Source organism: Saccopteryx leptura, chromosome 10 (assembly GCF_036850995.1).
Source record: "Saccopteryx leptura isolate mSacLep1 chromosome 10, mSacLep1_pri_phased_curated, whole genome shotgun sequence".
NCBI lineage: Eukaryota > Metazoa > Chordata > Mammalia > Chiroptera > Emballonuridae > Saccopteryx > Saccopteryx leptura.
In genome coordinates this window covers 5,893,021-6,019,655 of record NC_089512.1, presented here as the reverse complement: position 1 = coordinate 6,019,655, position 126,635 = coordinate 5,893,021, and the positions used below count along the sequence as shown (strand labels likewise).

The window sequence follows — 126,635 nt, the reverse complement described above, 5'->3', positions numbered from 1 at the left end:
ATCCCGGTCGGGCGCATGCGGGAGTCTGTCTGACTGCCTCCCCGTTTCCAGCTTCAGAAAAGTATAAAAAAAAAAAAAAAAGAAGAAAGCTTTGGGGAAGAGAGAAGAGAGAGACACGGCCTGGCTTCCATTTTAACTGGGTCCCTCTGATCCTAGTTGACTGCATTGTAGATTCTGTAAGAGCAGACATGGGAGTCCAGTAAGGAGGCCCCTGTACTTGTCAGGCAAGCGACGACCTTGCCGGTGGAGGCGGTGGCTACACAGACAGGGGCTGCAGAGCTGCTGGCCAGGAAGTGGTCACCTGATATTTTGCATATATCTTGAAGGTAAAGTTGAAAGTATTTGCTGAAAGTTTGACTGCAACTGTGAATGGACGAGTCCAGGCTAATTCTGAGGCTTTTTGGCTTGAGAAGGTAGAAGAGAGAGCTGCCCCAGCTCCACTGGGAGAGGCCAGTGGGTTGCTGCTCAGGGCTCCTGGGCTGGACTCCAGATCCAAGGTCTTTAGGTCTTTTCCACACAGACTGGGCTCCATTCGAGCCCCAGTGGCTGGGGCTGCCCAACCGTTACCGAACCAGGGTCCAGGCACTCAGAGACAAGGCCTCCACCATGGTGGCAAAGAAAACCCACCATCCTCATCCCAACTCAGGGAGGCCTCTTTGGAGCCAAATCAGGATTGAGCTCTAGGCCCGAGACCTGAGCTCCCCAGCAAGGGCCGGGCAGGCCCAAGTGGCTGTCTGGCCTCTGTCTAAACAGGATATGCTTAGGCTGCCTGACAGTCATGGGTCATTTGGCAACCAGCCAAGCTTGGGCCCACCACACCCTCACCTCTCTCACTCCGCCCCCACCCCCCAAGCACAAATATACACACATGATGAGGGTTGTGGGTAACATGTGAGGATCACAGCCCTGTGTCCCCCTCTCTCGTTTACTCTTAACTCATATGAGAAGCAGTTGCTGATAGCCTAGGTCCATGTGGGGCCCAGCTGGGAGAATGCGGAGGGGCCCGAGGCCAGGACAGGATCTCTTAGTGTCTGAATGAGGGTGCAGGACCTGCAGGGGCCCAAGGAAACTTCCGACTCAGCCATTAGTGTTGGCTTTCTGGGAGGTAATGTCTTCCCAGAGGCCTGAAGGATCTAGAAGAGGGAAGTAGGAAAAGCATTCCAGGAGCAGGGGAGGGAGCAGCATGTGCAAAGTCCCAGAGATGAGTGTGGAGCTCCTTGAAGAGGCTTGGGATCCCCACCTGCTCCAGGGTGGAAAGGGAGGAGGAGGCAGCCTTGAGAAGGGAGGCCAGGACCTCGTGCAGAAAGGGACAGTGTTTGTGGCTGAAGGACGTGGCCGAGGTCTGTGATCTAGAGGAAGCATGGGGTTTACCCTGGCACTGAAGTCTGGAAGAGCATTCCTAGTAGAGGGACAACAGCAGAAAAGGCCCAGAGGCAGCTTTGGGGAGCAGCCAGGGAGGTGGATCGTTCCAGCTTTTGATGGGCCCAGAGCCAGCCCCTGGGGCAGGCTGGGCTGGAAAAGGCAGTGCTGAGCTGAACCCCATCCTAGCCTGGGCTCCGGGTGACTCCTCAGTACCCGCCCCCTCCCGGTGCTGCCGGAGCAGCCTCCCAGCGCCCCCTGCCCGGCCCCTCTCCAGCTCTCCCCCTCTCTGGGATCCAGTTCCGGCGGGTGGGGGCTGGGCCGGAGAGCAGGCAGCGCCTGGGGCAGGGGAGATGAGAAAACCAGAAAGTGGAGAAGCCTGAGCCAGCAACGCTGGGTTGGGCGGGCCAGGGCTTGCTTAGCCTGCTCCGCCCGCCCGCCCGGGAAACAGGTTCCCCAGAGACTGGGCCAGAGGAGGGAGTACTGCTTTAGTTGCCACTTCCATGCAGGGGGCATGGAGGGCTCTGAAGGCCAGGCCTTCCAAGTCCAGCTTCCAGATGCAGAGGCCAGAAGGCAGTCTCTGCCAAGGTTGTCCAGTCCAGCAGGCTTCCCTCTCCCGCCCGAGGACGGGGCCACGGGGCAGACAGACAGAGGGTGGTCAGGCCGCAGGAGGCCCGGGGCCGCACTGCAGTCCCACAGCATGCCCAAAGGGCCAGAATGGAAGAAACAGACGTGACACCTCCAGAAACAAAGACTGGACCAGGCTGACGCGCGCGCGGAGGTGGCGGGCACCTTCTGAGCTCTCCTGCCTGCAGTCAGCACCATCGCCCAGGGCAGGGCTCGGACACAGGAGGGCCGATTCCTTCCCAATAGCAACACCCACCGTTGGGCTGTGAGGCACCTCAGAAGTGTCCAGAGGTCCTGAGCCATGAGCTCCACCATCAGGATGTCACCCCAAGGACCTACCCTTGTAGGTCCTCAGAACCCATCTGTGAAGGGAGAGGAGGCAGCCCCCAGAGGCTGGTTGGTGGGGGAGCCAGAATTGACCTAACCATCTCTGCACCCCGCCTCCACCTGTACGTCCAGCCTGGCACTAGGGTGGGCTGTGGGGGAACTAGAGAAGCATGCCCGGGATCTGAGTATCCAGCAGAGGAAGGCAGGAGGTCTGGCCAGTGGGCGACTCCACAGGGCATCCCAGGTGGCTCTCAGATGGCGCTAGCCCAGCTTGAGTGTCTTTTGGAGGGGAAGACAGAAAGAGTCCAGGAGGCAGGGAGAGCGTGGGGTGGAGGCAGCCAGTCCAGAGGGGCTGGGTCACAGGGCAGGGAGCTGGCTCCCAGCCACAGGACTCTTGGCTCGAGTTCCCCTGCAGATCAGGTGCTGCAGATTTGCTCTCTTAATCATTCAATAAAGATTTATTGGCCTCTGTAAGTGATGTGTGGGGCTCCAGCACTCACTGCCAGCTGAGAGCGCCTGTCTAGGCTGCCAGCCTCCACTGGGCCCCCTGGCTTAGCCCTTTCCTCCCAGAACCTCTCCAGAGCTCCTGAAGATGCAGCCTTCTTCGGACACCATGGCCTTCTCCCAGTCTCCTTGTCCTCATTTATACAATGGAGACACCAAGGGCCGGCTTCACAACATGATTGTGACGGGCCTCAGACTGAATAACCACAAACCTGGCATTCAGGGCCTCCCCACGTGGCACTGGGGCTCATTCCAAGGGGTCTTTGGACTCCTAAAATGGAAGGCAAAATCGTGGGAGGCTCTAAAATTGCCTCCTAATAATAAATACTTCATATATATATATATATATATATATATATATATTGATACAAAATGCTCAGCCCAGCACGGACACAGGTCAAGGGTGTGGTGCAGAGTCACTGCTGTAGTCATAATTGTTCTTATTTATATTGATTATTCAGCCATCTTAAATTGTTTAGGAGCCACTGGGCATTCCACTATGTGTAGCCAGGCTCAGCTCTCACTCTCTTTCCCTCTCCTTGTCCACTACCACCCCCCCCCCCCACGCCCAGTCCCCATCCCCAAGGCCTCTGTGCCCTGGGCCTATTCTGTGTGTGTGAGTGGAGCTCCATGGACAAATCAACTGAGTCTCTTTCCTTCCCAACTCAACACCCTGGATTCACTTTGGCAAGTCCTAACAGTTCCATTTTAGTGACCATGAAAATGATCATGCTGGGGGTGGTGACAGAGGTGGCCGGGCTATGAGGGAGGATGGGACTGGGGAGTGACAGAAAGTATGGCGTGGGAAACCTGTAGCCATGGTGGCGTAAGCTGCGTTGGCGACAGTGGCTCTGTGGTAGTAACCTTAGGGGTGACCCTCGTACAGAGCAGTGGGGATGAGAAAAGATGACTGTCACTGTGTTTTAAATGAGACACGACAGAGAGGAGAGGCGCAGGCACTATCACTGCAGCCATAGGACTCCAGGCTGGGGCTTCCTACCCTAAATGACCAGCCTCTGACTGGAGATGGGGGCCAGCACTCCAAGGAGGGGCAGCAGGGTTCCTGACATCCCACCCCAACCTGTGTTTGCAGCCAACCAGCTGCCGGGCCAGGGGGAGAAAGACCTTCCCCAGAGGGGCTGGTTAGCCTGTTGGAGAAGGAGGAGGAGGGAGGAGCTGTAGAAGAGGGAATAGAGAAAGGAGAGGAGTTAGGAAAAAAGGAGGGAGAGGAGGAGGACGAGAGGAGGAAGGAAAAATGGAGGGGATGGGGGATGGAGAGGGGAGGGCAGAGAAGGAGAAGAGAAGAAAGGAAAGGAGAGAGAAGGGGAGGAGGAGGAGAGGTAAGGAGAGAGAAGAGGAGATGGGAAAGAGGAGGAAGGGGAAGCAATAGAAGAGGGATGAGTGAAAGGACAAAGAGGGCCCACGCCCCTTGGGACTTTAGCAAAGTGCCTGGGACATAGCTGAGACTGTGGTCCAGGCTGGTGAGGCCATGACCTGGGGGTTGGGTTGGGTGGAGGGTCCCTTCCTGCTCAGTTGCAGGGCTCTGAGGTCATCTAGAGGCCATATGAAAGCAAATGCCCCTTTAAGGAGAGGAGGCCAGCCTATTTGGCTTCTCTGGGGTATGGAACTATAAAGGGTGTGTCCCTAGGGCTCCTTGCTTGAAATAAGGCTGGCGGTTGGGGAATTACATGGAGCCCTCGAGTGGGGGACAGAGCTGAGGCTGGACTGCCTCGACCTGGCCAGGGCGGGAGGGTCTGGGCAGCATCCAGTGGTGCCAGCCGTCCCAGGGGCTGCACCGCCACCTGCTGAGCGTCCAGGGCAGTCCTAGGTCCTGCGCTGCGGGGCTCACGCACGCGGTCGGCCGGCAGGGAGTGGGAAAGAGCTGCACGACAAGGGGTGCGCAGGTGAGCGCAGGCTCGTCGCTCCCCGGCACGCACGCCCTTCCCGCTAGGGAATTGAGTGCCCGGGTAAACACCAGGCGCAGTGAGCGCGGTGTATCCACCGAGAGACAAAGCCAGGGCGGGGCGGGGGCGCCGCCTGCGAAGCCGGGGCGGGGGCGCAGGGTGCAGATTAGCCTCCCCTGGCGCGGGCTGCCCCACTACCCGGGAGACCCGAGCCTAGCCCGCGGACAGGTGGAGGGGGGCGGGGTGGCGGTCGGGCGGGTCCCGCCCCGGGGGTGGGGCCGGGCGGGGCGGGGCTGCGCTATGCAAATGTCGCCCACGGGCGGCCAATTGCTGGCGCTCCCCGCGCGGCTCCGAGCACCCTGTCCCGCCGGCGGCCGCGAGACCAGAACCAGTGAGCTAGCGAACGGCAACGGTCTGGCGAACCCCGAGCGCAGCTAAGGGCCAGGGCGTGCGGCAAAGAGCAGCGCGGCCCCGCGCGGCCGCCGGGCCCCAGCCCAGCAACCAGGCGGGCACAGCGCCATCGGGCCGAGCTGAGCTCAGCGCCCCGCAGCCGAGTGCGCCGTCGTCCGCGCCCCGCGCCCCGCGCTCCGCGCGGGGGAATGCACCCTCGGCGCGCCGGCCAGGGGGCGCCCGCAGCCCACCTGGGGGGAGGCGGCCCCGAGCGCCCCTGAGCTTTCCCATGGCCCGGGCTGGGGCCCGGGGCCTTGGCTGCTGACGCGTTCGAAGCCCTCGGAACCCTTTAAGCCGGGGCCGCGGCACCGACCCCGGTTCAGGTACAGCGACCAGAGGGCGCAGGCAGGGCCATGGCCCCGGGGGGCCGCTAGCGCAAGCCGGCCCAACCGGGAACGTCTCTGCCGCCGCCGCCGCCCGGGAGCCCAGACTCCGCCGCCGCGGAAGAGGTGAGTGCGGCGGGAACCGGGAGGGAGTGGGCAGGCGACGGGCCACCCTGCGATCCCTCTGGGACCCGCGGCACTGCAACTCTGCGGAAGTGTCCAAGGCGCGGGCATCAGAGGATCGGGGACTTACCGCCGACACAGGGGCGACAGGACTAGAGTGGGCAATGTACCTGTCCGGTCTGCCCGATCCTTTTGCATCGGGGTGACATGATGTGTGGATGATGTGCCCCGCGGAGTCACCAGTGTGCAAAGCAACTTTTTCCCATAAGATTCTGGGTGGGTAGGTGCTCTCTTACCCCCCCCCCCACACACACACACACACTCCCACGTTCCCGGAGCGGGAATCCGGATGCCCCTTCTCCTGGTTCAGCTCTTTCTCCCACTAACGCCTCAGGCAGTGCTGTTCCCGGGTAGGTGCGCCTGCCCTGCCTCAGTGTCCCGATCAGACGATCTTCTGCTCAAATGATGCGCTAGCCTGGCTGTCCCCACGTGGAGGGTCTCCCAGATCCTCAGGGCAGGAGGACCACCAGTCCCAAGGCTTTTCTCCCAGTATTGTGCCAACCCACTGGCCCCTAGCTTCCAGCTTAGGTTTGATCTTCCAGCAGGGAATCTTGGTCCATTAGGGACCCAGCTGTATGTGGGGCGTAGGTGAACTGGGGGCCTGCGGTCAAGTCCCATTTAAGCCGGCTGGGGTTTCAGTGAAGCGTGCAGGGGGACACCAGGACCTTGATGGGCTCTCCTAGAGCAGGTGGGACCAGAAGGTGTCAGGGTGGCCCAGGAGTGAGGCAGGGATGTAAGGAGGGGTCACCCGGAGCTAGGGCTGGGGTCCAGACTGGGCAAACAACTTCTCATTCTTGAGATAACTGTCTTTTGAATACCAGCCCATAAACACCTGGGGGAGGGGGTGAACTTATGGCACTGGTGTGGCCAGGTGGAGGGTTCCTGTCTTCCTGAATTCACCCAGATTGTCTCCCAGAAGCCCCTGTACAGAATAGGGAAACTGCCCCCCGGGGTTGGGAGGGACATCCCCGCTCAGGAGGTGAGATGGAGCTGGAGCCTTTGCCCAGGCTGCAACAGGAGTGTGCCTGGACTGGGACGGGGGTGTCCTGGGAGGCGAAGGCACTGGGCACGCCTCCCCTCACTGCTGCCTCTCCGTTCTGAAGGAGGCAGATCTGGAAATGAGGGGAGAGAAGGCCAGCAGCCCAGCCTCCGCCCCCCCCCCCCACTGTTCCCCTAGGCATACCTTGAGGGGGAGGATGGAGCCAAGCCCAGGTGACCTTGACTGGGAACACCCTCCCACACAGACCACTGTGAAGGGAAAGGGGGGGGGTTCAATCCCAGCAATGCTGGGGTGGCTCTGCTTCCTGATCCATGGGGTGTTGGGGGAGGGGGAAGGCCAAGGAGCCAGGAGAGAGCGCTGGCCTGCACAGGGGGAGTATCGAGGGGCTGGATAGGGGGTGGGGTGCTGTTAATAATTTCTTTCCCATGTTCCCCCACAGCCCTTGCTCCTGCCTCCCTTCCAGCCAGGCAGTTCTCAGCTCAGAGGAGCCAGCCTCCCTTCCCTGAGGCAGGCTGTCCACCCCCACCCCCATTCGCAGCCTGGGAGGTCTGGAGCAGGCTGGAGAATTCTACCACCTAGCCCCCTGCCCCAAGCCCAGGTGCCTCCGGACCCCCTTGATCCACCGCCCCTTCCCTGCACCCCTTGCCAGCCCCAGCTCCTCGGTTCTTTGTTCAAGCGTCTCTCTTCTGTCCCTCCCTCTCTCCTCCCTCTCTCCTCCTCCCTCCCGCCTGCCTTCCTCCCTTGCTCCCTCCCACCAGCCTTCTTTCCTTCCTTCCTTTTCTGCTCTCCTCCTGGTGGGCTCCCAGGTGGCGGTGCCTGTTCCTTCTCTGTCCACCCACCTGGAATAGCTGGCTGGGGGCTTCTCTGGGGCTGGGGCTGAGTGGCGTGCATCTGGGGGCTGGCAGCAGGGAAATGACTACAGAAATGCCTTCCCCATCCCTCCCCCTGTCCTTCTCCTTTCCTCTCTTCCCTCTCCTCTCCTCTCTTCTCCTCCGTCCCCCAGGCTGCCAAAGAAAGGGCCTGGACTTGGGCCTGAGTTCCCAACAGACTTATACATCCCACATTGACCCCTTTAAAGTGTCATTGCATTATTGGAGGTCCCTGTAGGGGCCCAGTAGGGCAAAGCTCTCCACTATTCTGGACATCGTGGGGGATTCCAACACTGTCCTTGTGACCCTGACCTTGTCACCATGAAAATGGATGCAGGAGAAATGAGGTCATGGGGAGGAGGAGAGGTGGATCAACCTGAGCCCTCTGGTACATAGAATCAAAGGTCTCTGAGGGACCCAGGCTGCATCTTGCCACCCCCAAGTCAGAACAGTGTCTCCCAACTTCCTTGAGCCCCACCCCACTAGCAGGTCAAGTTCTTGAGCAAACATATGCCCGTGAAGACATGTGTGGGCATGCAAGTGAGGATGTGTGTGTATGTACATTTATCCACGACTGTTAGTGGGGGCCTCCTTGTGTACCCCGAGGGTGATGTGGCTGCACAGCCCTTTCCCACCTGCCCAGCTCATCAGAGCCTGCCATTCAGTCGCCCAGGGCCAGCAGCGGGCAGCTCGGTGCCCCACAGACAGGAGGAGGGCTGTTTGGGTTCTCCCCTCCTCTGGCCGGTGACGGGACATGAGAGGTGTGTCGGGCACTCCGCAGACGGTGTTCCCGCAGAGGGCACCACCTGGGGAATGTCCCAAGAGTCCTGAAGCTGCACTTCCTGTCTGAGGAACCATGAGTGCTTTGCCTTAGCAGGAGAGGCAAGGGCTCGGGAACGTGGGTCAAGGGAGGGCACCAGGGTCTGTCTGGTGAGGCCTGGCAGTCAGATGTGGCACCTAGGCCTTGCTTCAGCCTGTGTCAGGCAGTGCAGGCCACAGTTACCCCTCATCCCACCCCAGGGTCCTAACACTGACCTGGGGTCCTGCCTTCCATGCGGGAAAGGGAATATAGGCAGGGCAGAGCTGGAGGATGGGGCTCACATTGTCATTCTTGGTACCCCCACCTCCAGTGCATCTGGGTGGGGGGGTTGGGAGTTGGCGCTGGTTTTTGCCTGGAGGGAGCAATATGTTCCGACAACTGGTGCTGGGCTGCGTTTACCCAACAGCCAGCCTGCCTGGGGAGACAATATTTGAAAAACATAGTATCGAAACTTGGACCTGCTGGGGGTATAGAAGTTCTGCAAGGGAGACTGCAGGCCCACCCAGGCTGGCCAGCCATCCTGGCTCCCCTTTTTCATCCTCTAGAGGCAGAGCTAGAACTTTTCCTAGCAGGAAGTCCTTCTGTATGTCTGACCTGGATCCCTCTTACTGTGATTTCAGTAAAAGTAGACTGCTATTCTTTGCCTCTCTTTTTCTGGTTGCTGTGTGTCTCCCTCATCCTCCTCTCTTCGACGTACTTCACCCCCAAAATCAGGTCCAGATTTTCCTATCCTGGGAGGAGTGGCTTTGCTGGAGCAGGCAGGGCTGAACCCACCTCTTTCTCCCAGTCCTTGAGGTGGGAGAGGGATGGGACAGCTCACTTGATTTGGGGGGGGGGTGTACAAGGAACAGAGCCTGTTGGGAAGGCAGGGGGCTGCAAGATCACCTGCTTGAGCTGGGCCCTGTGAATGGAATGCAGGGTGTTGGGGAGTTTAGTCTCCAGTTGCCTCCTGTTAACTCTGCAGACCCCAGGCTATACCTGGTTGCTTAGACAAAAGCAGGGACAAGAAAGTATGCGAGGTTTGCATTCTGGGGCAACTGTAGCCCCCAGCTGAGGGCGTGAGCAAGGAGATCCCCAGTAACCCTATTTGTTCAGATAGGCGGGGAAATTGAGGTACCTCGGGCAGAATTACACAGGGAAATGTGGGCGGGGCAGGACTCCCCCAACTGCCTCACACATTCTCACCTTGCTTCTCCCTTCCCAGGTGTCCAGACAGCTGAGCCTGCTTTCTGGGCCCTTGGCCCTTCCCACGATGCCTGTCGCTGGTCTCCTCCTCTGGGCTTCCCTAGTGATTGGGGCCTGGCCAGCCACCCCCATCCAAGACCACCTCCTGGTCACGCCCCGGGTCCGGCTCTCATTCAAAGGTAAGAGGCCACATTGCTGTTCCCTGGCCCCATCCTCTGTGCATAGCACTTGGCCCATTGCCCAGGAGAGAAAGGAGAGGTCAGGGCAAACAAGGACAAATTGTGCAGCCATATGGGCCGCCCTGGTGAGCGTGTGGTGGGGACAGGGAGGTGGTGATCTGCTGGGAAAGGCTGGAAACTGAGCTGCTTAGGCATTTTGGAGAAGGGTCCTGACTCTGCGTCCCTTCTAGAGTCAGAAAGTGAGGTCTCAGGCTGGGTGGCCTCAGGTCCGCAGAGTGTCTCCCTCTGTGACACTCGGTTGCAGCTGTGACTCCTTTCAAACTTGTGTTTGCAGAGGCCCTTCCTTGCCACTGCTATGTGTCTGGTTCTGCCCCAGGAAGTCCCTGGGATGGAGGGTCAGATGGTCCTGCAGATACTGAGACTTCGGGAAGCTGGAGGAGCAGGACCTGCTCGCAGGGATGTGGGTGCTTGAGGAAGCTGCCCGGGGGTCTTCAGGTGGGCGTGGCCCCCAGGACCTGGGGAGGGTGCTGTTGGCTGTGACTGGGGGTGAGGCCAGCTGGTGAGATCTGGGAGAGCCTGTGCTATGGTGACAAGCTTAAGCCCCTGAGATCCCCAGGGAGCACCTTGCTTTGGAAGTGCCTGGAAGTTTTAATGATGGGTTGGGGTCTGCAGAGTGAGAAGCTGGTTCCGCAGCTCCATCCCCTCAGCACCTGACCCACCGGGCAGGGCAGGGGACCGGGTGTGGCACGCTGTACAGAGGGCTCACTCACTAGCCACTCCCTCCAAGGTGTCTGTGATCCGAAGAGTCTGCTCTCAGCCTGGGACCAGGGGCCGTGGCCATGCTGGAGCCTGGGGGGCCTGCGGTCACTCCTGACTTCTCAGCCTTGGTGGCCCTCCTCTGGCCTGAGGTCACTTTGTCCAGCCGCTTGCCCTGGGTGGGGTTGACTCAGCCCTGGCAGGCCAGATTTCCGGGCACACATATTGGGGTGAAAGGCTGGGCCAACCTCTTTCCTTCCTCAGGCTTGGCTGGGACCCAGCCGTCACCTCACCATGTTCCCATGCTCCCATGTTCCCCAGCAGAGCCCCTCCCCTAGCCTCATCCTGACCCTGCACCGTGATGGGGACAGTAGGGAGACAATGTCTGAGACTGGGCCTGGAAGGGGTCCGGCGCACGGCCTGAGTAGTGGACAGAAGAGGGAATCAGCTTGGTTTGTGAAAGCAGCCCCCTCTCCTGCACCTGGAAGATGAGATACTTATTCTGCTGACACCTCCACCTTCTCTGGTGGAATTCCTCAGAGCGGATTAACCCATCTTAAAGGGGCCTCGCTCCCTGTCCTTCTCCTACAGCCCAGAGGGAAGGAAGGGTGGCTTGGTCCCCCAACTGCAGGAACCTTGGGGCCCAGACATCTACTCTGGGCGTTATTTTTGTCATCACCCTGGAGATCCATGAGAGGTAGCAGGAAGGACGAGGCTCCTTTTAAACCTTCTTGGAGGTCCAGGGCCAAAGGGACAAAGCCTTTTGTTCCTGTTTTCCAGAAAGAGAAACCGAGGCCTGGGCAAGGCCAAGGTCAGGCAGGAGGCAGAAGTGAGGCCAGAAATAGAACCCTGGTGTCCTGGTCTTGTCGACGCCTGACGCCCACATCAGTCAGGTCGATTCCTTCTCAATTAGCTCTGAAGCCAACACCCGCGGTGACTAAAAGCCCAGCTCCTGGCAGCCAGCCTGTGGTGGTGCTGACGGCCCCAGCAGCCCGGGGTGGGGCTGCGAGGTCCCCGGGGCCGCCCGTCCCTGGGCCTCCCTGCCTTTGCACACAGAGGTGGCCCTGCCCTGAGTGGTCTTTCCTGCTTCCCACTTGATCTCATGTCCTAGTTTTATGGCTAGTGTCACTTAGTTGTAGCAGATACAGACACCTGCTACACCCCAGGCCCTATGCTGAGTACAGAAGACTCCGCAGTGCACAAGAGAGGGTACTAACAGCCAAAGCGGCTGAAAGACAAGGGACACCCAGTTGTCTGCGCCACCTGGGAGCCTGGCACTTACTGGGCACCAGGCTCCAGGCTGGGTGTCTCGGCCAGCTCACATCCACAACGTGGCCCTCGGCGAGGAGTAAGTCCTCTCCAGGTGTTTGTAGAGTGAGAACAGAGACCAACACCTACAGAAACTGGGGTCGCACAGCCAGGCCAGGGGCGGGGAAAGTGGGGGCTTCTCCTCCTAGGTGCACAAGAGGCGCACAGAGAGGGGTGCTCTCAAGCACTGGCTCCATGCCTCAGTTTCTCCATCTGTGCCTTAGATAGATGGAAGAGCTGGCACACAAGGCCTCAGGGACTGGGCCTAGGTTCGTCCCCTCCCCGGTCCGGGTCCTGCTGCCGTTGGGTGGTGCTGGCACAGCCATCCTGTCCAGGGCAGAGAAAGGGACAAAGGCAGGAACTGGGCCAGACTTGGGCCTGCTGCCTGCCCGTCTGCCTGGGCACCCCAGCCGGGCCTAAAGCGAAGAGGGTGTAGGGGACAAGGGATCCGGGTTGCATCAGAGTTGGGGCTCCTGCACCCCACCTCCCAAGCCTCCATCTGCAGCACAGCCAAGGTCGGGCAGAAGTGAGGGTTCAAGTGGGGAAAATTGCCAGGGGTGGGCAAGGTATTGTTAGGGAGCTCGTGGATGTTTGGGACGAGAGAGCCTGGATGGTAGGACCCTCTTCCTTCCACCCTCCTTGCCTGGGCCTGGAGTCCCCTGAAGCCCAGAGTCACGGGCCAGGTCCAGGAGAAAAAGCTCTCCTTCCCCCACCCTGAGAGGGCACCACCTTGGCTGCAGCAGGGAGGTCCCAGGGCCCTGCCAGGTCCTTTGTTCAGCTTGGGGAATGTTTACTTTTCACCAGGAAGCCACCCCACGATACACTGCTGCTGCCTGGACTGGCTTTGGCCAGCACTTGGGGCCAAGAGGTGCTTGGTGGGGGAAAGAGGGCATGAGATGACCTGAGGTGCTGGGCTGCTGGGGAAACTGAGGCAGGGGTAGGGATGTGGAGCAGGAGGTTATCTTACCAGAGGAGGTCAGGAAAGATGCCAATAATAGAAATAACTGTAGGTGCCTCTGATGATAACCAAGCGGCGGCCCCTCCAAGGCCTGAGGGGGCCTCCCTCCCCAGGTTTCCTGTGAGGCTGAGACCTAGGGGCTCCCCAAGCCACTCAGGAGCAGGACCAAGATGGAGCCTGGCTCTGCCTGATGTCTGAGCCTCTCCCAGCAGAGTGGAGGGCGCCTGGGGGGTGCAGGCCCAGCCCTGTCCCCCAGCTCAGGGGCCAGGTGCCAGGGCCCCGCAGTGCTGGCTTCAGTCTTCCCGGCCTCGCCTGCCAAGGCGAGGACTGAGGTCACACCGGGCAGGTGCTCACGCCCCGAGGAAGCTCTCTCCCCTCAGAAAACGAAAACCAGGGTCCTGGAGAGACAAGAGCTCCTGTGTCCACAGTAGCCCCGGTTCCTGGAGGAGGAATGGGGGATGTGGGTCCGTCTGCCCCTGTGTCTCAGGGGCTCGTGGCCCCGGCGGCCCAGAACAGTGCCACCACTTAAACCATGTGCATGTGGCACCAGGGAGTCAGTATCCAGGCTGCCTTGTTAGAAGATGATGAGATCGCAGGGCCAGGGGCTCGCAGTGGGTGGGGGTTGTGCACAGGGGTGGAGGTGGGAGTTAGAGGGCCCACCCTTACCCCTAGGGGCTCCCTTCAGATGGTGGGAGAGGAGGTGAGGAGCTCGGAGACCCAGGGTGGCAGCAGGGTGCTGGCGAGGGCTCAGGTGGCTTAGACAGCCACAGGGATATTTGGAGCTAGCAAACCAGAATGGGTGTGGGTTCCAGGATGAGCCAGGAAAGAGGGAGGAAGGAAGACCCAGCTCATGAACTTGAGCCCAGATCCCTGCATTTTGGATCAGCTTTCCTGGAAATGGGAGCTGCTTCCCTCCTGAGAGGGAACTTGGAAGTGGCCACTTTGGGAGTTGGGAGGTCCTGGGGGCTGGCGCCTCGCCCCTCAGCTGGCCAGAACCGGCCCTTGGAGAGAGCCCTTGGAGAGAGCGGGGACAGGTTCTTGTGCTTGCAGGGAACCTGTCTGAGGCCCCGCCTGAGTTAGCCAGGCCGGGGCCGAGGCCTTCAGCTGTGGTCCTGCTGGGTCCAGCCAAGCTTACGATGGCACCGCCTCCGGTCAGGCCTCAGCGGCAGAGGTCTGGTCTCTGGTTCCCTGGTACAACACCCGCCCCTCCCTCCCTGGCTCCAGCTTCCCTTGGCACTGAGCGAGGAGCTGGTGCATGCTCAAGAAGTAAATCATGTTCCTTGGCAGCCCCCGCTGCTTCGTAATCGTAAAGAATTTAAAGAGAAACCGCCAAGATAAAGATCTCATCCCAGCCCATAAAAGCGTCTCTCTCACCCTTGTGGCTCAGGAGGCCGCAGCCTCGGAGTGGGCTCCTGGCTGTCTGCACCTGCATGTTTGCACCCCAACCCTGTGACCTCTCCAGAGAAGGTGCAGGCCCAGCCCGTGTCTTCAGAGCCATGGGTGCCTGGCTCCTGACTCCTGGGAGACCTCCAGCCCCCCGCCCCAGGGTAGGGCGTGGGGCACTGGACTTAGGTAGAGTGCAGAGGTGGGTGGTGGTTGAGAGGGCTGGCTGGGAAGGCAGACAGACTCCATTCTATCCTTGTCAGCTGGATGCCCTCGGCCTAGTGGCTTAGCCTCTTCAAGTCCCGGTCTCTCCCTGGCCCTGTGGAAGTGGCATTCTGAAGGCTCAGGCTGTCCTGCATGCATTTTGGCTGTGGGTGGACCTCAAGTAGCAAAGTCCCTCTGTGTCCCTGTTACCTCATCTGTAAAATGGGGTTACAGCCCTGGCCGGTTGGCTCAACGGTAGAGCGTCGGCCTGGCGTGCGGGGTACCCGGGTTCGATTCCCGGCCAGGGCACATAGGAGAAGCGCCCATTTGATTCTCCACCCCCCCCCTTCCTCTCTGTCTCTCTCTTCCCCTCCCGCAGCCGAGGCTCCATTGGAGCAAAGATGGCCCGGGCGCTGGGAATGGCTCCTTGGCCTCTGCCCCAGGCGCTAGAGTGGCTCTGGTCTCGGCAGAGCGACGCCCCGGAGGGGCAGAGCATTACCCCCTGGTGGGCAGAGCATCGCCCCTGGTGGGCGTGCCGGGTGGATCCTGGTCGGGCGCATGCAGGAGTCTGTCTGACTGTCTCTCCCCGTTTCCAGCTTCAGAAAAATACAAAAAAAAAAAAAAAAGTAAAATGGGGTTACAAATGGTACCAGCCTCATCGTGTCGTTTGGGAGGATTAACTTTGTGAGTACAGTTGCGGCCCAGGGAAGGAAGTCTCAGTAACCAGGAACTGTGCTGAGGCTGGCATTTAGGAGAGGGCTGATCAGGGAGGTGCCCTAGTAGTCCCAGGATGGTATTTAGAAAGGGCTGCAGGAGGGACCCAAAGCCCTGTGGGGAGAGTGGGGTCAGGAGGAGAACGGCTACTGTGGCCATCTCGGCAGGCTTCATGGAGGAGGCTACATCTCAAATAGGGGAAGGGAGATTGGGGGAGAGGGAGGAGCAGGAGCAGAAGCAGGTGTGTGTGCTGTAGCACCTGCGGAAAGGCAAAGTGCTGGAGGGAGGCTTGCACTTGGTGCCAGGATGTACTTTGCAGTTTCTCCTTGGGATTTTTAAGCTCTTTTTAATTCCAGCAGAGGTGACACATCCCCGTTGTGGGGAGAGCTAGTGCTAGAGATGCATTTGGGGAGGGGATGCCTGGGAGGGGGCTCTCCAGGATTGAGCTCCCCGGTCAGCTGCAGCGACCCCTCTGCAAGCACTGTCCTGGCTTCTGCAGCTTGTGCCGGGGTGACCAGACCTGGGCGGCTCGCTCGGGCATCTGCACAGCTGGGCGGAGAGCTTGTTGGCCTGATCTGGCCTGGCTGGGCGCTGTCTTGGGAATCTGAGCCCCGCCTCAATGGGGCCCTTGGCACTTCAGAGAAGCAGAGAAGATTCCTGCTGCATTTTTCTTAGAAATAGCAAGAGGGCCTTTGCCAGAGGCCTGGATGCCAGAAGGCTTCGTTCTGAACCCCAAACCCCGCTCACGTGGGTGCCTGAGCCTGGGGGGTCTGCAGCCGCACCCCCCAGCCCGACTCAAGGCTGCTGAGCAGCCCCAGAGAGCGAGCAGAAGCTTCCTGGGGTCCAGCCCTCGACCACCGGTTCTGACCCAGCAAAGATGGGGCCTGGTGGTGGCTGTTGAGGACCCAGGAGGCCAGCCTGTGGGGGGAGGGGGCCTTGCTCGGCTGCCCGGTGGCATTTGCACTGGGGCCTCCCTGCACGTACTGGCATCTCCGCAGGCAGGGACAGCCCCAAAGCATAGCTCCCTTTGGGGATCAGGAAGCTTTGGAGCATGTGGCCTCGGCTCCAGACCCCCCTTCCCCCGCTCTTCCTTCCTTCCTTCCTTCCCCCATCCACACCTCACTTGCCTCCACCCCCTCCCATCACCACCCTGACCCGTCCTTGGCTTCCTACCCGGACATGCTCTTTCCTCTGAGCTCTCTGCTCTCAGCCAAGAGCTGTGGTTCTTCCCGCTGAAGGCTCGGCGCTGATGCCCTCATTTCCCTTCCAGGGCAGAGTCTGTGTCCGTGCCGCTCGGCCAGCGTGCTTGGCTTCTGTGGGTCATACGCTGGCACGGGCACGACAGCAGCTGGATGTCGTAGTCTGGTCTCCTGCGTCGCTGAAGCCCAGTGGCACTTGGGGGGCCTCTGCTCAGGGCAGCACGTGCTGTCACTCTGTGCAACACCTTCCTGTCCCACCACAGACCTCCCTGCGTGGGCTCCTGACTCAGCCACCCTGCTCCCCCAAGGCTGACCCCGAGCACACATCTGGCTGTGCAGTGCCTCAGTTTCCCTACCCAAATGTGGAGCAGAGGGCTAAGACTGTCGGGACAAACTGGGAATCTTTGGGTAGGTGATGCGAAGGGACCCCAGGAGTCCAGGAGGGCAGCAGAGATGGGGGCTGAGCCTGTTGTCCCATCCTGGCCTGTCTGTCTGGTTGATTTATCGGGGTAAATGAGCCATGGAGAGTTTGTTGTCTTTTGCAGTCGCAGGGAGGAGGAGGTGGCTGAGGAAGGAGTGAGGGGTTTCCGGGCCAGGTCTGGAATGTGGGAGGAGGGGCAGGCCCCTGGGCCTGTGGAACGGGAGGCATGGTGGTCATTTCACTGTCCCCACCTGAAAAGTGGGTCAGTGCGGCCCTCCCCCTCACAGCCAACCTGTCTTCCCGCCCCCGCCACCCTTCTTGGGGCACATTCCTCTGTGAGCCGCTCGCCCGCCCCGGCCCCGTCTTCCCGTTCCGGGCACAGGGCCGCCCTGCCCGCCGGGCCAGCTCCCTTCCCCGCTGCGTCCTTTCCGAGGGGGTGACGGCTCTGAGCTCGGCCCGGCCGGTCAATGCCAGACCTTCTCATCATCAGCTTGTGCACTTAGGGTCCCTGTAGGACCTCTTGGCCCCTGAGCCACCACCCAGACCTGGTACAATCAGGTACCGTGGGGCTTGGCAGGGGCACCTGGGCTGAAGAGCCCCTACCTGCTGGGACAGAATGGTTGAAAGTCACTGACATCCTGCCAGGGAGGTATAGGACCTCTGGTTCCGGCTGGCCTGTGTGCCAGGGAGTGGCCCTGCCGCCCCTCGCCCCCTGGCTTTTCCTGTACCCCCAGCCTGTCCTCTCCTGGGCGGAGCAGGTGGGCACTGGGGCGGAACGGGCGTGGGAACAGTGTGCCGCAGCCCCGGTCCCAGGCCTAGCCTCTGCCCCAGCCTTCAGTCCCCAGCCCCAGGGCCGGACCCAGGCCCAGCCCCAGCCCCAGGCCCAGCCCCAGCCCCAGCCCTGCGAGTGGGAAGGGAGCCGGCAGTGGAGCTCTAGCCTAGCTGGGTGGCTCCTCTCTCAGGCTCCTGTCCAGCTTGGTGTTTACTGAATAGCTGGGATGTTTACAGTAGCCCTTAAGAAGGGGCCCCTCGTTGCAGAGGGTTTCCCATCTTGAGGATTCCATTGGAGGCTCCTCCAACTCACTGCCTCCCCACACCCCTGGGAGAGGCATGTCAGGGATGCAGAGCTACACCCATCCCCGCTCTTGCCAAGGCTGGGCCAGTGTCGAGGCGCCTGCCCCTCCACCCTCCACTGTGGCCTTGGGTCCCTCTCCCCTGGAGGAGCCGACAGTCCCAGGAAGAGGCAGCTGTAGGTGGTGAATGTGTAACTGGTAACTGGGTCCCCAGTTCAGACATCTAAATTCGATTCAATCAGAGTAGTTATTGAATATAAACATGCCGAGTCATTTACATGTTAATTACGTTGAATGGACTAGAGGCCATAATTAGTTGCTAATTGGGTGAGTGCCGCTGTAATTGGTCTGGTTGTGTTGGCATCGACCTGGCTCACCTGCCGGGGGGTTGAGAGGGCTAAGTGTGGACGGCTCCTGAGGCCTCGGGGTCTCCGATCTGGAGAGCCTGGTTCAGCGGTGGGATTGTAGTGGACAGAGACTGAGGGGCTCAGGGCCAGAGGGGCCTGGAGCCCGCCTCGTTCAGGAGGATGCAACTTAAGCCCAAGGCAAAACCCTGGATCTGACTTCTAGGGCTTTCCATGCAGACATGCTGGGGTGGGGGTGGGTGGACCGGGAGAGCCAGCCCCCAGACCATCAGCGACAGCCCCCTGCCTAGCCCCTCTGGGAGCTGGACCTGGACACATGGGACGGGCCCGAGAGAGGACCTCTGGGAACACCAGGCAGGTGTCACGCTGGTCCATCCTGCTGGTGCTGGGCCTGGGTGGGCCTGGCCAGTGCTGGAGCCTCGGCACTGGGGTGTGGGGAGGTGGGTATGCTGGGCAGGGGGTAAGGTACGTGCAGGCTTGGGGGTGGCCCTGCCCCCAGCCCCGCCCGGCTGGGGCTCCCAGGGTTGCAGGGCTGTGGCCAGGGGCTGAGGCCTTCCGGCTGGCCGCTTATTAAAAGAGGATTAGGCCAGGAGCCAGGGGGCCAGCCTAGCCCCTGGGCCTTCTTCTGGGGCCCCTTGAAGCTTTGGGGAGATAGGAAAGGAGCGGGGGGCCATCCTTCCCTAGAGCCCCGGGGGTGTCCAATGGGGACAGTCGAGAGTCATGCCGTTGCCCCTGCTCCCGTCTCCTCGTCTGCCTCAGTCTTCCTCGTCAGGAGGGCTGAGGATGAGGGACTGCCAGACCCTGGCCAGCACCCCCACGCTGGGCCCTTAAGCTCATTTCTCTTTGGCCTGGGGATTAGGACTGCACCAGCCCACGTGAGGTCAGAGGTCAGGGCTGGGCTGCAGGGACCTGTCTATCACCCCCAATACCCAAGCACAGCCAGCGGCAGGGACCTTGTCAGTCAGGGCCTGCTGCTTTGTGGAGCTGTAACCAAGGGGGCGGGCGCCCACCTCTGCTCCAAGGGCCCCCTTTTTGCAGCAGACCCGGTGTCCTAGAGACAGTCTGCAGGGGTCAGGGCCCTCCCACTCGGGGTCTGCGGGGGGGGCCGAGGCTGCAGACACGCCTCCTCGCTGCTGCCCTCGCCCACCACCTCCCTTAATGTCAGGCAACATCAGTTGCTTCCAGAGACGAGGACATGGAGACCCCCAGACAAAGCCCCCTCCACACTGAGAACGCTCCTGCATCTGGGCCTTTGCCAGGCCATTCTGGGCCGCGGGGTAGGACTAGAGGCGGGAACGGCTGCGGAAATGAGGTGTCTGATGCCAGAAAAGGCTCTTCCTTCCCTGACGAGTACGGGAAAAGCCTTCCGGATGTGGCTCCACCCAACCTGTGCCCAGCCTGGGTGAGGGTATGGGGGTGGGGTGCCCTTCCCAGGAGGTACTGCCCAAGCACATCACTGCCCCTCCCCAAGGTCAAAGCTTATCCAGACTTGAGACCCAACACCCACAGTGCCTGGCCCCTCCCTCGGTATTGCCATGGGGACGGGAGAGAGGTGGCACTCCTGCCATCCGAGCTGGGCCTGGGACAAGTAGAGCAGAGGTGGAGACCAGCCTGAAGGCGTGACCAGGGTGGGTCCACATCAGCCACACACTCGTCAGTGACCCCTTGGCCCCCAGGTCCTTGGCCCAAGTCCCCGCTCCTTAGAGAGGCTGGGGTCCAGCTGGAGCCAGCCCTGCCAACGCTGCAGGTGTCAGAGCAGGGTGCAGAGGGCCACGCGGCGGCTTCCTGTCCTGCCCTGGGCTTCTTGGAGCAGTGAAGGCTCCTGGGTGCTTTGCCCTGCGGTAGAGTGGGAAGTGGGGACAGGGCACCAGGATGACGTGAGGTGAGCACCGCTCCCCCGGAGCTGGGGCTGTCATGGGGCCCCTTGCTCTCGTTCTTTCCCACAGCCTGGCGTGAGCGAGCGGAGCCCTCCAGCCCTCGGTGGAGAAGGCCAGAGTTCCCACACCCGGTTTACTCGGGGCGCCTGGGGAGCTCCCACCCTCTCCCCTCAGTTTCCCCTTCGGGAAGCTGTCTTCGAATGCATGATTTGGGGTCTTGCTCTGCTCCTGTGGGTCTGGGGTCGGGCGGAGCGGGGTTGGGGTTAGGGGAGAGTGAGGGCTGAGTCAGGAGGAAGCCCCTTCCTGCCCGTGGCCCCCTCCATTTCACACAACAGCACTAGGAAATGGGGAGGCAAGTACTGGGCCTGCAGATGGGTGTCCTCCAAGACATGGTGACATCTGGGAGGCCTTCTATGGGGAAGGAGCTTCCTCTCCCACCCAGGCAGAGATGCACCATAAAAGATGGCGGGGGGCAGGCCCAAGAGGTGGTCCAGGCAGGAACAGGCGGCTCAGAGCCAGAGGGCCCTGGCTGGGGTCGTGAAGCCGACTCCAGAGCCCCCGTCCAACTCAGATGTTTAACCTTTTGTCCCACTCCTCCCCTGCCCCCACCAAGTTTCCACAGTCACCAAAGCATCATGTCCTGTGACAACAGAGCCATTGACGCCATATCCCGTGGCCACTGGAAGGGATCCCAAGGGTCCTGAGTCATGTGCATCTGCCCTGTCAAGGCAGGACAAGTCACCTTCTGGCCCTGGCCATCCCAGTGGGCAGTCCCCACCACCAGGAGTGGCTTTGCCTTGGTCCAACTCCAAAAGGCCATGGGCCTCGGTGGGAATCCCACCTTCCGTGCGCCCTGGCATGTCACCTCCCTTCTCTGTGCCTTCATGTCCACATCTGTGAAGTGGGTGTTATGAGCACAGGGCTTTGCACACAGTAGGTGCTGGCTGACTGAGAGGCTCCCAGTACCCCTCCCTCCCTCTGCCCAGGGTCGGGACGTGGAGGGTTGAGAGGTAGGATGTCAGATCAAGGCTAGTCTTCTGCTCCATGTAAATCTGTTTCTTCATCTGAATGGGGGTCCTGCCCTCTACCCCTCATACAGACAGGGACAGAGCCTGGAGTGCTGGGGCCTGGAGCCCAGGACGGGGGCTTGGACCTGGGGCGTGGGCATGGGGAGTCACAGCATGGCAGAGGGGCAGCGTTGGAGGGCCTGGATGCTAGAGGCCCAAGGCTGGCCAGGGTGAGGGAGAGGAGGGATTATGGTTCGTTTCATTTCTGGGGCTAAATGTTTGGAGCTTTCCTCACTCCCAGTGCCCGAGTCTGAAAGTGCCAACTTGAGCCTCTGCCTCCCTCCCCACCATTGTCCCCCAAACACCCCTTGTCCCAGCAGGACCAGTAAGGGCACGACCAAACCATGCCCCCAGCCGGGGTATAAATAACCGCTGGCGGGCTGCTCCAGCCTGGGGGGGCTCCGCTGGCAGCCCCACTTCCTCTCGGGCCACTTCCTGGCCCTGGGGGTGGGGGAGTGTTTACTTTCCTGTTGTCACTATGGCTGAGTGGCCAGGCGGGGGGACTCCAAGTGGCCCAACAACAGGTGCAGGACAGGTGCCCAAGCTGTCCTGCCCAGGACTTCAGAGGCGCCGCTGGACAGGCAGGCAAGGCCGCAGCCAGGCAGGGATCGGCCCTTTGATCCCTCTGTGTCCCTACGTCCCAGAGGTTGGCCAAGGTCATCATCTGTATTCTCTTGTCACCACACAGACAGAGCTGGACAGGGCAAGGCCTTTTCTTGCCCTCCAGCCCCTCGGATATGGGCTCTGGGTCTGCCATGGGAGTCCCCTGGCTGCCAGCCCACCTCACACGCCCATCCCAGCACATCCGGGAGCCCTGTCCAAAGCTGCACTCAGGGACAGCCCCCCTAGGTCTGCTCCTGGCCCCAGCCCACAGCAGGGGTCAGGGTCAGCCAGGTCACTCCAGGACAGCTGCCTAGGTGGAGGGTAACCTTGACTTATGGAGTGGGGTCAGCTGTCTGGGGCCTTGGATCCCAGCTGTTCTCCTTCTCCAGGCCTTCCCCTTGGGGAACCCAGCTGTGAGATGGGTAACCTCCTGTGAGATGAGTAACCTCCTGTGAGATGGGTAACCACCTGTGAGCTGGGTAACCAGCTGTGAGATGGGTAACTTCCTGTGAGATGGGTAACCAGCTGTGAGACGGGTAACCTCCTGTGAGATGGGTAACCAGCTGTGAGACGGGTAACCAGCTGTGAGACGGGTAACCTCCTGTGAGATGGGTAATCTCCTGTGAGATGGGTAACCTCCTGTGAGATGGGTAACCAGCTGTGAGATGGGTAACCTCCTGTGAGATGGGTAACCAGCTGTGAGATGGGTAACCTCCTGTGAGATGGGTAACCAGCTGTGAGATGGGTAACCACCTGTGAGATGGGTAACTGGCTGTGAGATAGGTAACCTCCTGTGAGACGGGTAACCAGCTGTGAGATGGGTAACCAGCTGTGAGATGGGTAACCTCCTGTGAGATGGGTAACCAGCTGTGAGATGGGTAACCTCCTGTGAGATGGGTAACCAGCTGTGAGATGGGTTACCATCTGTGAGATAGGTAACCAGCTGTGAGATGGGTAACCACCTGTGAGCTGGGTTACCACCTATGAAATGGGTAACCAGCTGTGAGATAAATAACCAGCTGTGAGATAAATAACCAGCTGTGAGATAAATAACCACCTGTGAGATGGGTAACCAGCTATGAGATATGTAACCAGCTGTGAGATGAGTAACCACCTGTGAGCTGGGTTACCACCTGTGAGATAGGTAACCAGCTGTGAGATGGGTAACCACCTGTGAGCTGGGTTACCACCTGTGAAATGGGTAACCAGCTGTGAGATAAATAACCAGCTGTGAGATAAATAACCAGCTGTGAGATAAATAACCACCTGTGAGATGGGTAACCAGCTATGAGATATGTAACCAGCTGTGAGATGGGTAACCACCTGTGAGATGGGTAACCTCCTGTGAGATGGGTAACCAGCTGTGAGATGGGTAACTTCCTGTGAGATGGGTAACCAGCTGTGAGATGGGTAACCACCTGTGAGCTGGGTTACCACCTGTGAGATAGGTAACCAGCTGTGAGATGAGTAACCACTGTGAGCTGGGTTACCACCTGTGAGATGGGTAACGAGCTGTGAGGTAAATAACCAGCTGTGAGATAAATAACCACCTGTGAGATGTGTTACCACCTGTGAGATGGGTTACCAGCTGTGGATTAGGGAGATGGGTCGGGCATGAGCTCCTGGGGGAATGCCTCATCTGATTCAGGACACGTGTGTGCATGTGAGCATACCTGGGCCCTGTGCAGACATGCATGTGCTCCTAAGTGTGCTGCCATCTCAAACCTCCTGTGCTGGTGAATATTCATCACCCTCATTATAATCTTCCCTCTCCTGCTGAGCTAAAAATAGCAAGGGATAGTGGGGGAGGGGCTTGCCAGGGGGACCCCTTGGCTCTGCTGCTCCCAGAGGAAGACTCCCAAGTTTCCTGGAAGTCCTGTGTCTGTCATTGGCCTGTCATTGGCCAAGTTCCCTCCTGTCCTTTATCCCCAGGGAGGAGGACATTCCCCAGCAACTTGGGGGTGGGAGGCCCAAACTGCAGACTCATGCAGAAAAGAAAGGGAGGGCTGAACTGGACCTTACCCCAGCCCTGAGGACACTGCCACATTCCAAGAGGACCTCTTTCCTGGGAAAGGCTGTTCCTGGCTGCTTCAAAGTAGCCTGAGAATTCTGCCATTAGCAGCCTGGCGGGGCTGGGGGAAGCCCAGGCTGCCGGGCAGTACTGCTCCAGCAGGGCTTACCCACGTCCTGGCTAACCCACTCAGACAAGGTGGGGGCCTTGCTATGTGCCAGCTTTGCCCTCTGTCTGGTGGTAAGGACAGGGCACCCCGGCTCTGTGCCAGCGTCTGCGGGCTGTGTTGGATGTGCCTGTCCCCCACCTCCTACTCATTAACCCTGTTAGGCTCCTGTGGGCACTGGCCGCGCCCTGAGCATGGGAGCATCAACCCCGCCAGAGCAGACTCTTTGATGCTAGCCCACTCCCTGGCTTCTGTCCACTGCCCTTTCATTGGGACCCAGAGAGTGGCGGAGCTTGCTGATGAATCAGGGCTTTAGCTTTGGGTGTGGCCCCCCATGGCCTGCCCACCTGTCCTTTTTTTTCTGCCAGCAAGTCAAGGAATAGAGAGGGAGCTAAGGATTCTTTGGAGGGAAGGCTGGGGGTTAAGATGACCAAGTGGCCCTGGCCAGTTGGCTCAGCGGTAGAGCATCGGCCTGGCGTGCGGGGGACCCAGGTTCAATTCCCGGCCAGGGCACATAGGAGAAGCGCCCATTTGCTTCTCCATCCCCCCCTCCCTCTTTCCTCTCTGTCTCTCTCTTCCCCTCCCGCAGCCAAGGCTCCATTGGAGCAAAGATGGCCCGGGCGCTGGGGATGGCTCCTTGGCCTCTGCCCCAGGCACTAGAGTGGCTCTGGTCGCGGCAGAGCATCGCCCCCTGGTGGGCAGAGCTTCGCCCCTGGTGGGCGTGCCGGGTGGATCCCGGTCGGGTACATGCAGGAGTCTGTCTGACTGTCTCTCCCTGTTTCCAGCTTCAGAAAAATACAAAAAATAAATAAATAAATAAATAAATAAATAAATAAATAAAAGATGACCAAGTGGTGGGGGACCCCCTCTGCCAGAGAGGGTATGACTCGATGGTTTCCAAGGGTCCCAATTGCTACCTTGCCCTCTGCCCACAGAGCTGAAGGCCACAGGCACCGCCCACTTCTTCAACTTCCTGCTCAACACAACTGACTATCGGATCCTGCTCAAGGACGAGGACCACGACCGTATGTACGTGGGCAGCAAGGACTATGTGCTGTCCCTGGACCTGCACGACATCAACCGCGAGCCCCTCATTGTAAGGGCCAGCCCGGATGGGGGCTGGGGGAGTGAGGGGCGTGGTCTTGCAGGGCTGGGGGGGCCTCGGCTAGCTGGCTGCACCCTGACCCCCATCTCCGGCAGATCCACTGGGCAGCCTCCCCACAGCGCATCGAGGAGTGTGTGCTCTCAGGCAAGGATGGCAATGTGAGTGCGGTGGGCTCCCCGGGTGGGAACACGGGTGGCGTTCTGGTCACCCCGGGAGGCAGCGGGGCCAGGCAGGCATCTGGGTACCTGTCTTTCCTCTGGCCCCAGGGTGAGTGCGGGAACTTCGTCAGGCTCATCCAGCCCTGGAACCGGACACACCTGTATGTGTGTGGGACCGGTGCCTACAACCCCATGTGCACCTATGTAAACCGTGGCCGCAGGGCCCAGGTAAGCCCCGCCCACCCTCACCCTGTGCTGCTCCCATTGGAGGTTCCGATGGGAGGAAGGGCTTAAACCCCAGCTCTGCCACTTCCCAGCCCTGTGACCTTGGGTGAGTGACTTCTTCCACGTCTCAGAGCCTCAGTTTTCTTACCTGCAAAGGGGGCTAATAGTTGCCTTTCTCACAGGTCGGTGTGAGGAGGAGGCACTGCGCTAACACTCCCAGAGCTCTTAGCGCTGCGCCTGGCCTGTAGTAAGCGTTCGCTCCATACATGGCAGCAGTTCTCTGGGCTGTGCCTGTGGACCGTGCTCTGCAGCCAAGCCAGAGGTCCTGGCGGGGGCCTCAGCGTCAGAAGGCTGGATGCCTGGGTCAGCTTCTGCCACACGGCCTGTGGGAGAGCTGCCCCTTCCCCAGCTCTGCCCCACCCTGCCCGCTTCTGCCCTTCTCCATTTCCATGTGGGCATGTGTGTAGCTGGCGTGACCTTGTAGGGAGTGTGTAAGAGCGATTGGACCTAGGGGGCACATGTGTGTGCAGGTGTGCGCCGAGCTCTGGGTATGTGTGCACGCACAGGCGCATATACGTGCTCCCGTGTGCTCCTGGCATGTGTGATGTGAGAGGCTGGCAGCCCAAGCCCGCTCCCCCAGCCCCTGCCACCCCTGGCTCTAACCCCTGTTCATCGTCTTCCCAGGCCACACCCTGGACCCAGCCGCAGGTGGTCAGAGGCCGAGGCAGCAGAGCCACGGACAGCGCCCTCCGCCCGACACCCACAGCCCCACGCCAGGTGGGCCTCCTCCCTCCGGGCCCTTGCCAGGCAGCCCTGCCTCTGACTGAGCTCCCCCAGGGCCTGGCCTCCAGCCAGGAACCTGCACCCGGGCCAGCCTCCCCAGGGTTCCCCTCTGTCTCTGTGCCCCCTCCCAGCCCTTCTCTGCAGTGACTCTGAAGGCAGTCCCAGCTGGATTCATGTCAGCCTCAGTGTGACCCCTGCAGGCAAGAAAGCATGAAGCCACCAGGTGGGGAAGACAGGAGCCCTGGGGACCGCCATGCCTCCGCCCTCAGAGCACATGTGTGTAGACATGCATAAGCACACACCAACACACACTTGGCACATACAGTTTGCTCTCGAGCACCCGGCGAGAGAACATGGCACATGTGTGCAGCCTGACACGTCACTCTCAAGGCTTCATGCCCCTTGCCTCCCACGGACCATCGGTTAGCACAGGTGTTCTGCACACTCACATGCTTGGGACTCTCTTCCCCGGGGTGGGGGAGGAGCAGAGATGTCTGTCTGCTGGTCATGACCCGGGACTGGGCTGGGGGGGCTGGGGCTGGGCAGGGGCGGGCAGAGGGAGCAGGGGCTGCCGGTGTATGAGAGCAAATGGTCACGTGAGCGTGTGTGTCTATGGCGGGCAGTGCTGAAAAGTGGGACCGCTCAGACTGCGTGTGTGTGCCCAGTGCTGTGTGCTGGCAGTGATGCGTGCCAAGCTGTGTGTGCAGGAAGTCGCATGTGCGAAGTGTAACTGGAAGTAGGCCTGTGTACACCTTCCCATCACCATCCCCATCCCTGCCCCCCGCTGCCACCCCTTTCTGCCTCTGTGCCTCTCTCCCTTCCCTCCCTTCTCCCCGTGAGCTCACCCTGGTCCAGGGCCTTTGCCAACCTTCCTCCTAGCAGCTTCAGGGCTGGGCTTGGAGGCGCTCGGGGCTTGTGACTTCCGTGTGGCCTGGGCTGGACCCTTCAGTTCCTAGCTCCCTGAGGAGACAGGTGGAGCTGGGGGCTTTGCTGAGGGGCCGGGAAAAGGCTATGTTCTATTAGTCTGTCCTGAGGACCGTAGGTAGGGCACAAAGCCTGGGGACACAGTGACCTCAGAGCCCTCTGACCTGATGGGACCTGATGGCGAAGGACAGGGCCCAGGCCCTTGGCCACTCTCCCCTGCCCTGATCGGGTTGGCAGCCTCTTCTTGGCCCAGGACAGGCAGCCACAGCTCACAAAGCTGTGCCTTTATGGCCCAAGGGGGCCCAGCCAGTGTCTGCTTGGGCCAGTTGGCATGGAGGGGCTCCAGGCCCTAGAAGCCCACCCCATGTACTTCTCACGGCCCCCCAAGCAGAGCCCTCTGAAACCTGGGGCCGGGCAGCACGTTCCTTGGAACCCCCAGTGTGGCCCTGCTCTGGGACACCTGGCTGGACAGTTAAAACCCACAGAGATCTGGGGAGTGAAGGAGGGGTGGCTTCAGGGTATGCCTGGGGGCTTGATTTTCCCGGGGGGCCTGACGACCTTTGCCCTTCCTGGCTGTGGGAGCAGCCTAGATGAAGCTGAGCCCCCCTCTGCCCTGCAGGATTACATCTTCTACCTGGAGCCTGAGAGACTCGAGTCAGGGAAGGGCAAGTGTCCATACGACCCCAAGCTGGACACAGCCTCAGCCCTCATCAGTGAGTGTCCCCCCCCCCCCCCTGGTTTGCAGCCTGAAAGCGTGGCCTCTGCCGCTGAAGTGGAGGCTGTGGCACCAACACTCACCTTGGGGTGAACCTGCTGGCCCTGAGCCCCCTCAGTGGGGCCCCACCTAGCAGGGAGAGGAATACAGATAGACCCTGGTGTGAGCTGAGGGCTAGAGACCAGGCAGTGTGACCCTCCACCCAGCTCCTTGGTTGGGGGTGCTGAGGAGGCCAGATCCATGCAAAGGCCAGAACCCTCCGGGCCTCAGGCTTCTTGGAGGAGAAAACAGGTTGAGTCTGCTTCGGGGTTGTTGTAAGGACTGGTCCTATAGTCCCGTCCCATGTCCTCATTGTGGCTGGGAGGGGCCCACAGGAGGCGCTAATAGGGAGTCCTGGCCCTGGGACCAGCTGGGGAGTTTATTTCTCGTCTGGCCAGGTGTCTGGGACGCTTGAGGGAATGTTCCCTGAGTAGGGGTCCTGTCTGGGGCCTGAGGAGCAGCTGCTGCCCCTACCCACAGGTGGGGCGAGCCCACCGCTGCTCCTGGTCCCTGCGCTGTGCCTGTCTCCTGGCCGCCCAGCCCAGTCTGCCTCTCAGAGCAGCTGCTGGGCACCTTGCCACTTCCAGGCCTGCGAAAGGCCCCCAGAGCAGGGGATGGGCATTATCCTCCGCCTCTTGGCAAGTGAGAAGGTCCTAGCCTGATGGTAGAGCCCAGACCAGGGAGTCTGACAAGGGAAACAGGGCCTGCCCTGGGGGAGGCTAGAAGGAAGGCTTGGAGTCAGCATGGTGGTTCAGTTTTCTGGCATTTTGTGAGCTGGCTGTTAAACACAGCTATGATTAAAATTTAAATTACATAAATTTACAATTACTTTTAAAAATGTAAAAAGACTCAAAACTCATTACTGCCTAATTATTTTACTACATTTTATTATTATCTGTGTTCTTGAGGGTGTTTACGTCTGCCGTAGCAGTGGGGTGGAAATCCTATACAGTAGTGTCCACGGCTCTTCCCAACTCCACGTTCAGGGGCCTCGGGTTAGCAGCTCGCAATCAGCCATGGTGGGAGTATCTACCCACAGAAATGGGCTCTTGCTGCTAATCAGAGCTCATTGCTACTTAATCCCAGAGCCACTTAAACGCTGCCCAGCACCCCCCACCCCTGGGTGATCTGATTGTGCCCCGGGCAGCCTGCGGGAGAGAAAAGACCCTGCCCTGGAGGTCCTCTGGGCTGCGCCCTGATCCTTGCAAAGGGCAGTCCCCCTGACTGACCCATTGGCCCACAGACGAGGAGCTCTATGCTGGTGTGTACATCGACTTCATGGGCACGGACGCAGCCATCTTCCGCACGCTTGGAAAGCAGACGGCCATGCGCACAGATCAGTACAACTCCCGGTGGCTCAATGGTGAGCGCATCCTGCCGGCCCTGGGGAAGGGGACAGACAGGACCGCCCCTCTGGGATGTTGCTCTTAAGGAAGCAGTAGCGGGGGGAATTTCCAACCCTGTGACTGGCTGGGGAGGTGGGATGCTCCTCTGCGGGGGAGTTAGGGTGTTCCTGACCCTGGTGGGGGTTCTGTGAGGGAAGGAGGTGTGGTGGAGGAGGCCTCGCCGTCCTGACTCCTGCTCACCTGCAGACCCTTCTTTCATCCATGCCGAGCTCATCCCCGACAGCGCTGAGCGCAATGACGACAAGCTCTACTTCTTCTTCCGCGAGCGGTCGGCGGAGGCGCCGCAGAGCCCTGCGGTGTACGCGCGCATTGGGCGGATCTGCCTGGTAAGCACTGCAGGGCTCCCATCCGCCCCTCTGCGGGCCCCGTCCGGGCACTGTCAGCCCTCCTCTAGCAGGGGGATGGGGACGGGTGAGCTGATCCGACCCAACCCTCTGCCCCCTTGCCTCCCAGAACGACGACGGTGGCCACTGCTGCCTGGTCAACAAGTGGAGCACATTCCTGAAGGCCCGGCTGGTCTGCTCCGTGCCAGGCGAGGATGGCATTGAGACGCACTTTGATGAGCTTCGTGAGTAGGCAGCAGCCGGGTGGGGTCCAGTGGCTACTACGGGAGGGAGGGAGGCTGGTCAGGGCACCCCCGGTGGCTTTCCCTGGGCAGGAGTGGGCGGGACTGGGCAGGACCCTGGGGCTCCTGCCTAGGGCACCCTCCCAGCACCTTCTCCCTCTGTCTCCAGAGGACGTGTTCGTGCAGCAGACCCAGGATGTGAGGAACCCGGTTATTTATGCTGTCTTTACCTCCTCGGGGTGAGGCTGGGGTCGGCACCAGCAGCTGGCAGGGTGTGGTTGTATCGGGGGGGGGGGGCCGTGACTTGTGGGGACCCCAGCCTGGTGGTGAGCGGTGGGGGGGGCAGCCTGGGGAGGGGCCGGGGGCCAAGGGTCTGCCGGGTCCACAGCCTTCCCTTCCCTGTCCCGTACGCAGCTCCGTGTTCCGAGGCTCTGCTGTGTGTGTCTACTCCATGGCTGACATTCGCATGGTCTTCAACGGGCCTTTTGCCCACAAGGAGGGCCCCAACTACCAGTGGATGCCCTTCTCAGGGAAGATGCCCTACCCACGGCCTGGCACGGTGAGGGCCCTGGTGCCTCTCCCTCTCCTCTCCTTCTGTGAGGCCTGCTCTGGGTCCAACCCTCTGCAGACATAGGCCACGCCATCATGGAGCTCACGGGGACACGGGTGTAAGGAGGGTGTGGACCACACACACATATATAAACCCATCATTCACCCTCAATAAAGCTGAAATTTTAAAAACACCAAAACCACCATTTACACATGGTGTCAGGCTGTGACAAAGATGGTGGTCTGGGTGGGGCCAGCCCCTCCCTCTGGGGGCTGACAGTTGGAGAGAAGAGTCTTCTGTGCAGAAGCCGGGAGGCAGGCTGGAGGCCCGCGCAGCCAGCCCAGAGCGGGCGAGGGCACAGGCGTGGAGGGGGGTGGTTCACGTGATCTGGAGGTGCCGTGGGCCGCAGTGGGCCTCGAAGCAGGAGGGCAATGTGATCTGATCAAATGCAGTGAGCAGTCACCTGTCTGCATGGTCGGGACGGGGATGGAGAGGCTGGGCCCAGCAGAGGCCAGGGAAGGTTTCTCCCTAGAGGGGGACTCAGAGGGCAGGCCAGGGCGGGGAAGACATCGCCACAGTGTTAAAAGCGTTCAGGGCCTGAGCAGCATGGGGGTGAGGAACATCCAGAAAAGAAAGGCATCTGAGTGGTGAGGATGTGGAATGGGAAGGGAGTGGTCAGCTCTGCCGAATGCTGCCACGAGGTCATGGCACATGAGGCCAGGGAGGTGGCCGTGGGATTTGGCCATGTGGGCCCTTGGGGCCTCCACTGGAGCAGATCCTGGAGAGAGACTGGATGTAGGGCAGAAGCCTAGCTGCGTTGAGGAGGGGAGCAGGCAGAGGTGCTGGGAACAGACAGAGCTCGCGGGTCCGGGGAGCCCTGCCCGGGTCGCCCGGCCTGACGCTCTCACCCGCCTGCAGTGCCCTGGCGGGACCTTCACGCCATCCCTGAAGTCCACCAAGGACTATCCTGACGAAGTGATCAACTTCATGCGCGGCCACCCACTCATGTACCAGGCGGTGTACCCGCTGCAGAGGAGGCCCCTGGTGGTTCGCACAGGCGCGCCCTACCGTCTCACCACTGTCGCCGTGGACCAGGTGGATGCGGCCGATGGGCGCTATGAGGTGCTTTTCCTGGGCACAGGTACCCACTGCTGCACCCAGCCCCTCCTGCGCTGGGCCCGCCGGGTGGAGGGTGCCGGTCTATGGGGCTGGGACCTACACTACTAGGGCAAGTTGGGCAGGTTCAACTCTGCCACCTTCCTCCTTTGGAGCCTTCTCCCTGTTACCAGGAAAACTGAGGCTAGGGGTGGGCAGACCCCGTCCTCACCCTCAGGGGCTGGGAGAGCAGGGACACTGGGTGCCTGAGGGTCCGTGTTTGAGGAGGAAAGGGGTCAGATGGCAGACACCTCCAGGGCACATGGGTCCAAATACTGACACACGTTCTTATATGCGCCCACCCCAGTTCCAGTAGCCCTTAACACGGGGACCGCCCCCAGCATCTTTCCTGAGCAGTGCCCGAATAAGGGTCTGGGGTGAGAGGGGTGGCCCTGACCCCCCTCCTCTCGGGCCGGGCCCCGCCGACCTCCTCCCACTATGGGGGAGATTCTCCAACCTCGGCACAGAGCGGCTGCTCTGCTGCCCTGTGGGGTGTGGGCCCTGGTGGGGGACGGGGCTGAGGCTGGTGCCCCTTCCCCAGCCTCCTCAGCCCCACTGAGGCCCTGCCCGGCCCGTTCCAGACCGCGGGACAGTGCAGAAGGTCATCGTGCTGCCCAAGGATGACCAAGAGATGGAGGAGCTCATGTTGGAGGAGGTGGAGGTCTTCAAGGTGGGTGTGACACCGCCAGTGCTGTCCTCAGCCTGGCTCTCCTCAGGGCCAGCTGCTGGCCTCAGGCCTCCAGGGCGGGGCCGGCAGGGGGAGCTGGTCCCTGGCGTCCAAAGCTGGTCTTTGTCTTCTTCTAGGACCCAGCACCTGTTAAGACCATGACCATCTCTTCCAAAAGGGTAAGTTTTGGTAATGTGGGTTGGGAGTAGGATAGCGCCTGTCCCGTCCCCTCCCCCCTGCTGTCATGCCCTTGGCAGAGGGACGGAGACACCAAGGACAGAGCAGGAAGGGAAGGAGACTGGCCCAGCTGTCTCCTGGTGGGGGCTGGGCGTGGATGGGAACTGACATGCCCCTCCCCCTCCCTCCCTTAGCAACAACTGTACGTGGCCTCGGCCGTGGGTGTCACACACCTGAGCCTGCACCGCTGCCAGGCATACGGGGCGGCCTGCGCTGACTGCTGCCTCGCCCGGGACCCCTACTGCGCCTGGGATGGCCAGGCCTGTTCCCGCTACACGGCGTCCTCCAAGAGGTGCGCATGCCCAGGTCCTTGGGATTGAGCCTCCAGACCCAGGGCCCCGTCCTGGAGGTTTGGAGGTGGGGATGATATCACCCAGGGAGAGTCCGTGAGCCCTGGTCTGCAGGGTACAGGGACCCGGGAGGGGCACACGTCCTAAGGCAGACTCCGTCAGGAGCTCTCCCTACCCAGGCGGAGCCGCCGGCAGGACGTCAGGCACGGGAACCCCATCAGGCAGTGCCGTGGCTTCAACTCCAACGGTGAGCGTACCGGGCCCCCCCCCCACAGCGCTGAGCCAGCCCCGTGCCGCCCCCCAAGCTGCGCACAGGGCCCCCGTGGACAAATGTTCCCGTGGCCTCTGGGAGGGAGGGGACTTAGGGCTTCAGAGGTGGGGTGTCCCTAGCCATCCCTTTAAGGATCAGATGCCTGACAGCACATCCCAGACTTTTGGCGGGGGGTACCAGCCCCTCACGAGCCTGCAGTCTGCCCAGAGACAATGCTGCTTCAACGCAGTGCCCCCTCTGTGCCCACAGCCAACAAGAATGCCGTGGAGTCGGTGCAGTACGGCGTGGCGGGCAGCGCCGCCTTCCTCGAGTGCCAGCCCCGCTCGCCCCAGGCCACCGTCAAGTGGCTGTTCCAGCGAGATCCCAGTGACCGGCGCCGCGAGGTGATTTTCTGTGCCCCGCCATGCTCCCGGGGGTGCAGGAGTCCTTGTGTAGTGATAATTCCATGTGGGTGAAATGTGGACAGGAGCCAGTCTGCGCAGCCCTCGTTCTAGGAAAGCCCTTCCAAGCCCCCTTCCCTAGGAGGAAGTCACATGGGTGAATCTTGTTATGTGCGAACTCGGTGGGGTTTCTATATCATATGAAACCATTTATAGGCATGCCTCTTTACGTGAAAACTCCGTCTGTGCATCCACTGGAAGTGTTCCTCATTGTAAGGAAATGTCCTGTGGGTGGGCTCCAGTCTACGGCAGTTCTGTGAAGTTGCCCTCATTTTACACAGAAACACCTTCCGGGCATCCCTCCTTACACGGACATTTTATGAGGGAGCCCCAGTTGGGTATTCTCGTTAAATCCACAGAAATTCTGGGTGTGCGCTCCGAAATTCCCTCATTGTACAGAATCCCTTTATGGTCAGCACTCCTGAAATGGAACTGTATGGGTGCCTCATTCAAACGTTACGGGAAAGCTTCCTGTGGGCTTTCCTTGGCACGTGGCAGTGCCCCATGGGGGCCCCTACATAGACTGTCCGCAGAGGTGGTCTGGCCCGGGAGTGGAGGGGGCGGCGGGGCGGCCACACGGCCCCTGAGCCCCTGCTCCCTACATAGACTGCCCGCAGAGGTGGTCTGGCCTGGGAGTGGAGGGGGCGGCGGGGCGGCCACACGGCCCCTGAGCCCCTGCTCCCTACATAGAACGTCCGCAGAGGTGGTCTGGCCCGGGAGTGGAGGGGGCGGCGGGGCGGCCCGGCGGCCCCTGAGCCCCTGCTCCCTACATAGACTGCCCGCAGAGGTGGTCTGGCCCGGGAGTGGAGGGGGCGGCGGGGCGGCCGCACGGCCCCTGAGCCCCTGCTCCCGCCCCTGCAGATCCGCGCGGAGGACCGCTTCCTGCGCACGGAGCAGGGCCTGCTGCTGCGCGCCCTGCAGCTCAGCGACCGCGGCCTGTACTCCTGCACGGCCACCGAGAACAACTTCAAGCACGTTGTCACACGGGTCCAGCTGCACGTCCTGGGCCGGGACGCTGTCCACGCTGCCCTCTTCCCACCACCGGCTGTGAGCGCCCCGCCGCCCCCAGGGGCCGGCCCCCCAACACCTTCCTACCAGGAGCTGGCTCAGCTGCTGGCCCAGCCGGAAGTGGGCCTCATCCACCAGTACTGCCAGGGCTACTGGCGCCACGTGCCCCCCAGCCCCAGGGAGGCCCCCGGGGCCCCCCGGCCTCCTGAACTCCAGGACCAGAAAAAGCCCCGGAACCGCCGCCACCACCCGCCTGACACATGAGGCCGGCTGTCTGAGCCCTGCAATGGGCCAGCCTAGCCCTTGTCCCTTTTAATATAAAAGATATATAGATATATATATATATAAAAATATCTATATTCTATACACACCCTGCCCTTGCAAAGACAGTATTTATTGGTGGGTTGTACACAGCCTGCCTCAGCGGCATCATCGTCCAGAACTCAACCCACGCTGGTCAGAGACAGCAGAAAACAGAGACCACCTAATCAGGCCCAGCCGGCTGGTAGGGCCAAGCCAGGACTGCACAGTCCCCAGACCCAGCCGGGAGTCCACCTACTCGACAGTCACCGCTGGGACCTACAGGACACAGGGAGGGAGCGATCTCCACGTGGATGGGCATGAACTGTACACCTTTGCCAGCGTGCACTCAATCCAAACCGCTGGCACAGACGGGCACAGGGACTGCATTGGAGACTAGGGGTGGGGGGCTCACGTGCACTCAGAGAGGGGGGGAGGAAGGGGCCATAGCAGGATGCCGGCCCCTGCCTGGGAGGGGGCCACTTGGTCCAGGCCAGCCCCTTCCCGGGTATTTATTCTCTATTTATTGGGGATGAGAGAAGAGGAGTGGGATGGCCCCCCCAGCCCCTCCTCCCTCCCTGCCCGGCCACTCTACCTCCTCTTCGCTCTTTCTGTGCCACTGTGACTCAGGGGCTGGGGGAACAGTGGAGGGGCCAGGCCCAAGCAGGGCTGAGGGCAGAGGGGGTCCTGGCGGAGGCCTGGGGCCTGCAGGGGCTCCCCAGGGCTTCCTTCTGCCCACCACTTACGATGATGGGTGTACATAGTAGCTCTGGGGGGCAGTTGGGTAGGTGGACAGGGGCTCCTGGAGGCCCTCTGCTACCCAGGCCACAGCTGCCCTTGGGTTCCATCTTGTTAATAAACACTGGCTCTGGGACTGGACTTTGGCTGTTCTCCTTGTCAGGGGAAGCAGGATGGGGGTTCAGCCCATGCCCAGATCTGTGCCCAGCCCCCATCCCATGTGACCTGGCCACCCATTCCCGCACAGTCTCTTTTGCAGGTCAGCTTCCATTTGCTGATTTAATTGTTTGATCAGTTGTTCAACACTCTCTCTTCACCTGGCTTTGTGGCCAGCCTTGTGCGAGACACTAAGCATTCAGAATTGGAGAGACAAAGCCACAGCCCTCACAGTTCAGCTGCCCCCCCCCCCAACCCTGAGAAGCAACAAAATCCCCATCCTGCCTGCCTGCTTCCAATGGCTCTCAGCAGAGGGCCCAGTGGAGCAACAGAGCAGAGGTAGGGAGCCCAGGGCGGGGGAAGTGCGGCTGGGTGCCCAAGGCGTAGGGCATCGAGGCAGGCTGGGCAAGGGAAGCAGGACAGGCCCATGGGTCCACCAGAGCTTAGGACCATACCTGGTGGCAAGAGGAGCCGGGGGGGGGGGGGACCAGGAGGTACTGGATTGGCCTCACTTTAAATAAAGTAAATATGCAGAAACCAGGTTTCCGTTGGTTTAACAAACCTGGGCTCTGCTGTACCACCCCAACCCCCTGGGCAGCGTGTAAAGGGCGGCAGAGACCCGCTGGCCCACTTCCATGTGGGGGTGAAGGGTGTCTGGAACCTGAAGCTAAAGAAATGGCACCAGTGATCTTTTGCTCCTGGATAGATCCTCCCTCCCTCAACAGGGCACGCGTTGAAGCCCGTGGTAGGAGCCAGCATCCACACCCACGTGTCAGAGACAGTCTGTGGTGCTCAGTGTCGCAGACCCTGACACCCCCTCGCGGTTTCCTGGGTTGCAAACAGTTGAGGATTAAAAGGCAGCCAGGCTTCCCAGAGGAAGTCCAGGCAGGAGGCTCAGGGCCCCAGAGGGACCCGTGGAAGCCCAGGGTTTGGGTCTTCTGATGGGTGGTGGGAAGTCCCCAGAATGTGGGAACTCAACACTCTAGACTCAGTTGAAACTGCCTCCCAGCAGCCCACGCATGTCCCCCATGTGGACTACAGGTGATTAAGCTGGCATGCCTCAGAGAGACCGCTAGGCAGGTCCCAGAGCTCCCATGGGGTACAGAGTAGAAGCAGGGCAGAGGGGTCCCCCCTCCATGCCCCTGGGAGTGCCAGACCCCCCTGAGACTGCTTCCCGGCCGATGACAGGCCTGCAAAACCTGTGGAAGAGCCCTGCCACCTCTGTAAGCCAGAGACTTTTTTGTGTGTGTGTGGCAGAGTCAGAGAAAGGGACAGACAGACAGAAAGGGAGAGGGATCAGAAGCATCAATCATCAGTTTTTCGGTGCGACACCTTAGTTGTTCATTGATTGCTTTCTCATATGTGCCTTGACCGGGGGGGGGGGGGCTACAGCAGACTGAATGACCCCTTGCTCAAGCCAGTGACCTAGGGTCCAAGCTGGTGAGCTTTGCTCAAACCAGATGAGCCTGCGCTCAAGCTGGCGATCTTGGGGTCTCGAACCTGGGTCCTCGGCATCCCAGTCTGATGCTCTATCCACTGCGCCACTGCCTGGTCAGGCTGTAATCCAGAGACTTTGTCGCACTCAAGTACACACATACAAATAGGTGTATGTGGCCTGACCTGTGGTGGTGCAGTGGATAAAGGATTGACCTGGAATGCTGAGGTCGCTGGTTCAAGGCCCTGGGCTTGCCTGGTCAAGGAACATATGGGAGCTGCTTCTCCCTTCTCGCTCTCTCTCTCCTAAAATAAATAAATAAAATCTTTAAAAAAAATTTTAAAAAACCCAAATAGGTGTATGTGAAAGTGTGCACATGTACAGGTGCACACATGCATAAATGTACATGCACACAGGCATGTGCTCACACACACAGGCAAGTGCACACTAACACATGCACATTCATAGGAATTTACACATTAATGCACACATATCAATCCACACAAGCACACATGTATAAGCACATATGCACATGAACAGAAAGGTACAAAAGCACGTGCATGCCCTCTTGTACACAAACAGGTGTGTGGAGACACACAATCACAAAGGCACACACAGCACATGTGTACACACACAAACCTAAGTCATGCCATTGCCTTACTCGGTGCCAGTCAAGCACAGGCATACTTCCTCCTCCGGTACACACGCACGCCCACCCCAATCCACGGCAACGCGGCATGCGGAGGCCCTGCCCGGGTCAGACCCAGCCCTCCGGATGGGGCAAATGCAATGTCCACCTTTGCCGTTTGACTCCCCGAAGAGCAGGGAGCCCAGGTCCAGAGTCACCTGGCGCTTCTCAGTCACTTCCTGCTGTGTGACTCTCTGAGCCCTCCACCCCCCTTTCTTCGTCAGTATAATGGGGCTGATGCTGTGGGCACCCTCCCCCAGGGCCAGCGTGAGCTCACAGGTAAGGAGCAGAGCAGAGCAGAGCCCGCGTTGGGCACGGAGCAGGTGCTCAGTGCGTGCTTCTCCTCTACTGCCTGCTCCCAGCCCCACCCCTCTGGCCCCCACCCCCTGGGCTCTAGGTCTTTTCCGCCCCGTCTGAGCCTGGACTCTACAGACATGTCTCTCCGCTGCAGGGCAGGGGCAGGACTGACTCCAGGGTCTTTCCTGGAGGCTTGGGGGAGGGGGGGAGGGGGTGCAGAGTCAGCAGCTGAGGGATTGGGGCCACACTGGCCCGATTAGAAAGGCTGGGGGCTGAGCTGGATTCACCTGTCCTTGTCTCTGATTGGCTCTTCGGTACCCCCAGCAACCAAATCCCACTAAGCAGCCCCCCAAAGGCATGCACAGGTCTGGAGAGCCAGTTGATTGCCAGTCTTGGGGTCAGAAGGGTGTCCACGGAGGCCAGAGGCTGGCCTGAGCCTGGCTCTGGGGATCCCTTCACCCAGAAGAGCCGACTGACCTTGTCTCTCCACCTGCAGCCGGGGCCATGGGGGCCGGGGCCAGCGCGGAGGAGAAGCACTCGAGGGAGCTGGAAAAGAAGCTGAAGGAAGACGCGGAGAAGGACGCCCGAACTGTGAAGCTGCTGCTTCTGGGTAGGGTGTGGGCCCGGGTGGGGCCACTGGCCCAGGTCAGAGGCCCGGGGGCCGGCCAGTGGCCCTTCTGTGATGCCGGGGTGACTGGGGAAGCAGAATGAGTCTGCGAAAGGGCAGGGAACAGAGTGGGAGCCCTGGCCAGGCAAGGCCAGGCCTGATAGGTGACACCCTGGCTCCCCAACCTCAGACAGCCTTCCCTCCCAAGAAGTGTTTATGGCCAGTCTCATAGAGGTGTGTGTATGGGGCACACTTTTATCCTAGCTGGGCTTGATGGGCCCGCCAGGCAAGGCTCAGCAGCCAGGGGCCTCTTGGGGAGCCCCACGATAGGACCGCTCCCCTGGGAAGGAGGTCAGAGTCCGCCTGAGAGTGGGCAGCCTCCCGGACCACCCAGGGCCACAGACAATGGCCCTGGCCCTCAGTTTCCAGAGTTTGATTGTTGGCAGACACTAAAGGGGGAGGAGGGGTACTAAGGTCCAGGGAGGGAGAGATAAACCATGCCATGGTCCCATGGAAGAGAGGGAACATGGGGTGAATCCAGTGCCTCAAGACCACTGCCCCCCCCTACACCCCCCTCCCCCAGCCAGGGGAAGAACTAGCGGCTCTGAGAGGGGTGCAGACTCCATCTAGGCGCTCTAGGTTCAGTCAGTGCCCGGGGAAGGCAAAGAGGCTAAGCCAGAAATCCCATTAACTGTGCCCAACACCCTTGCAAGAGCAAGCTTAGAGGGGCGGTCAGCTCTGCCTCTCCCTTACCAAAGCGCTAATTCCCTCTGAGCCTCAGGGAGAGATACTCCCCACCCGGGTGAAAAGCTGAGTTGACCCGGCTCAAATCATCCCATGCATGCGGTACCGAATATTTCCACAAGGTGGCGTCCTAGGTTTCCTTTATTTTGGTCTCAGACTAAACCAGACTGCGTAAACCAGGGTCTTGGAAGTTCCCCAGCACAGCTGAAGTCGTTGATGCCCCTCGCCAGCATTCTTCTGTCACTCCTGAATTTGTAAACGTTTTCCTGCCAGGGTGTCAGGACCTTATCTTGGGGGATGAGAGGAAAACAAGTGGGACTGAAGGCTGAGCTGGCACTCACTCTTGTGTCGGCCTAGCCATCTTCCCGGCCTTGTAGCCAAGGAAGGAATAGGGGGGGAATTGCGGTCAGCACGGCTCTGAGGCTGGGCTTCCCTTCCAGGTGCCGGTGAGTCTGGGAAGAGCACCATTGTCAAGCAGATGAAGTGAGTGCCCGTCCCGAGACCGCGGGGGTGAGGGTGTGTGTGTGTGGCGGGGTGTCGAGGGGTGTGCGCACACGTCTTGTCCTTCCCACCGGACCACGAAGCTCTGACCCCGGCTTGCCCCGGCCGCAGGATTATCCACCAGGACGGGTACTCGCTGGAAGAGTGCCTCGAGTTCATTGCTATCATCTACGGCAACACGCTGCAGTCCATCCTAGCCATCGTGCGCGCCATGACCACGCTCAACATCCAGTACGGAGACTCTGCGCGCCAGGTGTGCCAAGAGGAGGCCTGAGCGGGTCCTCTAGGGACTAGAGGCGCGGGACTGGGCTCGAGACCAGGGTCACCACCAACCACTCCCATCCTGTCCCCAGGACGATGCCCGGAAGCTGATGCACATGGCGGACACCATCGAGGAGGGTACTATGCCCAAAGAGATGTCAGACATCATCCAGCGGCTGTGGAAGGACTCGGGTATCCAGGCCTGTTTCGACCGCGCCTCTGAGTACCAGCTCAACGACTCCGCGGGCTAGTGAGCGCGCAGGCGAGGTGCGGGGGCGCGGCGGGGCCCTGCCACGCTCCTGCGTCCCACCCACCCACACCCCGGCGTCTCCTGCAGCTACCTCTCAGACCTGGAACGCCTGGTCACCCCGGGCTACGTGCCCACTGAGCAGGACGTGCTGCGCTCTCGTGTCAAGACCACCGGGATCATTGAAACGCAGTTCTCTTTCAAAGACCTCAACTTCCGGTACGAATCCGCACCCGCGTCCTCACTCGGGTCCCCTTGCCAGTGAGTTCACTGCCCCCAGGCCTTGTCCCTAGGAGAGACTGCCGCCTCTCAGATACCCTGCCCACAGAAAGGCCCGACCCCTCCGGATGCCCATCCTGTGTGAGGGCGCCCCCGCCAACATTGGGAGGCAAGGGGATGCCTGTGGGCGGGTCCACGGGGCTCGACCCGCGTGTTCAGGCCTCACTCGCCCTGCCCCGCAGGATGTTCGATGTGGGCGGGCAGCGCTCTGAGCGCAAGAAGTGGATCCACTGCTTCGAGGGTGTGACCTGTATCATCTTCATCGCGGCGCTCAGCGCCTACGACATGGTGCTGGTGGAGGACGACGAAGTGGTGAGTGCCAAGCGGACCCTGTGTTTGAGGCCTGCGGAAAGCGGAGACAGTGGGGCGGGAGCGGGCAGCGTCTGGGAGGGGACATTCGTTCCTGAGCCTTCTTTAGAGGAGAAGAGGCAGCCAGCAACCCCACGGAGGAGGGGGCGGTTAGGAGGAGGCTGACCTGAAGCTGTCAGAGCCCAGAGGGATGGGTCGCTGCCCGCGTCCCCCGGTACCCGACGGCCTCTGCTCTCCTCAGAACCGCATGCACGAGAGCCTGCACCTGTTCAACAGCATCTGCAACCACCGCTACTTCGCCACCACGTCCATCGTGCTCTTCCTCAACAAGAAGGACGTGTTCTCCGAGAAGATAAAAAAGGCGCATCTTAACATCTGCTTCCCGGACTATGACGGTGAGACCACCCCCAGTTCGGCCGCCAGGCGGCGCCCCACCCCCACGTCCGGGCCGCGCGGCTCCGCCGAGAAGGAAGCCCGGCGGGGCAGGGAATGCGAGCCAGCTCCTTTCCCCGCCAGGACCCAACACGTACGAGGACGCGGGCAACTACATCAAGGTGCAGTTCCTCGAGCTCAACATGCGACGCGACGTGAAGGAGATCTATTCCCACATGACGTGTGCCACCGACACGCAGAACGTCAAGTTTGTGTTTGACGCTGTCACCGATATCATCATCAAGGAGAACCTCAAAGACTGCGGCCTCTTCTGAGGTCGGCTTCTCCCAGCCGGGACGCTCCTCTGTCGTGCCCCTAGTCTCAACGCCCTAGCGCCATTCCCACCCCCCACCCCATCTCACAGCGACTCACTCCACTGCCTGACCCCCCAGCTCCCGGACCCCTCTGCTTCCAGGCTCCACCCTGGCTCCTCAGGCTCCGCCCACTCCCACAGGGCCCCTCCCCTGGCTCTCCAGTTTTCCTCCTTCCACAAGCCTCAAGCCCCCAGGTGCCCTGATTCCAAACCCACCTCCATAATGTCTCTCAGCCTAAGCCCAATGATGCTGACAAGGTTCCTTCTTCATTTCCCAGGTTCCTGAACCCATGTGTGTCCTGAGACCCCGTAAACTAGTCATCTTGTAGTCCCAGCCAACAGGACCCTACTGGCCCCCCAGGACTCCTGGGTCCCAGTCGTTGGCCCCATTAGCCACAGACCCAAAACCCTGAGCCCCACTGGCTTTGAGTTTCCTTACTCTTCCCTGTGGCTCCCAGACCTCCCAGATCCAGGGGCCCCCAACCCCAGCTCTGCCCTTCACGGCCTGGCTGCACCGGCCTCCAGGACCCACCAGAGCCAGCCTCAGCTAGGAGCGGGCAGGACTTGGGGCAGCTAGAGCACTTGGTGACTCAGCACAGCGCTGCCCGACTGACCGGTCTCCGGCAGCTCTCCCGCCCCCGGTGGCCCGTGACTCACCCAGTGGGTCTGGGCTCAGCAAACAGCCCTCCCTCCCAGAGTTTTATGAAGGGCAGGGGCAGGCAGGGATCCCTCCTCCAAGCAGGTCTGCTGCTTACCATCAGCCTGTTCCAACCTTACCACCTCCATGTGACAAGTCTGACACCTGTCTGCCCAGCAGCCAGTGACTGTCCCTCCCCAGCAGCTTGTGGAGTCTAAAGTCTAAGCCAGCTCCAGCCTGTGCAGCTCCTACCAAGATGAGTTAGTGACTAGGGTCAGGCCTGGGAGTCCCTGGGTGTCAGGGACAGACTCGAGCTGGACCCTTCCCCACATACCAGTCCCAGAGTAAGCCCCTAGGCCCTGCCCCCTCTGTCCTTGGACACCAGATCCACATCCTGCCTCACCCACCCCTCCGCAGTACTCTCGGCTGGCCAGACAAGGGGATGTCCTGCTGAGGGAGGGTACTGTTGACACCAGTGGTGGCCAATGGTCACACCGTCCTGAGGGGTGGCTGGGGCAGAGTCCAGCTCACATCGATCAGCCCCAGGCAGAGAATTTGGGATAGGATGGAGGCCCCAGGGGGTCTACCTCAGGTGGGATCATAAGCAAACCCAGATGACCCTTGTCCTTGCCCGCAGCTTCTCTTACCCTTCCTATTCAGGATCCACTTCCTGGCAGGAATAATTGAGGGCCATGCCTGAACCCTCAGAAACAAAGGCCCATGTCCCTCCCTCCCCTTTCCCACATCTCCTTGATCAGCCAGGCCTTGCTGATGCCCGGGGGCCGGGGCCTGCCCTGCAGGAGCTTGTTCAGCAAGGCCAGGGCACAGTTTGCCCTCCCCTCAGCTAGATGCACAGAATCAGCAATAAACCTTTGCACCATAACACAGCTGTCCTTTCTTGTGGGGAGGGGGAGAGTGTTCATTATCATGAGTCAGGAGCATTCATGAAGTGCCCAGTGCCAGGCTGGATGTGAGTGGGAAGATGGTTTCTTTTTTTTTTTTTTTTTTTTTCTGTATTTTTCTGAAGCCGGAAACGGGGAGAGACAGTCAGACAGACTCCCGCATGCGCCCGACCGGGATCCACCCGGCATGCCCACCAGGGGGCGATGCTCTGCCCCTCCGGGGCGTCGCTCTGTTGTGACCAGAGCCACTCTAGCGCCTGGGGCAGAGGCCGAGGAGCCATCCCCAGCGCCCGGGCCATTTTTGCTCCAGTGGAGCCTCGGCTGCGGGAGGGGAAGAGAGAGACAGAGAGGAAGGAGAGGGGGAGGGGTGGAGAAGCAGATGGGCGCTTCTCCTATGTGCCCTGGCCAGGAATCGAACCCGGGACTTCTGCACACCAGGCCGACGCTCTACCACTGAGCCAACCGGCCAGGGCTAGATGGTTTCTTCTTAAAGCACCCGGCCTGACATGGCAGGGGGCATGCTTGGGAGCATGGGACCAACTTGTGCTTCTTGATGGGGGGTAAGGGGGAGAGAAGCCATGGGAAATGTTCATGGGGGTGGTCTTGGATCAAGAGGGAGTTTTGAGATGGAAACTCATTCTGGCTGGGGTAGTAAGTTGTATAAGACCCTGGAACATGGGTTTGAGGGCCACAGCTCAGTAGAGCAGGAGCAGAGACGAGACATGGGGTGGGGAGACATGGGAAAATGCCAAGTGCCAGTCTGGGGACCTGGGCTTCCTCCACAGGATGGTGGGTCTCAGAAGCCCTTGAAGCTGGGACATAATCGCTGTCCTAGGATTAGGAGGAGGAGATGAGGCATCACTGAAGTGCAAAATTGAAGGTTGGACCAAAACTCTCAGTAATCAAATAATACATTGACTTAGGGCAGCGGTTCTCAACCTGTGGGTCGCGACCCCGGCAGGGGTCGAACGACCAAAACACAGGGGTACGCAACCCACAGGTTGAGAACCGCTGACTTAGGGGGTGAACACACAATATGGTGTACAGAGATGTGTTGTAGAAACCTGTATAGTTATGTTAACCAGTGTCACCCTAATAATATTCAATAAAAAAATAAAAAAAATAGTATATCAATGCAATACTTTTAAAATTCATTTGAGAGAGAGAGAGAGAGGGAGAGAAAAGAGAGACATTGGTGCCACACTGGAGCCTGAAGAAAAAGGAGAAATGTCCACTCCTATATATGGTTGTGTGTGTGTGTTTTAAGATTTTGTTTATTAATTTTAGAGAGAGGGAGCGAGACTGCAGTCGCTTCACTCTACTTGTTCATCAATTTCTTCTTGGATGTGTCTTGACCGGGCAAAGCTGGGGTTTCAAACCAGCGACCTCAGCATTCCGGGTCGACGCTTTATCCACTGCACCACCACTGGTCAGGTGTTCTTTTTTTGGAATGGGTTTGTTTTGTTTTGCTTTGTTTTGTGTTTTAGGGAAAGAGAAAGAGAAGCATCAACTCTGTTCCACCTACTCATGCAATTGATTGCTTCTCATATGTGCCCTGACCTGGGCAAGGGCTCTGGCCACCCTGGGCTTGAACCTGTGACCTCCGCACTCCAGGCCAATGCTCTATCCACTGCGCTACTGGCCAAGGCTGGTTTTATGTGGTTTTTAAAATTTTTTATTTATTGATTTTAGCAAGAGAGGCAGGGAGAGAGAGAGAAAGAGAGGAACATTGATCTGTTCCTGCACGTTTCCTGATCGGGATCGAACTGGCAACCTCTGTGCTTCAGGACGATGCTCTTGCCGACCAAGCTATCCGGCATGGTTTATGTATTTTTAGTGGTTAATTTTCTCAAAATATTTCTATAAGCTTAAATATTTACTTATACCTAAAACAATTTATAATTTTATATTCCTGACTTTAATGGAAATAAGATCATCCGTGGTATTTTCCAAATCTGCTTCTGGAAAAGAACAATCATTAAAATATGTCATAAAGACATAGATATAGGGGCACACATATTTCCTGGGGGGCTGGCATGAGTGGGCATGGGGGAGGAGAGAAGTGCTGCTGGGGGGGTCTCTGCTGGGGGTCCCCTGTCGCCACTATGCTGTGGGGACAGGATCTGCAGGGAGTGGGGCAGGATCCAGATCTGTCTGTTGACAAGTGGATGTGACGCCCCCACCAAGCTGGGACTATAGAGGGACGTTGAAGGGACTGAGTTCTCCAGACCTGCGGCCACTGAAGGAGGTGTCAGAGGGCAGGTGGCTACTCTGAGTCAGGCAGAAGGCAGCGCATGGGCAGCATCTTCTATGTCCAGGTGTGTGTGTGGGGGGGAGGCTGGAGAGGGGACATCAGGGTGCCCAGACCTGAGCACGGGGTGGGGAGCACTAGCTGAGTCAGGGAGCCCAGGCCGCACATGGGCAGCCACGTGGGTGCTGTTCAGAGGCCTGAGGGGAGGCTGGGGCTTGGGCCGGTGGTTTAGGACCCGCACTGGGCGGGCATGGGCCTGACTGAGTGCGGCGGTGCATCAACAGAAAGTCCTCTGCCGCGTCGTGTCCTGGAGGGAAGTGGGCAGGGCAGAGTGGGGGCTGGGGATTAACAGGGAGAGGCAGGAGGAAGACAGGAAGTTTTGAGGAGCTGGAGGTGGTAGGTTAGAGAGGCAGGAAGCTGTCCGGGGAGGTAGCTAATGAGGCCTTCTACCTGGCCACGTTGTCTTAGAAGAAAGCTAACGAGCTCCCCAGCCTTCCTGGGCAAGGGCAGAAAGAAACCTAAACGCCGTGCAGGGGCCGGACCCCACCCTCCAGGGCGTCCTCTCCCGGGCATGGCTCTGACCCCAGAGTCTGGGGTTCAGGACCCATCATGGGTCCCATGGGCTGATGACGATGCCTGGTCTCAGGTGCCCTGTGCATGGCTGGCAAGCCTCCCCAGCCCCGATCACCGCGCCAGTGTAATTACACCCAAAGGAGCAGGAGCTGCGGGTGCCCAGTGAATGCCTGACTCACAGTCCATGGCAGAGGATCAGAGAGAGCTGGCCCAGACTTTACACCATGGCAACACCCTAGTCCCGGTGGCAGGGGACATGGACTGCAGGTACCTGCAGCCACCACTGTCCTGCCTGACCTGCACCCTCAAGGTGCCCCTGAGGGCCTTCCCGGCCTTCAGCTCTGGCTCTGGCGGGACTAACCTGGCCCAGCCACTGACCAGAGATTAGACAAGCCTGGCAGACGGTTAATGCCACTGACGTCAGGGCCCGATTGGGTGGCCGCTGGGGGCTTGAGCCCTCCCCACAGGCAATAGCTTGGCCCATGTGACCTGGGCTCATTAAGCCGCTCCAGTGGCCAGAGAAGCTGGGGGCCAGATCGCAGGGGAGAGAGGAAGGGCATGCCAAGCCTGTGGGGACAGGCCTCAGCCAAGAGGTCGCCAGCTCTGGGGACTCGGGCTGAGGAGCTGGAGAGGAGGGTCCCCTCTGTCTTCCCCTGGACTGTGCCCACTAAACCCCTGCTCGTGCTCAGGGAGAAATGTTCCAGACACCGGCCGGGGAAGAGTGTCGTCAGGAACTGTAGGCCTGGGTCCTCGACCCTGCGAGCTTGGAAGCAAGAGACACCCTGGCCTGTGAAGCCCAGAGACCCCCCAGCGTGACTGCAGGCCACGTGTGCTGCCCCTGCGCGCAGCCCTGCCCGTCTCAGTGCCGGGCCCACCCTCCCACCCAAGCGTCCCTGTGGCCGAGCTGTCTCCTCCGGCCAGAGTGCCCTCTCTCTGCCCCGCCCCGACAGCCACCCCTCTGCCCCTTGGCAGAGACAAGCCCACAGGTTGCTTCCCCTCGGGCTTTTCCTTCAGCCTGTCAGGAGCCCCCCTGTCCAGATAGGGGGTACAGAGAGCGCTTAGAGACACTGAGGCAGTTGAGGGCACAGCGGGGGCAGGAACAGCCCTGGGAGGTGGAGGAAGAGCTGGCTCTCCCCAGTGGCTCAGGCAGGGTTCTCAGCGGTGAGCTTCCATTCGGGAGTTGAAGGATGAGTAAGAGTTTGCTCAGGAGGTGGGTCAGGCTGGGGAACCAGGTGGGCAAAGGCATGGGGAAGTGAAGGCCAAGCAGTGAGCGGCCTGCCGAGTGCTGCAGAAGGTGGGGCAGCCCGCGGTGGGGGGGGGGCAGGGTGGGAGGCTGTCAGGGAAGCCAGCTGGGCATAGGCGGGCACCGGCCGGGAGTCTGGGCGTAAGGCGGGCACAGCCAGCAGTCTGGGCGTAAGGCAGGCACCGGCCGGGAGTCTGGGCGTAAGGCGGGCACCAGCCGGGAGTCTGGGCATAAGGCGGGCACGGCCAGCAGTCTGGGCGTAAGGCGGGCACCGGCCGGGAGTCTGGGCGTAAGGCAGGCACCGGCCGGGAGTCTGGGCGTAAGGCGGGCACGGCCAGCAGTCTGGGCATAAGGCGGGCACGGCCAGCAGTCTGGGCATAAGGCAGGCACCGGCCGGGAGTCTGGGCGTAAGGCGGGCACCGGCTGGGAGTCTGGGCGTAAGGCAGGCACCGGCCGGGAGTCTGGGCGTAAGGTGGGCACCGGCCGGGAGTCTGGGCGTAAGGTGGGCACCGGCCGGGAGTCTGGGCGTAAGGCGGGCACCAGCTGGGAGTCTGGGCGTAAGGCTGGCACCGGCCAGGAGTCTGAGGAGGACATGGACACAGATGCTGGGCTCTGGGGAGGACTGGGTTGGAGGCGAAGATGGGGTCTCACTGGCAGACAGGGTCTGAGCACTTGTGTGTGGATGTTGTGCCAGGGGAGGTAGCGGGCAGTGAGAGGAGGCTGTCTGGCTGGAGGCTGAGCGGATCCGACTAAAGAGGAGGAGAGCAAGGGACTTCTGGGATGCTGGAGGGAGGGTCCAGGTGACCCTGGGACCTAAGTTCTGCCTCACATCTCTGGCAATCTCTTGGGCCCGTGCCTTAGTTTCCGGAGATGGGGGAGTAAAGGCGGCGGCTGGGCTGAGGCTGAGATAAAGCGACAAGGCTCCCTGCCCCAGCCTCCACTCCAGGAGGCTGCCCTCAACACTGCAGCTGCCTGGATGGACCCTCACCTCTGGGCTCTGGGAGGAGGCGGCCAGCAGCTCGCAGAGCCCCATCTTGGCTGCCAGCTGTCCGGCCACCGCAGGCTGGGCTGGGAGATTCGGCAGGTGGCGGGAAAGGCCTCAGAGCTGTGTTTGCCCTGGCCGGGGCCCAGGACTAGCATCAACAAACAGACGGCCCCTCCCCCAGCCTGGCCGCAACTGGCTTGGCCCAGGGACCCCGAATCACGCTGCCTCCAGGCCTCCCACGGCAGCCCAGCCCAGCCAGGCCCTGCTCCCTCCACTCTGGATTGAGGATCTCAACACCCGCATGCTGGGTGACCTTGAAGCCAGACCTGGTCCCTCATAAACTGCCAATGGAAGCACCCAGCCCTTTGCAAATGGCTTCAGTGAACATCTAGGATGTCTGTAAGTGGGAGGTGGGGACAGCCTGAAACTCGAGTCAGCACTTCTCCTATCTGACTCTGTCCTGTGCGCAGTCCTCAAGCCCCTTCAGGAAGTGAGAGCCTTGGGGTCCCTTGTGACCAAGGTAAGCTCCGATCTGGGGTAATCCAGCCCCAGATAAGGAGGGAAAGTCTGCCCCTTCCAGTTTTCAGCCATCAGCGGGGCAGATGCTTGGGTGGCTTGAAGTCCTCAGGGATTGCATCATCCTAGTGCCTTTTTCTTCAGTCCTCCCAGGCCTCGGGCACTCCCAGCCAGAGCTGAGTCCCCTTCCCCTGGCTCACAGCGTCCCCTTCACCCACTCCCCGCAGGCTGTGGAAAAGACAGAGCCATTTCCTGTGACACGTAGAGAAACTGAGGTCTGCTAAGGCTTGACTGTGGTGATGTGAGTTAGTAGGAAGAGATTCCAGGGTTCTGACGCCCAACCTAGGGCAGCGGAGGGGTTACACCTGTCCTCCGGGGGCATTCCCCCCAGCAGCGGGGAGGGGGGCAGGACATGACACAGACATCCAGCTTAGCTAGGAACAGCAGAGGCCATGAGATTAATCGGATCAGAGCCAGTGGCTGAGAAGCAAGGGACACAGCTGTCCTGGGAATTCCCCCAGTAACTCCCCAAGATCAAGGCCTTCCCTAGCTCCCTGCTGCCTGGGCCTGGGGGCCTCAACACCCACCACCCACCTCTGGGCACCAAAGGTTTGGATGTAAAACAGGTAGGGGTGGTTGGGGGCCCCCAGATGAGAATAGGGCTACCCCAAAGCCCCTTGCCCCAGGGCACCAAGTCCCAGACCTCATTCCCACGGACAGTCTGACAGATATCTCCTACTTCTTTGAAATAAAGAAATGGGAGTCCTGGCCAGGTAGCTCAGTTGGTTAGAGCATGCCCACAGCCAATGCTGCTGGTTTCATCCCTGGTCCGGGCACATACAAGAATCAACCAATGAGTGCATAAATAAGTGGAACAACAAACCGATGTTTCTCTCTCCCTCTCTTCTTCTCTCTCCCTCTAAAATAAATGAATAAAGTAATTAATTAATTAAAAAAAAAAAAGAATGGGGGACATGGCCAGGGAGAACATAGGCAAGGCTCAGCTTAAGCCAAGCCCGGCTGCCTCCTGTCCTCACTGCCCCTTCCTTCCCCATCTGTTCCAGCCTCAATTACTTCTGAATATCCAGGATGAAGACAGAATCATGTGCCAGCCCCCTCCTGGCCCCTATCCCTCCTCTGCTCGGGAGGGGTGAGGCAGGCAGAAAGACATGCCTGAGCCACGTCTGGAAGTCAGCCTTCAAGCATCCCTAACTGAGGTGAAGCATTGCCCTTTTTCCACTCTGCTTGGCTGAAGAGCCCCTTCTGGCTCAGAGATGTGAGGGCAGAGCCCTCAGGGGTTAAGGGGGGCACGCCGAGGGACTCTGCTGTGGTCTGAAACATTCCCCCCACAACACTCCACTGAGCCCTCCCGGAGCGGCTGCTCTGTACCTAGGGGCTCCTTAGCGCTCCGGCTGGGCTGCCCTTCGGCTTGGCGGCCAGGGCCCGGGCCTCTTCCCAGGCCAGCCCCTCCTCCCGCGGGCCGCGGGGGATTGGCGGGCGGGGGGCGGGCCGGGGGCGGGGCCGGGCGCCCTTCATCCCCCGCCGCTGGGCTCTGCTGGCAGCAGAGAGGACAGCGCCAGCCGGAGCAGAGCACCGCGCGTCCCCACCCGTGAAGCCAGGTACCGACCCTCAGCCCAGGGGGGCACGGGGAGGGCCGAGCCCTACTGTCCTCCCTCTGGTCCGTAACCCGGCTTTGGGCAGCTCCCCTCGCCCGTCTTGCCTCCGGCAGGCGCCCCAGCCTACACGGACTAGAGCCCCAGCGCTCGGGACGCAGGTCTGGGGACCCGCGGTTAGACTCAGTTCCGAGCTTGAGCAGGTGTCCCAGGAGAGGCACCTCGTCGCCTCCGACGGGCCGGGGCCCGAGCTGGACAGCAGGAGGTCGGCGGCACCCTTTGGGCTGCCCGAGGCACTGTGGGGACAGGCTGAAGAGGGCCGCCGAGGGGGCCCCAGAGGACCCGGGATCAGGCCCTGAAGCACTGCCCCGACGGACGCCTGGCAGGCACATCGGCCCGGCTGGCGTGCGGAGAGTCCGAGTATATTTATCCGGGCTGCGCTGGGCAGGGGTTTGAGGGCAGACCGGGCCAGGCTGCCTGAGGGGCCGCGGGGCACGTGTTGGTCTCAGAGTCCGAGCCACTTGCAGACGGTTCAGCGGGCACAGCGGGCACTGCGGGCACGGGGCGCGTGTGGCTCTCAAGTCTGAGGGCAAGGATCAATGTGCAATCCTCTCCGCCGGGTGCCCGGGCCGGGCTGTGAGAGATGGCACCGCGCTCCCTCCGAGGGAGAGGACCTGGACCCGTTTGCAGGGGCCCGCCCCGCCCATTGGCCTCTACTATTGGCCACAGCGAATGCGTGCGTTTGTTTACACCCGGGGAGGGGGAGGCCAGGGGCGGGGCCTATGGGGATCCGCCCCCCCCTTACAGAGACCTGAGACCTGAGCCCAGGTTTGGACTCTAGAGCACGTCTGAGGACGACTAAGGCAGAGGTCCTTGCACCATTGGGGACGCTTCGACCCAAGTCCATTCTTCCATCAGCCTGCTAGTCCTGTCCTTCCTTCCATGCCTTCCTTGGGCCACTGTGCTGTCCCTGGAAAAGGTCTCTGAACCCTGGACCCCTTCCTCTTCCGTACAGTCTGGCATGGGGGCTCAGTTCCTTCTGGAAAGGAGGCAGATTTCTCAGAGATACTCAGTCTGGAGCATAAAAAGCAATCCAGGGCCAGTTCCATTTTAAGAAAGGAAGGTTCTGCACAATCATGGAAAGCTTCCTGTAGGAAGCATTTAGGTGGGGGTGATCAGAGGTGGTTGAGGCCAGGCCTGACTCATCCTCCAAGACAACTGGAATGACTGAGAGCAGGAACGAGAATTTCTGACTCCTTGGCATTGGGGGTAGGGGGTTATATCACTGGGGGATATGGGGATACATGTCTCAGAACTTTATTCTGCCTGGGCCCATAGAGCCCGTGTTCTCACTGGCTTCCCATGCCACCCCTTTGCCCATGTGCCCAACTAAATTTGGGGTTTCTATTACACATGAAGAAGAAAATGCATTGGGGAGATGGGTAACTGGCAGTGTCTGCCACAATTGGCTACCATTTATTGAGTTCCTGATTGGTTCTTTTGGCCCAAAGCAGAAAAGCCCTCAGTCCAGGACTCCTGATGGCCAGCCCATGGGAGTTGGTTGCTCCTGTCCTGGTCCCTGCTGCCCTAGCAAGTAGCCTCAGAGTCCGGGCAAATGAAGAAACTGGGGGGGAACTAGGGCAGTCTAGGTGGTTCATGGTCTCTGAGTGAGGTCAGGGAAGGCTTTCGAGCTGAATTGAATGTACCCTGAAAGTCTGGGCTGGTTATGGGGACAGGGAAACATGTTTGGGTAGTTTGGAGGAAAGCTGAGGTATGCATGTAGCCTCTGCTGTATGGGATAGGCGTCCTGCAGGACAGTGTTCTTTCTAGTGTAGGCATGGCAGGGCCAGGGCCACTTGGAGCCAGTGAGATTGGCTTGCCTGGGGGCTTGCCAAAGACCTTGAACCCATTCCGTTCATTTAACAACATTTACTGAGTACATACTATGTGTCCTGTGCACACTCAGTCTGGTGGGTTTAGGGATGGCCTTTGCCTCTGGGTAAGAAGACAAATGCTGGGAGGGTGGGGTGCTTTAGAGGACCATGCAGGGCTTCTGGGACCAAAGGGAAGGACCAGCTGCTGGGGCAGGAGGGGCTTTCCGGCCAGCAGCTTGGGGTGGCTTGGTTTTGAATTTCCGCTCTGCGGGCCACGTCCTGTCCACAGCTTCTCAGCTGGCACGTCTACACACGTGCATGGCCCTTGGGGACGGGGTCACTCCAACCGACCCATAGATTTTCTCACTGTGTGGGTAGACACGCTACCGCTGCTATGCTAGGGGGTCCTTTCCAGCTGGGCCTGGCCTTGTGGCCCTACGGGGCTTGGTCCCACCCTCTGGAGGTTCCTGCACCTGGCTAATGGGGGGCATAACCTGCCCTTGTGGGCACCTGGCAATGCTGTGGCAGCCTTTATGTGGGGTCCTCCAGGGCTCTGCCTGATCACCCCTGTAGTGCCCACGGGGTCTGCTGCCCCCTCACCGGGACATGCTCTCCCCTTCCTGTCCCTTCGCACCCTGTCCCTTGTTGTCTCTTGCTGTCTCGTCCCTGTCTCTTTCTCCATCTGGCTATCTCTGACTGGTTGGCCATCTCTGGCTGGCCATCTCTCAACCCCTGTCTGAATGTCTGTCTGCCGATCGTGTGTACTTCTCTGTTTGTCTTCCTCTCTATCCATGCCCGTTTCCCTGACCCCTTGAGCCTCTCTGGCTGGATCAGTATGCATGGACACATGTGTCGTCGGGGTTTTCTCTCCTTCTCTCTCTTCCCTCCCTCTGCCCCTCTCTGCTTCTTCTTGACATGGGATGGAGCCTCTTCTCCAAGCTGACCTTGCCTTTAGCCCCCCCATCGGGGTCTCCGATGAGTCCTGAGCTGCCCCAGGCCCCCTGCTCCAGCTTTCTTTGGGGCCAGAAGTCCGGCTGTCCAAATATTTGGCCGCCTCCAGGGGATTCCGGGTCAGCAGGGAGGAGGATGGGATGGCTGGCTCGGGGTCTCCCCTGCTCCTGGGGGGCCGCAGGCATGTGATGTCCTGTCCTTTGCCTCAGCTGGGCCTCAGGTTGCACGTCCCTCTCAGCAGGCTGGCAAAGGGGGGAGGGGGCCACTCCTGGCTCTGGTCCCATCTTGAGCCCAAGAGGTTCCAGCTGCAGCCTTCCCTGGGTTCAGCCTGAATAAGGAGGGTCCAAGACTGGATGGGAGGGGAGGCCTAGGTGTCTGGGCCTCGGCCCAGCTCTAAGCATCGGTTGGGTGTCTGTAAAACGTACCCTGTCACAGGAAAGTCCACCTTCCGGCCCCACCTTCCGGATGGCCAGACACAGAAGCACAGAGCCCAGACACCAGAGCCAGGGAGCCAGGGGATGAGGGATTGGTGCGGCAATACAGCCATGTTCTGGGCCGTCTGCCTTTCCCTACGTGCGCCCTTCCTGCATGCCAGCAGCAGGGCGTTGGTCGAGCACTAGCCCCTCACCCAGTGTTGTTGACAGTGAGGGGGCAGAGGACAGAGGACTGGGCCTACTAGGGGCACAATCTGGAGTTTGGGAAATGCAGGGGTGTGTTTTAGTCCCCTCCCCTGTTCTGAACACCCTCCTACATACCCTGTTACTAGAGCCCTAACCTCAGCAATCAGTTTCCCACCAATCCTTGTGGCTGTGCCTTGAAAACATAGAATTCAGATGTGTCCGTTGAATTCAGTCTCCCTATTGACTGATAGCTTGTCTTAGGAGGGTGTTTGCCCCGTGAAGCCTGGAGAAGCAGGTGGGCAGAGGGGTGCCAGGCTGTCTCAGCGGAGGAGGAGAGTAGTAAGGATGGGGGAGCTGAAACTAGGGGATCCCTCATCCGTGAGCCCCAAGGGATAGTAACCACATGGACTCTCGAGCCTGGCCAGCTGCCTGTCCTCTGAGACCTATGCTGAGGTGAGGACTGCCCCGCCACAAGAGGCCTGGGAACCACGGCAGCTAGCCCTGTGGTGTCCGGGCCTCCACCAAGGTTTGTGGCCACAGGACTGAGGGAGGACAGTGTGGATGCCTCCCTTAGCCAGCTCCCCACTGTAGACCCGCTTTCGTCTCTGGGCACTGAGGAGGCAAGCACTGGTGTGCTTCCCACAGCAGCTGACACACGCAGGGGCCCCACCGCGGCTTGGATTTCGGGGCCTTGAAATCTTTAATTAGCCAAACTCAACACCTGCTGAGGTGTGCCTGACGAATTAGCACCCTGTGACGCCCGCGTGGGCGAGTGTTACCTGCCACACAGTCCTTGTGGCTCCTGTTCCTGTCTGGCCCTTATCTCCCAGCAGAGCAAACAGGCCCCGGACAGTGGCCTGGGCCATCGATTTACTGCCTGAGCCCACGCTGCACCCATGACAGATGCCATTCTGATGACCCACCCAAGGTCACAGTGATCTCCCCACCCCGGAGTTGGACTCTTAAGAGCCCCTGGCCGGCTCTGAGGGCAGAGGCCTCAGGGAGGCTCCTCACTCTGTCCCCAGCTTTGTCCAAACCTCTCAGGACCCCTGGAGGGCAGACGGACACTGAGGTCTAGAGTGGGGAATATTCTGCCCACGGTCACATAGCGAAGCAGTGCCGGGTCACCTCAGACTCAGAGTGTCCTCTCTGGGCTTTCCCCACAGTGGGTAAGGGTCTGCTGGCAGCATTCCTTAGGCAGGGATGATTGCCTGAGTCTGCCCTGACTCACTGATAGAAAAGTCTGGAAGGTGGCAGGCCCGAGGTGAGGGATGTGAGTGTCCAAACTGGTCTGCCAGGCCTGACCTGTGGTGGCGCAGTGGATAAAGCGTCGACCTGGAACACTGAGGTCACCGGTTCAAAACCCTGGGAGTTGATGCTTCCTGCTCCTCCCTCCCCCTTCTCTCTCTCTCTCTCTCTCTCTCTCCTCTCTAAAAAGTAATAAAATAAAAAAAATTAAATTAAATTAAAAAAAAACTGGCCTGACCTGTGGTGGCGCAGTGGATAAAGCGTCAACCTGGAAATGCTGAGGTCGCCGGTTCGAAACCCTGGGCTTGCCTGGTCAAGGCACATATGGGAGTTGATGCTTCCAGCTCCTCCCCACCTTCTCTCTCTGTCTCTCTCTTCTCTCTCTCTCCCTCTCTCTCTCTCTCTCTCCCTTTCTCTCTCCTCCCTAAAATGAATAAAATTAAAAAACAAAAAAAAACAAAAAACTGGTCTGCCAGCCTCAGGAAATGGCTTGGAGGTGGGGGCCCACGTGCCAGAACCCCCCTCGCTCCTCAGCCCTAACCCTGCACTGGCACGGAATACAGAGTCCTTGGCCTGGCCTTCGACGCTTTGTCAGGCGTGTTTATGGCCACAGCCCATGAGGGTTCTATTTTACCCTCGCAGCCTGCCTCGTACCATACCTCAGGGCCTTTACCCATGCTGTGTACTCTGCTTAAATCACTCTTACCTATTTCCATGCTTTGGGACTCCCACTGGAACTTCAAAACTGACTCCATCACCTTCAGGAAGCTTTCCTTGATGCCTCATTCTCCCCTCTTTTGAGTCCTAGCGCTGTGTGGCTCGCTCAGTTGCCGCAGGAGTCATTGGGTGAGGGATGTGTTTGGGGGCTCTGTCTCTGCCAGACTGAAAGCCAGTCGAGGACAGGTGTCCTGTGTCCTCTCTGGGGTCCAGGCTAGCCTGAGAACCAGCAGTGACCGGTCGGAGCAAATAGGTCCTGAAAGCCTAAGTTCAGGTCCTGCTGGGGAACGGGGAGCCAGGACGTCAGGCACCTTGTCCGTGACCGCGCCATGGGCCGCGGTCTCCCTGGAGGCAGTGCCTGGCTGCGAGGGAGGGATATTATGGCAGAAAAGGGTGCTTTGTCTCCGCTGCCGACTGAGCACGCTCTGAGGGCCTGTCCCAGCCTGCCCGAGGCGGGAGGCCTGGCCTGGGCAACCCCAGCGGAGAGCCAGGGGCACTCTGGAGCGGCTCGGCCCGGGTGCTGACACCTCCACACCCAGCTGGGGTGCTTGGAGGGACCCGGATGGTGAGGACTGGGACAGAGGCATGAAAACAGGCTGGCCGCAGGGACTCTGGTCCCGGGGAAGAGGGCACCAGAAGAGATCCTCACAGCTCACGGTCCTGAGTGGGCAGGGCTGGAGGAGAGAAGGGCTCAGACAGCAGCCGAAAGGAAGGAGAAGCAGGTTGAGGGGGACCAAGGGTGCCAGGCAGGGTCTCCTAGACCAACATGCCAGGGATCTGAACTCTGGCCCGGAGCAGAGGGAGGTGGTCTTCTGGTCAGTTCTGTGTGGCTACTGCCTCCAGGACACTGGGGCCTGAGGCTTGAAGCTTGAGCCTAACCTCCCCGGCTCACCCAGGGTCCCGAGTGCTAAGTTTGAGGACCCTGGTGCTCCAGGGTCAAGAGAAGACCTGAAAAAATGTTAAGAAGAGCAGACCTGAGGCCATCCAGATGTGGAGTGGGGGTAGAGGATTCAGGGCAGGATTCATGGCGGAGGATCCGGGGCAGGATTCATGGCAGAGGATCCGGGGCAGGATTCATGGCAGAGGATCCGGGGCAGGATTCATGGCAGAGGATCCGGGGCAGGATTCATGGCAGAGGATCCGGGGCAGGATTCATGGCAGAGGATCCGGGGCAGGATTCATGGCAGAGGATCCGGGGCAGGATTCATGGCAGAGGATCCGGGGCAGGATTCATGGCAGAGGATCCGGGGCAGGATTCATGGTACAGGATCCGGGGCAGGATTCATGGCAGAGGATCCGGGGCAGGATTCATGGCAGAGGATCCGGGGCAGGATTCATGGCAGAGGATCCGGGGCAGGATTCATGGCAGAGGATCCGGGGCAGGATTCATGGCAGAGGATCCGGGGCAGGATTCATGGTAGAGGATCCGGGGCAGGATTCATGGTAGAGGATCCGGGGCAGGATTCATGGTAGAGGATCCGGGGCAGGATTCATGGTAGAGGATCCGGGGCAGGATTCATGGCAGAGGATCCGGGGCAGGATTCATGGTAGAGGATCCGGGGCAGGATTCATGGTAGAGGATCCAGGGCAGGATTCAGGGCAGGATTCATAGTAGAGGATCCGGGGCAGAGGATTTGGGGCAGGATTCATGGTAGAGGATTCGGGGCAGGATTCGTGGCGGAGGATCCGGGGCAGGATTCATGGTAGAGGATCCAGGGCAGGATTCATGGTAGAGGATCCGGGGCAGGATTCACCCAGCAGAGGGGGTGCTATGGCGTCAAGATGAGGCTCTGGCTGACCCGCTTGGCAGTGCTGTCCCCTCCCTGTTCACCACTCTGACCTCTGCTCTCCTGCTGGCTTGACTGGCCTTCTGAATGTCCCTGTAGATCCTGGGGCCACCAGACCCAGGTACCTTCCGGGCATAGGGTGGGTGGCTCCCAGCCCCAGAGACAGGAGAGGGGCCAGTGAATGGTCTGGGCAGGGAGCAAGGCCAGGGGGAGAGAGCAGGAGGGCTGGCTCCAACGAGACCCAGCGGAGCCGCCCCTAAGAGCAGGTAAAAGGCACTGAGCAAGTGGTCCAGGCCCCTCTGCAGCTGGCCAGGGCCCGGAGCTCCTGGCCCCGGGCCCCAGGAAATGGCAAGTGTGCCCAAAGACTCCTGGAGGATGGGCACCTAAGAGTGGACGGCTCCCTAGCAGGGCAGAGAGGCTGGAAGGGAAACTTGGCCCTCGAGCCAGCGCTGTGTGGAGAGTCAGGCCTGTGCGGCCCAAAGAACTGGGCCCTGGGGCGCCCGTTCCCGGGAAGGCTTCCTGAGGCCCCTCTGCAGCCAGGCGGGCAGGGCCCAGGTGTCCAGCCACCCAGCACGGCCTCAGGCCTCCTGGCTCCGGGGGTGGGGTGGGGGGCTCTGCGCCTGCCATCCCCAGCGCCAGCTCTCAGCCCACAGAGGGCCCTTTGTTCTGGCTGCCAACAGTGCCCGCCGGGCAGCTGGGAAGAGGGCCCACAGCCCTCACCCTGTCCCGAGGCCTCCAGCCGTCAGGCTGTGCCATTCTAGGTTGGCTAGGAGGTCCCTGGAACACAGGGCTGGCACAGGGAACTGTCTCCCAGTATTAATCTCGGGGAGGGGAGGCAGTCCGGGGCCCACCCCCAGAGTGGCCTTGGGTCCCGGCACCCCTGGGCTCTGAACTTAGGTCATCCAGCTAACCCTCACGTCACAGATAGGGAAACCGAGGCCTCAAGGGTTTGCCTGCGCTAGTATGTGTGTGTGTGAGAGAGTGTCGGGTTGGGGGGGTGGCTCTAAACTGGCTGAGATGCCCCTCAGAGAACTCAGGTATTTAAGCTCGATTCCCCAAAAGGTGGGTCCCAGGGAGGCTGCAGGCAGACCAGTCTGTGCGTGGATGTCCTGAGCGCCCCCCTGGGAAGTGAGCTGTGGCCGAGCCCTCCTGTGGGAGGCTGGGCTGTGGGCCCCAGGAGCGGGGACAATCTGAGGGCCGTCACTCTGCAGACCGCCACGTGAGGAGCTGTCAGAGCTAGGCCCCTGCGGTGCTCCCCGAGCCATGGAGGCGCCTCTGCAGACGGAGATGGTGGAGCTGGTGCCCAACGGCAAACACTCGGAAGGACTACGCCCGGTCACCCCCACGACAGGCAACGCGAGGTGAGCGGAGGAGGGACCCGGTCACGGCTCACGCAGGGCAGGGTGCAGGGCCAGGGGCTGGAGCTGAGCTGCCTAGCGTGGCCTGTGCCTGCAGGGTCGAGGACCCCCAACGAAGCTGTGTTGAGGGTGAGGACTTCCTACAGAAAAGCCCCAGCAAGGAGCCACACTTCACCGATGTGAGCCGGAGCAGCGGAGGGGGCCTCGGGCGCCATGGGGGGTAGGGGGGCAACAAGGAGGTGCTTGAGGGCAGCGACGGGAGGTGAGGGACAGGGAGGGGACGCTGAGATGCCCTCCGTGCCTGCTGACCGCCCACCCCTCCTCACCCGCACTGGTGCCGGCAGTTTGAGGGGAAGACTTCGTTTGGGATGTCGGTGTTCAACCTGAGCAACGCCATCATGGGCAGCGGCATCCTGGGGCTGGCCTTCGCCATGGCCAACACGGGCATCATCCTTTTCCTGTGAGTGTGGTCTGCAACCCCTCTACAGACAGAAGCCCTAAACAGGCCTTCGTCCCTGACCTCCCAGAACCCACCAGTTTCCTGTCTCGAGGCGCGGTTGGCAGTGGGTGGGCACTTATGCTCAGCCCAAACCATGGCTAAAAAACGAGCCGCTGCCAGACAAATATACTTCACTTCCCAGGAAACCCACTGAGATGACAGCACAGGGCCAGCCTGACAGGCCTCGCTGTCCTTCTATGTTTGCCCGTGATGGGTGAGCCCCCGTGGCCAGGCCTGTGTGGGCACACGTGTCCTTTTCTGAGAGCTCCGCCCCACAGCCAAGTGGGAAACGTGTTTGTTCTGAGAACGGAAGGAGAGGTGGGCTTGGAGGGCCTCTTCTGGCGCATGGTTCATCTGGGTCAAGCCGGCTGGTGCTCCCCACCCTTGAGGCCTGCGGGGTGTGCACCCACACCTGCCGGGGGTCCAAACCTCCGGTCACAGAGCCCGCACACGCAGGCCCCCCGGAGCTCACCACCCCCTGCCAGCCAGGGGAGCCCACGGCCTCTTCTCCGCATCTCCCTCAGGTTCCTGTTGACGGCCGTGGCCCTGCTGTCCGGTTACTCCATCCACCTGCTGCTCAAGTCCTCCGGGATCGTGGGTGAGCCTCAGAGCAGCCTGCAGCCAGGGAGGGCGGTGGGGAGGAGCGCCCCTCACCGTCCTGGTGCCCTGTGCCGCAGGGATCCGTGCCTACGAGCAGCTGGGCTACCGTGCCTTTGGGACCCCGGGGAAGCTGGCGGCAGCCCTGGCCATCACGCTGCAGAACATCGGAGGTGCGCGGGGGACAGACGCGGCCGGCAGGGGACAGACGCGGCCGGCAGTGGGTGGCGGGCAGTCCGGAGGCTGGCTGGTGTGGCTGACCGCGGCGCCTGCCTGCCCTCTCCTCCCAGCCATGTCCAGCTACCTGTACATCATCAAGTCCGAGCTGCCCCTTGTCATACAGACCTTCCTGAACCTGGAGGAGCAAACTTCGTGAGCCCCAGGGTGGGGCGGGGGTGGCGGAGGGTGGGCGGCCCTGGACTACTCTCCGTATCCACCCCTGACCCGGGGGCCGGCTTGGGAGAGAGGAGACAGACCTTACAAGTGGCTGATGGAGGGACAGAGAGCTGCCAGCGGAGATAACATTCAGCCCCCCACCCCCTGTGGATGAAGCACCTAGAGGAACCCCCGGGAGGGCCATGTGGGCCGGGGGGGGGGGGGCACGGTGGCTGAGCAGGGAGACAGAACCTCGGGTTTAGCTCTAAGCGCCTGCTATTCCTGACTGTGGCTTGGAGAAATTAAGCCCATAGTGTCCCAGTTGCCCATCATTAGTGTGCCAGCACTGATGGCACCGACCACGGTGGTGAGGGGGCAGAGAAGAGCTCAGGTCCTGCCCTTGGCAACACAGCCCAGGAGAGCAGACGTGCTGTGAGGCTGAGAGAGGGCTCTGGGGGGGGGAACAGCCAGAAAGCCCCTCCCGGGAGGGCTTTTTCCAAGGAATTGGCCTTTGGCCTTGCCCTGGAAGGATGGTCCCAGTCCTTATCCCTGCATGCCCTGCAGCCCCCTGTCCATTTGGGGCGGGGCGGGGGGCTGGCAGGACGATGCAGGCTGCAGATTTCAGAAGGGACCACAGAGGTAGAGGTCCCTGGCAAGTCCCTGAAACCTCCATGCCCCACCCCCCAGAGCCAGGATTTTTTCACCCCTCCCACCTCCCTGGTGCCCTGAGGGCAAAACGGCAGAAACTCTGGACCGATTCCAAGCACCCTTGCCTCACACAGCAGAGTGCCGGGCGGGCATACGCCCGTTTTGCAGTTGGGGACAGGAAGGCTCAGCGCTGTGGACCAGTACTCTCTGGAGGCCGCTCAGTGGCGCCACTGGTGACCCCGACTGGGGGTGGAGGCAGGTGGCAGCCCGAGGCGGCACGGGCTCTGACCTCGGCTCCCACTCCTATACTACAGGGACTGGTACATGAATGGGAACTACCTGGTGATTCTGGTCTCCATCACCATCATTCTGCCCCTGGCCCTGATGCGGCAGCTCGGTGAGTGTGGCAGGGCCAGGCCCTTGGAAGGGGGTGTTGGAAGGCTGTACCAGAGGGGGTCCCCGTCTCACACACCCCTCCCCAACTCTGCAGGCTACCTGGGTTACTCCAGCGGCTTCTCCCTCAGCTGCATGGTATTCTTCCTAATTGCAGTGAGTCACCCTCCATGCTGGTCGAGGGAGGGGCGGGTCTCCGAGGAGAGTCCTAAGTCAGCAGGCAGCTCCTCCATTCTTTTTCTTTTTTTTTTTTTTTAACAGGGACAGAGAGAGAGTCAGAGAGAGGGATAGACAGGGACAGACAGGAACGGAGAGATGAGAAGCATCAATCATCAGTTTTTCGTTGCGACACCTTAGTTGTTCATTGATTGCTTTCTCATATGTGCCTCGACCGTGGGGCTACAGCAGACCGAGTAACCCCTTGCTCAAGCCAGCGACCTTGGGTCCAAGCTGGTGAGCTTTGATGAGCCCACGCTCAAGCTGGCGACCTCGGGGTCTCAAACCTGGGTCCTTCCGCATCCCAGTCCGACACTCTATCCACTGCGCCACCGCCTGGTCAGGCTCCTCCATCCCTAATCTAGCCTTAGCTATAGAGTGACTTCCCTGGCAGCATGGCCTGGCCCTGATACTCTCACCCCCTCCCCTCCCCAGGTCATCTACAAAAAGTTCCATGTGCCCTGCCCCCTGCCCTCCAACTCCGTCAATGTCACAGGCAATTTCAGTTCCGAGGAGCTCATCAAGGAGGGGGCACAGCTCCTGGAGGAGACTGACGCCCCAGCCTTCTGCACCCCAAACTACTTCACACTCAACATACAGGTCCTGACAGGCCCAGGGTGGGGGCAGGGGCCCGGGGAGGGGGGGCTGCCCTGACACATCCCCCTGTCCCCCCAGACAGCATACACCATCCCCATCATGGCCTTTGCCTTCGTCTGCCACCCCGAGGTGCTCCCCATCTACACTGAGCTCAAGGAGTAGGTGCCGTGGCTGGGAGGGGGCGGGGCTGCCTGAACGGCTGGGAGGAGGGAGAGCGGATGAGATGCCACCTGGTGAGGGTGTGATGCCAGGGAGACCCCCCCAGGGCACATGGGGGTCTCCCAGTGTGGCCCTCCTCTGCCCCCCCCAGCCCCTCCAAGAGGAAGATGCAACACATCTCCAACCTGTCCATCGCTGTCATGTACGTCATGTACTTCCTGGCCGCCCTCTTCGGCTACCTCACCTTCTACGGTACGGCCCGCGTGACTGCGGGGCAGGGCAGAGGCCAGGCCCCACAGGGTCGTGGTGGACCCGGTCTCAGAGCACAGCCCTCTGCCTAGGCTACTTGCTGACCAACACCCCTGCCTGCCACAGATGGGGTGGAGTCGGAGTTGCTGCACACCTACAGCAAGGTGGACCCTTTCGACGTGCTGATCCTGTGTGTGCGTGTGGCTGTGCTGACGGCAGTCACACTCACAGTGCCAATCGTCCTGTTTCCGGTGAGCCTGTGTGGGCAGGTGGTTGGGTGGCTGGGCCAGTGGGGGTGGGACCGGTGGAGCTGACAGGCTGTGACTCCCCGCCCCCCAGGTGCGCCGCGCCATCCAGCAGATGCTGTTCCAGAACCAGGAGTTCAGCTGGCTGCGACATAGCCTCATCGCCATCGGCCTGCTCACCTGTATCAACCTGCTGGTCATCTTCGCCCCCAACATCCTGGGCATCTTCGGGATCATCGGTGAGGCTCTGGCCCTGCTGGGCACTGCACCGGAGACTTTCTCTTCTGCAAGCCCTAGCAGATTCCCAAGCTCACACCCCACATTTAAGTGACGGCTGCTGGCCATGTGTACAGCATGGCCTCGCTTCTGAGATTTTTCCCTGAAGGTTATTCTAATCCCTCTTGAAGGCTTGGAACCCCTGAGTCAGTTCCTCTCATGGGGCACGGCTTAGAGCCAAGGAGTCAGGGCCTCCGCGAGGGAGGGTCTTGTCCCCATTTTGCATATGGGAACACTGTTGTTCAGAGTGACTGAGAGTAGCAGAGCCGTACAGTTGGTAAGTGAGGAGCCTTGATTCAGCCCCAAGGTCATGGGGCTACAAGATGTGTACTCTGTCCACTGTCCCAAACAAGCTGGGGCTCTGAGCTGGAAGGTCAGCAACTCCAGGACATCTCTGGGGTAACCCAACTCAGAGACTGACGACTCCCTAACCCAATTCTGCAGGGACCGACACACAGACCTGGACTGAGTATCACGGATGTTATAGACAGGACTCCTGGGTATAGATGTCCAAAATTCAGCTCAAAGTGAATCAATCGGAGCTTTGGCCGGGTGGCTCCGTTGGTTAGAGAGCATCATCCTGATACTCCAAGGTTGCGGTGTGATCCCCGGTCAGGGCACATACAAGAATGGACCAGTGAAGGCATCAATGAGTGGAACAACAAATTGATGTCTCTCTCTCTTTTTCCCCCCTCTTTCTAAAATCAATAAATGCATTTTAAAAGTTAAAAAAATAGTAAAAAAAAAAAGGAATGTATTGGCTCAAATAATAGAAAAGCCTTCAGGAATAGCTATGTCCAAGAGCCCAACATCCTCAAGTCTCTGTCCATATCTTCGTAGCTCTGTTCGCTGACAGACCCTTCTGATACCAGCGGCATCAGCCTCTCACCTCGGTGGTCAAAGGCCAAAGCGAGGGGCTGGTGGGCTCTCCAGAACCCCTTCCCCAACAAGGAATGTTTAATCTCATTAGGTTCACCCCCACCCCTGAACCTTAACCAATAAATGCCCATGAGCCCTTTGTGGCCATGCCTTTTTTGTTTTTGTTTTTTGTGACAGAGACAGAGATAGGGATGATAAGGACAAACAGGAAGGGAGAGAGATGAGAAGCATCAATTCTTTGCTGTTCATTGATTGCTTTCTCATATGTGCCTTGACGGGGGGAGGGGGCTTCAGCAGACCGAGTGACTCCTTGCTTGAGCCAGTGACCTTGGGCTCAAGCTGGTGAGCTTTGCTCAAACCAGATGAGCCCGCGCTCAAGCTGGCGACCTCAGGGTCTCGAACCTGGGTCCTCCATGTCCCAGTCCAACACTCTCTCTACGCGCCACCGCCTGGTCAGGCCACGCCTTGTTTTTCACAGGTGCCACATCTGCGCCGTGCCTCATCTTCATCTTCCCTGCCATCTTCTACTTCCGCATTGTGCCCACGGAGAAGGAGCCTGCGAGATCCACCCCCAAAATCCTGGTGCGAGGGGCCCGGAGGGCGGCGGGCCGGTGTGAAGCGGAGGGGAGCACCCTGACCTTCGCCCTGACCCTGACCTCTGACCCCGACAGGCTCTCTGTTTTGCTGGGCTTGGCCTCTTGCTGATGACCATGAGCCTGAGCTTCATCGTCATCGACTGGGCCTCAGGGACCCGCCGGCACGGAGGAAGCCACTAGGACAGCCGTCCTGTTCTGTCTGCTCGTCCTAGTGCCCCCGCCTAGACTCTTGGGCCCTGCGTGCAGCCAGTGGCCAGTCCGGAGGAAGAGAAAGACGTGGCTAACCCAATGGCATTTGGCCCTGCCCCACCTCCTCTCTGTGGAAGGTTCTTTTCAAGAGCCAGGACCAAGGCCCTTGGGCCCCTCTCCTTGCTGGGCTCCTGGGCAGCAGGGCCTTGCTGAGCTGGGAGCAGGGTGGGGCTGTTCCCCTGCCGCCCTCCTATGGCCTCAGATCTCAGCCGGGCTGTCTCCTCCTCGCACAGAGGAGCACCCTGAGCTCACACAGCCTGTGGGGCTTCTAGAGCTGGGGCCCAGGCCAGCAGCCACCCCCGACCTTGCTGCTGGCCGTGGTGTCCCACCTGAGGCCCCATCTCTCTCAGCCTTCTTGCCAGCCCCCCTCCTGTCCGCTGAGACCTTCGCAGGCTCAGGTCCTCGGGTGCTCTTGTCCCATCCCCTTCAGCAGGAGCGGACCCCCCACCCTAGGCCTGGAGCCAGCAGGTTCTTTTGAGGGTGGTGCTGGGGGGATACCCCAAGGGGCCCTTGCCATGGCCCTCACCGGTCCTGGGGAGGCTGGGCCTCCCTCACCACGAGCCTGGGCCGTAGCTCACATTCCATAGCTGGGAGACGAGAGGCTGGGGCCCAGCTGACGACCCAGGGACCAGCCTGCCACAGGGGTGGAGAGGCTGGCTGGGAGCCCCCTTTTATAAATATTATACATAAGACAAGCTGTGTTTCCTGTTGTTGATCGCCGTGGCCCCTGGGTACCTGGAAAGTGGAGATGGTGACAGAGGCCCCTTCTGCCTCTTCCCCTGGGCTGAGGGTGAGGACAGGGCGAGGCCCACCCCCAGCTTCCCAAACCAGCCGGTGGCGTGCTCAGACCCTGCGCTGGGCCCGGGCCAGGCGCCGCACAGACCTGCTTTCTCACGGGGTGAGGTGGGAGGACTTAATGAGGCCCCAGGAAATGGGACAGAAAGAGGCCTCCGGAAGGAGGCAACGTGAGGCGCATCCCCAGCAGCCTCGGAGAGGGTCTGAGCGGGGGGCAGCTGCGGCGGCCCTGCAGAGGGGCCCCTGTGCAGCCCTCTGTCCAGGCCTCGAGTCTGGAAACAAGTCCAGGGACTCTGTGCCCCGTGTCAGGCGGTGAACCACCATGAATAAAGGTGGGCTCGTGAGTCCCCTTGTGTGGCGTCGCGTTTTGAGTAGGGAAGTCCAAGGCCGGGCAGGGGCTGCAAGGACGCAGGGCAGCCCAGGCGCCCTGGCTCTGGGTGGGGCTGGGAAGCTGCCCACTGCCTGGGGCAGGCCTGAACCAGCAGGGACCCGGCGGGATGGAGCTGCCCAGGTCTTGGCACCAAACCCTCATTAGGAGAGACCCTGTGCCCGGCTGGGCTGCTGAGGAAAGGACAGCAGGAAAAATCCAGTTTGAACTTGCAAGGCGGCTGCCAGCATGGGAAACCCCTGAAGAAAGAACTTCCCGGCCTGGTGGCTGCGAGGCCCGCAGCGGTGCCAGCCGGTCAGAGGGGGGCTTCCTGAGTCTGATTCCCATCGGCCCGGGCGCCTGACTCCAGCCTGGGGACTCACCCGGGAGCCCCATGGCCCCAGGAAGGAGCTGGACACTGGCCTGACGATGGCTGCAGCCCAGAGGCCCTGGTGTGGAGGGCTGCCCTCTGGGGTCTCTGGCTTCTTCCCCATCAGAGGAGGCTAGAGCCCTGCCAGGGACTCTGGGCTCCCCGAGAGTCAGAAGCCACACAGGACAGGGCACATCCTGCAGACAGACCCTGGGGACTTCCCGCACGCCCTCCATCCGAAGGAAGCTGCAGGGCAGAGCAGCAGCAGGCCTTCCAGAGCAGGGGGACGTGCTGACAGTAGCCCCCACCCCCACCTGGCCACACACACAGCTGGGGTGGAGGAAAGACCCTGGCCTTGGGAAGCCCTTCATTTCTGCTTGCCCAGCAAGGTCCCCTCCAGCCCGACCAGTGGGCAGCAGGCCCCTGCAGAAGAGGCAGCAGGCAATGTGGCCGCCACACGAAATCCAAAAGCCAAGTGTCCACATGACTGTTTGAAAATGAGTAGCCTTCATCCTTAGCTGACAAGTCCTAGATACTGGGCCTCCGTGAGCATTGATCTGCAGACCCTTGCTCGTCATTAAGCATGTTGGTATGTTTTCAAGAATTCCCCTGTGCGCCTGACCAGGCAGTGGCGCAGTGGATAGAGCGTCGGACTGGGATGCCGAGGACCCAGGTTCGAGACCCCGAGGTTGCCAGCTTGAGCGTGGGCTCATCTGGTTTGAGCAAAAGCTCACCAGCTTGGACCCAGGGTTGCTGGCTCGAGCAAGGGGTTACTCAGTCTGCTGAAGGCCCGCGGTCAAGGCACATATGAGAAAGCAATCAATGAACAACTAAGGTGTCGCAATGCGCAACAAAAAACTAATGATTGATGCTTCTCATCTCTCCATTCCTGTCTGTCTGTCCCTGTCTATCCCTCTCTCTGACTCTCTCTCTGTCTCTGTTAAAAATAAATAAATAAATTAATTAATTAATTAAAAAAAAAAAGAATTCCCCTGTGGTGGCGCAGTGGATAAAGTGTGGACCTGGAACACCGAGGTGGCCAGTTCAAGATCTTGGGCTTGCCTGGTCAAAGCACATGTGGGAGTTGATGCTTCCTGCTCCTCCCTCCCTCTCTCTCTCAGTCTCTTCTCTCTAAAATTAATAAATAAAATCTTTTTTTTTTATTTTTATTTATTTATTTATTACAGAGACAGAGAGTGAGTCAGAGAGAGGGATAGACAGGGACAGATAGGAACAGAGAGAGATGAGAAGCATCAATCATTAGTTTTTCATTGTGCGTTGCAACACCTTAGTTGTTCATTGATTGCTTTCTCATATGTGCCTTGACTGCGGGCCTTCAGCAGACCAAGTAGTCCCTTGCTGGAGCCAGCGACCTTGGGTTCAAGCTGGTGGGCTTTGCTCAAACCAGATGAGCCCGCATTCAAGCTGGCGACCTCGGGGTCTCGAACCTGGGTCCTCGGCATCCCAGGCTGACGCTCTATCCACTGCGCCACCGTCTGGTCAGGCAATAAATAAAATCTTTAATAAAAAAATTTTTCCGCCTGACCAGGCAGTGGCACAGTGGATAGAGCGTCTGACTGGGATGCGGAACGACCCAGGTTCAAGACCCCGGGGTTGCCAGCTTGAGCGCGGGTTCATCTGGCTTGAGCAAAAAAAGCTCACCAGCATGGACCCAAGGTCACTGGCTCGAGCGGGGGGGGGGGGGGGTTACTCAGTCTGCTGAAGGCCCGCAGTCATGGCACATATGAGAAAGCAATCAATGAACAACTACGATGTTGCAACGAAAAACTGATGATTGATGCTTTTCATCTCTCTCCGTTCCTGCCTGTCTATATCTATCCCTCTATCTGACTCTCTCTCTGTCCCTGTAAAAAAATAAAATAAAATAAAATAAATTAAAATAAAAATTTTCCAGGTCTTTTTGCTTTTAAAAAACTTCTCTGGAGTAGGGCCAGAAACTTGTTCTGCTTGGAATATTGAAAAGATAGAACAGCCAGAAAGTCCAGCACAGAGGTCTTCTAAATTTCTTTTTCCTTAATGTGTATTTTATAGAGAGAGGAAAGGGGAGAAAAAGAGAGACAAGAACATCAATCTGGTCCTGTATGTGCCCTGGCTGGGGATCGAACCAGCAACCTCTGTACTTCAGGACGATGCTGCAACCAACGAAGCTACCCAGCCAGAGCTTGATTTCTTTTCACAAATTTGTATTGATTCCCTCTGTGCCTGGCACTCTTCCAGCACCTGTCCACAGTATCGAACGAAGTGAAGACCCTGCCTTCTTTGAACTTTCATTCTGGGTGGGTGATTGGATTCTGAGCAGAAACATGAAACAGAATCAGTAGGCGACATCATTTGTGAGCAGAGGCTTAGTACTACAGGGAGTAGAATGGCAAAGTAAAGGCATTTTACCTGGAGAACAGGGGTCTGGAGGCGGGACAGGGTGGGTCTTATCGAGGAAGGGATATTTGATCAAAGGTTTGGAGAGGGAGGAAGTCATGTGGATGCCTGCAGGGAACTGTCCCAGCCAGAGGGGTCAGCCAGTGCAAAGCCCTGAGGCTGATCGTGCTTGACACGTGAGAGCAGCAGCCAGGAAGTCACTGTGGCTGACGTTAGGAGCCGGGAAGGGGATAGAAAGAGCGAGTGCGGACTCCTGAGGGGGACAGATGTGGTGGGGACTGGTCAGCCACCGTAAGGACTTCAGATTTTTCTCTGGGAAAGATAAGAGCCCCTGCAGGGTCCTGAACACAGAAGGGGCAGAAACGGACTCAGTCGTAACTGTTTCAAATGGATTCTTCTAGCTGCAGCACTGAGACTAAGCTCTGGGTGAGGGTTGGAGAGCCAAGGGTGACCCTGGCGCAGGGCTACTGCAGGAGTTTAGACAGACACATTGAGTGATTCAGCCCGGGTGGCGACGTGGTTGAGCAGAGATGCTGGGCTTGTCCTGAAGGCAGAGTGGGCAGGGTTCCCTATGGTTTGGGTAAGAGGGGAGGACAGAGACAAGTCAAGGGTGACTCCAAGTCCATCTGGGGACTGAGCTGCCACTGCATCCACTGAAGGAGGCTGGGGGAGGAGCAAGCTTGGAAGGGAATCGGTCTCGGCAAAGAAACCTTTAAAATCCGAAGTCAGTGTGGAGATGCCAAGCTGACGCTGACAGGCCGGTGTGTGACTCGAGTTCAGTAGAGTAACCAGCGCTGGAGCTCAGATCTGGGAGGAAGAGGGAGTGGAGTGGATGGTACTCAGAGCCAGGGGCCCGGATGAGATCAGGGAGGTGAGTTTAGACAGAGGACGACAGCAGTCAGGACAGAGCCCTGGAACATTCCTGTTCGGTGGTGGGAGAGCCCAGGCGGAACCAGTTAGGCGTGAGCAGGAGCAGCCAGGACGCGGGGGAAACCCAGGAGAAGGCGGGCCCCAGGAGCCAGGTCAGCATTAGGTGTTCGAGGGCTAAGGGTGGAAAACAGACCGATGTGTGGGCTGCTGAGGACCTTGACCAGGGCTGTTCCGTGGAGGGAGGGCAAGCCCAACTGGAGTGGTTGAGGAAAGAGGTAGGAACTGGAAAGGCCAGTGTAGAAAACTTGTGTGGCCCTGGCCTGATAACTCAGTTGGTTAGAGCATTGTCCCAATATGCCAAGGTTACAGGATCCCCTGTCAGGTTACATACAAGAATCAGTCAATAGCCTGCCCAGGCAGTGGCACAGTGGATTGAGCATCAACCTGGGTGGGACGCTGAGGTCACAGGCTTACACGCACTCATCTGGCTTGAGCAAGGGCTCACTAGCTTGAGCACAGGGTCGCCAGCTGGAGCATGGGGTCATAGACATGACCCCATGGTCTCTGGCTTGAGCCTAAAGGTCACTGGCTTGAAGCCCAAGGCCACTGGCTTGAGCAAGGGGTCACTGGCTCAGCTGGAGCCCCCTGGTCAAGGCACGTATGAGAAGCAATCAGTGAACAACTTAAGTGCCGCAACTATGAGTTGATGCTTCTCATCTCTCTCCCTTCCTGTCTGTCTGTCCCTGTCTGTCCCTCTCTTTCACTAAATAATAATAATAATAATTAACTAATAAATGCATAAACAAGTGTAAAAACAAATCAGTGTCTCTCTCCTTTCCTCTCTCTCTAAAAGAAAGAGAAGAAAGAAGGAAAGGAGAGAAAGAAAGAAGATTTGTGAGAAGTGAGAGAGGAGCAGAGGCCACAAAGACTTAAGGAAGACTGGGAGGAAGAAGGTAAGGAGGTGAGAGATTGGAAGAAGCTGACAGGATGACAGGTTGGAGGTAGGGGAGGGACTTGTGGGCCAGGGACCTGGAGGAACTGAGCTGGGAGACAGACAGCAGAGAGCAGTTGGACAGCTGGCATCAGGGAGTATGTAGGGTGGTCAAGTGCCGGTAGCTATGAACATCTTGGGTCCAAGATACAGCCAGTGACATCGCGGAGCATATAAACAGACCCAGAGGAATCATTGGATGTCTACCTTGACCTCAATTTAAATCATCTAACAATTAAATTTCAACTAACAGCAACTAACAAGTTAGGAACAGTAATAATTGACTTACAGTTACTTAGAAAGAGTAGCCCTGGGGGAAAAAAACTGAAAGAGCAAAACTGCTTACAAAACCACACAAGGCTGCAAACCTCCGTTGCCACTCACATTGGGACTTGGACAGAATTAGACCTCGACCTAATCACCCAAGATCCAAGATCGTGAGAAGGCGGCCTCTGCTGCCCCCTGGCGGTCAGCGGCCAAAGTTTGAGCTGTGCCGTTTGCACCCGACACACTGCTCCAGCCGCTAGCTGGGCTGGTCATCTATGGGCAGTGCCTCTGGCTCCTGAAGCTCCAAGGCAGTCCAGAAAGGCTTCCTGGCTGGCGCACTGGAAGAAGGCAGGCAGGAAGGTTTGGGGAGAGACTGGAGAAGAGAAGTCGCCAGGGGCGGGCGGGGCCCTTCACACTGGACATCCTGGGCAGGTGCGGAGCTGCCAGTCCCACACTTAGCAGCGTCCTCAGGGAGCCAGGCATGGGCCCCCCCATGGCCTCCCTGACCTTGGAGGGGTTCCCGGAGCAGAGAAAAGGGGCTGGACTCCTAGACTCAACCTTGACCAAGTGTTCTGAGAGTCCTTGCATGTATTACCCAGCTTCTCTTCTTATCCTTCTTATCCTGCCCACATCTTGGGGATCAAACTCAGCCAGGCACCCGAAGCCCTCACTGCGCACCTGGCCCTGAGATGAGTGCAGGCGATGGGCACGGAGCCTCCTGACTCTCAAGAAGCAGGGAAAGTGATCATCGGGATAATCACACAAATCGGCATCTAATCGATTCTGTGAATGGATTTGGGGAGATGGAGGCAAGAGAGTATCGTGGAGCAGAGGGTGTGAAGATGCTAGGACCAGAAGAAGCAGAAGGTGGGTGTCATGGGACGGTCTGAGGATGAGCTGAAGGTGGCTACGCTGGAGGAGGTCCTGAAGGCCTGGGGTCAGAGCAGGGAAAAGGCGTTGGGGCGTCGCGGAGAGCTCTGAGCAAGAGGACTCCGAAAGGCTGCCGCCTTGTGCAGGAAGGGCTTCTCTGGCCACCCACTGGCAGATCGGCAGAGGCAGGCGAACGAGTTGGGAAGGCAGGGCTGGTGGAGGTCGGGAGTGAGGAGTTGGCTGCCAGGAGGTGAGGAGCTGGGCAAGCCTGTGCTCCCGCGCTGCGTCCTAGGCCCGCCAGGGGGCGCCGTTGCCCCGCGAAGCCGTGAAGGGTCTCTGACGGGCACCGAAATCCCGCACTTCGGCCTAGAGAGGCCCCGGAAGAGGCGGGGCAGTGGGCGCAGGGGCCGTTTCCGGTTTCAGCTCGGCAGGGAGACGAGGGGCAGACCCTGTGGAAAGGCGGCCGCGTGGACGGGGCGTGGGTGTTAGAACTGGGGGAGGCGGGGTGGTGAGGGGACTGTGGTAGGCCCGGGGCGAGGGCAGGTAGAGTTGTGAGGTCCCAGGGCAGGGGCGGGGTCAGGGACGGAGGGCCAGGCCCCCGTCTACGAGGCTGCGCCTTGAGCAGCTCTCTGCTCCACGCCTGTGTCTCCTGGCCTTTTCCCTCGTGAAATACCGCCCTGGGGGTCCTAGAGAGCCAGGGGCTGGCTGAGACCTAACAGCAGGGAGAGGAAGGAGTACTCACCGTGGAGAAATGGGAAGGGAGCTCCAGAAAGGGTGGTGGAGAGGTCCACCAAGGTGGCGGCGAAGGGATACCTTTACACTGCTTTTCTTTACATGCTTGAGCAATGCCCATTTGGAGGAGAGGCCGAGCCTGTGGTGAGACTGAAGGGCCCAGCCAGCCCAGACCTGCTGGAAGAAGCAAGCTTAGCCCAGTTATATGTGCACCCCCCCCCCCATTTCTCCAGACCTCCCTTCTAGGGGACATGAGCAGCCCAGTCTCCGTAGGTAGCACTCCATTACTCTCACCTCCTGCACGACATGGTGGTTACCCCCTACCTTCCTTCCTGCCTTCTCCCTTGTCCACAGGAGACACTCCTCATAGAGCCAGAGGGAACTTTAAAATAGTAGATCATGTCACTCTGCTTTAACACTTTCTAATAGTTTCTGTCACACTTGGAACAAAATTTAAACTTTTCCCTGCCCCATAGCCCTGATGATCTGGTTTCTGCTGACTACCCGCTGGCATTAGCCCACAGCCTGGCCTGTGTTGTAATATACCATGCTGGTTCTTACCTCAGGGCCTTTGCACTGGCTGATAGCATCTCAGAAGCTTTTGTTCATGAGCCTGAAGCAGTTCCCAACCAGCCTCCTTTCTCAAACTCTGTCTAGTTGTCTTTAGGCTCAGCGTTTGCACCTCGTAGTATAGCAGAGCACAGACCCATGCTCCCAGGGCTTGGTGACCGGCATTCTTCTCAGGACAGGTTTCCCCTTCTTCTAGTTACCATCTACAGGAAGCCCCTGTGCCCAGGGGGCTGAGCCTTGGAGGCACCTCATGGAGTGCTTGCTCTTTTTTTTTTTTTTTCCCTACAGACAGAGAGTCAGAGAGAGGGATAGATAGGGACAGACAGACAGGCAGGAAGGGAGAGAGATGAGAAGCATCAGTCATCAGTTTTTCGTTGTGACACCTTAGTTCATTGATTGCTTTCTCATATGTGCCTTGACCGTGGGGCTACAGCAGACTGAGTAACCCCTTGCTCAAACCAGCGACCTTGGGTCCAAGCTAGTGAGTTTTGCTCAAACCAGATGAGCCCGTGCTCAAGCTGGCGACCTCAGGGTCTCGAACCTGGGTCTTCTGCATCCCAGTCCGACTCTCTATCCACTGCGCCACTGCCCGGTCAGTCAGGCTGGAGTGCTTGCTCTTGCCTCACTTTCATTATGGCTCTTTTTGCTCCTTAAATAGGAACCAGTACTAATGAAGGCCCTAACGAGTCGCGGGAGAGGCTACCAGCCCCAGCCTTTGGACGGCATGACAGGCAGGGCTATGCAACAAGGAGAGCAGAAGAGTGGCTCCTGGGATAGGGTTGATTATTGTTTCCCAGGCCCTCTAAGGACCCTGGGTTTCCCAAGGTAGGTAGGCTTGAGAGACTATGTATGTGGCAGACACAGTGGTAAGTTGGGCCATGTACTCTTCAAGGAGAAGGGGGGGGGGCTCAGCTCTGACTTTGGCCCCAAAGCCCTGAGGGCACCCTGGGTCCCCTCCCAAGGCACTGGGCAGTTCTCCCCCAGTCATGTCAGTAACACCCTGAGTGCCAAGACCAGGTGGCTCTGCAGGGCCAGACGGGAGTGTTGGAGCCGCTAGTACCTACTACAGGCTCAGACCCAGCCCTGCCTCGGCATCCCTGGAGGACTTGGGGATTCTCTGCCTGCCCGACTCCTCGGTGGTGTCTCCTAGAGGTTCTCTCTCACACCATTGTCCCTCTTGCTCACCGTTCAGTCAGGCTGGCCTCCTCTCTGTTCCAGGAACACCCAGCCCCTTCCTGCCCTAGTGTCTTTCTTTTTTTTTTTTTTAATTTTATTTTATTTTTCAGAGAGAGGGATAGACAAGAACAGACAGACAGGAACAGAGAGAGATGAGAAGCATCAATCATTAGTTTTTCGTTGCATGTTGCAACACCTTAGTTGTTCATTGATTGCTTTCTCATATGTGCCTTGACCACGGGGCCCTCAGCAGACCGAGTAATCCCTTGCTGGAGCCAGCGACCTTGGGTCCAAGCTGGTGGACTTTTTGCTCAAACCAGATGAGCCCGCGCTCAATCTGGCGACCTTGGGGTCTCGAACCTGGGTCCTCTGCATCCCAGTCCAGTGCTCTATCCACTGCGCCACCGCCTGGTCAGGCCTGCCCTAGTGTCTTTACATGTTCTGTTGCCTCTGCCTAGCACTCTCTTCTTGGCTTGTCACACAGTCGGTCCCTTCTCATCACTCAGAGTTCCCCTTCTCAGAGTGCTCCGTCCTGCATACACCTCCCAGCGACTCTTGTGTGGCCCTGCTTATTTTCTTTGAAATGGTGGAGTTCACTGCCCTGTTTGCTTTGTTTGGTATGTGCTCCTGGAGGCCGAGTCCCAGCTGCTCCCCTCACCCTCGGGTTCTCAGCACACTAGTTTCACAATAAATGAACAGATGACCCCTCCTCCCAGATTCTCCTGGACACCCACCTCCGGTCCCCCCTTTCCATGCCAGGTGGGGCTCCCTAGCCCGTCCAGAAACTTCTGGCAAGCAGTGCCGGGTCCTGCGTTCTCCAGGACAAAGACAATTGTCTCTGAAGGAGGTGAACGAGCAGGAAGACGAACCAGGCCCCAGGGCCTCCCAGGCTGGAGACTGTTTCTCCAGGAGGGAGAGAAGCGTGGAAAGAGGTCTGAAGGAAGGGCAGAGAGGGCTGGGTGGCGGACTCCAATCTCAGAACTGCTGCTGGGCTGAGAAGCAGGAAGGGGGAAGGGCGGGAGATATACCAGGAGGTGGAGCCTAGGGCTGCAGGGAGGGGCCAGTTCCAGCCTCTACAGACCAGAAGTTTCTGGGGCCCTGTCTGCCAAGCTGTGGTTTTGTGGTGGTCACAGGACCTTGCTGGGACTCCCCGCTACCTGGGAGCCTTGGAGGTGGGGTAGTCAGGATCCTGGACTCTGGGGGTCCCTGTGGGGTTCTGCCTGTTCCTGGACTTGGGGTGGGGCAGACCCACCTCGAAACTGCCTTTAGGGAAGTGCCTGCTGCTTCCCCTTCCTGGAGCCTGTAGGCTGGGGTGTCACAGCCCACTTGGGGGGAGTCTCTGTTCCTCACCCTGCTCAGCCTGCTGCACGATAGGAACTCGGGACTCGGGACAGGCAGGACCCGCTGTGTGGCCTGTGGTCAGCCCTAGGGCTAGTCTGGCTTTCGGTGAGCCTGCAGCTTTTCCATTCCAAGCTGAATTGCTGCTTTCTGCAGATGTCTTTTTTTTTTTTTGCGAAGTTAAGACTCCTGCATGTGCCTGATGGGGATCCACCTGGCATGCCCACCAGGGGCGATGCTCTGCCCATCTGGGGCGTTGCTCTGTTGTGACCATGGAGCCGTCCTCAGTGCCAGGGGCCAACTTTGCTCCAATGGAGCCTTGGCTGTGGGAGGGGAAGAGAGAGAGAGATTGAGAGAAAGGAAAGGAGGAAGGGTGGAGAAGCAGATGGGTGCTTCTCCTGTGTGCCCTGGCTGGGAATTGAACCTGGGACTTACACACACCAGGCCGCTCTACCGGTGAGCCAACCGGCCAGGGCCTGGATGTCATTTTATTGTCTGTTATGGTCTAGTCTAGGTGGCATGCACAGGGTCAAGTCATACCTTCTCTGGCTAGGAAGCCACCCCTACCCCCAAAACAACTCTGAAAAGGATGCCTGGGTCGCCCAAGTGTGAAAGAAGCAGGTGTGGTGATGTCCCTCACTGTGGGACCATAGGTGGTTTCTGGCCCCTTCCGGCCTCAGTTGCCTCAGCTGCAAAGCAAGGGGTTCCTCCAGCTCTGACCCTTGTTTTCTCTTCAGCTCTTCCCCAGTCGCCGTCCCAGTCTCACTTCCCTGTCCCTTCTTCCTGGAATGCTCTTCCTCGGTGTTCTCGCTGTAGCACTCCTGCATCACCTCCACCAGGAAGGCTCCCCAACCTCAGTTTCTTCCTTCTTTGCACACACAACAGATGGCAAATATTTTTACAGTGTCTGCAGGATGACTTGTTTATACCTCCCCTGGCTCCAGAGTAAGGGACCCCTGGAAAGGTTAGGGTAGAGTTTGTGTGATTCATTTAATTTGACAAATGCTTAGCCACCCTCAAGGATTGTGCTGCAGGGGATCTGCAGTCAGAACCCTGGGTGAGAGAGATTCACCACCAGGACACCGGGGTCTGGCTGGGGAGGAGAAGCCCCCCTCCCCCACACACGCACACTGGGAGTCAGGCTGGTTCACAACCAGGAAAGGAAAGAGGGGAAGGAGGAGCGAGCAGGGGAGGGGAGGGGGGAAGCAGGACCCGTCAGAATGCTGGAGGGGGGCTGGCAGGACGCTGGTAGGGGGACATGAGGAGAACTTTGGGTGGGGACTGACCTGTGGGGCCCTGCAGAAATGACTGTTGTAACAGTTCACCTCTGTTGAGGGCTTTTGGTGTGCCACAGGCATTCTGAATGTTTCACCTTGTTGGTCAAATAAGTTTGTAAATATTATATATGTTTGCTTGCTTAGAGTTTGTATTGGATGTGAGGCACAGGCTATAAGCAGGAAGCATCCTTATAGCCTAAGGCTTAGTTTTTTTGTTGTTGTTGTTGTTTTTGTATTTTTCTGAAGCTGGAAACAGGGAGAGACAGTCAGACAGACTCCCGCATGCGCCCGACAGGGATCCACCCGGCACGCCCACCAGGGGGCGATGCTCTGTCCCTCCAGGGCGTCGCTCTGCCGCGACCAGAGCCACTCTAGCACCTGGGGCAGAGGCCAAGGAGCCATCCCCAGCGCCCAGGCCATCTTTGCTCCAATGGAGCCTTGGCTGCGGGAGGAGAAGAGAGAGACAGAGAGGAAGGGGGGGGGTGGAGAAGCAAATGGACGCTTCTCCTATGTGCCCTGGCCAGGAATCGAACCCGGGTCCCCCGCACGCCAGGCCGACGCTCTACCGCTGAGCCACCCGGCCAGGGCCCTAAGGCTTAGTTTTTTGTGTTTTTTTTTTTAATATTTTATTTATTGATTTTTTGTGAGAGAGAGAGACAGAGAGAGAGAGAAGGGGGAGGAGCAGGAAGCATCAACTCCCATATGTGCCTTGACCAGGCAAGCCCAAGGTTTCAAACCGGTGACCTCAGTGTTCCAGGTCGACGCTTTATCCCACTGCGCCACCACAGGTCAGGCCCCTAAGGCTTAGTGTTTTTTTTTGTTTTTTTTTTAATTTTTTTTAAATTTTTTAATTTATTTATTTATTTTTTACAGAGAGAGAAAGAGTCAGAGAGAGGGATAGACAGGGACAGACAGGAATGGAGAGATGAGAAGCATCAATCATTAGTTTTTCATTGTGCATTGCGACACCTTAGTTGTTCATTGATTTGCTTTCTCATATGTGCCTTGACCGCGGGCCTTCAGCAGACCGAGTAACCCCTTGCTCGAGCCAGCGACCTTGGGTTCAAGCTGGTGGGCTTTTGCTCAAACCAGATGAGCCCGCGCTCAAGCTGGCGACCTCGGGGTCTTGAACCTGGGTCTTTCCGCATCCCAGTCCGACGCTCTATCCACTGTGCCACTGCCTGGTCAGGCCCTAAGGCTTAGTTTTAAGACTAACTTTCCCCCACACCCTTGACTGTTGCAGGATAGGGGATGGTGCACTCTTATGAGGAATCCCATTTATACCTCAGATAAATGACTTTGTATCAGAGACTTCCTTGTTTGTATATTGGATTAAAGGTTTTGATTTCTACACTATAAAATGGGGCGGACTGGGAGCTTGCTCTCTCTCTGTTCCTGAGATAAGCATTAGAGAGGAGAGCAGAGAAAGGCCACGTGGAGGAGGCCAGGATGGTGGAGTGCTGAAAGAGAAGCCAGTTTGTGCAGAGAGAAGGAGATGGGGAACAGAGGTGAATAAGGCTGGTGAGGTACAAACCTTTGATCCTAGAAAACTCAAGGAGAAGGGGAGGCCTTGGGAGCCCTCAATGAAAAAAGGGAAGTGTTTTCCCACTGTGTGTATTTTTTGCCTGCAGGTGCAAGCTAGGATTAAAGCTAATGCCCACCCGTTCTTGGCTCTATTGTTTCATTACCATCTGCCCAAATCCAATGGGAACCTGCATGTGAATGGCCACGATGGCGGCTCCTGGCCTTACACACCTACATTTCCTCCTTTGTCCTGACCTCAGCCAGTGTCGGTAGATAGTACTACCAGGCCAATTTCACTGGTAAGAAAACTGAGGCACAGGGAGTTCTGGTATTTGTCCAAAATAACGGGTAGCCAGCAAGTTTGCAGGCTGCTCCCAGAGTCCTTGCTGTTAACCTCCCCTCTACCAGCTCTGCCTGCTGCACATTCCAGAGCAAGCAGTGTGTGTGTGTGTGTGTGTGTGTGTGTGTGTGTGTGTGTGTGTGTTGGGGGGGCTTTATCCTCAGGGCACTGGGAAGCCACAAAGGTTTTGTGAGCAAGTGTGATGTGGTTTCTTTCAGCAGGATCCCTTTGCTGCCATGTAGAGGTGGATTGTAGGGGAAACGGAAGGACCAGGGAGGAGGCTGGAGGCCTAGAATAAGGGACTGTGTGGACAGAGCACAGGGACACGCTGCAGGGGAGTCGAGGAGGGGAAGAAACAGACAGGATGCAGGAGTGGGGGCAGTCTTGGTTGAGAGTTCACAAAGTCCGGGTCCGAGGAGCCAGGGCCAATGGGCATGTCTGAAGTGTGAGGGAGGCTTCGTAGCAGTATGGGACACAGGGCTGGGGATCAGGGGAGAAGTCCGGCTGGAGGTGACTGCAGGGGGTTCTGAGCCCCTGAGTGGGAGGTATGTGAGTGGAGTTGCAAACAAGCCTAGCCTTGGCTGTGGGGACCCCCATGGAGATGGAAAGGGAGCAGCCTGGAGGGTTAAAAGCAGGGGTTGCTGATCTTTCTAGGAAAAAACACTGAACTGGAAGGGTGTGGCTAACTGGTGGGAAGGGTGCAAGGACCAGGAGACTTGGCCTGGGGCTGGGGGAGGCCATGCCTCCCAGGGGCCCCACCTCCATTGATTAGGGTCTGTGTCTGCCCACCTCTGGTGAGTCTGGCCTCCAAGGAGCTGACAGGTTCTCCCTGTTGCCTGGCAACTGCAAGAGCTGTTGGCTGTTGCTAGGAGCAAGCTAGGGAGGCCTGAGGAGGGAAGATCAGCTCTCAAGCATGGGGCGGAGCTGGTGGGGGAAGCTGCGGTCCTTGGAGCTGGGCTTGTAGTCTATGTGAGGACAGGCTATGTTCCTGGTTGTGTGTGCCCGTTTTTATAGTGTTCTGTGGATTAGAGGCATATCCAGAGCATATCTCTGATGGTCTGTGTCCCTGGATGGACATTAAGTGTCTTCACCACGTTTGCTGCATGCTTGTGGCAGTGCCTGTTTGAGCGTTGGCTCCAGGAAGGAGGTAGCCTACCGGGAACCATCGGAGGCCTTACAGGCCAATGGCTCATCAACAAGGGAGCCATTCAGATAGGGATACAGAGACACTCCAAGGAGAGCAGACAGCCTGAAGACTGGGAGCTCAAACAAGATGTGTGTGTGTGTGTGGGGGGGGAATGTGCGTGGCCAAGCATCGGTGGCCAGCGCCCCTCCTGGCTTTGTGGAACTTCCTTGTCTTTGGGCTGGGGTCTCCCTAGGTTGTCCCACTAGAAACGCTGCTGCCTCCACCCCACCTCCGCCCAGTCATAGAGCTGCAGCCATTGTCTAGCGGAAAGGCCATAACATGATGACCACTTTTTTTCCAGAAGTCAGGTGGCATCTCTCTCCCTCGTCCCAGGCTGGAGTTCAGGATGGCTATCTGCAAGAGGATGGCTCCCAGAAGATCAGAGAAGGATGGGTAAGTCTGGATGGCTAGAGAAGACACTCCAGCAAAGCCGTCGAGGTGGCAACAGACTTTCTAACCACCACCCAGAAAGAAAAGGGGCCAAACCCTCGTTAGGACAGATAAAGCCGCAGTGGAGAGGTCATTAACTTTAACAAGTAACTTGCCTTCACCACCCTGCTCACGCAACTCGCAAAAGCTCGGAGGGATGGTTCCTGCTCCGCCCTCGAAGTGCACCGGATCCCCACCCTCAGCCTACGAGATCCTCCCGCCCCCGCCGTCCGGCCGCTAAGCCCCAGGCGCTCGGTACCCAATCCGAGCCCGGCCTCGCCTGTAGCCCTCCCTGAGTCCAACCCCTCGGGCTTTGGTTTTACCGCTACCGTTCTCCCTCCGCGTGGCTCCGCCTCCAGCCCAGGGCCTGGGCTGTGCCTAACTTCGCCTTCGCTCCGCCCTCTAGCCAATCACAGGCCCGGGATCTCCCGTGGCCCCCGCCCCCTGGACGCCCAGGCCCAGTCCCGAGCCTGGCTCACGCTGGCCCCACCCCCGGCCCGCCCCGCGGTCGGTGCGCGGAGCCCTGGAAGGCGCCACCCGCAGACGCTTGGAACTACCGACCCGAGAGCTGCCTGTAGTGGGACGGCGGCGGGAGCGGAGCGGGTCGCGCGGGGCCGAGCCGGGCCGGGGGCCGTGTGGGGGCCGGGCGGCGGCCGGGCCGGCGGACGGCGAGATGGGCTGCACCGTGAGTGCCGAGGACAAGGCAGCGGCCGAGCGCTCCAAGATGATTGACAAGAACCTGCGGGAAGACGGAGAGAAGGCGGCGCGGGAGGTGAAGTTGCTGCTGTTGGGTGAGTCTGCGCCCAGCGCTGGAACCCCCCCGATTCCCGCTCCAAACCCCCAGCAAGGGCTGGGACCTCAGGCTAGGGCTTCGAACTCCCAGACGGCCTGAACCCCCACAACTGAACTTGAACCCCCAGGCCCGGCCTGGCCGGGACACCCAAATAATGGTTCAAAACTCTGGGCTGGTTTAGACCTCTGATCCATAGCCCAGACTCAAACCCTCAACTCATCCCAGACCCATACCCCCACACCCAACCACTAGTATCCCAACACAAGCGTCCCAGGACTGTGCTTGAGCATCAGCCCTTGCTGACCAACCTCACCCTCAGACGGACCCTCGGAGCCCCTGCCTTAGCCTTCTGGCCTTCCCTAGACTTTATTTAAACCTTCAGAATCCTAGTCAACCCCCACCCTCAGGTCCCACCTGTTCCCACCTGCTCCCGCTGTTCCCACTGAGCATGAATGTCCCTGGGTCCGTTGCTAGGCCCCCACTCCCCTCTGTGCCCCATCTCTGCTGTGGACCCTGTATCCACCAGTGTACCCTGACCCCAAGGGATCTCTCAATTGGGAAACCATGACTGCTTATGAGCCCTCTCTCCTGCTAGAACCCCCAAACCTAAGAGACTCCTGCTCTGTGCATCTGGTCCAGCTGGTCCCCTCTCTGTGCACATCACCTCTCAAACCTGGCCGCTCCCCCGCCCCAGGTCCTCTCCCACACTCTGGCCTTGCCCGGAGTCCCCAAACCCTTGTGCATCAGGCTGGGAGGAGATGGCCCAGACCCCCAAGGGCTGGACTGAAGCTTCACTGGGTCCCCTTGGGGAGGGAGCCAAGCCTGGGCTTCCCAGGGCGATACTGCTGGCTGTTTCCCAGTTTCTAAGCCCTGACTGGGCTGGTGAGGGGGGGCTCTGGGAGCCGGAGGGAGTGTGGAGGAGTTTGGGTAGTGGAGCCTTCAAGGCCAGGGAAGATGGTGGCTGCTTGAGGGGTGGGGGGAAGTGGAAGTGGTGAGACAGCCGACATATTGCTGCCCAGGCAGGCGGGCCCAGGAGATCTGGCGATGGTGCCGGGCTTCCCGCACCCCAGCCGGGCCTGAAGGCCTGTCCGATCTTGAGGCCCTGTGAGGAGGGAGTAGTGGGTCAGCTGGATGAGGAGTTGGGGTGCCAGATGGGGTGGGCATTTGAGGCGGACTTTGCAGACTGTGGGCCCTCTAGGTGTCCGCGTCCGGCCTCCCATGGGAGCAGGTGTGGTGCCCAGTAGCAGCTTGATTTGGGGGAGGTTTCAGGGTTGGTGGAGGGAGGCCCCCGCAGCAGCATTGGAGGCTGGACTGTGTGTGGGGGGGGTGTGGCCCCTCAGCCCCAGAGCTGCTGTGGGGTTCCCCCCCCCCTGTGTAAAGTGAGGCTTCTTGTGCTGTGTGTATAGCCGAGGGGCAGCGTGTCTTCTGTCAGCCGCCTATCTGTTGACTGTCCCTGGGGGCCTGGCCTCGGGGGCAGAGCCCCGGAGGTTTCAAAATGGCATCCGCTCCTCAGCTGCGGGAGGAAGAGAAGGGGCGGGAAGGGGCGGCGGCCCAGCCTCCTGGGCTGTTTTGCGTTGGGCGCTTGCCTCTTCCTGTCTCTTCTGCGAGTGCGGCAGCAAGTGGGTGTCGCCGCGGTGGAATGCCTGTCGCTGCTGCCCGCTGGGCCTGGGGAGGGTACCTCCGGTACTGCTGCCTCCCAGAGCCCAGCCAGGGGCCTCCCGCCAGCCCCTTGCCAGGCCGATCACTACTGTGGCAACTGAGATGTAGGTCAGGGCCATGGGGCCTGGGACACAGGGCTCCTGGCCTGCTGTGTCCCGGCCCCATCCCACCAGTCTTGCTCCTAGGAGCCTAGCTCAGATTTTGAGGCTAGCCACCCCTCCCACACTGAGCTGTCACAACTAGGGGTGCAGGTTCCGTCTCAGCATTCTGCCCCTCTGGCTTTGCGTTCTCTGTGACATGGGCTGCCCAGGTTTGGGCCAGAGTTGTGCCCGAGTCCAGGTTGGGTAGGAGAAGGGCCCCGTGGAGGTTCCTGTGGGACTGTGGGGTGGGGGCTGAGACCCTGCAGAGGGTACCCTGCAAGGGGCTGCCTGAAATTGGGGCCCAGTCTGCCGTGGCTGCCTGGGGAAGTGGCCCGGCCGGCCCTCTGTTCCCACCCAGGTACAAGGAGGTGATGGGAGCCCGGCAGGGGCCGCTTCAGAGTGCTGGGCGCCTGTCCCACATAGCGGGAAGGACTCTGTCCAGGCAGCGGGACTCAGGCTGGGTCGTTGCCAGCCTTCCTTCCCAGCCCGAACCACGCCTGCTGCCCCACCCGCGTTCTGGCTCCTTCCCGTCCTGGGTAGAGCTGCCAGTGGACTGGCATAGCACTGTCACCGGGGCAGTGGCAGATAACCGCACACACCGGTGAGAAGCTTTTTTCCTGGTAGCTTGGTGGGGGCTGCAGAGTTGCTAATACCAGCCCCACTTAAGGGGTGCCCCCTGCCCGTTATCTCCTGGTGGAATTCAAGGCCTTGGACTGGGCATTAGGGGAGAGGAAGCCAGAGTCGGTCTTAGGGGTGCCCCTGATTTCAGAGGGGCTTGTGGGCAGCCTGCAGAGAAAGAGGAGACACTGCCCCTCATTGGCCCCTGGAGGCTTCAGGTATAAACCCAGTTTCCTGCAGAGAAAGAGGAGACACTGTCCCTCATTGGCCCCTGGAGGCTTCAGGTGTAAATACAGTTCCCACTTGCCCCGGCACTTTGCATCAATCCTCTCGCCTGGTGTGCTTTCTTCCACCTAACTCACACCGGCTCTTCCAGACTGCTCAGGAACCATCATCCGGCATCCTTCCTTCCTGGACAGCCCCCCTTCAGCAGGACTGGGAAGCATGTCCTCTGGCTCCTGGGTCACAGCTGCCCACCCTGGAGCCTGGAGCCTGGCACCTACTGGATGCTTCTTGTGTGTTTGTTGAATGAATGCTACTGGTCTGAACTCGATCTTGGGGATGCGTAGATGGAGGGGTAAGACGAGCCACAGCCTGGTGTGTCCTGGTCAGATGGCAAGGGCTCAGTGAGGGACCAATGACCAGGACTGGAGGAGATACTGAGACAGAGTTCTTAGGCTTTTTCCTCCTGGCTTCACCACAGGCTGTGCTGGCACCTCAGTGGCAGCCCTGACCCCACTCCGTGCGCAGGACTCTTGCTGACCAGTGTGCATGTTTTCACAGGGCACGGCACTCAGTAGGGAGCTCCAGTTGTGCCTGGGAGAGTGGCTTTGCCTTCCTCCTTCAGCCCAGGCTGTCGGGGGACTGACTGTTACAGGCCTGCCCAGCTCTTGGGGCTCAGACCGGAGCAGTGCTGCAGGAGCCCTGGCCTGGCCAGCATCAGGCTCCGTTAGGTCTACCAAAGAAGAAGAAGGGTGTTTGGTGGCCTCTGGCTTGTCTGTGACTCGAGCAAAGGGCCTGGCCCGCTGTCGGTGCCCGTTAAGTGTGTATGAAAAGGACAGAGCTGTGGAGCACATTTTTGAACAGGGATAAGTTTTCCTGGGGCTGCTGCCTGGAGCTTGGTCTAGCTGCAGAGGGGAAGGGCTGGCTGGGGAAGGGGAGTCTGAGGGTGCCTGTGAAAGGGGGGTGCTTCCTGGAGAAAGGGGTCTCGGGGTGGTGTTGAAAGATGAGCAGCATTTGCTGGGGCCATCACCTCCTTGTGCCTGAGGGCAAAGGGACCACCAGCAAGGGCACGGAGGGAGAAAGACCCAGCCTAGCTTCCCAAGCCCTTGGCTGGGTGTTTCCTGGGCTATGGTCGGAGGGCTCACCCTCTCTGGACCACCTCTTGGGGTTACGAGACCTGGGTTCAAATCCCAACCCCACCTACTGCACTGGATGAGAAACCTGCAACAGGTAGAATCCTGGTAGGCTCTCCACCTCTAACCTGGGGCCAGGGACGCCCACCTGCAGGCTCGGGTGCTGTGGGGGCAGGACACCAAAGCCTGGAGGCCGCCTGCGGAGCTGCGAGTTCGGAAGGGAGGGGTCTCCCCCGCTCAGAGGCTGCTCGGCTCCAGTGTGGCCTCCAGTGTGGCCGGGCTCTGGGGACACTCCCTTTCTGGACCTCAGGCATCTGCTCACAGCGAGTGGGGAGACTGAGGCGTGTGGACAGTTGGTGTCTTCTAGATGACAGGCTGTTCTGGGGACCTTAAGCCCAACCTCTGGGGGCTGAGCTGCCTTCCTGGGGGGTTTGGGGACCCAAGTCTGCCTCCAGCCTCCCTTTTCCCCCACAGCCCTCACCGTCCTGGCTGGAGTTCATTAGCATTTGAATGGGGGCGGGGCAGCTTGGGCCTCCGAGTCTCTTCTTCCCACCCCTCCCCCAGGCTGGGCAAGGCTTTGTCTTCCAGAGCGGGCAGTGCAGGAGCTCCCACACTAGGAGAGAGCCGGGGTCTGAGCTGTTCCTGATGCCCCCTACCTGCATCCCGCCTGTGACCCCAGTGTTGGTGCAGGCCTTCTGAGAGTTCCTCTGGGGTCGGCGTGAGGCCGGGTCCTTCAAGGGATGCCCCTGAGCTGGGAGACTGGGTGAAACCGAGTGGCTTTGCGCAGGAAGTGACGGGGTGCTCCACGGAGGGTGTCCCAGGAGGATGGGGGTGGAGCACCCCGGGCAGAGAGCTGAGGAGTGGTGGGGACAGAGAGAATGAGGCCGTTGTGGTTGGGGTGGCAGTGAAGGCAGCTGGGGAACACAGGCCTCCATGCCAGGGCCGGGCGGCCTCGAGCCACCCATTGTGTTTGAGTTGGAGCCCAGGCTGCCAGATGGGAGCTGGCATGCTCCGGGGACCTGCTGGGGCCTGGGCAGCCTGTGGGGTCAGATCCCGGTGAGGTCCCTGGGCTTCTAGCACTGCAGGAGCTGGCCGGGAGTGTGGCTTGAACCTCACGCAGACACCACTGCCGTTGATGTCCTGTCCCCGGCCGTGTCCATCTTGCTCTTTCTCTGAAAGCCACTCATTTTTTTGGCAGGAACAGGATGAGGAAGCTTTGTCCATATAAGCTCTTAGCCAGCGAGGGACCAAGACCTGTCCCCGCACACTGCCCAGCAAAGGATGAGCTGGTGTGACCCAGGGCCTGAGGGCTTCCTCCCCGAAGCCCCTCGGTGCTGTAGGTGCTGTAGGGACGACAGGACTGAGCAGATGGGGGCGGGGCCAAGGCCAGGCCCTGTCCCATCTAACTAACAGCTCGGGGCAGGAGTCCCAACCCAGGGGTTCAGTGAGGAAGAAGAGAGGCCGGTTCTGGCTGAGCCATAGCTCATGAGCCCACCTAAGAACGCCCTGCATGGTGCCCTGGAGACTGGGCCCTTTGATGTTGGCCCTGGTACCTGATGCCCTGAGAGAACCCCTCCCTCAGCCATTAGTACAGGGTGGAGCCTCCTCTTCCCAGCAACTCTAGCCCGGAGCTCTTGTTCTTACTGAACCCCAACCCACCCCTACCCTCACCGCCACTGCCATCCTCACCCCAGTGCTGCTTCTTGGGGCTGGGGCCCTCCTCTTGGTGGTTTGGAAGGATCATCTCCTTGGAATAACCAAATAAATATTCAGGCACTTCTGAGTGTACATCCAATTCTTGGCAGCGAGTGCCAGGCCAGAGTGAGCCAAAGCCTAGAGGAGGGTTCTCCAGAGCTTGTTGAGAAGTTGTCCTTGTGGCTTTGTGCATTCTGGGGTGCCAAGGCTGCTTCAGCTTCAAACTGTGCAGAGGGGGTGTCCGTGGCAAGCGCCTCCTGGGTCCTAGGTGGAGGAGGGGCTGTGGAGTCTCCATAGCAGGGCTGGGCCTCTCAGGGAAGTGGTGTCCCCACCAGAGGAAAAGGAGGAAGCAGCTGGAGGAGGAGGAGCCCAAAAGAGGAAGAGGCCAGAGTGCTGCTCAGCTCTGTGCTGGGGTAGGAGGGGGAGCACTGTCAACCCGGGATCCAGAAGGTGGGCCCCACCTGCCCGCACTCATCTGCATACCCCCCTGGGTCTACAGCAGCACGGGGCTGGAGGCTGTGGGGCAGCTCTGTCCCTGTCCTGTCCCAGCAACCTCTGGGCCTGGGATCCCAGAGAAGGTGGTGCTTCTGAGAAGGATTTCAGGCCCCTCCTTTGACCACAGGAAATGGTGGCTGGGAGAAGGACGCCGGCGGGAGAGCTGGCAGGAAAGCAGAGGGCTGCTCCCGTGTTCCGAGCGGCCATTGCCCTCTGCAGCCGGAAGGCCGGCTGCAGGCTGCAGTGAATGCCCGGAAATGGAGCTGCAGCCCCGGGATTAGCTCACTCTGGGTTTCCCCTGCCTGGGGGTGGACAGAGGGACCCTTAGTCCAGATGAAGGACTCCCCCCTGCAACTACCCCCTGGGCTTGGGGTGCCTTCTCTCAGCTTCTGCTGATAACATCAGCTGCTCTGATCGAACCTCGACAGTTGTGTGGGGCTGGGCTCTCCAGGGTCGTATCTTGATCCTGGGACTGACGGACATGCATTTTACCGATGGGGAAACTGCGGCTTGGGGACATTACATGACTTAACCAATAAGTGGAGACATCAAAATATGACCCAGGTAGTGATTCTGAGCACCTTCTCTCCCCCCCTCCCGGCCTCTCGGGAGTCTGTGCCCGACTGGCAGGAACTAATGAGTCAGGACGACAGGCAGGCGCTGTGGGCGCACGTGTGTTCTGCGTGTGCGTGGGGACCTGCCTCTGAGGGCCTCCACTCCTCTTCCAGGAGATGGAAAGGGGACTGTTGGCCTTGGAGGGCAGGACCCAAGACTGCACGGACCCTTTTCCTGCTCAAAGCCAGAAATCTGCCCTGTGACCATGGTTGGCCTCGTCCTAATGCAGCGGCCCCGGCTTTGCTTTCTACCTCCCCTCCCGGCCCACATCCCCTCATAGTGAGACTCGGCAGCTTAGGCTTCACTGTCCCCTGGCACTGTGCTTGTTTCTCCCGCCACCACCAGCCTTAAGCGGACTGAGTCCAGGCTCAGAGGCTGTCAGAAGGGGTGGGGGCCTCTGAGCTTGGTCTGAAGACTTGGAGTCCAGACGAGAAGGAGTGTTCCTGCAGAGAGCTCGCGATGAGCACAGGCTGTGGTGGCTCATGTGTGGGGCTCTGTGGCGTCTGAATGTGTCCTCATTCTGGACTGGAATGGTGTGATAGGTGCTGAGGCTGGTCCTCATGCTTCTTGGCCTCTGGGTCCGAGTTTGTGGCTGTCCCCTCCCTGTGCAGGTCCCCAGGAGTTCTGCCCTGTCATCAGGCCAGGCCCCAGGGCGCTGGGGAGCCTGAGAGAGACTTGGGGAACCCGAGAGCAGAAGCTTCCAGGCCTCTCTGGGCTACAAGGCCACACAAAGCAGAGAGCAGCATCCTCTGTGTGACCTCAGGCCAGCTTCCCTCTCCGGGCCCAGTGCTGGGACCTGTGATATCATTCTGAGCATTCTCCCGTGGATTGTGGGCACATGGAGAAGCTGCTGGGTTGGGCTAGACCGAGGGGTAGTTTGGGGTGAGTGTGAGGCTCTCAGGGAGGCGTCAGCGCAGGCCTGGGGCTTGGCACACCCCGTTGAGGGAAATATTTCATACTTGGGGACACTGCCGCCCAGGCACTGGTCATCTCGCCCAGAGGCCATCAGGGTGGCTAAGAGGTGGATGTTTTAGGGTCTTTTTTATTTTTTTATTTTATTTTTTTTGACAGAGACAGAGTCAGAGAGAGGGATAGATAGGGACAGACAGACAGGAAGGGAGAGAGATGAAAAGCATCAATTTTTCATTGTGGCACTTTAGTTGTTCATTGATTGCTTTCTCATATGTGCCTTGACCGTGGGCCTTCAGCAGACTGAGTAACCCCTTGCTTGAGCCAGCGACCTTGGGTCCAAGCTGGTGAGCTTTTTGCTCAAACCAGTTGAGCCTGTGCTCAAGCTGGCGACCTTGGGGTCTCGAACCTGGGTCCTCGGCATCCCAGTCCAACGCTCTATCCTCAGGTCCCCCCCCCCTTTTTTAAAGATTTTATTTATTGACTTTAGGGAGAGGGAGAGAGAGAAAGGCAGGGGGGGGGGAGGAACAGGAAACATTGGCTCGTAGTTGCTTCTTGACCAAGCAAGCCAGGGGTTTTGAACTGGTGACCTCAGCATTCCAGGTTGAAGCTTTATCCACTGCGCCACCACAGGTCAGACCAAAGGGATTCCTTAAATGAAGGGAGCACCCAGGAGGAGGGGTGTGCCTAATGGCCTGGGTCCTCCTGTGACCTGGGCCCTGTTTAGGCCCTCTGGGCTCCTGTAGAAGGTGAGACCTGTAGCCTTAAAGGCCAACAGTGAACAGGACCCGGGGCCTCCTCTCCATGCTGGCCTTCCTTACCCAGTGCCTCAGTTTACCTCCGCACAATGGGCAGGGCCCCACTAAGGGAGGCCCATCCTGCCTGGAAAGCCCTCTCGGTCACGTCTGGCTGGCCGAGGCCTGTGCCTCCTGCACAGAGAGCTGACTTGGCAGAGGCAGGCCAGGCCCTGGTGGACACCACGCACCCCTGGAAACTGCTGGAGCCACCCAAGTGGCAGGGCCTGGGGGGAAGGCGGTTCCGGGTTTGTTGGGGCACACCTAGGGGAGGCAGTGCCGGACCCTCGCCAAGCCTCCTCAGAGGGAGTGTGGGGGTCGAGGAATAGCACCTGGAGGAAGGAAGGGACGCCAGGGCGGGGCCGGGGGCCTTTGTCTGGCGGGTCCTCTCCCCCTCCCTTCCCTTCCCATTGTTCCTGGAGTGCTGTGTCTCTGCAGGCGGAGGGCTTCCCAGGCTCCGGGGTGGGTGATGCGTGAGGGTCTGGGCCCCTCCCCCCGCTGCCCCGAGCTGAGGCTGCTTTTCAGAAACAGATGCTCCCAGCACTGCCCAGCCCCCACGGCCTCCACCGGGTCGCTGGCTGCCGGGCTCCCCCTGGTGGTGGCAGGCCGTGACCCTGAGGCTGCAGGGGAGGGGGGGGGGGCAAACCGCGGGCAGGGCAGGGCTGAAGACGTGGCACCCTCCCGGGGTGGGAGTGGGAGGTGGTGCCCAGGCTGCCTTTGGGGTGGGCTTCCCAGAGTTCACCCTCACCTTCCCCGCTGTGCCCCCCAGGACAGCCTAGGGGCGGGGTGGTTGTGACAGTAGGGGGCGGGCCTGGTGCTGTGGGTTTGAGCTGGGCCGCTGCCCAAGTCTACCCTGTGGTCACGGCCGCTGCCGCTTCTGAGGATCTCGGCCCTGGGCTGCCACGTCAGCTGGCGACTCCCCCCAGCCCCACGTGTTCCAGGGGAGCCCACCAGCACAGGCGCCTCTGCGCCTAGGCCTTCTCTCAGCCTGCCCAGCCTTCTGAGTGCCTGCTCGCAGGGAGCAGGGGTCACTGTGAGCCCCTGGGGCAGGACGGAGGCCGGGCTGGGCAGGAGCGCGGGGCTGTGCGGAAGGGAAGGGGCGAGCTCAGAGCAGAAAGCCAACAGAGAAGCCTGCGCTCTGACTCCTGCCCCAGGTTACCCAGTCCTGGCAGGGAACCGCCGCTGCTGAGTCAGGCCCTGGGCCTCAGGTCATCCCCTCCCCTCCCCTTTGTCTGAAAGCCTCAGGCACTTCTTCAACTGCAACGGCCCCAGCGGGCTGCTCTGCAGGTCGCGGTTGTAGGACCTCTGCAGTGTGGTCACTGGGCTGCAGAGCTTTGGAGAAATCTGTAATCTTCCAAAGGGTAGAAAAACCATGCTAATAACTTTTATCTAAATGCTCACTGTGTGCCAGGCACTGAGATGAGCTTTGTGTTTCATCCTCACCGCTCTCCGAGGAGGAGGCGATGTGGTGTCCTGTTTCCCAGAGGAGGTGCCAGACCCAGGCAGGAAGGGGGCTGAGGCCCTTGGACCTCGCAGGGAGGACAGGCACCAGGGCTGTGGCTGGTCTGAACCTCCCTCTGGGAGATGATCTGAAAGCGAGAGATGGGCCTGCTGGCCATTCGAGGCGTGGCCGTCTCTGCAGGGGGAAACCAGGGCCAGAGGGGACAGTGGCACAGCAGGGCCTCCCAGCAGGGCAGAGCCTTGTCCAGGACATGGAAGGTCCAAGATGGACAGGCAGCAGTGACCTAAATGCTGGGGTGTGGGATCAAGCCAGTAGACCTGTGGCCATGTGTCAGCTGCAGAGACCCTGCTGGGCCTTGTTCAGGCAGGTGGCTGGGTCCTGTCTCCCTTCCCCCCTCTGTGCCCTCCTCTGCTGGGCCCAGCACTCCCAGAGTGGAAGCAGATGTTCTAACGCAGAGCAGCTGCTGTCACTCAGCACATCAGGGCACTTACTGCCTGCCCAACTGGGGCCCAGCAGCTATGCCCTGGCGCAGGGGCTGCAGAGGTTTCTTTGGTGAGGAGAGGTGGGGCTCAGTGGGAACACTTCTGGTCATCCCAGAGCCTCTGTGGCCGCTCTGGTCTCACTCCAGCTGGAAATGGAGTGGCTGGTGGGGCCCTCTGAGGAGGAGACTCCTGCCACCTGCTGAAGCCCCCTACCCTGTACCAGCGCTCTGGAGCTAGCTAGTGAAGCCCCCTTCTCTGAGGGGGAGGTACTGAGCCGTGGGGAACAGGGTGCCCAGGGTCAGCAAGGTGCAAGCAAGCACTGAGCCAAGTGCCAGCTTATATGATGAGGAGCCCCGCAGGCCATGATGGAAAAGGGGGCCCGCTGGAGGAGCGACGAGCGACATTGGTGGGCTGCCTGAGAAACAGGGTCTTCGTCTGACCCGTTCTCTCTCCCCGGTGTCATGCTGTGGTCCTACCTCCCTCTGCCCGGGCCCCCTGATCTGCCCAGCTGCCAGTGCCGTGCCCTCATCCTACCACCTACTCCTTCCCACCTGAATCACAGCTGCTGGAAAGACAGGGACAGCCCTGAATATGGGGGCTCTGTGGACCTTGGTTTGTCCACCTGTCAAATGGGAATCTTTCTGCAGTGACCGTTGCTTGGGGCAGAGGTTGTCCTCCTAACTCTTAAAATGTGAGAGCAAGAGAGGTGAGGCTCAAAGGGGACAGGGAAGTGGGCCCTATGCTGGCTGGATAGAGAGCAAGTATCCTGGGTCCTGCCCGGCTTGCCCAGGTGCTGCCTGCCTCCATGTCTGCCAGGTCCGCCCCTGCTAGGAAAATCAGATGCAAAGCAGGTTTGTGCCATCACCGCCGTCACTGGGCACTGCCTGGCCCATACCACTTACCGAAGAGTGGTCCAAAGGCCAGACAGGGAAACTGCTGCCTCAGGTGTACAGGGGTCCTGAAGTTACCCAAGAAGGGACAACCCTTGGCCTCACCTCAGGTCCCCCGTGCCCTGGAAGGCTGTCGCTCTAAGTGTCAGTTCGCCCGGTGGGGGATGACGTGATTGGTCTGACCCATCACTTCACATCCTTGCCCTCTGCTGCTCCTCTCGGCCCCCAGTCCTGGCTGAGACTCAGTATCTGCTCCTTCCTCCCCTGTTCCGGGATGGGCTCCCTCCCTCCTGCTCTGTGGGACAAGTGCCGGGGTGGGAAGGATACCCCCAGTCACTAGGACCTCTCCCCATGTCCCCCACTCAGCAGGTGGGGAGTGTGAGTGTGCCGGGTCCTGGGTGCCGCCATCTGCTCTCAGGCCACGCCCAGCCGACTGGACTGGGGTGGGGTCTCCGGGCCCAGGGCCCAATGGGTAGGGGGACTCAGTGCCCTCCTCTGCACATCTGCTACTCCCAGTGCCCCTCTGCCCTGGGAAGCAGGCCTGCGGCTGTCAGAAGCCTGCAGTTCCAGGCAGCTGGTGGCGCTTGTGAGGAGAGGCCAGGCCCTTCTCAGGGAGGCCACTGGGTTGGGAGCCTTCCCGGGGCCACCCCTGTGAGGGCCACAGCTGTGGTTCCAGGACACGAAGTAGAGACTCAGGCGGCAGGGAATGAGCCCAGTGGTCCGGCTGCAGTGCAGGGCGCTCAGGGCAGATTGGGAGGCGAGGAGCTGCGCAGTGGGCAAGGTGGGCCACACAGAGGGGACTGTGACTGTCACAGCAGCTTAGGTGGGTGAGAGCAGAACCGCCCTGGGGCAGCTCTGAGATTTGGTTACCTAGACGTGATAGGTGTAGAGTAGCATCCGATGGAGTGGGCATTGTTCACGCTTTGCCATTACTGTTGTTGTTGTTCTTGTTGCTCACACTAGTTTGTGTGCTACCCTCTTCATCCTCTGAGATGTATATACCTACCCGTGGGGTGTGAGGACCAGAGCCCTCAACTGTGACCTGTTCACCCACCCTGCTGAGCTACCTAGAGGGACAGACCTGCCACAGTGATCAGTGGGGTTAGGACACATGTCACGGGCAGGTGTGCCCAGCAAAGAGGATGACATGGGCAAAGGTCTGGAAGTGGCAGGAGGCAGTGCCTGGCAGGTGCAGGGGTGGCTGGCGGTGACGGGCGAGCAGCAGGAGCAGTGGGCCAAGTCTGGGAGGGCAAGCCTTCTGCCTTGAGCTCAGGATGGGGGGCAGTGGGGGAGAGGGGGAGAGGTGAGGCCCTGGCCCTGCCCCTCCCATCCCCCTGCTTCACACTTCCCTGCACTGACCCCCTGGGGAGGGCAGGTTTCTGGGCTGCACCATCCGGATCCAGCTCTGTGTCCGGGAGAAGACCTGGGAATTCGCTCTTCTAACACCCTGCTAGGGCATTATCCCAGTGCCATATTCTGAGAGGGGCTGGGCAGCATGGTCCTACAAGTTCCCCTGCCCTTATGAATCCTGGCTACATGATCTTGGGACCAGACTTGACTTTTCTGAGCTGCATTGTCCTCATCTGCAGAATGGGAGCAGAAGCAGTGTTTGTGGGGGCTGTGACGGTCACGGGAGAGGGCCAGCAAACCCCTCGGGGAAGTTCCAAGCGGGTCTGCCAGGTCAGGGGAGCATCTCTAGTCGTACAGTGTGTGTCTGCGTGCTTATGCTGTATGTCTCCCAGGTCCTGCTCCGATCCGCTCAGGGCAGACCTGGGCCCAGCAGACAGACGGCTCCGCGTTGGGCAGTATGGCGCATGCCATCGCAGGGCTGCTGACAGCTCCGCGCGGGCTCCGTGTTGGAGAGTGCCGGCTGCAGAGTGGGGACTGGGCATGTGTGAGAATGACAGGGTCACTCCCGCAGAGCTGGCTTCCGATCTCAAGCCAGAGCCCCTGAACTCGAGCAGTGCCGCTGGGAGACACGGTGGGCGGAGGAACTTGTGGGAGGCGAAGGTCTGGGGAGAGTCCACCGTGGGGCACAGGCGTCTATGTTGCCTTGACTGTTGTGGCCCTAGCAGCTGCAGCCCTGGTAGCTCGCTGCCCACCAGGCCCGACTGCCTCCCTCTTACAGTGCGGCTGGTGGGGAGGGTGAGTTCTGCTTCCAGGGCCACAGACAGCTGGGCCGCTCGTTGCCTCCCTGTGTAGCCCAGTGGCCTGCCCTCTGACTGCCTTTGCCCTCTGTTCCAGGTGCCGGGGAGTCGGGGAAGAGCACCATCGTCAAGCAGATGAAGTAAGTACCGTGTGCGGAGGCGGCCTGTGAGCCTTCCCCGCCCCTCTCCCTCCTCTGGGCCTTCCGTAGCCGGGCCTAGGACCTTCTCACAGGAACTTGCCCATCCTCGGGGCCCAGTGGGTTGCGGGCAGTCCCATCCTCTCTGAAGTTGGTCCCTGCAGGCCCCAGCAGCTCCCAGCGGCCAGGTGAGATCCCTGTGGCCTGGGGACCTTGACCCCTGACCCCGGTGTCCCAGGATCATTCATGAAGACGGCTACTCAGAGGAGGAGTGCCGGCAGTACCGGGCGGTCGTCTACAGCAACACCATCCAGTCCATCATGGCCATCGTCAAAGCCATGGGCAACCTGCAGATTGACTTTGCCGACCCCTCCCGTGTGGTATGTGGACTTGCCCCCTTCCCCCGTCTGTCTCCCCGAAGGCCTCAGAGCGAGTCTGGTCCTGGGCAACGGGAGAGTCGCCCAGCCCTGGCCCTGTTCCGGAGGTCCCCCCTTGCCCTTGACAGGTGGGGCAGGGGTGCTCTCCTGCACCTGGCTGACCCCCCACTGCTGTGCCCAGGACGACGCCAGGCAGCTGTTTGCGCTGTCCTGCACGGCCGAGGAGCAGGGCGTGCTCCCCGAGGACCTGTCCGGCATCATCCGGAGGCTCTGGGCCGACCACGGTGTGCAGGCTTGCTTCAGCCGCTCTCGAGAGTACCAGCTCAACGACTCCGCCGCCTAGTGAGTACCCGGGGGCTGACAGGGCGGCTGCGGTCGGGGCTGCAGGCTGGACTGAGCACCCCCAGGGACATGCCTGCTGGTCTCCGTGAAGCTGGTGACTATCGGCCACGGCCCTGGTGTGTCTGGGTTTGGGGGGAGCACGGGATCCAAAGGCCGGGAGGAAGGCCAGGCAGGGCAGTCCATCCCCTCCGGGACGCTTGTGCCTCTTCTGTCCTCAGATGTAATCATTCTCAAGAAACAGGTGCTGCCGCCTGCTCTGTGCCAGGCCCTATGCACGGCTTTAGGGAAACAGGGAAGAGTGGGACAGACACATCCCCAAGCAGTGACAACAGCTTAGGGCATCGGTGCTGTAGGGGCTGGGAGAGGTCCAGCGGGGCACTGCCTCCGCAGAGCTCTGAGCTTGACTTCGCGGAGAAGGGGGAAGCGCTTGCAGGCAGGGGCCCAGCATGTGCTGACTCCAGGGGTTGCAGAGGGCTAGCTGTGCTTGAGTCAGAGGAAGTTCAGGCTGGCTGGGGAGGGAGACACCAGGGAGCAGAAGACACCGGGGAAGGGAGTCATCTGGGAGGTGACAGATGTCTGTAGGTTGGAGCCTAGGACCTTAGCTTTGACCCTTGCTGGCTCCTGGCTAATCCCAGGACTCAGCTGGGGAATCACAGGGGGTCCCAGGTATCCCAGAGGCCCAGCCCACAGGGTGATACCCTGATCCCCTTCTCTGAAGTTCCTGCCATATGCCAAGCCTGGTACAGGGTGCTGAATACCCCATGATGAACAGGACAGACGGGCTGGTGGCCAGCGCTGATAGCTACGGGCTGTGGGCGCCATCCACAGGCTCTGGGTGGTGCCATCCAGATGGGCTGCTGAGCCTGTACTCTCTCCTGCCTCTGCCTGAGCGGGTCCCTCTGTCTGGAACAGCGTCCCCACCCCCCCTGCCCAGCCAGTCCTGAGCCCTTCCGGGGAGGGCGGGGGGCCACCGCCCTGGCTGTGGCTCCTGAGCCCTGCCCCAGTTACATGGACAGCCTCCCCCCCGCCCTCCTTGCAGAGGGCCAAGCAGCCTGGTGAGCACACACCTCCACAGGCGCCGCGCAGCCTCAGCACGCCCCCTGCCTCAGCGCCGCCCACCCAGAGGTCACAGGCTCCGCGCCAGCAGACCTTGTAGGTCAGAGGCAGAGAGGGGAGCCGTATCGACCACTGCCACCTCAGTGCCTGGGATACTCAAGAAGGGTGGGCACAGAGCTGCCCTCCAGGCCACTTCATACTGCTCCCTTGTCCTGTTCTTCATCCCCCATCAAGCGCCTGCTGTGTGCCCAGTGCTATTCAAAGTGGGGACTCAGCAGTGAACTTGGGCTCTGCTCCCCTGGGCAGGTGTGTGCCTTGGCAAGATCACCAAGGCTGGGGAGTGGATTGGGACACTATAGGGGACAGGGATACTCCACCCCTCTTCACTGCCATCCTCCAAAGCTGCCATGGGCAGCAGATCCCTAGGGTGAGCCCACCTGTTGAGGAAAAGGGAGAGACTGTCGTAGAACCCACCACGGAGCCTCTAGACTGGGGTTTGGTGTGGAGGTCACAGCACATGCGTCATGGTCCCCCATGGCCCTTCCTGTTTTTCTGTTCTGTCTGTGTGTCTCTGAGGTCATTTCCCTCTGGCCAAGCTCTGGTGGAAGCTAAGGGCTGGCCCTAGCAGCCCTGCCCCAGGAGCGAGACGTTGACACTGGCAGGCAGTGGACAGCAGCTCGCAGGCCTGGACCCACCCTCCGGCAGCGGAGCTGGCCCCAGGGCCTGGCCAGGGCGGGTTGCTGCTAATTAAAGGAGTTGGTAATGTGGAGCCCCTGGGACCCCCGCCAAGCAGGTGTCGATGTCCTCCCCTGAGGAGCCCAAATTTCACTGGGAACAGGGCAAAGAGCCCATTGGGCCTGGCAGGCCCCAGCCTGTCCAGCCCTGCACCCAGGGACGTGCCAGGTTGCTCTGTGGCTGATGCCATAATTGCTCTGATTAGCATCCCCAGTCCCTCACTGAAGAACTAATCGGCCCTCACAGACCCTCACCTGCAGCTGTGCCACCCTGACTCCTGTCTGAGGCCGACCTGGCTTGGACTCGGGTGCGGGGCTCGGCCGGCCGGCCACAGCTGCACCTGCTCGGCCAGTTTCCTGGGCGGGAGCTGTGGGGCTCCAGCGCAGGCCTCCTCGTCTGAACAGTGAGTAGTGCCGGGGTCCGAGGGAGAAGGCCCGTGCGGGCCCCGCTGACCGACCCCCACACCACCTCCAGCTACCTGAACGACCTGGAACGGATCGCCCAGAGTGACTACATCCCCACCCAGCAGGACGTGCTGCGGACCCGCGTGAAGACCACGGGCATCGTGGAGACACACTTCACCTTTAAGGACCTGCACTTCAAGTGAGCGGGCAGGGTGACTGGGCCGGGTGGACAGGCCGGCCAGCCTCCGAGGCGACGGAGGAAGGGACCCTGCCTCCAGGGCCTGCGTGGGGCTGTGCCGGGGCTCAGGGCTGGCCCAGGGGTCCCCACCTCGCGCTGAGGCTTCTCAAGGCTGTGCAGTTCCAGCGGCTTGCCGCCTCTGCTGAGCCTGCCCACGTGGTGGCAGCCTGCCCTGCAGACCATCCCAGACCCGCCTGGCAGACACGCCCTGGCCCGGAACCAGGGGGAAAGGGGACCAGGGGGAGGGTTCCGTGAAGGCTGCTGCCCCACTCTGAGCAGGCCTCGGCCCTCGGTCGGCCCCCCTGTGAAACGGGGCAGGGATCCTCTCCCAGAACCCCCTTCTCCGGAGCTGAGCTGAGGCTGTGTCCCCAGGATGTTCGACGTGGGCGGGCAGCGGTCTGAGCGGAAGAAGTGGATCCATTGCTTCGAGGGCGTCACTGCCATTATCTTCTGCGTGGCTCTGAGCGCCTACGACCTAGTGCTGGCCGAGGATGAGGAGATGGTGAGAGGCCAGGAGTCCACTAGCGGGCCGGGCTGGGGGCGGGGCCGGGCCCGGGCCCGGTGCTGGTGCTGGTGCTGGTGCTGACTGCGCTGTCCTGTCCCCAGAACCGCATGCACGAGAGCATGAAGCTGTTTGACAGCATCTGTAACAACAAGTGGTTCACAGACACATCCATCATCCTCTTCCTCAATAAGAAGGACCTGTTCGAAGAGAAGATCACACACAGCCCCTTGACCATCTGCTTCCCTGAGTACACAGGTGTGGGGGCCCGGCCTCTGGGGAGGGGCTGGTGGTGACCAGGTGACCCACGGGTGCCCCCTGCTGGACGGAAGGGAGGCCATGGGGCCCTTGTTCCCCCTGGTGCTTCTTGGGCTTGCTTGTGCCTGCACATGTGGGCCCCTTACCCGTGCACATGGGCACCCTCCTTCACACATCCAGCCGTGTGTATGCACTCGCTCACGGTCTCCCTGTGCACATGGTGCACACCTTGTATCCTTGTCAGTGCACATGGGCTGGGCCTGCCGGCTGCCCACACAGGAATCCTCACCATTTCATCTCCCACAGGGGCCAACAAGTATGACGAGGCATCCAGCTATATCCAGAGCAAGTTTGAGGACCTAAACAAGCGCAAGGACACCAAGGAGATCTACACGCACTTCACGTGCGCCACTGACACCAAGAACGTGCAGTTTGTGTTTGACGCGGTCACTGACGTTATCATCAAGAACAACCTGAAGGATTGCGGCCTCTTCTGAGGGGCGGCCGGCCTGGCAGGATGGTGAGACGGGGAGGCCGGGCCGGGGGCTGGGGAGGAACACAGGGGGGCCTCTGAGCCCAGGGCGGGCCCGCAGAGGGTCCAGGTGGGGGTGAGGAAGCCGAGCACCCCAGTAGGAGAGCAGAGGACAAGGGGGCACAGAGGCTGGTGAGGAGGGGGCCCAGGGTGGGCTGGGCTCTGCCCAGTAGTCCAGAGAGCGTAAGTGCCTGGCTGTGCACTGGGACAGCCCCAAAACACTACCCAACCTGCCGTGGAGGAAACTCGCCTCCTCCTCCACCCGACGGAGGCTCCTGCCACCTGCCACTCAGTGTGACCCGCGCTGTGCTCATTCCTGCCGCCTTCCCCGCAGACCTGTCCGAGGGTCCTGGGCTGTGGCAGGCTCCCTGGCCCTGGGGAGGTGGGGAGGGCTCCACCAGTGCCCAGACTCCTCCCTCCCCCATGTAACCCAGCGGCAGACACTGGCTCCTGGTGGCCACTGTGTCCCTGGTAATGAGCGGGCGGGAGTAAAAGAGAGGGTCATTGTCTAGGGAGCAGGAGGAGAGTCCCCCAATGGCTGCCTCCTGACCCAGACCCTGACTGTTCCCTATCTCCAGGGCCACCGCCGACTCCGCTCCCCGCAGCCCGAGGAAGATGGGGGCACGAGGACCACGCTCCCCACCTGTCCCGCCCCAGCCGCTTCCCCCCTCTCTCTCTGTTCTTGGCTCCCCCACCCCTCCCTCAGCTCCAGAGGCATGGGGGAGGGGTTGCCACAGGCCTCCCTGTTTGAAGCCCACCCTTGTCCCAGGTGCTGGGAGTGGCCATGGTACCCTCTTCCTGGGCATCTGTTCTGGCTTTAACTGTTGTCTAGTTCTGTGAGGGGGAGGGGAGCACATGCTGAGCCTCCCAAGACCTGTGTCTGGAGGGGCACCTGCTTCTCCAGCCTGGGACCCCTGGCTTCACCCAACACCAGCCCCTGACCTAACCCAAGTCCAAATGTTTACAGGGAGCCTCCTGCCCACCCCACCCCTCAGCCGCTCGGAGGCCCCAAAGGAAAAGCACAAGAAGCGTGAGACGCCACCATTCCTAGAGACCACAGTCCACCTGCTCATTCTCGTAGCTTTTTAAAAAAATGAAAGTAAAGGGAAAAAAACTGCAAACCTAGAATACTTTTTAGAGAAAAACTATTTAAAATTGTCCGATCCTAACCAGCTCCCACCCAGCCCCATTCCAGTGACTCCGTGCCTTGAGTGTGTCTGCGTGTTTACACCCGTCCTCTGCTGGCTGCCCCCGCGTGGGCAGCCACCCCTGCTCTGCCCTCCACACAGTCAGGTTCCAAAGACTGTTCCGGACAACTGCCAACGTCGCGGAGGGCCTGCCCCAGCGGCTCTGGGCACCAGCTCCATTAACCTACATGTAGCTCCTTAGCGCTAACCTAGGAACCGCCGCTGCCTGCTGAGGGGCCATGCCTCTCGTGCCCTCCCCCCCAGGTCGGGTCCTTCAGCATCGAACACTTCCTTGCTTTTTTCACGTTTTATGGAATTGTTCACCTGGTTTGAAATAATAAAATGTAGAAAGAAAAAAATACCAAGAACTCATCCTTCTCTCTGGGGGGCAAAGACCCAGGCTGAGGAGCCAAGGGGATTGTGGGGTTGACCTGAACCCTTGCTGGAATGAGCCCCGGATGCTTGGCCCTCCTGGGCAGACTCAGTACTCAGCACTTCCGGTTTCTGATGTCATCCCGCTCCCGCCGGTGTGTCTCCCCTCTCCCGGCACCTCCGTCCTGGAGTCAGGGCAGCCTTCAAGCCTTGCTGGAGCAGGGGCCAGATTTTTTTTTTCCTCTTAAAGTGAGACATACATAGGAAGGGAGACAGATGAGAAGCATTAACTCCTAGTTGTGGTAATTTAGTTGTGCATTGATTGCTTTCTCATGTGCCTTGACCAGGGGGCTACAGCAGAGCCAGTGACCCCTTGCTCAAGCCAGCGACGTTTAGGCTCAAGCCAGTGACCATGTGGTCATGTCTGTGATCCCACACTCAATCTGGCAATACTGTACTCAAGCTGCTGAGCCTGCACTCGAGCCGGCAACCTAGGGGTCTCGAACCTAGGTCCTCAGCCTCCCAGTTTGGTGCTCTATCCACTGCTCCACCATTGGTCAGGCAGGTCAAGTTCCTTAAGAAGCAGGTCTAAGGACTCTTCCACACTGGGAGCAGGAATTGCCCAGTGATTGCTGTGTGGTGTGGAAGGAAACCGGCTGAGCTCCCAGGCCCACAGCCTGGAGACAGAGTGGCTGTGGTTATATAGCCATGTTGGCCACTGCCTCCTGCCCACCCTCCCATCTCCCAGTCTGACGAGTTGCCCAGAACTGAGGCCCCTTGGGCTTGACTAAACAAAGTTGGGGACATAAAGGCCTCTGCCCCCTCCAAACCTGATGTTGAGGAATGGCCAGGCAGACAAGCTACACTGGAGTGGGAGAGAGCTTGGGCTCTGATAGGCTTCCTGCTGTGTTGGGACTAGGGTTCAAAGAATGGGGAAGGTTCTGGGAGGCAATGGGAAGTGCACACACGTTGCTGGAGATGGAAACAGGAGCTCACAAAACCGGGGACCTGAGGGGTGCGCTGGGCAAGCTTCTGACTCCCACCGAACGCGGGACGGCACTGCCGCAGCCTCTGAGCAGAGCTCGGGGAGGGCCGGGGTCGGAGGCGGGCTCCTCCACCAGAGGGCGCTGCAGCCCGTGCTTGGCCAGGCGGGGCTGGTCACAGAGGCTGACGTCATTGGGTCCTGCGGGGGCCGCGGGGCACAAAGCTCCCTTTGTGGGGCCGCGGGGGCTCAGGGCCCGCGGCAGGACAAAACAGCCCGGGCCGGGGTCGGCGCCGTGGAGGCGGGGAGAGCCGAGGGGGAGAGGGTGGGGCCGGCGGTCCGGGACCCCGCCTCCTCACACCTGCCAGTCCCCTAGAAGCCCAGGGCCCCGCGTTCTGGCAGGAGATGAGAGGCTGCAGCTGCCCGATCGGAAGGACATCAACCTCCCCCAGCCTCGGTCCCCGCCCCGGTTCCCCGGGCTTTCCTGCTACCCCTGCTTCCCCTGTCTCGAGGGCTGAGGGCTAACAGACGAGAACAGGATCCTGCCCCCAACCCAGGATCCCTGCCTTCCTTCGGCGGCCTGGACCCTGCTGAGCCCTGTGTGTGCGGGCGGGCGGGGTGCCGGTGCCCCCTAGCAATGATGCCTGCCCAGCAGGAAGCAGGCACCGGAGACGGTTCCTTCCTTCCCTCCTGAGGGGGGGGGGGGGCAACACAGAGGGACCATTGAGGGGCTGGTATTGTCTGCCCAATGCACCCAGTGCCTCCCTCCCTGGGTGGGCCATGCAGGATTGTGGCCAGGATCCTCTTGTACCCAGCTTGGCGCTGGTTCTGGGTGGGGTCCTGGCAATCAGGTCTTCCCTGGGTGCAGACAACTCAGCCCCCACCTGCCTTTGGCCTTTCTACCCCTCCTCTGATTGCTAAGGCATAAGGCTCCATTGTCCCAGCCCTGGTGGAGGCGGCCTCTCAATTCCTCCTTGTCTTTGGCAGTTGGGAAATTCCCAGCCACGGAGGGTGGCAGCCTGGGGGGCATCCCAGGTGTCCTGCTCCCCAACAGGAGGGACTCGGTGCGGGTGTGACTCCTGGGGCTGCCCCACTGCCTGCTGCTGTTCAGGGCTGGCCCTCCGCCATACCTTGGCCTTGGGAGCAGCTCATTGAGGGGAGGCAGAGCTTCCGTGCTCCCTGACCCCGCATCCCCTGCGGCTCTCCCAGACTGAGAAGGCCCCTCCCCCGCACACCATCCATGGGCAGCTGCAGCTGTGAGGCCGGGGACCGGGGCCCCTGCTCCCAGACCATGCCTGTAGGTCCCAGTATAAGGTGGAGACCACCCTAAGACTGATTTACCTTCCAGAGTGCAAAACCACTGCAAATAGTTGCATAGGCTACTGATAGGGTGGCAGCCTTGGTATTTTTAACCCATGGGGTGGGGGTGGGGGTGGGTGAGAAACAACTGGGAAAGGACAAGCACTGAGTCAAGAAGTCTGAAGAGGTCTGAAGAGGGCAGCCGCTCCCCACTCCCCTGGCCCAGACCACCTCCGCCAGTAGATGGGCAGAGGCCCGGATACCAGCTGCAAAATGGAAAGAGGGCCTCATTAGAGATGGGGCCTCTGAGGCTGCAGGGCTGCCAAGGCCTGGGAGAAGCCCTTACCATGTTCCAGGGAAGCCCTGTAGCTCCTGAAGTTAGGACAACCTCCTAGCCTCTCAGAATAAACCCCCACCCCCCACCCAGGGTGCCAAGCCAGACACCAAGGCTGGGCGCTTCAAGCTGTGACTGGAGCCACCCAACCTGTGACATGGCCAGCCAGGTCCCAGTTGCCCTGGCAATCGGGGAGAGAGCAGGGGCGGGACTGCAGTTTCTCTTGACTGAATTCTTGGTCCAGGCCCAGTAGTGGGATTCAGCCGGTTTGCACCGGTTCGGCAGAACCGGTCCCTAATTTTTTGTTGAGTTTGAGAACCAGTTGTTAAAATGGCACTTTTAATCAGGGTTCTCTCTAAGGTGGGCGCCTGGGCAGCCACCCAATGTGGAAATCACAAATTTACACTCCTTACTCTTTTTTGACATTCATCTGCGCAACAGCGTATTCTAAGCACCTGTGGTAATGTTCATTCCATCCACAGGTGAAAACAATTGCAAGTGAGAATGCCAATCAGGAAGCAATAGGGAAATATCTTAAGTAACAGTTGTACTGGTTTTTTTTTCAGGTATTATTTAATATTTTTTCACTAATATTTTTAAACTCTTTCTTATAACATAATCAGTTTTGTGCACCTCTTTTTTTTTTTTTTTTTTTTTTTTTTACAGAGACAGGGAGAGTCAGAAAGGAACAGAGAGAGATGAGAAGCATCAATCATTAGTTTTTCGTTGCACGTTGCAACACCTTAATTGTTCATTGATTGCTTTCTCATAGGTGCCTTGACCGCGGGCCTTCAGACCGAGTAACCCCTTGTTCGAGCCAGCGACCTTGGGCTCAAGCTGGTGAGCTTTTGCTCAAACCAGATGAGCCCGTGCTCAAGCTGGCGACCTTGGGGTCTCGAACCTGGGTCTTTTGCATCCCAGTCCAATGCTCTATCCACTGTGCCACCGCCTGGTCAGGCTGTGCACCTCTTTTATTGTTCTTATTTAAGTATTAGATGCATGAAATAATAAAATACCTTTCGGTATATCGTTTTTTTATACTTAAAACGGTCATTAGGGCAGAGAACCAGTTGTTAAATTATTTGAATCCCACCACTGTCCAGGCCACTCTCAAACAACTGGCCCCAAGCCTGTCTATTGCCCTAAAAGAGATCCCAGGAGCCTCACACCTGACATGAGACCGTGACTCCCACCAAGCTCCCCTTGGACATGCCAGCCCCCCATTACACACCCAAGGTGGGACTCAAGCCAGTTGAGATATGTGTGCCCGTACCTGCCAGCCGCTCAACTCCTCAGTTAATCACACCCAGATGGGCACCAGTGTGTCCCAGGGGGCAGGCGGCAAAGCCATGGACCCCTTTCTCCTCCCTGCTGTGGTTTCTCCCCTTGCAGGAGCTACAAGCCCCACAGATGATGTTGGTTAGGAGAAAAATCAGTGTAACTATTGGCTGCTTTCTGACCTCATTGTGGGCAGGGAGGCAAAGCCTGAGTGGTTCATGCAGGGTCAAGGAGGGCCCTGGAGTGTTCCTTCTCCTTCAGTCCCCCACCCCGACCTTGGCCCCCCCAAGCCCAGGCAGGTTCGAGGGCTTCCTTCAGGCACTCAATGTCCTGCCTCTCTGTGCCTGTCCCCTGCTGGGTCCGGGAGCCCCTGTGATGACAGCTGCCCACTGCTGTTACAGATTTCTAGGGCTGTAGAGAGAAAGGGAGACCGAGGAGAGACGTGGACAGTGAGTGGTGAGGAGGCCAGCAGGTGGCAGAGGGGCGGGCCTAACGGCAGAAGGGCACCGTCCAAAGGCCTGGTGAAGAAAGAGCCGCTGCCTCCTGGCACTGGGGTGGCCAAGCACGGGCAAGCTGGCCAGGGCTGAGTTAGGCAGGGGTGGTGTGAACACCAGGCTGAAGCCTAGGACCCCCAAGCTTCACAGCGCTCTGGATCAGGACCTAAAGAAAAAGAGGCCTCAGCCGATAGCTCGGTTGGCTAGAGCTTTGTCCAGAAGTGCAGAGGTTGCCGGTTCGATCCCCAGTCCTTTCTCTCCTTCTCTTCCTCTCTCTTTCTCCGCCCCTTTCCTCTCTTTCTAAAATCAATCAATCAATCAATCAATCAATAATCTAAAAAAAGAAAAGAAAGGAGGCCTTGGGAGGCAGAGCAGCAGAGACCCCAGGGACACAGCCTTGGGGGAGGGTGAAGGGTCAGGCTGCAGGCTGCAGGGGAGGAGGCGGAGTCTTGTCCTGTCCCCAAGGAGACAGAAGAGCCTCCCAGAGCTGGGGGCTCTCGGAGGAGGGCTGCAGACTTGTGGAATAGGAGAGGTCCCCAGGGCTGGGGAGGGAAAGAGGTTCAGGTGGAGGGGCAGGGAAGTCATTTGCTGGGAGCTGGAGGGCAGGTGGAGAGGTGTAGGGGAGTGGGGTGGGGTGGGGGTGGGGGTGGGGGTGGGGGTGGCAGGGAGGGGAAAAAAGGGGACAGGAGAGGCGCCGAGCTTGAGGAGGGCTCTGAGAAGCAGGGCACAAGTGGCAAAGGGATGGGTCTTTCTCAAGACCCCCAGGCGTGGATGCTGCAGGAGGCCCAGTGCTGAGGGGACCATGAGAGGGACACCTGTGCACCCGTCTCCAGGGTGCCAGACCTGCCCGGTCCCCCCATTCACAACCGCAGGACTAGTTAGGGAGCCATCTGAGAGATTCCATTCCCCTAGGACACAACCGGGGAGCGGAGGTGTCAGGATTCAGCCCCGCCTCTCCCCGGGCTACTGGGGGTCGATCCCCGCCCCACACCCAACCCACCCGAGCATCTGAAGCCCCCAACAACGCTCCAGGGAGCGTAGCATTGTGTCAATGTATGTTAATGAGTATAGGGGCCACCGAGTCCACTTGTGCTGCATTCCTGGCACGGAGCCCTCCCCTCCCCATAGCCTGGGGGAGGGGAGAAGGGGAGAGGGAGCCCCCCAGCCCCCTCTCCACGCCTCCCCCAGCCCCGCTGAGCAATGAGGAAAACAGGAGCGAGTGCAGAGCTGTGATGTGGCTGGTGTGGGGGGGCTGCCCCATCCCGGAGGGGCTGACCTCAGCCGGGGAGGAATGCGCAGGAGGCGGAGGGGAGGGGCGGCGGGGAGGGGCGGGGCGGGTGGGGGCAGGGCCACAGAGGCCCAGGGTTTCTGGTGGCCCCTCCCTCAGCCCCTCCACCTCAGCTGACATGGCCCTCAGAAGGAAAGGGGAACAGGCAAGGAAGGGAGGAGATCTTTCCAAAAAGGTGGGCCAGGGGTCCCCCGCGAGCCGTGGGGACCAGGCTGGGGGCTGGTGGGGAAGTGCCTCGACAGACCCTTCCCCAGAAGGTCCCCTGGGGGGGGGCAGTGTCAGGGCATTTGGGCCTTAGTTAGGGTCTCTCCAGGACCCCCATGCTGACGTCCCCAGGGAGCATAGCCTAGTACCCACGTGACCAGAACAAGGAAAGCTGGAGCCACACCAGTCTTGATGGCTAAAGCAGGTGTCAGTGGGCAGCCAAGGTGACCCAACCCAGGCTCGGCCCTGGGAGGGCTGGCCACCGCCTTCCTCGGATGGATATCCTACCCCAGCAGCCCCACCCGGAACCCAGGCCGGGGGCAGGGGACAGGCCCGGCTGGTGACGAGGGGTGGGAGGCAGGTGACAGGACTTGGCAGAACAACCCAGTTATTCCCAGAAGGAAAAGCCGCCAGGCAGCCCCAGCGCAAGAACCCAGGCAGGCCTTGCCCGGTGGATGCCCAGGCAAGGGGTGGAGGCCCAGGCAGGGGTACAGGCAGGAGGAAGTCCCTCCGCTGCCTCCCGTGGTTTGTCCATTCTGTCAAAATCCAGGCCCAGGATGCCTGATTCCAGAACCCCTGGGGACTCCCAGAGCCCAGTGGGACCCATAGCCAATGACCCTGCTCCTTCAGTGTTGTCTCCACGAAGCCCCAGCCCAGGGCCTGGAGTGCACTGGGACCTGAGGAGCAGAAAGGACACCTTATGGGAATAGGGACTTGAACTCCCACTCCCGGGGATCTCCCTTCCTGCTCCAGGGAGGGGACGCATCTGCAGGAAGGAAAGCAATGTGAAGGTCTCAGGTGGTCCAGGGACAGCCCAGTCCCCTCGGGTGGAGGCTGAGTCCTAGAGTGTTGGAAAGATGGGAGTTGGGGGATCCTGGTCTCATTTCTTAATATGGTCACCGGGCTGGGGCAAATGGAACAGAGGATGGGACCGTGGGCCTGAATAAAAGTAGTGGGGGCAGGTAGGGGGCACAGCGGGTGTGGGTGGGGACCTCAAAGGCACTTGCTGATCTTGGCTGCTTGGGTGGAAAATTGTAAACAGCCAAAGAATTTTGTTTGCTTGCATGGAGGGGGTTGTGGGGCGGGGGAGGCTGCCCAGGTCCAAGGCAGAGGGCCTGGGAGGAGGGAGGCGCATCCTGGAAGCCCAGAGTTCATGCAGGGGTGTCCTTGCCCAGTACCCCTGAAGGCTCCTGGCTTTCCCCTGGCTTTCCCCCTGCCAGCCAGCCAGCCAGCCGGTCACACTAGGCCCTGAGGCTCAGGAAAGAGGCATGACCCCACCCTGGCTGGGCACAGACACTTCCACTCCGGGGACTTGGCAGGAGATGGGCAGTAGCACTATGTGCACTTGAAGCAGCCAGCCAGCCTCCCTCACTGACCCGAGGAGCTGCTGACCAGCCTGGGGGAGACTGTAGGAGGATGCCTTCTGTGGGCACTGAGGGGTGGAGGCCCGTCCTTGAGCCCTGGCATGTTCACCCCGGTGGCCCTGAGGTCCCCACTCAGCCATTTTCAACAATCAGCTCCTCAAAAACAGTGCCCCTGGCAGTACAGATAGGGTATGTCCACCAGACCGTTTCAAGCCACGTCCCCAGACCCTACCCGAGGGTAGGAGCCCCATCCTGCCTGTGACAGACGCCCCCTTGGGTATCTTGCTCTGGTTGGTGGGCAGTTCCTCCACTTTCAACCTGGAAGAAAGACTGGAGTCACAGAACTCGCACGGAATGCCCCCTGCCTCCCCACAGAGGTGGGGGACCACTATTGGACGGTGGTGTCTGGATGCGCCTGCAGCCTGCGGTGCAGAATTAAGGCCTGCTAACTGCCCTGCCTGCCCCTCTCTGGCCCTCCCTGCCTACCCCAGACTGGCTGTCATGGCAACCGCTGCCAGGTGGTACTGGCCCAAGAGGCCCAACAAGGACTGAGGCTTGGTTCTGAGGGCCCATCCATCCTCCGGTGGCCCCTCCCTGACCTCCAAACCTTACATCCTGGCTGTTCCTGGGAACTGAGATGGCACCAGGCCCATTACCCTCCTCCTGGGCCCCAGCTGTGGAGGGGTGGGTGAAGAGCCCAAGCCCCGTGGAGTACCCCCACCAGGGGTACCCCCTCTGCCTGCTGTGCAGAACCGCCTGGGGTTGGGGGGTCTTATTGCTTCTTTCTCCTTTGCCTTGACTGGCAGCCCCACTTCTGCACTGCTGCTTGGGGTGCCTGACAGGGGCGGGGCCCTTCTGTCCCTACCCAGCACCCCTCCTGCCCAATCCACTTTGGCTTGGCCACCAAGCTTCAGCCTTCGTCCAACCTGCCTGCCCCGTAACTTGACAGCTGGCTGGTGGGGGCAGGGGCTGCTCTGTAAAGGGGCCATCAGAGGGCACCCCTGGACGCGGCGGCTTCTCCCTTCTCCAGGGTGAGAAGGGGCTAGGGTAGGGGACGCAGCTGCTGGAGGTCTCGGTGGCCTTTGGGAAGGCAGATGTGCCTTTTGTGGCGTTGCAGACGGCCCAACCCAGAAGAGGCAGAGGGGAAGGGTCAGCGGAGGGGAGGAGGGAGGTGGGGGCTGACATGGGAGGGGCCTGGGGGCTGGGGAGCTGGCCAGGGTAGGGGAGTGGTCGGACAGGCCTCAGTAGCGGTGCCCCTTGCTTCACCCCAGCCCGGGGCTCCCACCCCAGCGCCGGCTCCGTGCAGGCACCTGTGCAGCCCGCCTCTGGGAGGACACTAGGCCTTGCAGCCAGAGCCTGATCTCCCCTGAGGGGTCCCGGGAAGGGCGCTGACTCGAAGTGGAGGCACTCAGAGACGGGGAACCCTGAGGATGAGGGCAGGGGAGGGGACAGGCAGCTCCCCTAGCTGGGTGGGGGGGCTGCCTCAGGCCCTTGGCTCTCCCTGATTCCTCTTGGGTCTGAAGTCTGAGCTCACAGAATTGCTCTGTGTGACCAACCCAGTCCACCCTCCACGGCGGGGAGAGAGAGGCCAGCTTGAGCTGGGGTGGTTCCTGTCTGAGCTGTCCCCGTAGGAGCTGAGGCTTCCGCCCAGCCCCTGGGCCCAGACGCTGAGTCTGAGAAATGGGTTCCAACAGCATGCCCCAGTTGAAGGCGGTGATGGACGGTGTGGCTGTTTTTGCTCACCTGCATGTCCAGACAGACACACATGCACTTGTGTGTATACAGATGTTCACATGTGCCCACACCTGTGACACACATACAGACGCTTATGGGAGGTGCACACACCACAGTGAGGTACACTGCATAAACAGGCGTGCAATGCCATGTGTGCACACATGCATGCCACATGTCTGCACGTGTAACACACATGCCACGTGGCCCCGCAGATGTTTGTGCACGCATACACACTACAGGCATGTGCAACACAGATCACAAAGGGGCGCTCAGCAACATTCAGACTCAGGCCCCTGCACGGGGCTCCAGCCCCGAAGGTGCCTCTGGCCGGCCTGCTGCTCTCACTCCCACGACGGTCCTGTTCTGCTCATTGCACTTGGCATCCTCTAAAACGCATCAATCAAAGCCCTCGCTGGCACTGTCTTCTCCTGCATGGGGACCCCTCTTGTTCCCCAGTGCCCCCCAGCCTAAGCCCCAGGCTAGAACGAAGTAGGTGCCCGGAGTGTGGATTACTGTCTCTGAGTGTGTATACGGGAGGGCGGTTACTGTGGAGGGTGACGTGGTGGGGCGGGTGCCTGCCAGTGTGGGGGTGACCCCAGGGTGTGCCCAGTGTGGGTGTGTCTGTGATTGTGGCCAGGCAGGGCACCCTCCAAGGGAGGGGAGGACTCGGAAGCGGAATGTGACCCCCTAGCCTCCTTCCCCTGGGGGCTGTAATCTGATCCCCGGGGACTCCCCCCTAGCTGCCCTCCCTCACCCTCGCTGCAACTGCTTCTCTCCCAGCTCCTGGGGCAGAGTCCAGGGCGGCTCAAGGCTCCTCCACACACGCCTGCTGAACCCTGAGCGCTCTGAGCTGGCCGGCTGAGGCCGCCATGATCCCAGGCCTGGTCCTGCTCTGGACCGCAGTGCTGGGGGGCACCTCCCCCAGCCCTCCACGCCTTCGGCTCTCCTTCAAAGGTAGGTGCACCTGGCAGGCAGGAGGGCTCAGCTCAGGGTGGGCAGGAAAGGGGCCCAGAAGGCAGGGGGCACTGTGCTTGCTGCTGTACCACTGGACCTGTGTATCCCACCTGACCCGCAGTGGTTGGGGGTACTCTCAGGCCATCTCCAGTTAACCCTACCCTGGCCACGGCTCCCAACCTCTGTGCCCACATTCTCTTCTGCTTTCCCAGGAAGACCCCTCTGTCTCCATGGCAACACATCCTGCCTCTGTACCATCCGTTACCCCCGGGAAAGTTAAGGCGTGGGAGCCATTAGCGCCCCCTCCCACACCTCGACACAGGAGTGGGCACTAGGCAGTGGCTCATGGCAGGATGGCAGAGAACCCTCAGACTGATTTGGGGCTGGGGTTCCGGCTTTCCCTACGTGCCCGGCCTCCCCCAGAACCCCAGCCTCCCAGTGCGCCTGCCTGGAGACGCTGCTTGTCCGAACGCGCCCAAGAAGCTCAATCTGCCTTCCCCTTGGAGGGGGGGCTGCTGGCTGCTGTGCCCACCCTGGAAGCTTTGCACCTGGGTGGGCCTTCACAAGTGTCAACCTACAGATGTGTGAATTCACATGTGTGGGTGGGGTCACGTATACACCCTTGGCCTGTGAGACAGAGAACCGGTAGGGTCTGGGGGGAGTGTCCAGTAGTGACTCTCAGGGGTGACCACACTCTGCAGAGCTCCAGGCCCGGCCCGGGCTCCGGACCTTCCGGCTGGCGAGGACCTGTTGCTACGAAGCTTTGCTGGTGGACGAGGAGCGCGGTCGCTTGTTTGTGGGCGCAGAGAACCATGTGGCCTCCCTCAGCCTGGACAACATCAGCAAGAGGGCCAAGAAGGTGCCAAGGACCCCCTCCCTCCCCCCCCAGCCTTGGCTCTGCCCAGGGATAAAGCCCCAGGACCCAACTCCAGACTGCCTGGAGAGACCAGAGGGATGGGTCCCCGAATCGGACACTAAGTACAGAGAGCATCCGAAGCCTCTGACCTGTGTCCCCCTCCCCCAGCTGGCCTGGCCGGCCCCCGTGGAATGGCGAGAGGAGTGCAACTGGGCAGGGAAGGACATCGGCGTGAGTGCTGGCCGCCGGGTGGGAGCGGGGAGGGTCAGCCCTTGCTCTATAGGCAGGGCAGTGTTCAGACAGAGGCCTGTCTGTTCTGGCGGGGACAGGGGCAGGGGGTTGAGGTGGCTGGAGTCTGGAGGTAATGAGTCAGGGTGGGGTCTCATGTGACTCTTCTTGGGGACCTGTGATTCATAGGGGGCAGTACAGGCCTGTGCTTCCTTGTGTACCCATTCTGGTGGGAGGTGGGCTGGGCTGGTCACCAACAGCATCTCGGTCCCTGTAACCCATGGTGGTACTGGCCTGGGCTGATGCAGAAGAAAGGGAGGACTGAGGGGGCCACTGGGGACCTGGGACCCCTTAAGGCCGCCTCCCTTGGAGGCGTCATTGCCCCTGTCCCTGCCTGCCCACCAGACTGAGTGCATGAACTTCGTGAAGCTGCTGCACGTCTACAACGACACCCACTTGCTGGCCTGTGGCACAGGGGCCTTCCACCCAACCTGTGCATTTGTGGAGGTGGGCCACCGGCTGGAGGTAAGGCCGGGTCCAGCCATAGACGGGGGCTGAGAGGACGAGGACGGGCCTGGCAGCAACAATTTCCCCGCCTCCAGGAACCCGTGCTCCGGCTGGACCTCCGAAGGCTAGAGGATGGCAAGGGCAAGAGTCCTTACGACCCCAGGCATCGGGCTGCCTCCGTGCTGGTGGGTGAGTCCGCAAGGCTGGGCTCCCAACAGAACTTCTGGAGCCCCTCACCTCTAGAACCGCACAAAGCCCCCAGACCTTCCTAGAGCCCCAGAGATCCCCACAGCCTCACTGACTCCCCCAAACCCCCCCAGAGCTCGCTCCACAGCTCCCCTCCGCCCCAAGAGCCTTCAGCTGGGATGAGCAGTCTTTGCCCTGTCTGTAGGGGAAGAGCTCTATTCCGGGGTGGCCGCAGACCTCATGGGCCGGGACTTCACCATCTTCCGTAGCCTGGGCCAGCGTCCGAGTCTCCGGACAGAACCACACGACTCCCGCTGGCTCAGTGGTGAGACTGGTGGGGGTGGCAGGAGGGCAACCTCGTCCCCAACAGAGCAGGTGCTGGGTAAGGCCCATAAAGTAAGTGAGCCACGAGCACAGTCAGGTCTTACCAAGCACTGCCATGCGGCAGGCCCTGCATGGGAGACTGGAGGGCATGGCCCACGCCCTCTTTGAGTTCACAGACCTCCTAACAAATGATAAAATCAATCCCAATGGCATGAGACCAATGAGAAAATAGAGGAGGGGAAAAGGTGACTAAGAAGGGTTGTGGAAAGGAAGCCATTCTGCTGAGGTTAGGTGTGAGCTAATTCTCAAAGCGACGCAGGATTGAGGGGAGAGCATTCCAGGTAGAGGAAACAGCGCAAAGGACCTGGGGCAGGAACGAGCCAAGGATTAGATTTATGAAGGGAGCAATGATAAGGGGCCTGGCCTCTCAGGGGCCAGGGCAGTTTATTCTAAGAGCGATGGGACCCAGCAGAGTGAAACAGGAGTGGGGGCATCTGTTCCCGCTACATAACAAAATTCAGAAGTGAAGGTAAAACCGGTTATCTTGTCTCCCTCCTTTCTTTGCCCACTGGCTGGGGAAACTGTCATAGGACAAGGTGAGAGGGCTGCCATTGGCCAGAATACCTCCTGCATGTCGGGGTAGCCACGGTCTCTGCCGCCCTCTCATGGCCACTTCTTGACTTGCAGGCCCTAATTCTTGGAAGTTAGTCCACAGAAAGCCATTCCATCTGAACTTGGTTCTAGTCTAGAGGCTGGGTAGTCAGATGCTGCCCCCTAACCTCATCCCCGGGAGGCAGCACGGAGGCCTCATAGTGGATAGCGGTGGGGGTGGTTGTCTGAGCCAGGACCTTGCTGACCCCACGTCTCCGCCTGTGACCAGAGCCCAAGTTTATTAAGGTCTTCTGGATCCCTGAGAGCGAGAACCCGGATGATGACAAGATCTACTTCTTCTTCCGTGAGTCAGCAGTAGAGGCTTCGCCGACATTGGGACGCCAATCCGTGACCCGTGTTGGCCAGATCTGCAGGGTGAGGAGTCCCTGGGCCACATCTGGTGACTCTGCTCCACCCCGTTGCCCTTTGGGGCCTTGGCCTTATCCCCTCCGATTGAATCCACAGAATGATGTGGGTGGCCAGCGCAGCCTGGTCAACAAGTGGACCACATTCCTGAAGGCGCGGCTGGTGTGCTCTGTGCCCGGCCCTGAGGGTGACACACACTTTGACCTGCTCCGTGAGTGCCAGGGGTGGAAGGGGAGTGACGGGGTGCAGAGGCACACTCCAGAGCCTGGCTCGCCTGCCAGGCTGTACACCTCCCCCAACGAGGCCCCTTTCCTGCAGAGGATGTGTTCCTGCTGTCCTCCAGGGACCGCTGGACCCCACTGCTCTACGCCGTCTTCTCTACCTCCAGGTGAGGAGCAGGAGGTCGTTGGGTGGGGCGGCCCGGGCTCTGCGGCTCCCGTCACTCCACTCACATTCTCGCTCGCAGTGGCGTCTTCCAGGGCTCCGCAGTGTGCGTGTACAGCATGAACGACGTGCGCCGGGCCTTCCTGGGACCGTACGCACACAAGGAGGGGCCCATGCACCAGTGGGTGTCCTACCAGGGCCGAGTCCCCTACCCCCGGCCTGGCATGGTACGTAGATGAGAGACCCACCCCCTCACAGCCCACTGAAAGCCTCAGGGCTAGAGAACTTAGACTGAGATCTCGGTTAAACGTGGTTTCGACTCTTTGTTATGGGTGGGAAAAACAGTCACCTTCATCAGATGGGGCTCCTCAGGGTAAGGCCACGTTTCTTCCTCAGACTCCCAAGGGCAAGGCTGGCTCTCCTCTCTCCGATTTCCAGGCTGAGGCTCTGTCCAATGCCCATCCCTGTGCCGCTGCCCCCTGTGGAGGACTGCCCACCAAGCCCTCATACCACATCCCTGCCGTGCCTCCTCCCCACCCCCCAGTGTCCCAGCAAGACCTTTGGCACCTTCAGTTCCACCAAAGACTTTCCTGATGACGTCATCCAGTTTGCCCGGAACCACCCGCTCATGTACAATTCCATCCTGCCCGTGGGCGGGCGCCCTCTCTTCCTACAAGTGGGAGCCGGGTATATCTTCACCCAGATTGTTGCAGACCGAGTAGCAGCTGCTGACGGACACTATGACGTCCTCTTCATTGGCACAGGTCAGGGTCCTGCCACGACCGCCCGCTAGACCCAGTCCGGGCCCCGTGGCCCATTAGTAGAAGCTCCCCTTGTTCAGTCTCCTCCCCACTCCTTGGCCTGGACCGTGCCCTCCTCTCCTGGACACTGCTCTGGCTGCTCCAGGCCACATTTTCCACCGACCCGACCCAACACAACTCGGCGGGTGGAGGCCTCCCAGGGAAAGAGAAGCTCAGGTCCTAGCTGTCAAGGAACACCAGGAGCCAAGCAGCCCTTCTCATCCCTGCAGACACCGGCACAGTGCTGAAGGTGATCTCAGTTCCCAAGGGTGGCCGGCCGAACGCTGAGGGGCTGCTTCTGGAGGAACTGCATGTGTTTGAGGTAAGGCCTAGTTCCCGTCGTTGAGGGACCCTCACTCCACTCAGCCCTGATGCCAGCACCCTTTCTCTCTCTCAGGACGCTGCTGCTGTCACCAGCATGCAGATCTCTTCCAAGAGGGTAAGTGACCAAGAATCAGGGATGCCCAGTCACCCCCAAGCCCACGCCTCCTCTGTACTTAGAAGTCCCTTTGAAGCCCGGGGTTTGAGTGTATAGGCTCTGCCTTCTTAGACTCTGTAACCTCAGATCTCAGTCTTCTCATCTGTAAAGTGGGAAGGGATCCCTGACCGTTGGGAGGTGGGCTCAGGGCCGCCCTCAGTCAGCTTGGAGCCCGTCCTGCCCCCTAGCACCAGCTGTACGTAGCCTCTCGGAGCGCAGTGGCCCAGATCCCATTGTACCGTTGTGCTGCCCACGGCCGTGCCTGTGCCGAATGCTGCCTGGCGCGTGACCCCTACTGCGCCTGGGACGGGGCCGCCTGCACACGCTTCCAGCCCAGCGCCAAGAGGTGGGCAGGGGCCGGGCAGGCGGGCTGGGCCGCTGGGAGGGAGTCCCTCGTGAAAAGAAGGACTCAGGAAGGCACCAATTCCCCCCTCCCAGGCGGTTCCGGCGGCAAGACATAAAGAACGGGGACCCTAGTACGCTGTGCTCTGGGGGTGAGTGCCCGCCCAGCTGCTCCCACCTCTCGCCCCTTGAAGATGCCTCACCCTGCTCTGCCTGTCCTGAATCTGCCATTCCCCTCCCCCACCCCCAGACTCGTCCCATCCCACGCTGCTGGAGCGGAAGGTGTTTGGTGTGGAGGGAGGCAGCACCTTCTTGGAGTGTGAGCCCCGCTCACTGCAGGCTCACGTGGAGTGGACCTTCCAGCGCGCAGGGGAGGGGGCCAGCACCCCGGTGAGCCTGGGTGGGGAGCCTACCCAGGCCCTTGTCCTGCATTCTACTGCCCTAACGACCTGGCCTGTTCCCCACATCTAGACCAGGTGCAGCCCAGCCCCGTGCGGTTCCGCCCACCCCGACCCCTTACGTCCCGTTTGGTCCCTCGTTTTCCCGCTTGAAGCCACCAGCCCCCTTCACCCAACCTCAGATGCGTACCTGCGCGTGCCCCTTCGCTGTTCCCGCGGGGCCACCGGTGACCCTTGCCTCTCCCGCTCAGTCCGGGGCCGGACGCTGGTCCCCCGCCCCGCCGCCCCGCCGCCCCGCCGCCCCGCCGCCCCGCCGCCCCGCCGCCCCGCCGCCCCGCCGCCCCGCCGCCCCGCCTCACGCTGGCCCCGCCCGCAGGTGCCGGCGGAGGAGCGCGCCGAGCGCACCGCGCGGGGGCTGCTGCTGCGCGGGCTGCGACGCGGGGACTCGGGCGCGTACCTGTGCGCCGCGGTGGAGCAGGGCTTCTCGCAGCCGCTGCGGCGTCTGGTGCTGCACGTGTTGAGCGCTGCGCAGGCCGAAAGGCTGGCCCGGACAGAGGAGACTGCGCCCGTCGCGCCGCCGGGCCCAAAGCTCTGGTACCGGGACTTTCTGCAGCTGGTGGAGCCGGGTGGCGGTGGCGCGAGCTCCCTGAGAATGTGTCGACCGCACCCCGCGCCGCGCGCGCCCCCGGCCGAATCACTGCGAAAGGGTCGCAACCGGCGGACGCACGCACCTGAACCGCGCGCTGAGCGGGGACCGCGCAGCGCAGCGCACTGGTGACTCGGCCTTCTCCGCGCTGGGGACTGGGAAGAAGAAACTACAGGCTGGAGAAGGGGCGGACTGACCCTGGGAAACAGACAGCTAGGCGACGGGCACACTGCGGTCCCTGGCCAACCGACACACTGACCAACAGGCTCTGGTCAAGGGTCAGCCACGCCAGCTTATTTATTAACAGGATATAACCCTTGAATGTAGCCCCGAGAGGGGCGACCCAGGCTGGGCACATGGTCCCGGCTGGTCGGGAGGAGGCAGAGAAGCAGGGCTCCAGAACAAGAACGTTGGCCAGGGAGGTGGCTGAAAGGTCCACCCTGGGAGAAGGACCTCTTCGTTGGGCAAAGAGCAGAAAGCTGTGAACAGGCTGGGCTGGGGTGGGCAGACCCACTGTACTAATGCAATAAACATTATCAGCTGAAGCTGGAATGGCCGCAGCAGACAACCACTGGTCCTAGGTCTCGCTGTGTGGCACTAGGCATCTTCCTAGCAGTCTCAGGACCTCCGTTTTCTTTCCTAAGGATGCTGTGGTGAGGATTACAGGTGGTTACCGTGTGACTGAGTTGATTTTATAGGGCCTGTGGAGATTATGCACGGTATGTTCTGAATAATATAATTTCTGGGCTAAGTGCTATTTAGAAAATAAAATTGGGTAATATGAAAAGAATGTGAGCAGAAGACCTCACTAAGGGGGTGACATTTGAGCTAAATGACAAGGAGCCAGCCATGGAAATATCTGGGAGGGAGGGCAGAACATTCTAGAAGGGAAGAGCCAGTGCTAAGGTCCTGAGGTGGGCATAAGTAAGCTTCCTGTGTGTGAGAAGTGTCAAGGAGGCCAGTGTAATATGGTGGAGTAATGGATTTGGGATGTTTTAGGAGGCAGAGCCTCACCGTCTCACTTTGTCCAGATTGGGAAGAAGTGACCCAGGGGCCTAACAGCAGAGAGTGGGCTCTAAGCTGGACCACTTCCTTCATTTAAGGCTAAGTGGTGCCCTGTGTCCTTAAATGACCTCGTGTGAACTGTGCGCTCTTGTGAAAAGGAGGGAGCATTAAAACTGCATTGTGCTGAGTGAGTGCTAGACATGTGGTTGCATTTCCAATCTCCCAAGTACTACGCAGGGAGGAACCATTGTTATTCTGACTGACAGATGAGGAAACAGGTCAGAGAGGGGGCAATGCTTCCCACGAGCTTGTAGGCTTAGTTTGTATCAGCTTTCAATCTAGGGCCTCCCACTGACTAGCATGGGTGCCCACATATATGGGATATCTGCCCCTTTTTTAGGGTTCTCTGAGTCCTCATGGCATTAGACTCCAATTGCCCATAACCCTCCATCCCTGGTGCCTGTAGATCACAGTGGTGGGTGCTTATCCTGCATCTGCTTGGAGAGGTGACCCAGCTGGGGTAGGGATCCTGGGGGTGGAGGTGCACAGGGCCTCCTTGCATGCCGTGGCCTCCACATGGGGGGTATTGCTGGCGGTGCACCTGAGGCAGCTTGGCTGAAGACTGAGGCCACCTGACCTGTGGTGGCGCAGTGGATAAAGCGTCGACCTGGAATGCTGAGGTTGCTGGTTTGAAACCTGGGCTTGCCCGATCAAGGCACATATAAGAAGCAACTACAAGTTAATGCTTCTGGCTCCTCTCCCCTTTCTCTCTCCCTTTCTCTCCCCCCCTCCCCCCGCTCTCTAAAAATCAATAAAATATTTTTTCAAACAAGACTACCAGGCCCATGTATACATGGGAGCGGCGGGGTTCCCCAGGAAAGCCCCTGGGCACGTGCACTAGTTAGTGGAGGTGAGCCCCTGCCTGGGCTCCATCACCAGGTCAATAGTCCACACTGGCCCATGTGGGTCACCCCCCCGTTGGATGTCTGAGAACTGTCCCCTCTAAATATAGCCCAGTGGGCTGAGCTCAGGTCTATTTTAGGCCCCGACGAGGAGGTGGCCAGGCCTTCCCCAGCTGTCAGAGAAGCCACTGCTGCCTCCATCCTCTCCTGCTACTGGGTGCTGACACTGGGCCCCCCGACTGCCCGTCCCCATCATGCCTGAGGAGACCCAAGAAGGTAGGAGATGACTGGGGGACTGGGCAAGGCCCCAGAATTAGGACCCTGGGCACCAGGGGAAGCTTGTCCCCTGTCTCCCTGACCTCACTTTCTTGTCACTCATCAGTCACCATGTCCCAAATCAAGTAATGGGACCTGCACCCTGTACATGGAGGAAGGCCTGCCATGCCTGCGATCTCTCACCTTTGGCCCTGCCTGTTTCCCTTGCTAGGGACAGCAGGGAGGGGTTGGGGGCCACGCAGGGCGGGAGGGTTAACTATACAGGTTGTGGCCAAGTGGGTGTGGGTCGGGCCGCTGCCGGGTCAGCTCAGCTCTTCCTCCAGGAAGGAAGCTGGGGTTGGGGTGGGCAGTGGTTGCAGGAAGCCTTTGGGCACATGGCCCAGGAACTGGGAGTGGACAGGTTTCTGGCTGCATCCAACTTGGGCCGAGTAGCCCCAACTGGCGAAAGGTTGAGGTCTCTGGGCTGGTCGGACTGACTGCTAGTTAAGACTGCCCTCACCTAACTTCCCTACCACGTGCAAGAAGTGCGGAGGCTCGGAGGCCAGAGCAGGGCCCCAGGAAGCTTCAGGACCAGCTGCTCCCCAGCTCCGGCCTGGCTGCGCTGCTCAACTCGCTCCACCACCCCTTCAGTATCTGAAGGGGATCAAATATATAGTGACAAAGAGGATTTGACTTTGGGCAGTGGGCACACACTGCAGCATCATAGAGATGTACACTTGAAACCTGCATATAACCAGTGTTACCCAATAAATTTATTTTTTTTGTGTGTGTGACAGAGTCAGAGAGGGACAGATAGGGACAGACAGACAGGGAGAGAGGTGAGAAACATCAGTTCTTTGTTGTGGTTCCTTAGTTGTTCATTGATTGCTTTCCCATATGTGCCTTGACTGGAGGGCTACAGCAGAGCCAGTGATCCCTTGCTCGATCCAGTGACCTTGGGTCTAAGCTGGTGAGCTTTTGCTTGAACCAGATGAGCCCGCGCTCAAGCTGGCGACCTTGGGGTCTCGAACCTGGGTCCTCCACATCCCAATCCGACACTCTATCCACTGCGTCACCGCCTGGTTAGGCCCAATAAATTAAATTAAAAAAAATTTTTTTTTCAATTATTGATTTTAGTGAGAGAGGAAAGGAGAGAGAGAGAGAGAGAGAGAGAGAGAGAGAGAGAGAGAGAGAGAAACAGGAACATTGATCTGTTCCTGTATGGGTTGACTGGCTAGTGAACCAGCTACATCTGCACTTCAGGACAATGTTCTAACCAGCCAAGCTATCTGGCCAGCATAATACATTTAATTTAAAAAATAGTTTACACTAGATGTGATTGGCCCAGCCCCTGGAGGGGTTCGGAGTGGAAAGTTACCTCCTTTTGGGGTCTTTTATTTATTTTTTTAAAGATTTTGTTTATTTTACAGAGAGAAGAGAGAGGGTGAGGAGTGAGAACTATCAAGTCATAGTTGCTCCACTTTCCTTGTTCATTGGTTGCTTGTCATATGTGACTTGACCAGGCAAGCCCAGGTTTCAATAAGAGACCTCAGCATTCCAGGTTGACACTTGATTCACTGCACCACCACAGACCAGGCTCCATTTGGGGTCTTAACATTTGGCCCTGGCTGGTTTGCTCAGTGGTAGAACATAGGCGTGTGGATGTCCTGAGTTTGATTCCTGGTCAGGGCACACAAGGAGAAACTACCATCTGCTTTTCCACCCTTCCCCCTCTCCTTTTCTCTCTCTCTTCCCCTCCCGCAGCCATGGCTCAATTGGTGCCAGCAAGTAGGCCTGGGGAGCTGAGGATGGCTTCCTAGCCTCCACCTCAGGCGCTAAAAAAAAAAATATCTCAGTTGCTGAGCAACGGAGCAACGGCCCCAGATTGGCAGAGGGTCGCCCCCTGGTGGGCATGTCAGGCTATTCCAGTCCGGGTGCATGTGGGAGTCTGTCTCTCTGCCTCCCTTCCTCTCACTAAAATAAAAAATAAAATTAAAAATGATATTTACTGTATGTTTCTCCTGGTAGCAAAGAAAATCTGAGTTCAATTTAGAAAATGAGAGAAAAGTACAGCCAAGTGCAAAAAGGGAATTTAATATGACCGCCAACACACCGCAGAGACGTAACACCAGCAGCATCTGGTTTGGTATTACTTTTGAGCGCACCAAGGGTCAGTTTCAGGCAAATCATGAAGAATGAGTTACTGTTCGGAAAGTGATGTACCCAGAGAGCCCACTCACCCTGCCCCTACCAAGAGATGTCCCTCAGTGCCCCGCACTTTGTGACCTAGCTCCCAGCTGGGCATCTGGGGGCCTTAAAGGACTACGAGTTGTTTATTTTAAAAATCATGTCAAAGAACCAAAACAAAATATAATTTTTAGAAATGACAAACACTTTGATAGATCCAAAAATAAGTGATTAAAATCCAGGAAAAGTACACAGGTCCCAGTGACTGACTGGGCAGAGGCTGTGAATCGATAGTTAGGAAGCCACACATATGAGGCCCTTCAGGCAGAGACCCAATGGGTCAAATACGTCCTTTTCTCATCTCCCAGCTTAGCAAATATATGTAGATACATGTATGATATATACATTTTTTTTCTCTTGGAGATGCCTAATGGTGGCAATATTGTACCTCTTGGGGGGGCTTTGGATAGCCATTCTGGAGGAAAATTTGAGGACAGCTTTTAAAAAAAATAGTCCCTGCTTTTTGAATCAGCAATTCCGCTTCTGGGCATCGGCCTTTATTAGCTATTGGGAAATTGGGAGAAACCTCTCTACTCAACGACGCACATCCTCTTCTAGGGGCTATTCATTTCTGAATGGAACTAGCAGCGATGTAAGTGCCCAGGTAGCCGCAGAGGGACTCCTGAAGGAAGACCTCAGAGGGCTGAGAAACAGTCTGATAACACAGGCAGGTCTGCTGTGATAACAGCAGAATACACAGCAGCACAGCCGAATCACACGGAGTAGGTTACAGAACACAAAGCCAAGGCCAGGAGGGAAAAGCACTGCCAGCCAGCACGGCGCCGCTTCTGCTGAGGCCCAGGAGATGGCCGGCCCGGCCTGATGCTAACTCTCAGGGTCTGCAGAGAAAACCGATAGCAGGAGAGGGAGGAAGGAACTTCATGCATTGTGGGTCTACTCCTCCAAGTCTGATAAACTCTTCTCTAGAAATGTGCAAGAAGAAGAATCCCTGAAAGTCCCTGAGGTGCTTGGAAGGAAACAAACGTGATCAAGTCCAGTACGCCTCCTGCTACTGTGGGTGAAATCAGGCCTGCGGGGTTCTGGGGTCATCCTGGCTCCAGAGTCAAGAATCACTCCCGAGTTGGGTTTAGGGGGTTAGGAGCCCCATGTCCCTCTGTACTGCCCCCATCTTCTCTGAGCCCATGCTGCCTCTGAGAGCCACCGAGGAAAAGGGAGAGGGTAACCCACTGGATGAATCAACCCTATGCTGCCCCAGCAGACACCCTGGCACCGAGGCTGAGCCCTGGGAACGGAGCGTCACTGGCTCCCAACCACGTGCAGGAGGTGCGACTGCACCGGGTGGAGTCCATCAGCGACCTACACAGTGGAGGTGAGGGGGGAAGGGGGCAGGAGGGGTGTATTGGGAGGAGAGGAAAGCGGGTGCACCCACTGCCCTCCTGGTGCCCCATCTGCCCTGCAGGCTCACTGCACCCCTACCTGGCCGAGGAGGCACAGCCATGGGACGAGCTGCTGGGCTTCCTGCCGCCATCGCTGTGCGCCCAACCCGGGTGCAGTCCTGCGCACAGCCACGCGGGCTTCCTGCTGCTGCTGCTCGCGCTGTTCGTGTTCACCTGCCTCGCGCTTGCCGTGCTGGCTGTCTACCTAAGTGGTATGCAGGTGCAAAAGGCCAGTGGGAAGGAACCACGGGCAAGGGAGTGGAGCGAGGAGGCCCTTCGGTACAGCTGGAGGGAGCAACTGCAGTGGCCGAGGCAGTGAAGGGCTGGGTGGGTGTTCACAGCACCCTGTGGCACGGAGCTGGATGGGTGGGGAGTCGTGGGCTGGTACATGGTCTGCTAATCCTCCCTTCTCGCCTGTCTGCAGTGCTGCAGAGTGAATCCCTACGCATGCTGGCACACACATTGCACACGCATGAGGAGACGCTACTCAGACTCCGGCTGGCCAGCCTCAGCCAGCTGCGGAGGCTCAACTCCAGCGAGGCCAGAGCACCCAGCTGAGATGCCACTTGGCCCTGGACCTGGGGGGTTGTTGGGGGAATAAAGTGGCCGTTGGCAGGTGTCTCTTCCCCCACTGCTGCTCCACACTACTTCCTTGGTGAGATTTCTGTATAAGAACCTGATTGGGCCCTCCAGCTGCCTGCCTCTCCTAGCTTCTTCCGGCCAGGCTCTACCTCCTGATGCCAAGGCCTTGCTTTGGGTGGCCCAAGGTCAGAGGAAGTGATACCAGCCTCTTGGCTCCTCCTGTGGCTATCAGCACACTGTGGTCTCCCCCAAATAGTAGGTTCAGAAGTCTAGAAATAGCTGCCCCCACCCCAGTCACGCTAATTTTGCCAAGCCTCTTTCTTTTTTTTTTTTTAGAGACAGCGAAAGAGGGGGACAGATAGGGACAGAGACAGGAAGGGAGAGAGATAGAAGCATCAATTCTTTTTTTTTTTTTTAACAGAGACAGAGAAAGAGTCAGAGAGAGGGATGGACAGGGACAGACAGGAACGGAGAGAGAAGAAAAGCATCAATCATTAGTATTTCATTGCGTACTGCGACACCTTAGTTGTTCATTGATTGCTTTCTCATATGTGCCTTGACCGTGGGCCTTCAGCAGACCGAGTAACCCCTTGCTCGAGCCAGCAACCTTGGGTCCAAGCTGGTGAGCTTTTGCTCAAACCAGATGAGCCCATGTTCAAGCTGGCGACCTCAGGGTCTCGAATCTGGGTCCTTGGCATCCCAGTCCGATGCTCTATCCACTGCACCACCACCTGGTCAGGCAGAGAAGCATCAATTCTTCATTGTGGCTTCTTAGTTGTTCATTGACTGCTTTCTCCTATGTGCCTTGACCGGGGACTCCAGCAGTGTGAGTGACCCCTTGCTCAAGCGAGCGACCTTGGGCTCAAGCCAGCGACCTTTGGGCTCAAGCTAGTGATCGTGGGGTCACGTCTATGATCCCACGTTCAAGGCAGCAACCCCACGTTCAAGCTGGTGAGTCTATGTTCAAGCCGGTGACCTCGGGGTTTCGAACCTGGGTCCTCTCCATCCCAGTCCAATACTCTATCCACTGTGCAACTGCCTGGTCAGGCTGCGAAGCCTTTCAATGGGGGTCCAGCCTCAGTTCTCAAAATACAGACCAGGCTCTGAGTAGGAGGAGGGCCATCTGGGGAGAGATTCTTGCGAGGGCAAAAGTGAGACAAAGTTGGGAAGACGGAGTTGGGCCCGAGCTCGGGGTGGAGGATGGGGAGAGGGCAGGCAGAAACGCCCAGAAGCCAGAGCCACAGAAAGCTGAGCATTGTTTAATTATTTCTAATATATTTTAAATAGCACATAAATCCATCCCAGGTAGCATCACCTCCCCACCTGTGGTTGTGACATTTGTCCAGATGCCATTCCCCCTTCCCCAAGGAAGTGGCTCCTCCCAGGGGAACAAGGCCTGAGAAAGGGGCGAGAGGAAGGGACAGCCCTTCTCCTGCCTGCCCCGCAGCCCTGAGACAGGTACACCTCTGGCCTGGCCTGAGGCAAGGCAGGAAGAGGCCACGGGCCTGAGTACAGGGCCGAGAGCCAGGACCCCACGTGACCTTTCCTCCAGCTACCCGCCCCCATGTCTGTTTTTGGTTCACTCATTAAAAAAATAAAGCGACAATTTCTGGCAGGGACCAGCTGTTGCACTGTTCTGTTAAAATACGGGACCGGGTTTGGACAGTCTCCGCTCCGGCTGGGCCTGCCTCACAGAACGTCTGCCCGCTTGTCCCGCACGCGGCTTCGGGCCTTGGTCCGTGCTTTGAAGGCAGCGGCGTTGTACAGGTGCTGGGGTGGAAGCAGAGAGCGATGTTCTCTCTGGTGAGCCGGGGAGGGGAGGCCTGGGACTTCCCCTTGGACCCTGCGGCGCTCCGGGCAGTGGGAATGGAGGGGAAAGAAAGGTGCCCGAGGGTGCAAACCTTTTCGAATCGTGACATCTTGCAGGCCTTCAGGGCAGTGGCATCCAGAACCAGCACAGGGCCCAAGCCAAAGATGTCACGGAGGAGCTCATTGTTCTAGAGGCAAAGAGGACAGTGACCTCAGGCCGGTCCGAAGCAGACCAGCTGGCTGCCCCGCCATGCCGGCCTCTGCACCTGGAGGTGGTGGTGCATGCCCGACCCCAGCACATCCTTGAAGGCGGCGTAGACTCGGCGCCGAGCCCAGCTGTCCACGTAGAGCACCTCAAGGCCGAAGCGGACTGTCTCTTCCTCACACCCGCCACCCTGCAAGGCAGAGGGGCCCTTAGGACTGGCTCGGGGACTGTGCCTGGGGACGCCCTCTGGCTGGGACACGCACTCTCACACACACCTCGACACAGTGCAGCACGGCCCGGAAGACAGAGCGCTGCCGCCGGCGCTCGGCTTTGGCGCGGTACTTGCTGCTGTCGGTGGCCAGAGTGCGCAGGGCGCTGCAGAGGGCGTCCATGTCCTCGTAAACAAAGTCCTCCTGCAGGGGGAGCGGCGGAGGTCACGTGAGCAGAAGCCCGAGCTCTGCCCACTGCACCGTGGGGTTGCCCAAACCCTTCCTTTCACTGAGGAAGTCATTTTCTTCTCTGCCTGGCCCCTTGAATCCTCCTGGGCCCCGCCCTCGGCCAGACACCCCTGCTCAGGGTCCCCAGCACAACCCCTGGCACCTATGTGTTGGGGCTATTCTACTTTACAGTAACCGAGGCTGCCCTGTTTCCTGGGGTAACCCCTGCTTCCGCCTGGGGGTGGGGGGCAGGTGGTATGGCCAGGTCCCCGCCCGCCCCTCACACCTCAAGGTCCCGGGCCAGCTCGAACAGCAGCGCGATGGTCTCCCCAGCAGCAATCCGCAGGCTCACAGTCTCGCTGGACAGGAGCAGGGACAGGCGGCGCAGCTGCCTGGGAGGGGGGCAAGCTGAGCCCTGTGTATGAGAGGGGGAAGGGGGGCTCTTCTCCCCGCCCCTCCATAGCCAGGGGCAGTCGTCCCTACCTGTCAAGGACGTGGCTGATGTGGGTGCTGGGGCAGATGGTGAGCAGCAGTGCCCAGGCTTGCAGGATGGCACAGAACAGGCCATGCAGGCTGGCAGGGGCCGTGGAGCCACCCACACCACAGGACCGGCTAAGAACACCTTCCAAGCAGGTAAGGCAACAGACCAGGTCCTGGGGGCACAGAGAAGCCGGGGAGTGGCTCAGAGGCAGAGCTCGGGCCTGCAGACTCTCCTACCTGTGCCCAGAGGCCACTTACCTGGACATCAGCGGCAGCCACGAAGCAGCCCAAGCCCAGAGCAGAAGCACACTGTTGGAAGGACAGAGCCGGGCCAGGGTCAGAGGGTTCTCAGCTGTGGGGGCTCACCCTCCAAGTAAGGGGGTCTCTCCCTTAGGGACTGGGGGAGAGAAGGGGTCAGAGCAGGGAACACTCACGTGGAGCCGGGCAGCAGGGACAGCTGTGCCGTCACTAAGCACGGAGACCAGCAAGGGCTGCAGGCTGTGAAACAGCTCCTCGCTCTTGGGCCCAGGACCCAGCTGCACGCAGAGCAGGCCTAGCACGGCTGCGGCCAGGGCCTGTTCCTCGCCCTTCCC

The 126,635-nt window shown here is 59.7% G+C and overlaps 7 protein-coding genes across 13 annotated transcripts in view; 6 read left to right on the top strand and 1 right to left on the bottom strand.

Moving 5' to 3' along the window:
* The first annotated feature begins 5,078 nt into the window (after positions 1–5,078).
* On the top strand, positions 5,079–35,552 carry SEMA3F (semaphorin 3F). Of its 2 annotated transcripts, XM_066350613.1 has the most exons (19): positions 5,079–5,620; positions 9,571–9,730; positions 24,771–24,931; positions 25,036–25,098; positions 25,207–25,326; positions 26,008–26,100; positions 27,650–27,743; positions 29,028–29,147; positions 29,377–29,516; positions 29,644–29,758; positions 29,925–29,994; positions 30,170–30,314; positions 31,224–31,446; positions 32,042–32,130; positions 32,265–32,306; positions 32,499–32,656; positions 32,834–32,901; positions 33,175–33,308; positions 34,227–35,552. In XM_066350613.1, exons 2-19 carry the CDS (start codon positions 9,619–9,621, stop codon positions 34,635–34,637), a joined length of 2,358 nt encoding a protein of 785 aa, XP_066206710.1. In that variant the 5' UTR covers positions 5,079–5,620; positions 9,571–9,618; the 3' UTR covers positions 34,638–35,552. The 2 variants fall into 2 exon arrangements, with proteins under 2 accessions (XP_066206710.1, XP_066206711.1); XM_066350614.1 differs by lacking the exon at positions 26,008–26,100.
* A 2,795-nt stretch (positions 35,553–38,347) lies between these two features.
* Positions 38,348–43,200, top strand: GNAT1 (G protein subunit alpha transducin 1). Its single transcript, XM_066351039.1, has 9 exons — positions 38,348–38,597; positions 39,779–39,821; positions 39,951–40,092; positions 40,193–40,350; positions 40,438–40,566; positions 40,809–40,938; positions 41,177–41,330; positions 41,452–41,643; positions 41,959–43,200. Exons 1-8 carry the CDS (start codon positions 38,492–38,494, stop codon positions 41,640–41,642), a joined length of 1,053 nt encoding a protein of 350 aa, XP_066207136.1. The 5' UTR covers positions 38,348–38,491; the 3' UTR covers position 41,643; positions 41,959–43,200.
* A 5,289-nt stretch (positions 43,201–48,489) lies between these two features.
* SLC38A3 (solute carrier family 38 member 3) lies at positions 48,490–65,628 on the top strand. 2 transcript variants are annotated; one of them, XM_066350435.1, is made up of 17 exons: positions 48,490–48,670; positions 49,852–50,004; positions 58,809–58,958; positions 59,053–59,134; positions 59,300–59,415; positions 59,979–60,052; positions 60,132–60,224; positions 60,342–60,423; positions 61,389–61,471; positions 61,565–61,623; positions 62,119–62,283; positions 62,359–62,438; positions 62,591–62,691; positions 62,815–62,939; positions 63,028–63,172; positions 64,567–64,670; positions 64,760–65,628. In XM_066350435.1, the coding sequence occupies exons 3-17, from the start codon at positions 58,861–58,863 to the stop codon at positions 64,862–64,864; spliced, it is 1,512 nt and encodes a 503-aa protein (XP_066206532.1). In that variant the 5' UTR covers positions 48,490–48,670; positions 49,852–50,004; positions 58,809–58,860; the 3' UTR covers positions 64,865–65,628. The 2 variants fall into 2 exon arrangements, with proteins under 2 accessions (XP_066206532.1, XP_066206531.1); XM_066350434.1 differs by lacking the exons at positions 48,490–48,670; positions 49,852–50,004 and adding an exon at positions 50,321–50,406.
* A 15,335-nt stretch (positions 65,629–80,963) lies between these two features.
* On the top strand, positions 80,964–100,141 carry GNAI2 (G protein subunit alpha i2). Its single transcript, XM_066350736.1, has 9 exons — positions 80,964–81,223; positions 94,584–94,626; positions 94,862–95,003; positions 95,182–95,342; positions 97,608–97,736; positions 98,148–98,277; positions 98,382–98,535; positions 98,842–99,055; positions 99,646–100,141. Exons 1-8 carry the CDS (start codon positions 81,106–81,108, stop codon positions 99,030–99,032), a joined length of 1,068 nt encoding a protein of 355 aa, XP_066206833.1. The 5' UTR covers positions 80,964–81,105; the 3' UTR covers positions 99,033–99,055; positions 99,646–100,141.
* Positions 100,142–106,408: 6,267 nt separating this feature from the next.
* On the top strand, positions 106,409–117,291 carry SEMA3B (semaphorin 3B). 2 transcript variants are annotated; one of them, XM_066351016.1, is made up of 18 exons: positions 106,409–106,476; positions 110,384–110,557; positions 111,259–111,416; positions 111,582–111,644; positions 112,047–112,166; positions 112,244–112,337; positions 112,540–112,659; positions 113,539–113,684; positions 113,775–113,886; positions 113,994–114,063; positions 114,142–114,286; positions 114,604–114,823; positions 115,090–115,181; positions 115,257–115,298; positions 115,526–115,683; positions 115,776–115,831; positions 115,930–116,069; positions 116,454–117,291. In XM_066351016.1, exons 2-18 carry the CDS (start codon positions 110,473–110,475, stop codon positions 116,853–116,855), a joined length of 2,223 nt encoding a protein of 740 aa, XP_066207113.1. In that variant the 5' UTR covers positions 106,409–106,476; positions 110,384–110,472; the 3' UTR covers positions 116,856–117,291. The 2 variants fall into 2 exon arrangements, with proteins under 2 accessions (XP_066207113.1, XP_066207114.1); XM_066351017.1 differs by lacking the exon at positions 106,409–106,476 and having other exon boundaries at positions 110,226–110,557.
* Positions 117,292–118,794: 1,503 nt separating this feature from the next.
* Positions 118,795–123,515, top strand: LSMEM2 (leucine rich single-pass membrane protein 2). Of its 3 annotated transcripts, none has more exons than XM_066350825.1 (4): positions 118,795–118,906; positions 122,349–122,462; positions 122,553–122,741; positions 122,954–123,515. In XM_066350825.1, exons 1-4 carry the CDS (start codon positions 118,885–118,887, stop codon positions 123,085–123,087), a joined length of 459 nt encoding a protein of 152 aa, XP_066206922.1. In that variant the 5' UTR covers positions 118,795–118,884; the 3' UTR covers positions 123,088–123,515. The 3 variants fall into 3 exon arrangements, with proteins under 3 accessions (XP_066206922.1, XP_066206921.1, XP_066206923.1); XM_066350824.1 differs by having other exon boundaries at positions 122,060–122,462; positions 122,954–123,514; XM_066350826.1 differs by having other exon boundaries at positions 122,352–122,462; positions 122,954–123,513.
* Positions 123,516–124,368: 853 nt separating this feature from the next.
* IFRD2 (interferon related developmental regulator 2) overlaps positions 124,369–126,635 on the bottom strand; it is a 5,295-nt gene continuing 3,028 nt past the window's right edge. The window contains exons 5-12 of one of the 2 annotated variants that reach the window (XM_066350822.1): positions 126,477–126,634; positions 126,301–126,351; positions 126,046–126,215; positions 125,849–125,954; positions 125,401–125,538; positions 125,187–125,315; positions 125,013–125,108; positions 124,369–124,881 (exon numbers count right to left, since the gene is read on the bottom strand). In XM_066350822.1, coding sequence (XP_066206919.1) covers positions 124,801–124,881; positions 125,013–125,108; positions 125,187–125,315; positions 125,401–125,538; positions 125,849–125,954; positions 126,046–126,215; positions 126,301–126,351; positions 126,477–126,634 — 929 coding nt within the window. In that variant the 3' untranslated portion in view covers positions 124,369–124,800. The remainder of the gene's footprint in view (positions 124,882–125,012; positions 125,109–125,186; positions 125,316–125,400; positions 125,539–125,848; positions 125,955–126,045; positions 126,216–126,300; positions 126,352–126,476; position 126,635) is intronic. The other variant, XM_066350823.1, reaches the window with a different exon arrangement.

Bases quoted from the DNA above. Each gene is read 5' to 3' on its own strand.
- SEMA3B (XM_066351016.1), top strand. From the start codon at position 110,473: ATGATCCCAGGCCTGGTCCTGCTCTGGACCGCAGTGCTGGGGGGCACC. The intron at 110,558-111,258 runs GTAGGTGCACCT...CACACTCTGCAG, and splicing joins CCTTCGGCTCTCCTTCAAAG to AGCTCCAGGCCCGGCCCGGG. The intron at 112,660-113,538 runs GTGAGACTGGTG...GCCTGTGACCAG, and splicing joins CGACTCCCGCTGGCTCAGTG to AGCCCAAGTTTATTAAGGTC.
- SLC38A3 (XM_066350435.1), top strand. From the start codon at position 58,861: ATGGAGGCGCCTCTGCAGACGGAGATGGTGGAGCTGGTGCCCAACGGC. The intron at 62,284-62,358 runs GTCCTGACAGGC...CTGTCCCCCCAG, and splicing joins ACTTCACACTCAACATACAG to ACAGCATACACCATCCCCAT. The intron at 62,439-62,590 runs GTAGGTGCCGTG...TGCCCCCCCCAG, and splicing joins ATCTACACTGAGCTCAAGGA to CCCCTCCAAGAGGAAGATGC.
- GNAI2 (XM_066350736.1), top strand. From the start codon at position 81,106: ATGGGCTGCACCGTGAGTGCCGAGGACAAGGCAGCGGCCGAGCGCTCC. The intron at 94,627-94,861 runs GTAAGTACCGTG...CCGGTGTCCCAG, and splicing joins ACCATCGTCAAGCAGATGAA to GATCATTCATGAAGACGGCT. The intron at 98,536-98,841 runs GTGTGGGGGCCC...CATCTCCCACAG, and splicing joins CTGCTTCCCTGAGTACACAG to GGGCCAACAAGTATGACGAG.
- LSMEM2 (XM_066350824.1), top strand. From the start codon at position 122,324: ATGAATCAACCCTATGCTGCCCCAGCAGACACCCTGGCACCGAGGCTG. The intron at 122,463-122,552 runs GTGAGGGGGGAA...TCTGCCCTGCAG, and splicing joins CAGCGACCTACACAGTGGAG to GCTCACTGCACCCCTACCTG. The intron at 122,742-122,953 runs GTATGCAGGTGC...GCCTGTCTGCAG, and splicing joins GCTGGCTGTCTACCTAAGTG to TGCTGCAGAGTGAATCCCTA.
- SEMA3F (XM_066350613.1), top strand. From the start codon at position 9,619: ATGCCTGTCGCTGGTCTCCTCCTCTGGGCTTCCCTAGTGATTGGGGCC. The intron at 26,101-27,649 runs GTGGGCCTCCTC...TCTGCCCTGCAG, and splicing joins CACCCACAGCCCCACGCCAG to GATTACATCTTCTACCTGGA. The intron at 30,315-31,223 runs GTGAGGGCCCTG...ACCCGCCTGCAG, and splicing joins CCTACCCACGGCCTGGCACG to TGCCCTGGCGGGACCTTCAC.
- GNAT1 (XM_066351039.1), top strand. From the start codon at position 38,492: ATGGGGGCCGGGGCCAGCGCGGAGGAGAAGCACTCGAGGGAGCTGGAA. The intron at 39,822-39,950 runs GTGAGTGCCCGT...CCCCGGCCGCAG, and splicing joins ACCATTGTCAAGCAGATGAA to GATTATCCACCAGGACGGGT. The intron at 40,093-40,192 runs GTGTGCCAAGAG...TCCTGTCCCCAG, and splicing joins ACGGAGACTCTGCGCGCCAG to GACGATGCCCGGAAGCTGAT.